The sequence below is a fragment of the Tachyglossus aculeatus genome, chromosome 11, assembly GCF_015852505.1.
Source record: "Tachyglossus aculeatus isolate mTacAcu1 chromosome 11, mTacAcu1.pri, whole genome shotgun sequence".
Taxonomy (NCBI): domain Eukaryota; kingdom Metazoa; phylum Chordata; class Mammalia; order Monotremata; family Tachyglossidae; genus Tachyglossus; species Tachyglossus aculeatus.
In genome coordinates, this window is record NC_052076.1 from 18,944,272 (window position 1) to 19,065,574 (window position 121,303).

Here is a 121,303-nt window from a genome sequence, read left to right on the forward strand (position 1 = left end):
GCTCTTGAACGCGCATGAGCCGTTCCCCCGCCCTCCGCGCTCTTGGACGCGCATGCGCCGCCCCCCCAGTCCTCCGCGCTCTTGGACGCGCATGCGCCGTCCTCCCCCCGCCCTCCGCGCTTTTGGACGCGCATGCGCCATCCCCCCTCCCCGTCCTCCGCGCTCTTGGACGCGCATGAGCCGTCCCCCCGCCCTCCGCGCTCTTGATCGCGCATGCGCCGTCCCCCCTCCCCGTCCTCCGCGCTCTTGGACGCGCATGAGCCGCCCCCCCGCCCTCCGCGCTCTTGATCGCTCAAGCGCCGTCCCCCCCCCGCCCTCCGCGCTCTTGGACGCGCATGCGCCGTCCCCCACCCCGCCTTCGCGCTCTTGGACGCGCATGCGCCGTGCCCCCCCCGCCCTCCGCGCTCTTGGACGCGCATCATCATCATCAGTCGTATTTACTGAGCGCTTACTATGTGCAGAGCACTGTAGTAAGCGCTTGGGAAGTACGAATTGGCAACATAGAGAGACGGTCCCTACCCAACAGTGGGCTCACAGTCTAAAAGGGGGAGACAGAGAACAAAGCCAAACATACTAACAAAATAAAATAAATAGAACAGATACGCGCCGTCCCCCCGCCCTCTTGGACGCGCATGAGCCGTCCCCCCGGCCTCCGCGCTCTTGGACGCGCATGCGCCGCCCCCCCCCGCCTCCGCGCTCTTGATCGCGCATGCGCCGCCCGCCCCCCAGTCCTCCGCGCTCTTGGACGCGCAGGCGCCCCCCCACTCCCAGGCTCCGCGCCCCGTGCGCGCCGTGGCGGAGCTGTGCATGGCGGAGGTGGTGCGGTTCGTGGTGCCCGCAGGGCGCGGCAAGACGCTGCTCGTGTGGGGGCTGAGCCCGGGCCCCACGGCCGAGGCTCTGCAGGTGGTCGCCCCTCCCCGCGGGGGCCCCGGGGGGCGGGGGGGGGAGGCGGCGCGGTCCGTCCCGCGGGGGGGGGCGGGGGCGGGTTTGGGGGGTGTGCCCTCCGGGGTGACGCCCCCCCCCGCCCCCGTCCGCGCCCAGCACGCGCTGTTCGCCGCCTTCTCCCGGTTCGGCCTCCTGTACTCGGTGCGGGTGGCCCCCAACGCGGCGGGCGCCGCCCCGGGCTTCCACGCCGTCGTCAAGTTCTACTCGGCCCGGGACGCCCGCAGGGCCCGGGAGGCCTGTCACCGTCAGCCCCTGGGACAGAAAGCTCCGGTGAAGGTGAACAACCCGCCCCCCCCCAAGAAGCAGGGCCGGCCTGGGGGTTGGGGCATCATCATCATCATCAATCGCATTTATTGAGCTCTTACTGTGCGCACTATGTGTGCACTATCATCATCATCAATCGTATTTATTGAGCGCTTACGTAGTAAGCGCTCAATAAATACGATTGATGATGATGATGCAGAGCACTGTACTAAGCGCTTGGGAAGCCCAAGTTGGCAACATAGACAGTCCCTACCCAACAGCGGGCCCACAGTCTCAAAGGGGGAGACGGAGAACAAAACCAAACATACTCACAAAATAGAACAGATATGTACAAGTAGAATAAATAAGTAGAGTCATAAATATGTACGAACATATATCATCGTCATCATCAATCGTATTTACTGAGCGCTTACTATGTGCAGAGCACTGGACTAAGCGCTTGGGAAGTCCAAGTTGGCAACATAGAGAGACAGTCCCTACCCAACAGCGGGCTCACAGTTTCAAAGGGGAAGACGGAGAACAAAACCAAACATACTCACAAAATAAAATAAATAGAATAGGTATGTACAAGTAGAATAAATAAATAGAGTCAAATATGTACAAACATATATCATCATCAATTGTATTGAGCGCTTACTATGTGCAGAGCACTGGACTAAGCGCTTGGGAAGTCCAAGTTGGCAACATAGAGAGACAGTCCCTACCCAACAGCGGGCCCACGGTCTCAAAGGGGGAGACGGAGAACAAAACCAAACATGCTCACAAAATAAATAGAATAGATATGTACAAGTAGAATAAATAATCATAAATATGTACAAACATATATCATCATCAATTGTATTTATTGAGCACTTACTATGTGCAGAGCACTGGACTAAGCGCTTGGGAAGTCCAAGTTGGCAACATAGAGAGACAGTCCCTACCCAGCAGTGGGCTCACAGTCTCAAAGGGGGAGACGGAAAACAAAACCAAACATACTCACAAAATAAAATAAATAGAATAGGTATGTACAAGTAGAATAAATAGTCATAAATATGTACAAACATATATACGTATATATGATGATGATGATAGCATTTATTAAGCACTTGCTATGTGCAAAGCCCTGTTCTAAGAACTGGGAAGGTTACAAGGTGATCACGTTGTCCCACAGGGGGCTCACAGTTTGAATCCCCATTTTACAGATGAGGTTAACCGAGGCCCAGTGAAGTGACTTGCCCAAAGTCACCCAGCTGACAGTTGGCGGAGCCGGGGTTTGAACCCATGACCTCTGACTCCAAAGTCCGGGCTCTTTCCGCCGAGCCGCGGTGCTTGGAGAGGTGTGGGGGCCGGGCACGTTCAAGCCAGCGGCGCCCTCTCGGACCCAGGACTTAGACCTGGTTCAGAGAGGCCAAAAGGAGAGTTTGAGGATGTTGGTGCAGTGACCTGTCCAAGCTGGTAATCTGGTTGTAGTATTAGGTACCTGACTCTCCCCTCTCCATAGAGAAGCAGCGTGGTTCAGTGGACAGAGGCCGGGCTTTGGAGTCGGAGGTCATGGGTTCGAATTCCGGCTCCGCCACATGTCTGCTGTGTGACTTTGGGCAAGTCACTTAACTTCTCTGAGCCGCAGTTACCTCATCTGTAAAGGGGGATTGACTGTGAGCCCCACGTGGGACAACCTGATCATGTTATATCCCCCCAGCGCTTAGAACAGTGCTTTGCACATAGTAAGCGCTTAACAAATGCCATCATTATTATTATCCTCCATCTCCCCCCCCCCCCCCCTTTAGACTGTGAACTCACTGTTGGGTAGGGACCGTCTCTATATGTTGCCCACTTGTACTTCCCAAGTGCTTAGTACAGTGCTCTGCACACAGTAAGCACTCAATAAATACGATTGATGATTGATCCCCAGCCCTCCCCAAGTGGTCCAACGAGAATCATCTGACACCTTTAATTCTCCAGCCCTCACTCTTCCCCAGTGACCCTGTATGGCCTGTCCCTGAGAAGCAGCGTGACTTAGCGAAAAGAGCACGGGCTGGGGAGCCAGAGGTCGTGGGTCTAATCCCGGCCCCGCCGCTTGTCAGCTGTGTGACTTTAGGAAAGTCACTTAACTTCTCTGTGCCTTGGTTACTTCACCTGTAAAATGGGGATTAAGACTGAGCCTCACCTAGGATAACCTCATTACCTTGTATCTCCTCCAGTGCTTAGAACAGTGCTTGGCACATAGTAACTGCTTAACAAATACCACCATTATTATTATCCTTGACTCTCCCCAGGGACCCAGCATGGACCACCCAACACCCCTAACTCTCCATCTGTTACTTTCTCCAGTGACCCAGCATGAACCATCCTACACCCCTAATTCTCCCCTCTGCATCCCTGACACTTCCCCAGTAACCCAACATGGACCATCCCACACCTCTAACTCTCCCCAGTTGTCCAGCACAGACCATCCACACCTGTAATTTTCCCCTCTTCATCACTGACTCTCCCCCAGTGTCCCAGGACAGATCATCCAACGTCCATCCTCCATCCCTGACTCTTCTCCCGGTGACTCCCCATCTCCAACTCATTTGCCAATTGCAGCTTTAGTTTCTGAAATAAACTGTATTGGCATGCTGGGATTTGGGGGGGGGGGGTTTTTGGTACTTGTTAAGCACTTACTGTGTCAAGCACGGTCCTAAGCACTGGGTTAGGTACAAGTTAATCAGGATAGACAATCTGTGTACCACATGGGGCTCACAGTCCGAGGGAGGGAGAACATCATTTTACAGATGAGGTAACTGAGGAACAGGGAGTTAAACAACTTGCCCGGGGTCACAGCAAGAAGGGGCAAAGCGGGGTTAGAACCCAGGTCTTCTGATCCCCAGGCCCATGCTCAATCTACCAGGCCACAACTGTTTCATCATCATCATCATCAATCGTATTTATTGAGCGCTTACTGTGTGCAGAGCACTGTACTAAGCGCTTGGGAAGTACAAGTTGGCAACATATACAGTCCCTACCCAACAGTGGGCTCGCAGGCTCCCTGCCCTGTGTGCGTGGGGCCATAAGGATGGCCCAGTTTTCACTTCTGTGGGTGGGGTTCTGGAAGGGCTGTGGGAAACAAATGTTCTGTGTGTGTTTGACACTGCTCCAGTGCCACCTGGTAGAGATGACGAACTGGGAGAGTTGCTGTTTGGGCTAGTGAGCGGCTCATTCCGCCTTTGAGAAGCACAGTGTCAGCGGTAGTTGGCTCCGAGGAAGAGGTCACGCCAGGTGTAGTCACAGAAAGTGACTCGTTGGCTGGCAGGGGCCTCAGAGGGGGCTGCAGAGGTCCTGAAGGATTGCTGGCTTGTTTTCAGTTTTGAGTGGGTTCCCAAATCACCAGTAAAAACACCAGTATACAAACTGCCCCTCTCCCACCTCAGTCATTGAATGGTGTTTATTGCATGCATACTGTGTACAGCACTGTAGTAAGCGCTTGGCAAAATACAATACAAAAGAGTTGGTAGATGTGTTCCCTGTCCTTCCATTCTACCTGAGAAGACAGACATTGAAATGAATTACAGGGCTCCCTGGGCCACAGACTCACCCCTGTTGCAGTCTGTGAACAAGACTGTAAATCTTGTAGACTGTAAGCTTGTTGTGGGCAGGGAATTTGTCTTCTCGTGTTACATTGTACTCTCTCAAGTGCTTAATACAGTGCTCTGCACACAACGCTCAATAAATACAGTTGACTGACTGCTTATGAGTGGGTTGGGGAGTTTGTGCTGTGGACCACACCATTTGGAAACAGCCACTCTGCCTAAAGGAGCAGGTTCCTGGATGGGTGTGCCCGCTTATCGCACACTGGGCTTTATAATCTGTCGATCTGTTTTGTCCGTGAGCAGGTTCTCACGGGCACCAGGCACTGGGGCTTTCAGCAGCGAGACCTCGTCTTGAGTAGCTCCAAGTGCCGGGACTTGGCCAACTACTACCTGGGCTTCAATGGATGGTCACAGCGTGTCCTCTTGGTGAGCGGAGCACACACACATGCACACACATACATGTGTATGTGTGGACGGTCTGGAGGACGGTCTGGCATGGTGAACGGTCTGGCTGGGAGGGGGTTGCATGGACGGAGACACCCCCAGACACACACAGGAGGCAGGTTGGCTAGGAGGCCAGGCCCAAGCACCCACAGACAGCCCCCCATCCCAGGGGCTGAACGCTGAGCTCTTTGTGGGAGGTGCTGGTTTTCAGAGTTGCTCCAGGTATGCAGAGAGCATTCCATGGCTTCTCCAAGATCCTGCTCATAACCCCAAACTCTGCTTCCGACAGTTGCAGAACCTTTCCGGCTTTGATGAGCAAGAAAACTCAGCCGCCGAGCTGCCGTGTTCCGGACGGAGGCTGCAGTATCTCTGTGTGGTGGAGGTGGCCCTCTCCGGCTACGCGTGTCAGAGCCGTGGGGTGGGCATGGCCGAAGAGCATGTCTCACACAGGGCTGGTGCGTTTAGAGCCACGGAACCGAGGATTCCCCTTCCCTCCGGAAACCCAGGCTGGGGCGTGAGCAGACACTTGTGGGGCCAGGCCTCCCGGGCCACCCCTGAGATCCCTGCTCATCCCTCCAGCTGCCTCTGGCAGAGCAGAGACTCCTCTACTGCTGGGATCTCAGGGGAGGAAGGGCACAGGGCAGCAAAATTAGGGCCTGGTCTTTTTCTTGGCATAGCTGGGTTGGTAGTCTCCCTAGGGTAGGGATAGGGGTAGGCATGGGAGGCAGACTTAGAGCTGGGTTAGTATTGTCCCTGGGGCTGGAGGAGGGAAGTTGCAGAGTGAAGTGGGGTCAGGACAGTTAGAATGGATGACCTCAACCTCAGGGAATTGTGTGAGGGTGTGGAGGGGAGGGGATAGGCCAGTTACTCCCTAGCCCTTGGTGGGTTGCTGGTGGGTAGTGGGTGATGCCCCCTCCTCCCCCAGTGGGCAGCTTCAGAGTCTTGTGTCCCAGCCTGTCGAGCAGGGAGCAGGAGAGACAGCAGTGGAAGAGTGGCCTAGGGGAGGCAGCCGGGAGGGCAGGCCCTCTGTCCTTTGCCCATAGAGGCAGGTAAATGCAGACTCGTGGCTGTTCTGTGGACACTGCCTTCCTGCTGTCCTTGGGAATGGAGTCCGACTGTGGGGCCTCCTGCCTGAGCCTCGGGGCTTGGCGCTCTGGGGAACCGGGCACGGAGCACGTGGCCGGCAGCCCCATCCTCGGCTCTTTCTCTGGAGTGATGGCAGTTCTCGTCTGGATTTCCGTCCTTTAGAGCTTCTCGGAAAAGTGAAGGAAACTCAGAAGCTGGCTGTTCAGAAAGCCTTGTCAAATGCATTTCAAAAGCTGCAGTTTGTGGTTTTAGGTAAGACCAGCTCTAGCCCTTTCTTGCCAGGGGATGTCGTCCAGTGGCCAGCAATCTTCCGGCTGGTCAGATGCCTGGTGTTATGCCCTAGTCAGTCAATCAAGTCCTAGAATTTATGGAGGGCCGCCTGCCTGCGTCTTTGAGACTGGCTCAGCCAAAGTAAGAGCCAGGGTTCCTGCCCTCTGGGGGTGTACCATCTGACTCCACCAGTCCTTATGCCACCTCTTGCCGGCCTGCCCTTGCTCGGGGGTGCCAGGACTGGAGAACGAGTCGTGGTTATCTTGGGGCACTGGGTTCTTTCCCAGGCCCAGCTGCCAATGAGGCCTCAGTTTTCCTTCATACTGTCACTGCAGCTTGATGCCCTGACAGGTGGCTCAGTCCTGGGCCTTCAGCTCTGCCCGGGGTTCAGGGGGCCGGGGCTGTAGCACAATGGCACCTGAGCGATCTACACAAATGGGCAATCTGGTTCCCCCCTGGGCCCCACTGACCCTGACAGAAAGCCAGGGATGTCCTGGGCAGGCCAGCCAACTGGGCCTCTTCCTCCACACCTCCATCAGCCCCGCTAAGGGCCCGAGGGAGCAAACACAAAGCAGAGCAGGACTCACTAGATGAGTTCCTGACCCCACCAGCTGCCCCAGCATCCTTGTGTTCATCAGTTTGTGGGTTTCCCTGTCCACTGGGCCCTTTGTAAATGTAAATCCCCTCTCCCCCTTCTAGTCAAGGGCTAGTTTTGGGTCAACCTATTTTCTTCCTCCCATCATTAACTCATAAGCCGCCTAAGCAGGAATTGGGCCTCGGGCAGAGCTGGGCCAGCCAGAAGGTGGGTGGCGGCAGCCCGGTGACTCGAGAGCTCCAGGCTAGAGGACAGTGCCATTCAGGCCTGTGATTGAAGGAAGACTACCAGCTGGGAAAATGCGTGTGGAGGAAATCCAGCAGTTTTGTGCCAAAGGGATGGAGGGAGCGAAAGTAGCCCAGGTTCAGGCGCTGAAGCCCGACTGCTTGGCTTCCTGAGCTAAGGGGTCTCTGGTCCTGAGCTTCAAGTCCCTTTCCCCTTCCCTCATCCCCAATGTGTTTCAGAGAGTGGCAAAGTAGTTGTGGAGTGCAGATCTTCTGGGGACTCAGAGTTGGAGGAAGGGGTGGAGGGCTTGCTCCAGGTAAGCAGAGTTGGAAATGTATGTGTGTGGTGGGGGTGATGTGTCAGCAGCAGCACCCTCATCCCAGTGGGGCCAGCCTGTGAGAGGATGAACCCACTGGAGCCCAAGTCCAGGTTTGACCAGCAACTCACCCCCCAGCCAAGCCTAGATCTCAGGTCTCCGACCGAAGCACCAGAACTATCAGAAGAACCGTATGCTGATTATCCCTCTGGGCATTCGTCCTTGTGGTTAGGGATGGTCCACCCTCCTAAACTCTCCCCTCACCATACTCCCCCACGGTGACCCAGCATGTATCTGGCCCAAGTTCTCTGGGCCCCGTTGGTGGGAACAGCCCCACAGCTCCCTGTGGCCATGGAGTGCCTGAACTTGTGTGAAGCCACGGGAAAGGAGTGCCTGGCACTCTTTGTTCTGAACCTGTGACACTCGGTCTCCAACGGGTGCTTCTCACCTAGGTGGGGTGGGGGCAGAGAAATGGCATGGCTGTGCCCTCCCTGCCCACACCCCTTGTGGTTTCTGAACAGGCTGCGCGGGGCAGGGTGTAGAGGTGGGATGGGCTCAGGGGTGCTCCCCATGGGTCAGGCGGCATCTCCGTACTGGAAGTCCCTGCAGGTGAGACTTGCAAACAGGGCCCTTAACCGAAGCCTACGTCCCACTCAGGACACCCAAGCCAGGTGGCTGAGCAGTCGGTGTGGAACAGCTGTGGCTCTACAGCCTCGTCTGCCCTGTGCCCACTCTGGCAGAGATCTTGTCTTGCCCAGCCTTGGGAGATGGGAGAGCAAAGGGCTTATCCTTTTGTAGATGTGGAGGCAGAGATCCCAAGAGGCTCAGTGCCTCGACTTTAGCTGAGCTGGGCCTAGAGCCAAGGGCTCAAGCTTCTCAGCCCCCTGCTCTTCCAGGTGGTCTTGAGAGGGAGACTGCTTTTGTTGCTACAGGGCCTCTGTGGCCGTGAACAAGGCCACCATGGGGGTCTGGGGGACCTAGGGCTGCCTGATGCCAGTGCAGCTGGGCTGCTGCTCAGCTGCGTGTTGTGCTGGGATGTTTTCAGGGGTCCCAGCTCTGCCAGGGCTAGGACTTGAGGCCCTCCCCATGGCTTTGGTTCCGATTGGACTCGACCTGAGGCGGGCAGATGCGGTACGGCAACGACTGCCAATCTGCTCTCCCAACCCCCCTGCCCCGGCTCAGGAGGACGTCGCACTGTTTTTCTCGCCTGTTCGGTGGGCGTGTGAAGTGTGCCAACTGCAAGCCTGAACGAGGGCAGCGTTGGCTTCCTGCCCGAAGGCAGTGCCGACCGGCGAGTGCTGCCGGCTTGGACGGGCCCCAGGGGGGTGGGCAGGGGAGGAGTGAGGACGGTGTCACTAACCGGGGGATGGGGGGAGGGGGGCGTGAGGGGGGTGTAGCCGCCCGGTCCTTTGTTTGGACGGGAAGGGGGAGCCCCAGAAGCGTGCCGTGCGTTGTTTCAGGTCCGGGACGTGCCTGAGGAGCAGGCGAGGCCGGGGCAGGAGGAAGACTGCCCGTCCGACTGCAGCCTGGGGGCCGAGTGACGGCGGGGGCGGGGCCGCAGGGTCACGTGGGGCGGGCCGGTTCGCTCGCCAACGGCTCTCTCGCGCCGCCTGTTGGGCTGGATGGGGCGCGGCCCCGGCGGCTCCGCATGTCCCTGCCCCGGTCCCCCCCCACGGTGCCGGTGCTGGCGCTGGTCCTGGCCCTGGCGGGCTGGGCCCCGGCCCCGGCCCCGGCGGCCGTGGGCTCCCGGTGCCCCGGGCCCTGCCTCTGCCTGGCCTCCACCCTGTCCTGCACCGGGCTCAGCCCCGCACAGCGCCTGCGCCGGCTCCCGCACCCCAAGGCCCGCAACCTCTCCGTCACCATCCTGTGAGCGCCCCCTGCCGTCCGCCTGCCCGCCTTCCTCTTGGGATCCCCGCCTCCTAGCCGGGAGCGCCCCCTATCCCCCACCGGGCCACCTCCACCCTCTGAGCGCCCCCTACTGGCCATCTGGCCCGCGGCCCCCGTTTTCTCCAACTCGAAAACCGCCCCCCCCCCCCGCCCCAGTTCGGCCCTTGATTCTGGGCCTGGCCGCCGTTCAGCTATGAACCGGACAGTAACTAATAAATCATAATAAAATAAATAATGGCCTTTATTAAGCGCTTACTATGTGCAAAGCACTGTTCTAAGCACTGAGGAGGTTACAAGGTGATCAGGTTGTCCCAAGGGGCTCACGGGCTTAATCCCCATTTTACAGGTGAGGCCCAGAGAAGTTAAGTGACTTGCCCAAAGTCACTTTGTACATATTTGTTACTCTATTTATTTATTTTACTTGTACATATCTATTCTATTTATTTTATTTTGTTAGTATGTTTGGTTTTGTTCTCTGTCTCCCCCTTTTAGACTGTGAGCCCACTGTTGGGTAGGGACTGTCTCTATCATCATCATCAATCGTATTTATTGAGCGCTTACTGTGTGCAGAGCACTGTACTAAGCGCTTGGGAAGTCCAAGTTGGCAACATATAGAGACAGTCCCTACCCAACAGTGGGCTACCTATATGTTGCCAACTTGGACTTCCCAAGCGCTTAGTACAGTGCTCTGCACACAGTAAGCGCTCAATAAATACGATTGATGATGATGATGACACAGCTGACAAGTGGCGGAGCCGGGATTTGAACCCCTGACCTCTGACTCCAAAGCCCGGGCTCTTTCCATTGAGCCACACTGCCGGCCCGGGCCCTCTCCCTGATCACGTCCTGCTCGGTAAAGCCAGGAGGGGTCCATCCCAGCCTTCTGAGCGTGGCCCGTGTCGGTCCAGCCAGTGTAGGAAGAGGGGGCGGTGCGAGGAGGTGCCCCAAATCAATAAACGGTGTTTCCCGAGCACCTTCTGTGGGTGGAGTGCTGTTCTAAGGTTGGAGAGAGTGCAGCAGTACCTGGATTTCCCGTCCGTCCTGCCCTCAAGGGATTTATAATCCGGGGGGCGAAGGAGGGAATGGACAGCACCCGATTATAGAGGGGAGGGTAAGGAGGATGATTCATCTCTCAGGGGAGGAATCAACAGGTGTGAAAGTGCCCGAGGTATCTGCGAGGGCATAGGTGCCTGGGGGTGAGTCAGGAGGGGGTTGTTAGAAGGGCCTTCTTGCTGAGCAGATTGGAGAGTTGTGGCCTAAGGGTCGGAGGGCGCAGGGGCTTGAGAGATGTGTGAGGTACGTGAAGTTAGGATCAGTGAGAGAAGAGAGCTGGGTGGTTTTTCCCCTCCGTCCGCATCAAGCAGACACTCCTGCCATTGACTTCCAGGCTCTTCAGCAGAGTGCTTTCCCTTTCTCCCTTCACATCTCTTCTCGTCCATTTCTCTCCACCTTTCACTCTTCGCCCCTTCAAGCCTATCTACTAACAGCCACATTCCCATCCCAGTCGCCTCTGACTCTGCTCCTGGTGTCCTATGAGTTTAAAACTCCCTAAAACCTTGGAATCTACTCTCATCATTTTCAAAATCCAACCCAAATCCCACCTTCTTCAGCATGCTTTTCCTAATTATCCACACCCTAAGTCTACCAACAGCAACTCTGACCCACACTTATGTATCAAAGGATTTGTCTTTTGTTGTAATAACGGTATTTATTGGACAGCCACTGGGTGCAAGAGGCATGTTCCTGGCCCACAATGGAGCTTAAAAGAGTTGTGGTATTTGTTAAATAATAATGATAGTATTTAAGTGCTTACTATAAAGTGCTGGGGTAGATAAAGGGTAATCAGGTTGTCCCACATGGGGCTCATAGTCTTAATCCCCATTTTACAGATGAGGTCACTGAGGCACAGAGAAGTGAAGTGACTTGCCCAAAGTCACAAAGCTGACAAGTGGCAGAGCCAGGATTAGAACCCATGACCTCTGACTCCCAAGCCTGTGCTCTTTCCACTACGCCACGCTGCCTCCCTTACACTTACAGTGAGCCAAGCCCCGAGGTAGATAAAAGACAAGCAGAATGGGAGCAGCCCCCATCCCGCATGGGACTCACAAGCTAAGGGGGAAGGAGAATGGCTATTTTATCTCCATTTTGATAGATAAAGGAACTCGGGCTTAGAAAAGTGAAGTGACTTGCCTGAGAACTCGGAAGAGGGAAATAGCAGAACCAAGATTAGAACAAAGCTCCCCTAACTCTGAGATTTGTGCTCCAGACACTAGTCTGTGCCGCTCTTTTAGAGTTTCTTCTGATGGGAGGAGAGAATGTAAAATGTTTACAAATATAGTAATCAATAATAATAATTGTATTTTTTAAAAAGCTTACTATGTGCCAAGCACTGTATTAAAATGATCATAGTCCACGTGGGGCTTATAGTCTAAGTAGGAGGCAGAACAGATACTGAATCTCTGTTTAACAGTTAAAGAAACAAAGGCAAAGAGGTTTTTTTTTTAATGGTATTTAAGCACTTACTATGTGCCAGGCACTGTTTTAAGTGCTGAGGTGGTTACAAGGTAATTAACTTGGACACAGCCCCTGTCTCACACAAGACTGACTCAGCATTAATCCCCATTTTCCATTTTAACTGAGGCACAGAGAAGTTAAATAACTTGCCCAAGGTAACGCATCAGACAAGTGGCACAGCTGGGATTAGAACCCAGTTCCTTCTGATTCCCAGGCCTGTATTCTATCCAATAGGCCATGTAAAGTGATTTAGCCACAGCAGGCTTGAGGTGGAGCCAGGATTAGGACCTAGGTCCTAAGGCTGTGCATTTTCCACCAAGCCATGCTGCTAATAATAATAATAGCATTTATTAAGCTCTAACTATGTGCAAAGCACTGTTCTAAGCGCTGGGGAGGCTACAAGGTGATGAAGTTGTCCCATGAGGAGCTCACAATCTTCATCCCCATTTTACAGATGAGGGAACTGAGGCTCAGAGAAGTTAAGTGAGTTGCCCAAAGTCATACAGCTGATAAGTGGCGGAGCTGGGATTTGAACCCATGAACTCTGACTCCAAAGCCCGGGCTCTTTCCACTGAGCCACACTGTTTCTCTTAAATCAGGGCATGTTTTGACTGTCCAGTTGATTTTATATATATACACAAATGCTCGAGGTGGCTAGCTAATTGAGGAAAATGTGTTAGAATGGAGTGGGAATGGGGTGGGGGCGGAGATTTGGAACATGGGAAGAGCTGTCGTTGTTGAATGTGAGTGGCGGAGGCATCCTAGTCCAGGAGAACAGTGTGAAAGAGAGAGGATGGAGAGCTGGGAGTGATGTACAGTTAGGAGATGAGCTTGGAAGTGATGAGGAGAGCGAGTTGGGGCAAGCTGAAGCTTTAAACTGATCATGAGGAGCTTTGCTTGATGCGAAGGAAAGCGGGAAGCCATTGGAAGGTTCCAAGTAGTGGGGAGTGATGTATCAAGGAAGATGATCTGTTCAGCAGTGCGAAATACAAATTGGAGCCAGGAGAGGTTGGAGGCTGGGAGACCAGAGAGGAGGCCAGTGCAATAACATAGCCCCCTTCTGACATGAGCATGGAGCAGAGTGGTCACAGTTTTGGTGGAGAAGAGTGGATGGATCCGGGAAGAGAAGCCGCATGGCCTAGTGGATAGAGCAAGGGTCTGAGAGTCAGAAGGACCTGAGTTCTGATTCTGGCTCTGCCAGTTGTCTGCTGTGTGACCATGGGCAAGTCACTTCACTTCTCTGGGCCTCAGTTACCTTATCTGTAAAATGAGCATTAAGACCATGAGCCTCGTGTGGGACATGGACTGTTTCCAACCCGATTACATCTACCCCAGTGCTTAGAACAGTGCCTAGCACATAGTAAGCACTTAACAAATGCCATTTATTTCAAGTGTTGGGTAGGAAGAATCTGCTAAATTTAGCAGTAGAGTGAACACAATTTATTCGTTCCGATTTCACTTTTTTGTAGATATTTTTGGATCTCCCTGTTAGAGCTTTGCGTGTCTCCTCCTTCTGTTGTATCTTCCCACACCCCAGGTTCATTGCATTGAAATCAGAAGGCACTTCATAAATGCCATTACTACTCCTGCTGTGACCTAGAGCCTTAAAGCCACAGCTTAGATGCGAAGAATTGTAGGTGAAACCTCTGGAGGCTTTCGAGGAGTGGAGGGAAATGTCCTGAGTGATGTTTGGAAAGATGGTCTGGGCAGGAGTCAGTCAATAGCATTGATTGCATAGCATTGACATTGACGTTGCAGTATGCAGGGCACTATACAAGACTCCTGGAAGAGACCAATGAAAGTAGAAGATGCGATCCCTGCCCTCAAGGAGTTTACCCTCCAGCAGGGGAGACAGATACAACATAATTTACAGAGAGGAAGAAGATGTGTTTAAGGAGTAGAGTAACGTGTCCGCTAATTCTGTTGTATTGCACTCTCCCAAGCGCTTAGTACAGTGTTCTGCACATAGTAAGCCCCCTGAATTGTACTTTCCAAGCGCTTAGTACAGTGCTCTGCACACAGTAAGTGCTCAAATATGATTGAATGAATGAATAAATACAGTTAAGTAAATACCACTGAATGAGGGGTAAATCACTGTGTCTAAAAGACCCACTAGAGATTGTGAGTGCAGAAGTGCTGAGATGAGAGCTGAGATATTGGGACCTGGGGCGAAGAGAAATTAATCCAGGAAAGACTCCTGGCAAAAGTGAGATTTCAGAAAGGTTTAGAATCAATCAACAACATTTATTCAGTGCTTACGGTATGCAGAGCTCTGTACTAATCGTTTGGAAGAGGAGCTTACCTCTTACATTGAAAAATTATAGATAGGGGAAGCGGAAGAGTTTAAGGAAATGGACATATGTGCTCTAGGGGTAGGGGCGGTGATAAGCTTAAAGAGGTTCTGCATAGGTGATCAGCAGGAAGGGAGAATAGGTTGGGGAGATGAGAAGTTAGTCAGAGAAGGCTTCCTGAGGGAGACATGATGTTAGCAGGGCTTTGAAGATGGGGAGAGCAGTGGTCTGCTGGATATGAAAGGGGAGGGAGTTCCAGGATGGAGGGAGGACGTGGGCTAGGGATCACTGGCAAGACAATATTGAGATAAAGTTAGTAAGCTGGTGTTAGAAAAGTGAGAAGAGCGAGCTAGATTGTAATGGGGGAAGATTAGGAGGAGAGATCTGCTATCTGGTGGATTTGAGGGGGTAGGGATTTCTAGACAGGGGAAACTGTATAAGCTAGGGAGGAGGTGTCAAGAACGAGGCCCAGTGAGATGGTAAACTGTAGTGTAGTGGATAGATGTAAGTGGATAGGTAAGCGGAAGTTTTCCTTAAAGCTAATAGACAAGAATCTCTGTGTTTGTGTAACGAGGACTAGAGGTTTTTGAAGACTGGAGAGGTCTGTGCAGAATGAAGTTTAAGAAGGATGATCTGAGCTCAGAAGGAAGTATGGATTGGAGAGGGGAGAAGCTGGAGGCAGAGAGACCAAGGATGATGCTGAGGTACTAGTCAAGTCAGGATATGACTAGCAGCTGGGGATGGGGAGGGAAAGGAGGGACTGTTTGGATGGAGAGGAAGGGGTGGATCTGGGAAATATTGTGAGTAGTAGATTGGATGGAAGAGTTGAAGGAGTGTGAAGGTACAGTGCCAGGAGGCGGACTTAAGGGATAGGGAGGACGGTGGGGTTGTCAGTTGGGATGGGGGAGGATTCAGGAGGAAAGATGAGGAGTTTAGTTTTTTTTACATATGGGGCTTAAGGTGCAGGTAGGATATCTGTGCGAAGGCAAGAGAGGTAGGGGCTAGCAAGATAGCTTTTGGAGTCATCTGCATGCAAACAATCAATCAGTGGTATTTATTGTGTGCAGAGCACTGTACTAAGCACTTGGGAGAGCACAAAAAATAGAGTTAGACACCATTCCTGCCCTCAAGGAGCTTACGGTCTAGTAGGTGGAAGCTGAGGCTGAGGAAGTAGATGAGGTGTTGAAGGGAGTAAGTGTAAAGTGAGAAGAATAGGGGACCCTGGGCAGAGCCTCAAGGGGCACCCACAGTTATGGGGGGAAGGAGCCAGCAAAAGTGACTGAGAAGAAATGGGTCAAGGAAAGGACTGTGGCAGTAGAACCAAGGTGGCGTAGGAGGAGGAGGAATGAACGGGACAGTAAAAGGTCAAGGAGGAGAGATGAGCAGGAATTCCACTTGCTGCATCCAGGCGCAGTTGAGAGGTGGAGCTAGGGGTGGAGAAAGGTTGAATAGCCCACCTGCCCCACAAAGCTTTCCTGAATTGACTTTCCTCCCTCTGTCACCTCCTCCCAACCATCACTTCAGCTCGAATGCACCCTAAAGCCACCTGAACGTGTCAGCGCATGTTGACTTAATGTGCTTCATCATTTAAACCTTTTTCCATTCTCTTCTTCCTACTGTTTTTAAATTATTTTGGTCCTTAGGGGTTTTTTGGTTTGTTTTTTTAAATGGTATTTCTTAAGCGCTTAATATGAGCCAGGTACTCTACTAAGCACTGGAGTAGATACAAGCTAGTCAGGTTGGACATGGTCTATGTCCCACATGGGGCTCAAAGTTCTTAATTCCATTTTACAGATGAGGAAACTGAGGCACAGAGAAGTTAAGTGACTTGCCCAAGGTCATACCTGTGCTCTATCCATTAGGCCACACTGCTTTAGGTTGTAATTTTTTTGAGGTTAGTGGCTTCTACCTCTAATGTACTCTCCCAAGCACTTAATACAGTGCAGTGCCCTCAGTGGGTGCTCAGTAAATTCCTGGGGCATGTTGCTCTGGGGGTGGGACATTTGAGGCTGAAGAGAGAGAGAAAGCAGGGTAGGAATCTGGGGAGCATGTGGGTTGTCCCAGTCGGGGCCGCAAGAATTGCAACTTCCAACTGATCCATCAGTCCATTTGATGGAATTTATGGAGTGCATAGTGTACCATCATGAGCACTGTACTGAGCATTTGGAAGAGTGCAATACAAGACAGTTGGTAGACATGCTGTCTGCCCTCAAGGAACCTATCATGTAGAGCACATCAGTGATCTCCTATCTGCACAGTATTTATGATAGTGATGTTATCCTGATAGCTCATTGTGGGCAGAGATCGTGCCCTCCAACTCTAACTGTAGTATGTTCTCCCAACCACTTAGTACAGTGCTCTGCACACAATAAGCATTCAGTGGATATTGAGTAATTGATTGATTATTTCCTGCTGTAATGGTTTCCTCTTGCTCCCCCTCTTTGTATTTTTTATTCATTCTGCCCATCCCATTGGATTGGAAGCTCCTTGCAGGCGGGGCCCATGTGTCTTGCTTCTGCTGTAGTCTTGCAAGGGCTTAGTAGTGCTGCACACTCAGGAGGTGCTCAGTAAAGATGGTTGATCAATTATTCTCCCCATTTTGCAGATGAAAGAACGGAGGCCCAGAGGGGTTAAGCAGCTTGCCCAGATCACGCAGCAGGCAAGGGGCAGAGTGGGGATTAGAGCCCGGTTCTCCTGCCTCCCAGTAGGTCACACTGCTTTTCCAAGTTGGCTGTCCCGCTGCCGCTTGTATTTATACTGCAGCAGCTCTCCCAGACAGTCTGCCCCAAACCTGGTTCATTGTGAGGAAACCGCGAGCTGGGCTCGTGGTTCGGGTGTTGACCCATTTGCCCAGAAGTGCTTAACCGTTCTTCCTGTGCACTCTGCAAGTTGAAGAGCAGTGATGGGAAACACGTTTCTTCACAGAGATTTCCGGGGAAATTCTATTTCTACCATTGAAGACAAAATTTGGAAGGCCTATCCGTGGGCTGAGAGTCTGTGAGTAAAACCCTGAACTTTCTCATTTCCAACCCTGAAAACCCTTCCATTAGAAGAGGGAGTTCTCACTCCTAGGGACTGCCTTGTTTGTCCTTAAAGCTGTGGTGAATGAAAACCTGCCCCTGTTTCCCCAGTTTCTAGATGAATCCTCAGCCAGCTGACCCAAGGGACTTGGAGCTGGAGAAGGGTAGGCAGCAGCAGGAAGGGCTCGGTCGGAAGCCAAGCTGTAAACTTGAGTAGGGGATGGGAGACAACTGGTATTTCTCTGAAGGTCGCTGACTCGCAGGGCTCCTGAGCCCGGCTGCCTAGGCTTTTCCTGGCTTCCTCTTCCCCAGGAGTAAGAGGGAAATGGGGAGGGACATTGCCATCAGGGAGGGGAGAGTTCCCACCTGCTTCCCGGCAGGCGGTATATGGCTGGTCGGAAGGAAGACACTAGGGTTGTTGCCGTGGGGTTTGGCAGGGACGCTGCTGGGCTACACCTGCCTGGAAATGTATGCGAGGAAAAACAAGGAGAGAGGGTGTTGGACATTTCCCCCGGAGTTCAGGTATCCGCCTTGGCACGGAAGAAGGATTGGATGCGGCCCTGTTGTTACCGGGGCCAGGCTTAGCCTTAGCCCTCGCAGAGGGAAGTGGTTCACAAGAGGGGAGACCCTGAACCCCCCAGGGAGGAGAGGAGGTGAAGCTTCCTGGGATTAAAGCAGGTAGAGGAAGGAGCGTGCCCTGCCCTGATCCCTCTTTTCTCAGGAGCATGTGCAGCTCTAGTCCCTCTTCTCCTGGGAACATGTATGGCTCCAATCCCTTTTTTCCCAGAAGCATGCATGGCTCCAGTCCCTCCTATCCCAGGAGCCTGTGTGGCTCCAATCCCTCTTTCTCCAGGAGCATGTGCGGCTCTTGTCCCTCTTTTCCCAGGGAGATGCGAGGCTTCAGTCCCTCTTTTCCCAGATGCCTATGCGGATCCAGTTCCTCTTTTCCTGGGACCATGTGTGGCTCCAATCTCTCTCTTCCCAGCCTACCTCACAGACCAGTGTCCTAAGTGCTTTACATCAATCCCCTTTTTTCCCCTCAGAACTCTCAGGGATAATGATTTGAGTGAGCTGCACAAGAATTCATTTAATGGCCTGCTGACGCTGAAATATTTGTAAGTTACTTAATTTTTATGGCTTTTGTAATTTTTTTATGGTATTTGTTAAGCACTTATGTATCAAGCTCTGTTCTATGCACTGGGTTGATTGAAGATAATCAGGTTGGACACAATCCCTTTGCCATGTAAGGCTCCCAGTCTGTCGGAGGAAAGCGAGTTTAATTTTACAGATGAGGTAACTGTGGCACACAAAACTGAAATGACTATCACAAGGTCCCCTCTATCAATCAATCAATTGTATTTATTGAGCACTTACTATGTGCAGAGCACTGTACTAAGCTCTTGGGAAGTACAAGTCGGCAACACATAGAGACAGTCCCTACCCAACAGCGGGCTCACAGTCTAGAAGGGGGAGACAGACAACAAAACCAAACATACTAACAAAATGAAGCCGGGGAGAGTCGTGGTCCGGGGGCTCTGAGGAGGAAGGGCGGCCGAACCCCCCCCCACGAGCCCGTCGGAGGCCGGCCCAAAGTGGGAAGTGGAGCGGGGGGCACTCACTCTAGACGTAATCTTGTTGCAGGCAGAGAATGTGTCTGTCTGTTGTTATATTTTACTCTCCCAAGTGCTTAGTACAGTGCTTTGCACACAGTAAGTGCTCAGTAAATGCAATTGAATGAATGAATGAATGAATCTTTATCTTCCCTCCCAAACCTATCCTTTCCTTGACTTTCCCATCACTGTGGACCGCACTACCATCCTTCCCATCTTAGAAGCCCGCAACCTTGGTTGCAACCTTGACTCCGCTCTTCGTTCACCCCACACATCCAATCCATCACCAAAACCTGCTGGTCTCACCTTCATAACATTGCCAAGATCCGCCCTTTCCTCTCCATCCAAACTGCTACCTTGCTGGTACAATCTCTCATCATATCCCAACTAGATTATTGCACCAGCCTCCTTTCTGATTTCCCATCCTCCTGTCTCTCCCCGCTTCAGTCTATACTTCACTCTGCTGCCCAGATGATATTTCTAAAGAAATGCTCTGGGCATGTCACTCCCCTCAAAAATCTCCAGTGGTTGCCTATCAACCTTCGCATGAAGCAAAAACTCCTCACTGTTGGCTTCAAAGCTCTCCATCACCTCACCCCCTCCTACCTCACCTCCCTTCTCTCTTTCTACAGCCCAGCCCACACATTCCGCTCCTCTGCTGCTAACATCCTCACTGTGCCTCATTCTCGCCTGTCCCACCGTCGACCGCTGGCCCACGTCCTGTCTCTGGCCTGGAATATCCTCCCTCTTCATATCTGCCAAACTAGCTCTCTTCCCCTCTTCAAAGCCCTACTGAGAGCTCACCTCCTCCAGGAGGCCTTCCCAGACTGAGCCCCCCTTTTCCTCTGCTCCTCCTCCCTCTGGTCTACCCCCTTCCCCTCCCTACAGCACTTATGTATATTTGTACATATTTATTACTCTATTTTATTAATGATGTGTATAGATCTATAATTCTATTTTGATACTATTGATGCCTTTCTGTTTTGTTTCGCTGTCTGTCTCCCCCTTCTAGACTGTGAGTCCATTGTTGGGGAGGGATTGTCTCTATCTGTTGCCGAATTGTACGTTCCAAGTGCTTAGTACAGTGCCCTGCACACAGTAAGCACTCAATAAATATGATTGAATGAATGAACTCAGGAGGCAGATGGCTGAGTCAGAATTAGAATGCATGTCCCTTGGCTCCCGGGCCCGCGCTGTATCCACTTCTTCCCAAGAAGCAGCATGGCTTAGTGGATAGAGAGCAAGCCTGGGAGTCAGACAGACCTGGATTCAAATTCCGGCTCCGCCACATGTCTGCTGTATGACCTTGGACTAGTCACTTAACTTCTCTGGACCTCAGTTACCTCATCTGTAAAATGGGGATTAAGAGTGTGAGCCCCATGTGGGACAGGAACTGTGTCCAACCTGATCAACTTGTACCTACTCCAGCACTTAGAACAGTGCTATATGTTCCCAATTTGTACTTCCCAAGTGCTTAGTACAGTGCTCTGCACACAGTAAGCTCTCAATAAATATGATTTATTATAGTAGTGCATGATGAGTACCATAATCATCATTATTATTAATTATTATTCCCATTGAGTACTGGCAGTGCTTCAGGCATTGAACTCCTGCTTGAGGACTTTCCACCTGGAGAGTCTCCTGACTCCAGATCAGCCCCTAAACTGGAAGGCCAAGGTTGGGCCACAAACTTCCCCTGTACCTGGACTTTGGACTGCCCCAAAGCCACCCGGCCTGGCTCCTCCAGGAACTGGTTGTGTCCTGTTGGTAGATGAATCTGTAGAATGTGAGAAGCAGCATGGCGTAGTAGATGGAGCACAGGCCTGGGAGCCAGAAGGTTCTAATCCCGGCACTGCCACTTGTCTGCTGTGTGGCCTTGGGCAAGTCACTTTACTTCTCTGGGCCTCAGTTACCTAATCTGTAAAACTGGGATTGAGACTGTGAGCCCCACGTGTGACAGGGACTGTGTCCAACTCAATTTGCTTGTATCCACCCCAGCACTTAGTACGGTGCCTGGCACATCATAAGTGCTGAACAAATACCATAGTTATTATAATTATTATTATTAGACATAAAATCGGGAAACCCTGGTTGTTGTATGTGCGAAGGGGCACCGAGGCAGGGAAAAATGTAAGGTTGGGTGGGGGCTGTTGGCAGGAAATGGCATTGAGCATCCTGGCAGTGGGCAAAGAACAAGAGGGGGCTGAGGCTTGCTCCCTGGGAAGACCCTCTTCAACACACAGAGTGGGAAAACCTGGACTCCCAGAACTTGCACAGGGCCAGGCTGGCTTGCTTCTCACAGGGTCCTGGGCAGGGAGTTGACTGGATGATGATGATAATGATTGACTTATTTTAATGTCGGTCTCCCCCCTAGACTCTAAGCTTGGTGTGAGCAGGGAATGTGGCTACCAACTCTGTTGCATTGTCCTCTACCAAGCACTGAGTACTGTGCTCTCCACACAGTAAGCCCTCAATAAATACCACTGATGGATTGATTGATTGAAGATGGCAAGGGCGTGTCCCGTCAGGAATCGTGGATGGGCCTCAGGATCAAGGACCCGTGTGCAGGAGTTGATTCTAGTGCTAGTGGCTTAAGGGACAGTTATATTTCCCTGGAGCCTCAGGTGCATTAAAAGAGCAGGCTGGCAGTGTGTGTGTGACAGCTGGGACTTATCACCTTTTGGCTATTTAACATCAACTTGGGTCTGTGCTTGGCACACAGGGACAGCCAGTGGGGACCAGATCACTTGGGTTTACCTTACCTCCTCCCCTTCCCCACAGCACCTGTATATATGTATATATGTTTGTACAAATTTATTACTCTATTTATTTATTTATTTTACTTGTACATATCTATTCTATTTATTTTATTTTGTTAGTATGTTTGGTTTTGTTCTCTCTCCCCCTTTTAGACCGTGAGCCCACTGTTGGGTAGGGACTGTCTCTATATGTTGCCAACTTGTACTTCCCAAGTGCTTAGTACAGTGCTCTGCACACAGTAAGCGCTCAATAAATATGATTGATTGATTGGGGGTGGGGTGGGGGGTGTATAGTGCTTTGTGTACCGCATGTACAGGTTTTTCTAACTGTAGGATCGATCTGTGGCCGGTGCGCCCCAGGGCCCCGTGACCCAGCAGGCAGTGGCCTAAGTAGCCGCCGGGGTCCTCACCACCCTCACTTGAGCGGCTGTTTTCTAGGATTCTTGCTGAGCGTATCCGCCTTGCTATGGAATGGCCTAGGTGGTTCGTCGTCAGAAATCTCCACTGCCGACAATATAGCCCAGCTGGCTGAACCAGAACCAGGACCCAGGTCATCCGGTTTCCAGAGCAGAGCACTCTCCACTGGACCAGCAGCAGGGATGTTTAGTTTAGGGGGCCCAAAGTGATTTCTTTCAAGTTTTGAGATTAATACGTGAAAAATACTTTCTAAGGATAAAAGCCCATTTTAAATTATATGGAGCATTCTTACAGATGGGAATTTCAACAGAAATATCTAGCCAGTGGAAGCAAGATATAATCACTGCCCATGAAATAGTGGATCATTCGAAGTTCAAAACTGTCTTTCAATTTCTTTTAAACAGGGATGCTTCCTGCAATAAAATCCAGGTCATTGAGAAGTATACCTTTGAACCACTCCCCTTTCTGCAGTTTCTGTAAGTTTGCAGTCGCGCTTTAATAGATGAGAGACTAACAGATTCAGAACCTCATGGCTGATTTAGAAAACTGTTGAGGATTCTCAGAGATAATCATTCAATCGGTCGATTTATTGAGCTCTTTGTGCAGAGCACCGTACTAAGCTCTTGAAAATTCCAACACAACGGAGTCTGTAGACAAATTCCCCGTCTATAACGAGGGAACACCAAAGGCCTGCCACCTTGGGGCCACCCTCTCAGAGGGTGATCAGAGAAGCAGTGTGGCCTAGTGGATAGAGCATGGGCCTGGAAGCCAGAAGGACCTGGGTTCTAATCCCGGCTCTGCCACTTATCTGCTGGATGACCTTGCGCAAGTCACTTAACTTCTCTGGGTCTCAGTTACCTTATCTGTAAAATGAGAATTAAGCCTGTGAGCCCCACGTGTGACATGGACTGTGTCTAACCTGATTAGCTTGTATCTACCGTAGTGTTTAGTATACTTCCTGGCACATAGTAAGTGCTTAATAATTACCATTTAAAAAAAAATTCCTCTCCACCCATCATTGTCTTTCAGTTCTCACCTTCACTGCATTCTCCTTCACTGCACAGCTAAATCTTGTCAGTTCTTACCCAGCATCTCAACCATCAGTTAATAAATCAGCGGTATTTATCAAGTGTCTACCAAGGGCAAAGTACTGAACTGAGTGCTTGGGGGGGGTCCAGTAGAAGAAGCCATAATTCCTGCCCTCAAGAAGCTTCCAGTCTAGCTCTGGGGTTAGACTTAAAATAATTTACAAACTGGAGGAAGAAGTGCTCAAATCATCTAACAATTTATGCAAAAGTTCTAGATTCTAAGCTGCTCATGGACAGGGATCATTTCTACCAACTCTGTTGTGTCATACTCTCCCAAGGGCTTGGTACTGGGCTCCTTGCACAATAGGTGTTCAGTAAGTACCATTGATTGGGAAGAGAAGAAATGGGCACAGAGTGGTCAGAGTGGTAGCGCTTACTGAGCCCCAGTTGGTGCCATGCTCCAGGTCCTTGGGAGGAACAAAATAGTAAAGTGACACAACTCTGCCCACAAGGAGCTTGCACCCTAATGGGAGAGGCAAATGTAAAAATACTTACAACCAGAAATGTCAGAATCAATACATGAGTGGTATGGAGGGTGTAAATCAGTTCATAAGGGTTTTGGTTGCCAGGAGGGATGATGTGTCTCAGAATGCAGGGAAATTGATCAGAGGAGGGATTTTGGAGAAGAGGGGATTTTAGGAGGGATTTGAAGGTGAGGAGATTTGGGGTCTGTTTGCTGCAGTGGGTGAGGGTGTTGGAAGTGGAAATGGTACCTGGGAGCATATAACTGGGGAGAACAAAACTAATGCTTTGTACACAGTAAGCGCTCAATAAATGCCATTGGTTAATCGGGAAAAGCCTTCTAGAGGAGGTGGGATTTTGATTTCAGTAAAGATGGGAATTGCAGAGCCTTGGCAGATTGGAAGGGGGAGGGAGTCAATTTATTGAGCGCTTACTGTGTGCAGAGCACTATACTAAGCCCTTGGGAGAGTGCAATATAACAGAGTTGGTTGACACGTTCCTTACCTGCAACGAGCTTACAGTCTAGAGGGGGGAAACAGGCATTAATATAAATGAATTACAGATATGTACATGAGTGCTGTGGGGCTGAGGGAGGTGTGAATAAAGGGTACAAATCCAAGTGCAAAGGTGACACAGAAGGGAGTAGGAGAAGAGGAAATGAGGGCCTAGTTAGGGAAGGCCTCTTGGACGAAATGTGCCTTCATTAAAGCTTTGAAGGTGAGGAAACTGATGGTCGGATAGAAAAGGTGAGGGAATACAAGGACAGAGGTGAGATGTGGAAAGATAGATGAGATGGAGGTTCATTCATTCATTAATTCATTTGATTGTATTTATTGAGTGCCTACTGTGTGCAGGGCACTGTACTAAACACTTGGGAAAGTACAATACAGCAATAAACAATGACAACCCTGCCCACAAAGAGTTCACAGTCTAGAGGGACAGTGAGTAGCTTGGTATTAGATGAGTAAAGAGTGCAGACTAGGTTGTAATAGGAAATCAGGGAGATAGGCTAGGTAGGACCAAGGTGATTGAGTGCTTTAAAGTCTATGGTAAGGAATTTCTGTTTGAGGTAGAGGTGGATTGGCAACCACTGGAAGTTTTGAGAGGTGGGTAAACATGGAGTGAACATTTTTGTAGAAACATGATCGAGGCAGTAGAGTGAAGTATGGACTGGAGTCGGGAGAGACAGGAGTCAGAGAGGTCAGTAAGATGGCTGATTCAGTAGTCAAGGCAGGATAGGATATGTGCTTGGATGACTTTGGTAGTAGTTTGGATGGAGAGGAAAGGGCAGATTTTAGCAATGTTATGAAGGTTGAACTGATAAGATTTGGTGGCAGATTGAGTATCTGGGTTGAATGAGAGCAATGAGTCGAGGATAACGCTTGTGCTTGTTAGCCAGGAAGCATAGTGGTACATGGAGCATGGAGTGACAGGAAAGTCAGGGGGAGGGTCAGAGGGAAAGTCAGTGTGGGAAGATAAGAAGCTCTGTTTTGGACATGTTAAATTAGAACTGTCAGTGGGACATCCAAGTGGAGATGTCCTGAAGGCAGAAAGAAATGTGAGACTGCAGAGAAGAGAGATCGGGTCCGGAGATATAGATTTGGCAATCATCTGCGTAGAGATGGGAGCTGATTCCATGAGAGTGAATGAGTTCTCCAAGGGAGTGGATGTAGATGGAGAAGAGAAGGGGACCCAGAACTGAGCCTTGAGGGACTCAAACAGGCCGTGGGAGGCAGAGGAGGAGCCGCGGAAGAGACTGAGAATGAACAGCCAGAGAGATACGGGGAGAACCAGGTGAGGACGGTGTCAGTGAAGCCAAAGTTGGATAATGTTTCTAAGAGAAGAGGGTGGTTGACAGCACTGAAGGCAGCTGAGAGGTTAAGGAGGATTAGGATGGAGTAGAGGCTATTGGATTTAGCAAGAAGGAGATCATTGGTGACATTTGAGAGGGCAGTTTCTATGGCGTAGAGGAGGCAGAAGCCAGATTGGAGGAGAGTCAGGGAGGTAATTGGAGGAGAGGAACTGAAGACAGCGGGTTTAGAAAACTCACTCAAGGAGTTTGGAAGATAGGGCAATAACTGGAGGGAGCTGTGGGATCAAGGTACTCCCCTCCAACCCCCTGCCCCCAATCCTTCTCCACACTCTTTGACTGTATATTCCTTGCAGTAACGCAAGTTGAGTTCTCTCACCTCCTCTCCAAAGCTACCCACTCTCTAAATCCACCCCTCTACCTTTGCTTCAGACCCCATCTCTTCATACCTTTTTAAAACACTCGCCCCCTCCCTTCTTTCCTCTATGACTGCCATCTTCAACCGTTCACTTGCCAATGGCTCTTTCCCCACTGCTTTCAAACAAGTTTGTGTTCCCTACCCTAAGAAACCCTTCCTTGACTTTCATTCATTCAATCAACTGTATTTATTGAGCACTTACTGTGTGCAGAACACTGTACTAAGTGTTTGGAAAGTACAGTACAGCAATAAAGAGAGACAATCCCTGTCTACAATGGGCTTACAGTCTAAAGGTGGGGAACAGACATCAAAACAAGTAAACAGGCATCAATATAAATAAACAGAATTATAGATTTATACATATATACATAAGTGCTGTGGGGCAAGGAGAGGAAGACCTCATGACTCCCTCCAGTTATCGCCCCATCTCCCTCTTACCATTTCTCTTCAAACTTCTTGAGAACGTTGTTTACACCCCACTATCTCTACTTCCTCTCTTCCAATTCTTTCATAGATCCCCTCCAATTTGGCTTCCACCCACTTCACTCCACCAAAACAGCCCTCTTTAAAGTAAGCGCAGACCTTCTTCTCGCCAAATCTGATGGCCTCTACTGTATTCATTTATTCATTCAATCATATTTATTGAGCACTTACTGTGTGCAGATCACTGTACTAAGCGCTTGGGAAGTACAGGTCGGCAACATATAGAGATGGTCCCTACCCAACAACGGTCTCACAGTCTAGAAGGGGGAGATAGACAACAAAACAAAACATGCAGACAGGTGTCAAAATCATCAGAACAAATAGAATTAAAGCTATATGCACATCATTAACAAAATAAATAGAATAGTAAATATGTACAAGTAAAATAAATAGAGTAATAAATCTGTACAAATATATATACAAGTGCTGTGGGGAGGGGAAGGAGGGAGGGCACGGGGGATGGGGAGGAGGAGAGGAAAAGGGGGCTCAGTCAGGGAAGGCCTTCTGCATGAGGTGAGCTCTCAGTAGGGCTTTGAAGGGAGGAAGAGGGCTAGCTTGGCGGATGTGTGGAGGGAGGGCATTACATGCCAGGGGAAGGACGTGGGCCGGGGGTCGACGGTGGGACAGGCGAGAACGAGGCACAGTGAGGAGGTTAGTGGCAGAGGAGCGGAGGGTGCGGGCTGGGCTGTAGAAGGAGAGAAGGGAGGTGAGGTAGGAGGGTGCGAGGTGATAGAGAGCCTTGAAGTCGAGAGTGTCCTAATCCTCTTAGACCTCTCAGATGTCTTTAACACTGTAGACCTCCCCCTACTCCTTGAAACTTTATCCAACCATGGCTTCACTGACATTGTCCTCTCTTGTTTCTCCTTCTGTTTCTCTGACTGCTCCTTCTCAGTTTCTTTTGCTCTAGGTCCCCTTCTCTTCTCCATCTACACCCAGTCCCTTTGAGAACTTATTGGCTCCCATGGCTTCAACTACAACCTGTGTGCAGATGACTCCCAAATCTACATCTCTAGCTGCGACTGCTCTCCTTCCCTGAAATCTCGCATTTCCTTCTACCTTCAAAACATCTCTACCTGCATGTCCTGCCAACACCTCAAACTAAACATGTCCAAAACTGAATCCCTTTTCTTCCTACCCAAACCCTATCTTCCCACTGTCTTTCTCATCACTGTAGACAATATCACTATCCTGTCTCAAAAGCCTGTTCTTTGGTGTTGTCCTCAACTAATCTCTATCATTCCACGCTCATATTCAATCTTTCACCAAATCCTGTTGGTTCTACCTTCACAGCATGGCTAAAATTTGCCCTTTCCTCTCCATCCAAACTGCTACCACTCTGATCCAAGCATTTATCCTATCCTGCCTTGAATACTGCATCTGCCTCTTTGCTGACCTCCCAGCCTTCAGTCTCTCCCCACTCCAGTCCATACTTCATTCTGCTGCAAAGATCATTTTTCAACAAAAACATAGTCCATGCCTTCCCCTCGTCAGGAGCCTCCAGTGGCTGCCCATCCACCTCTGCATCGAACAGAAACTCCTTACCATCATCTTTGAAGCAGTCAATCTGCTCACCCCATCCTACCTCACCTCACTGATCTGCTACTACAGCCTAGCCTGTAAACTCTGTTCCTGTAGCACCAGATTACTCATTGTGCCCCAGTCTCATCTATCTCTCCACTGGCTCCTTTCCCATAATAATAATAATAATAATAATAATGGTATTTGTTAAGCGCTTACTATGTGCAAAGCACTGTTCTAAGTGCTGGGGAGGATACAATGTGATCAGGTTGTCTCACGGGGGGCTCACAGTTTTAATCCCCATGTTATAGATGAGATAACAGGCACAGAGAAGTTGTGACTTGCCTAAAGTCACACAGCTGACAGTTGGCGGAGCTGGGATTTGAACCCATGGCCTCTGACTCCTAAGCCTGGGCTCTTTCCACTGAGCCACGCTGCTTCTCATGTCCTCCCGTGTCCTCCCTCTAGCCTGGAATGCCCTCCCTCTCCATATATGCCAACCCACCACTCTCTCCAACTTCAAAGCATTACTGAGGTCACATCTCCCTGAAGGGGTCTTCCCCGATTAAGTCCTCCTTTCCTTGGCTCACTCTCCCCTCTGCATCATCTGTGCACTTGGATCTGTCAACTTTGGACATTTGATATTTGCCCTACCCCCAACCTCATAGCACATATGTACATATCTTTGTTATGTATTACACATTATTCATATTAATGTCTGTCTCCCCCTCTAGGCTGTAAGCTCATTATGGGCAGGGAATGGGCCTGCTAATTCTGTTGTATTATACTGTCCCAAGGGCTTAGTACAGTGCTCTGCCCCGATAAATGCTCAATAAGTACCATTGATTGATTGATTGGTACAAGGTCAATGGAGGGATAGGGGAGTGAATGAGTTGAGTTCAGTAGAGAGAGTGGTGTTGATTTCTAGGCAGGAATAAGGGTGAGAGACAGGGGCCCCAGTCAGAGGCATTGAGGACAATGCATGGTGAATAAGGGAGCTTGGGAGAAATGGAGAAGAGAGTGGAGAGGTAAGAGGGAAAAGACCTGGAGTTTCTTTTGGAAACAAAGGTGACTGGATGTTTGGGAGGAGAGGAGAGTGCAGAATGACATTTTAGAATGGTGACCCAAACAGCAGAGGCAAACTATAGACTGGAGAGGGGAGAGACTGGAGACAGGGAGACCCGTGAGGAGGTTGATATAGCAATCAACCTGGAATATAACAATTTCCTGACCCAGGGTGGTGGTGGTGGTTGGGCTGGAGAAAAATGGTGGATTCTGGAAGTGCTGTGGAGGAAAAACCACCAGACTGGAGGTGAGTGAAAGAGGGGGAGGAATCCAGGATAATGTCCAGGTTGCAATCTTCAGGAGCAGAGAAGATGATCGTGGTGGTGTGGGAAAGTTAGTGGGAGGAGAGGATTTAGGAGTAGAGATGGAAAATTCAATTTTCTACATGTTGAGCTTGAGATCCTGGCAAGACAGTATTATGGAGATGTCTTGTAGGCAAGAGAAAATACCAGAGTACAGATAAAAGGGAGGCAAGGTCAGGGTTAGCAAGATAAATCTGGAAGTCATTTGCATAGAGGTGGTAGCTGAAACTGTGGGAGCAGATGAGCTCCCCAAGGGAAGGAGTATATATGGAGAAGGGTAGGGGACCTCAGAGCTTTGAGGGGTACCCACAGTTTGGGGCTGAGAGGTGGAAGAGAAGCCTACATAAGAGACTGAGAAGAAGCTGCCAGAGAGATAGGAGGAGAGCCAGGAGAGGACTGTGTAGGTGAAGCCAGGCTTGTTGCTGGCAGGGAATGTTTGTTTATTATTAGATTGCACTCTCCTAAGCAGTTAGTACAGTACTCTGCATACAGTAAGCACTCAATAAATATGATTGAAGAGTGAATAATGTTTCCAGGAGGGGAAGTAGTCCATGGTGTCAAAGGCACCTGAGAGGTTGAGGAGAATAAGGATGGAGTAGACACCTTTAGGCAAGGGGATGTCATTGATGACCGTGGAGAGAATGCAGTGTCAGTGGAGTGAAGGAGGTGGAAACCAGATAATAGTTCACTTTCTGACAGATGTGCATTCCGCCCTCAACTCTGCTGCCTCCATCCTCTCACTCGCATCACCTGAACCTCCCTCCCCACCAAATCTGGCAGACAACAGCTCTTCCCATTTAAAGCTTCCTAAAACCTCACTTCCCCCAAGAAGCCTTCCCTGATTAATTCAGCCACCTCTAGCAACTACGTTTTGGTTTGTACCCGTCTTCATCACCCCTTGCTTATGTGAAGTCGTAATTGCCTTCTATGTCTGTCTCCCCCATCATAGTGTAAGCTCCCTCTAGACTGTATGCTCATGTGGGCAGGCAACGTATCTACCATCTCTGTCATGTTGTACTCTCCCAAGTGCTTAGTATGGTGCTCTGCACACAGTCAGTTCTCAATAAATAAGATTAATTGGAACGTGTCTTGGGCTTCTGTTGGGCTTTCACAAGTGCTTAGCAACTCTTCTGTACATCTCCCTGCTAGACTGTAAGCTCCTTGTGGGCAGGGGTTTCAGCTAGCAACTCCCAAGCACTTAGTACAGTGCTCTGCAAAGAGTAAGCACTCAATAAATACCATTGATTGATCTCAACTTACAAACTTAAAGCCCTACTTTCTCTGTCCGTCAACCCAGCCTCCTCCTCCTCTTTCTCCTCATGTCCTGAAACATTATTGTTATTATTATTATTATCATATTTGTTAAGCACTTACTGTATTTCAAGCACTGTCCTAAGCTCTGGGTTGGATACAAGATAATCAGGTTGTACAAAGTTCTTGACCCACATGGGGCTCATAGTTTAAGCAGGAGGGAGCACAGACATCTTCTTTTGTGACTATTTCCCTTACTAGAATTGTCAGCTCCACAAAGGCAGGGATTGTGTCTTCTAATTCTACTGGATCCTCCCAAGTGCTCAATAAATACACTGCAAGGAGCCACACCATCCCATTAGCCCCCCTTTTTACTTATGTGACTGTCTGTCTAATTGGCTACTTTTAATTGAGTGGATTTTCCCTCTGCTTGTCTCCCCCATTAAACTGTAAGCTTCTCGAGGGCAAGGGGCCTTGTCTTTCACTTTTATTGGGTGCTTGCAAATGCCTGGCAGTGGTTCCACTTACAGTAGGTGCTCAGTAAATATTGTGGGTTATAATTTGACATCTTGCTGACACTGAAATATTTGTAAGTTACTTAACATTTGTTAAGTGCTGTCCGTGTTTCGGGCACTGAACTGCCACCGCCCGAGAGTTTTCAACCCAAAGAGGAAGCATCGTTTAACTCCCATCTTCTGAAGTCTAGGAGATCATTGGGAAGGGGACAAAGAGGGATAGATGATGAATAGACAAAGCCCACTTTAAGCCTTTTGTGGAATGTCATCATCACCTTGTCCTCAGCAGGGCCAGAAGGGAGAGGAGAGGGAAGGTGAGAGTGCTGATTGGGAGAGTTTACTACAGGGCTGATTGCACTGAAACCCACTGAGCACACACTGGCTAAGCATGCTGCATCCCTGTCGTAGTAGAAGCAGTAGTAGTAAGGAATTAGTATCGGCATCTATTGAGGACTCACTGAATGCTATACACTGTACTAAGCACTTGGGAAAGTACTGCAGAAACCAGGCACATGAGGAGCATAGAGAAGCAGCATGGCTAGTGGAAAGAGCATGGCCCTGGGAGTCAGAGGACTTGGGTTCTAATTCTGGCTCTGCCTCTTTCCTGCTGTGTGACTTTGGGCAAGCCACTTCTCTCTGCATCAGTTCCCTCACCTGCAAAACATTATATTTTATCATAATAATGTTCCTTTCTGTGGCATACATTCTCTAACTCTGTCATCGCATCCGGTCCCAAACACCCAGTGAAAACATGTTTCATTCTGGCTTAATGGCCTGAGCAGGAAGCCAAACCCCCCCCAGGGGGAGAGAAAGTTGTGCAGATTCAGGGAAATGTGTTTTCAAAAATGAGGTCTCATGAGAATTCGGTGTTGGGGCATAAAGGGAAGTTTAATGGGGCTTAAAAATTGCGATGAGATGTACATTCCAACAACAGGGAAAGATTATCATTTGGAAAATAATTGAAAGTGACTGAGCTATGATTTCAAAAGCATAATAAAAGAACACCCGATATAGCCACCCCACTTGCTGTTCAGTGCATGTTATTTCTAAAGAAGGTTCTTAAGTTGGGAGGGCAAAATTCCATTAGATTTCCTTGAATGCAGGGATCATTATTCTACCCTGTAAGCTCTGTGTGGGTAGGAACTGTGTCTTCTGCTTCTCTTGTACTTTCCCAAGTGCTTACTACAGTGCTCTGCACAGTAGGCGTTCAACAAATGCCATACCATTCTTTGACTAGTTGGTGGACAGATCACTAAAAGAGTAGAGAATCAGTCCTGAGTACATCTCTGTAGGATCAGCGTTGAGTGGTAACTGCCAATGAGCCTGATTCTGCTTGCGTGTGTTTCCCCAGGAACCTGAGCTGCAACCTGCTCACAGAACTCAGTTATGGCACATTCCAGGCATGGCATGGGATGCAGTTTCTCCAGAAGTTGTAAGTGGGAATGGAGGGAGCAAGTGCAGCTGGCCCCCTGAGCCCGGGTACCTATGGGAGAGGGGACCCTTTCCTGCCCGACCCCCACACTCCAAAACAGATAAGCTTATGCCTAGCTGTCCTGAGCAAAGTTCTTGACATCAGTGAAGCCTGGCACCCAGAGAGCAACCCTTTCTCAGAGTTGACTTTCCAGACCTGGAATATGTGGTCTGGGGAGCATTGGAAGCCCTGGTGGGTTTCGGGAGTGGGTCCCCCCGTACCCTCTGACTCCACCCACTGTCCCTGCTGGCCTGTTTCTCGGCCCAGCCAACCCCCTGAGTGGTTCAGGCTTGCTAATACTTGCGCATTCAGACAGGCCAGCTGACAGGCCCATCAGATGGTTGAGGCCTTGAGGGGGGCTGCAGTGGGTTGTAGGGGTCGGGAGGTGGATCTGAGGGCACCCCCTCCATCCCCGCCGAGGTTTTTACTTCCCAGAACCAGAGGGATACTCTAGGGCTCTTTGGAAAGCCACTGCCATTCTCAGGGCATGGCTTTTCATGAGAGCTGCTGGATTTGGACCCCGGGGCCCTCAGGCATCAGGGCAGCTGATGGCGACAGCGGGTCCAATGGGTTCTGGCCGCAGCTGGGCCAGTGGGGCCAGCCCAGGTCTCAGCTTGGCAACATTTTGCCCAGGGATCCCTTAAGGGGACACTTCCAAGTCCCAGAGAGGCCCCCCTGACTTGCCAGTCAAAGAGGCGTGAGGGGCTGAGACACAGAAAGAGCCACTGAGCTGAGTGGAGCCTGGCCTAAGTCATGGGGTGTGAAGGGACCCAGGGCTCCTGGGAATGCATCCTGGCTGGCCACAAGCCAAAGGCTGCAAAGCAACCCTGGTACCTGTCTGTCTGTCTATCCCTTAGCCCAGGGAGGCGAGGGTGGAGAATCTTCCTCCATCCTCTACACACATCTAGACCGATGGTTCATCTTTCCATTTCTCTGAGAAACAGCAGGGGTTCTGATGGGGGCAGATGGCAGCTTGGAACCTTAGGAGGCCCCCAACCCTCCAAACCTTATTTTCATGTCCATCTCCCCCATTAGACCATAAGGTCCTTGAGGGCAGGGATCATTAATTCCAACTCTATGGTGTTGTACTTTCCCAAGTGCTTAGAACAGGGCTCTGCATACAGTCATTGAGTGATTGATCAATCATTTAAGCAATCCATCACCTGATCCCCAAGTTCTGGGAACGGGGGCAAATCCCATTCCTGTAGCTCTCCGGCCCGTCTCTTCCCATAAATTCTCACTGCCTGGAGCCTGACAAGCAGCGGCAATCCACCAATCCACCCTTCAGTCAGCTGTTTCTTCTGGCCTCTTGGGACACAGCCTGGGTTTGCCCAGTGGCTGGGCCCCTGATCGAGCCACGCGAGTGGTCCCACCCCGTCTCGGTCACCTGCAGCTCGGAGCCGAGAACCCTGGGTTGGTGTCACCGCCTTGGAAGCTTCACACCATAGGTTCTGAGAGCAAGCCCTGCCGGTGGCCTCCCGCTTGTGGCTCAGGGGAGGTTGTTCCCATGGCTAGTTCCTGTGCCCTTGATGGGGGAATTGGAGGCTCTGCCATTTCCTTTGGTGATAGGTCGAGCCAGGAACCAAGCCCGTGCTCATCCCTGCTACTTCCTAAGGCCCTTGGGCCAAAGGGCTCTTTTGGTCTGTCATTCAGTGCTCCTTTCTCAGCTCACCAAAGGCTTCACTTGGGGCCTGCCCTCACCCACCTTGCCGAGGCTTCTGAGCCTGAAGCTGGCTCTAAGGAAGCCAGAGACGTGAAGGGAGACTTCCCCCAGGGTTGCCATAACACTACATTCATCCAGGAACCTAGGATTCCCATGCCAACTACCAGATCACCTGGCGCTTCTGAGTGGTGGGACTTCCAGGGCTACTAGTCAGCTCGGCTGGGCAGGGCTCGGCAGTCAGGCCGAGGCAGAATTCAGGGCCGGCTTGAACTCATCTGAGAATTCCCTGGGGCGAAAGCTAGACACATGGACTTGGTGAGTTCCTGGTCCCCAGTGGTCAGTGGTGTGACTGGCTTCTACTGGCCACCCTGCTTCCTCCTGCCAGCCTGGGCAACTCTGGGAGCTCACATCAGCTCTGGCATGTTCTGTGGCAGAGAGTTGTCCAAGGCAAGTGAGAATGGGGCAGATGTGATGAAACAGAGGAAGCTTGAGAGTTCCAGGTGGATTTAATAATAATAATAATGGCATTTGTTAAGTGCGTATCATGTGCTAAGCACTGTTCTAAGCGCTGGGGGGATGTGAGGTAGTCAGGTTGTCCTGCGTGGGGCTCACAGTCTTAATGACAGTCATCAATCAATCAATCAATCGTATTGAGCGCTTACTGTGTGCAGAGCACTGTACTAAGCACTTGGGAAGTACAAGTTGGCAACATATAGAGACAATCCCTACCCAACAGTGGGCTCACAGTCTAGAAGGGGGAGACAGAGAACAGAACCAAACAGATTAACAAAATAAAATAAATAGAATAGATATGTACAAGTAAAATAAATAAATAGAGTAATAGTCTTAGTCATAATCTCCATAGTCATAGTCATAGTCATAGTCTTAATCCCCATTTTACAGATGAGATAACTGAGGCGCAGAGAATGAAGTGACTTGCCCAAAGTCACACAGCTGACAAGTGGTGGAGCCGGGATTAGAACCCATGACCTCTGAGTCCCAAGCCCGGGCTCTTTCCACTGGGCCACACTGCTTCTCTGATTTCATTCAGCAGGGCTAGGGACTGGGCATCCTTGGAACCTTCCTGAAGGAGGGGTGTCACCATAGAGCCATCATCAGTGCAGACCCCTCCTCCAGGATTGAAAAGAGCAAAGGCCGTGCCCACCTTTCCGTGAGGGCCAAGAGTGTGGGCTGGCCAGCTGAGCACTGATCCTTGGGAAGGCACAGAGCAAACATACTATGTATAACATACTAAGCCCTGGGGTGAGTACAAGCAAATCAGGCTGGACGCAGTCTCTGTCCCAAAGGCAAAAAATTGGTCAACACCTGGACGAGCCCAGGGCACTAAACCAAAAGCCTCTGAGCAGGTGATGTTGGGTAAAGACCATACTGCTAGAGTGAAAGGGTGGGCATTAGACCCGGAGGCACAGGGGAAGCAATAATTGGACCTTACATAGGTGTCAGAGAAGCGTTGGTTTCCATCCCAATAACATGAACCAAACCATCAGTCAGTTGGAGAAGCAGCGGCACTTGTCTGTTGTGTGACCTTGGGCAAGACACTTCACTTCTCTGTGCCTCAGTTACCTCATCTGGAAAATGGGGATTGAGACCGTGAGCACCACATAGGACAGGAACTGCATCCAGCCCAATTTGCTTGTATTCACCCCAGGGCTTAGTACAGTGTCTGGCACATAGTAAGTGCATAACAAATACCACAATTCTTAGTATTTATTGACCAGCGTACTGTGTGCAGAGCACTGTACTGAGTGCTTGGGAGAATACAGTAGAGTTGGTAGACACGATCCCTGTCCAAAAGAAGCTTACAGTCTAGTGGAGGAGACAGATATTAACATACATTACAGGCAGGGGAAAGCAGCAGAGTTTAAGGATGTGTACATAAGGTCTGTGCGGTGGGATAAGCATCAAAGTGCTTAAAGGATACAAATGCTAGTACATAGGCTTCTCAGAAGGGAGAGTGAATAGGGTTGCAAGGGGAGCCCTCTTGGAGGAAGTATGATAGGGGTGACTCAGCATGAACGGCCTCTCCCCACTCCCCCTGGGTGGACAGGATGGTCGCGGATCACACAAACCCAGACCCTCGACCCTACCATCTCCCCTGAACACCTCTCTATTTTTTTTTAATGGTATTTGTCAAGCACTATTCTAAGCGCTGGGGTAGATAGAGGTTATCAAAGTTGGACCCAGTCCCTGTCCCATGTGGGGCTCACAGTCTAAGTTGGAGGGAAAAGGATTCATCCCTCTTTCACAGATGAGGAAACTGAGGCGCAGAGAAGCTAAGTGACTTGCCTAAGGTCACCCAACATGCAAGCAGCAGAGCTGGGATTAGAACCCAGGTCCTCGGACTCCTAGGCCCGGGCTTATTCCACTAGGTCATGCTGCTTCTTTTCCTCTGTTGATCTCGTGAGCTGGGCTGACATCCACAGTCCACCTCCTGCTCTCTCCTATGCCCATTCTGTGGCACACCCTTGGCAGCTAATCCAAGGCACCAGGCCAACTTCGGCCACTTGAGATTCATCCTCCTGTGCTATGCCTCTGCCCACCCTTCTACTCAGCAACATTGCTTCTGCCTCATTGACACCCCCACCCCTACTTTCCACAGTCCTGATGCCTCTGACAAAATTGAAACCATAATAATAATACTAAGAATTATGGTATTTGTTAAGCACTTACTATGTGACAAGCACTGTTCTAAGTGCTGGGATAGATACAGGATAATCAGGTTGTCCCATGTGGGGCTCACAGTTTTAATTTCCATTTTACAGACGAGGTACCTAAGGCACAGAGAAGTGAAGTAGCTTGCCCAAGGTCACACAGCAGACAAGTGGCAGAGCCAGTATTAGAACGCACGTCCTCTGACTCCCAAGCCCGTGCTCTTTCCACTAAGCCATGCTGCTTCTTACCATCAAGGATGAGCTCCCCTATGTCTCCCCTCATCTCAACCAACCCCCTGCTACCCTCCCATTTGTGGTCTCATTCTTCCTAGGCATCTCTCAAGAGGAGATTCATTCATTCATTCATTCAATCGTATTTATTGAGCACTTACTGTGTGCAGAGCACTGTACTAAGTGCTTGGGAAGTACAAGTTGGCAACATATAGAGACAGTCCCTACCCAATAACGGGCTCACGGTCTAGAAGGGGGAGACAGACAACAAAACAAAATATATTAAAATAAAATAAGTACAATAGTAAATATGTACAAGTAAAATAAATAGAGTAATAAATCTGTACAAATATATATACAAGTGCTGTGGGGAGGGGAAGGAGGGAGGGCAGGGGGGATGGGGAGGAGGAGAGGAAAAAGGGGGCTCAGTCAGGAAAGGCCTCCTGGAGGAGGTGAGCTCTCCGGGCTTTGAAGGGAGGAAGAGAGCTAGTTTGGCGGATGTGCGGAGGGAGGGCATTCCAGGCCAGGGGGAGGACATGGGCCGGGGATCTCCCACCTGCTTTCAAAATCTACCACCTCTACCTATTCTTCCAGCCCTATCCCTTATCACCTAAAAATGTTTGCGTATTCATTCATTCAATCGTATTTATTGAGTGCTTGCTGTGTGCAGAGCACTGTACTAAGCGCTTGGGAAGTACAAGTCGGCAACATATAGAGACGGTTCCTACCCAACAAAGGGCTCACAGTCTAGAACGGGGAGACAGACAACAAAACAAAACACGTAGATAGGTGTGAGAATCATCAGAACAAATAGAATTAACTTTATGCACATCATTAACAAAATAAATAGAATAGTAAATATGTGCAAGTAAAATAGAGTAATAAATCTGTACAAATATATATATATATATATATATATATATATATATATATACAAGTGCTGTGGGGAGGGGAAGGAGGTAGGGCGGGGGGATGGGGAGGAGGAGAGGAGAAAGAGGGCTCAGTATGGGAAGGCCTCCTGGAGGAGGTGAGCTCTCAGTAGGGCTTTGAAGGGAAGGAGAGAGTTAGCTTGGCGGATGTTTGGAGGGAGGGCATTCCAGGCCGTGGGGGGGGGCGGGGGAACGTTGGCCGGGGGTCGACGGCGGGACAGGTGAGAACGAGGTACAGTGAGGAGGTTAGCGGCAGAGAAGCAGAGGGTGGGGGCTGTGCTGGAGAAGGAGAGAAGGGAGGTGAGGTAGGAGGGGGCGAGGTGATGGAGAGCCTTGAAGCTGAGAGTGAGGAGTTTCTGTTTGATTCATAGGTTGACAGGCAGCCACTGAAGAATTTTGAGTAGGGAAGTGACATGCCCAGAGCGTTTCTGTACAGAGATAATCCGGGCAGCAGAGTGACGTATAGACTGAAGTGGGGAGAGACAGGAGGATAGGAGATCAGAGAGAGGAGGCTGATGCAGTAATCCAGTTGGGATAGGATGAGAGATTGAACCAGCTAGGTAGCGGTTTGGATGGAGAGGAAAGGTTGGATCTTGGCGATGTTGAGGTGAGACCAGCTGGTTTTGGTGACGGATTGGATGTGAGGGGTGAATGAGAGAGCGGAGTCGAGGATGACAGCAAGGTTGCAGGCTTGTGAGACTCGAAGGATGGTAGTGCCATCTACAGTGATGGGAAAGTCAGAGGGAGAGGGCAGGATTTGGGAGGGAAGTTAAGGAGTTCAGTCTTGTACATACTGAGTTTTAGATGGCGGGCAGACATCCAAATGGAGATGTCCTGAAGGCAGGAGGAGATACAAGCCTGGAGGGAGGGAGAGAGAACAGGGGCAGAGATGTAGATTTAGGTGTCATCAGTGTAGAAATGATAGTTGAAGCCGTGGGAGCGAATGAGTTCACCAAGGGAGTAAGTGTAGATAGAGAACAGAAGGGGACCAAGACCTGACCTTTGAGGAACCCCTTCATATCCCCTTCTTCCTTCCCTGTCGACCATCTTCAAGTGCTCACTACCTGATGGGTCCTTCCCCTCTGCCTTCAAACATACCTACTTCAGTCAGTTGATCAGTTGATCAACAGAGAAGTGAAGTAACTTGCCCGAGGTCACACAGCAGACAAGTGGCAGAGCCAGGGCATTAAAACCTATGACTTCCTAACTCCCAGGCCCGTTCTCTATCCACTATGCCATGCTATGTCTCTGAATATCAAATGCTTAAAGATTTCAGACCTAGGTGATGCAGATGGGAAATTGAGTAGAGGAGATGAGGACTTAGGGAAGGCCTCTTGGAGGATAAGTGATTTTAATATGGCTATGCAGGTGGGGAGAGTGGTGGCCTGTTTTATATCATCATCAGTCATATTTATTGAGCTCTTATTGGGTGCAGAGCACTGTACTAGTCGCTTGGGAGAGTACAGGACAACAAAGTGGGTAGACACATTGGCTGCCTGCAACGAGCTTACAATCTAGAAGGGGAGGAGTATATGAAGGGAAAGGAATTCCAGGTCAGAGGGAGGGACATGGGCAATAATAATGTTGGTATTTGTTAAGCGCTTACTATGTGCCAAGCACTGTTCTAAGCACTGGTGGGGGGATACAGGGTAATCAAGGTTGTCCCACGTGGGGCTCACAGTCTTAATCCCCATTTTACAGATGAGGGAACTGTGACACGAGAAGTTAAGTTACTTGCCCAAAGTCACTCAGCTGACAAGTGGCAGAGCCGGGATTAGAACCCATGACCTCTAATTCCCAAGCCCGGGCTCTTTCCACTGCTGCTTGGGTCAGCGGTGAGATAGACCAGGTTCAGGTACAGAGAGTAGGTTGGCGTTAGGAGAGTGAAGTGTGTGGGTTGTGTTGTAGAAGGAAAACAGTGAGCTAAGGTAAGGGGGAAAGCTGAATGATGACTTTAAAGCTGATGGTAAGAAATTTCTGTTTGATGTGTCTAACAGAGTTGGTAGACACATTCCCTGCCCACAGTGAGCTTACAGTCTAGAAGGGTAGACAGACATTAAAATAAATAAATGAATTATGGATATGTTGTAAGTGCTATAGGGTTGGGCAGGGGATGGTGGTGAATGAAGAGTCTAAATTCAAGTGCAAGGGTGATGCAGAAAGGAGTAGGAAATTGGGGTCTAGTTGGGGAAAGCCTCTTGGAAGATATGTGCCTTCAGTAAGACTTTGAAGGTGGAGAGAGTGATCTCTGCCAACCCCGGCCTATGACCTACCTCTGGCCTGGGACACCCTTGCCCCTCATATCCGCCAAACAGTCACTCTTCCCCACTTCAGAGCCCTGCTTAAGGCACACCTCCTCCAAGAGGCCTTCCCAGACTAAGTCCCCTTTTCCGCACCTCCCCCTCCCTTTCATGTCACCTTTGCTCTTCCACCACCCCATCTCCCCGCTATACTTGTATACTTGTATCCTCCTCTTGCATCCTCCCCAGTGCTTAGAACAGTACTTTGCACATAGTAAGTGCTTAACAAAGGCCATTATTATTATTATTATTATTATTATTATTATTATCCTCTGCTCCTCCTCCCCTCCCCATCACCCCCACTCCTTCCCTATGCCCTACCCCCTTGCCCTCCCCACAGCACTTGTGTATTTTTGTATTTTTATTACTTTATTCTATTAATGATGCGTATATATCTATAATTCTATTTATCTATTTTGATGGCATTAACACCTGTCTACTTGTTTTGTTTTATTGTCCATCTCCCTCTTCTAGACTGTGAGCCCGTTGTTGGGTAGGGACTGTCTCTATCTGTTGCCGAATTGTACTTTCCAAGTGCTTAGTAAAGTGCTCTGCACACAGTAAGCGCTCAAGAAATACATTTGATTGAATGAATGAATATATATCTATAATTCTATTTATTTATATTGATGCCTGTTCACTTATATTGATGCCTGTCTCCCCGCATCTAGACTGTGAGCCCGTTGTGGGCAAGGATTGTCTCTCTTTATTGCTGTATTGTACTTTCCAAGCACTTAGTACAGTGCTTTGCACATAGTAAGTGCTCAATAAATACGATTGAATGAATGAATGAATCTGTTAGCTATAAAATAGCATGGTGTAGTAGATAGAGCATGGCTGGGAGTCAGAAGGTCATGGGTTCTAATCCCGGCTCTGCTACTTGTCTGCTGTGTGACCTTGGGTAAGTCACTTCACTTCTCTGTACTCCAGTTACCTCATCTGTAAAATGGGGATTGAGACTGTAAGCCCCACATGGGACAGGGACTGTGTCCAAACTGGTTTGCTTGTAGTCACACCAGCACTTAGAACAGTGCCTGGCTTTAAGTAATGCAAACATTGTAAGTACTCAATAAAAGTGATGATGATTATTATTATATAACGAGTGAGGGAGTTCCAAGCCAGAGGCAGGATGTGGGCGATGGGTTGGTGGCGAGATAGATGAGATCGAGGTGCAAATACTATGATGATTATTCACCTTGTAACCTCCCCAGCACTTACAGTGCTTTGCACATAGTAAGTACTTAATAAATGCCACCCATCATCATCATATAATGAGGGAGGGCATTCCAAGCCAGAGGCAGGATGTGGGCAAGGTGTTGGTGGTGACATAGATGAGATCAAGGTGCAGGTTGGTGGGCATTAGAGGAGAGAAATGTGTGGACTGGGTTGTAGTAAGAAAGCAGCAACTTAAGGTAGGTTGGGTGCTTTAAAACTGTTGATAAGGAGTTTCTGTTTGATGTGGAGGTTGAAGGGCAACCACTGGAGCGGGGAATCATGGATTGAACGTTTTTGTAGAAAAAGATCTGAGCATCAGAGAAAGTATGGACTGAAGTAGGGAGACTCAGGAGACAGGGTGGTCAACGAGGAGGCTGATCAATCAATCAGTTGTATTTATTGAGGACTTACTATGTGCAGAACACTGCACTAAGTGCTTGGGAGAGCATAACACAAAATTTGCAGAAACATTCCTCGCCAATAATGATCTTACAGTCTAGAGGGGGAGACAGACATGAACAAAATAAATAAGTAATTTATAATATATAATTTAAAGACACATACATAAGTGTGGTGGGGTTGGGGGTGAATATCAACTGTTTAAAGGTCACAGACTGTAGTGCAGAGATGACACAGAAGGGAGAGCGAGCTGGGGAAAAGAGGGCTTAATCAGGGAAGGCCTCTTGGAGGAGATGTGACATGCTTTGACTGTGAAGAGAGTGGTGACCCAGCGTAGTTGGAGGGGGAGGGAGTTCCAGGCTAAGGGGATGATGTAGAAAAGGGGTCAACAGCGAGACAGACAAGATCGGAGTGTACAGTGAATAAGCTGGCGCTAGAGGAGCAGAGTGTGCTGGCTGGGCTATAGTGGGAGATTAGTAGGATGAAGCGAACTGATTGAATGCTTTAAAGCCAATGGTAAGGGGTTTCTGTTTGATGCAGGAGGTGGATGGATAGCCATTGGAGGTTCTTTAGGAGGGGGAGATGTGAAGTGAACATTTTTGTTGATAAATGATTTGTGCAGTAGAGTGAAGTATGGATTGAAGTGGGGAGAGACAGGAGGTCAGCGAGGAGACAGATGCAGTTGTCAAGGTGGAGGCTGAGGTGGTAATCAAGGCAGGGTAGGAAAAGTGCTTGGATTAACATGGTAGCAGTTTGGATGGAGAGGAAAAGGCAGATTTTAGCAATGTTGTGAACATTGAGCCAAAAGGATTTAGTGACAGATTGAATATGTGGATTGAATGAAGAATAACGCTAAGGGTACAGACTTGTGAGCCAGGAAAGATGATGGTGTTGTCTACAGTGACAGAAAAATCATGGGAGGACAGGGTTTGGATGTGAAGATATGTTACGTTTGAGTAGATATGTCCAAGAGGCAGGAGGAAATATGAGACTGCAGAGAAGGAGAGAGATAAGGGCTGGAGATATCGTTTTGGGAATCATCTGCATAGGGATGGTAGTTGAAGCCATGGGAGTGACAGAGTCTTGCAAGGTAATGGGTGTAGATGAAGAATAGAAGGGGACCCAGAACTGAGCCCTGAGGTACTCTTACAGTGGGAGGCAGAGGAGGAGCCCGCAAAAGAGATTGAGAAGGAGTGTCCAAAGAGGAGGAGAATCAGAAGAGGACAATATCAGTGAAGCCAAAGTTGGATAATTTTTCCAGTAGAAGGAGAAGGAGATGGACGACAGTGTCAAGGAGGATTAGGATGGATTAGAGGCCATTTGGATTTGGCAAGAAGGAGATCATTGGTGACTTTTGAGAAGGCAGGTTATTGAAGGCAATAACTGCTTAATCCAGTGGATCCATGATTAAACTGCTGAATTGAATGTGGGTTCTTGGGTCCTTGAGAGTGAAGAGGTAAATGTTTAGGAGTAAACAGAAGGCTGTACTCCCTAGTGCTTAGTACACTGTTCTGTGCGTAGTAGGTGCTCAATAAATTCTGTCGATCAATTGACTGATTAGGAAAAACCAGCAGGATTTAGTGAAAGGCAATGTGAGGGTTGAAAGAACGTGAAGTGTCAAGGAAATACAAGGGGGGTTGTGGGCCTCGGAGTTAGGGGGGATGGTGGTGTTGTCCACTGGGGTGGGAAAGTTAGGTGGAGAAAAGGATATGGGAGGGAAGATGGTAAATACTGAGCTTCATTTAGGTGCCAGTGGGAGGGGCAGGTGGAGATGTCCAGGAATCAAGAAGAAATGCAGGAGTTCAAAGAAAGTAAGAGAGGTCAGGGCCAGCAAAGTAGATTTGGGCATCATCCTCGTAGAGGTAGAAGCTGAAGCCATAGGAGAGGATGAACTCCCCATAGGAATTAATACAAAGTGAGAGGATATAGCATGAAAGTAATGAAAAGGGCACATTCCTGGGAGTCATAGAATCTGGGTTCTAGTCCTGGCTCTGCCATGTGTCCTCTGTGTGACCTTGGGCAAGTCACTAAACTTCTCTGTGCCCAGTTACTCCATTTGTAAAATAGGGATTAAATCCTACTCCCTCCTACTTAGGAACTGTTTTGTATGTAACCTCAGTGCTTAGATGTAAGCACTCAACAAATACCATTTAAAAACATAATTGTGGGGCTTAGAACCAAGCCCTTAGGAACGCCTGCAGTTAGGGGTTGAGAGGCAGTAAAAGAGGCTAGGAAGGAGCAGCCAGGGAGAGGGAAGGAAAACCAGGAGAGCTGGTGAAACCAAAGTTAGATAGCGTTTCCAGAAGGAGGAGGCAGTGTCAAAGGCAGCTGACAGCTCTGTAGTTGTCCTTTGTATTTTCGGAAGACTCAACTGATGGTGAAATTCAGCTCAAGGGCTTGTATGGCTGAAAAGGCCAATGAGGGACCTGCAGTCCCAGCCACATTGAGTGCACAAAAAGCCCGCCCCTTGTTGTGTTGTTATGCTTAATGTTTGCTGCACCTGGCACTGTTTTCTCATTTGCCTTTCTAACTCTTGTTCTTTATGAAGACTTGCTCGTAGAGAGCCACAACTTTCTTGATGTTAGTGAGCCATGTTGGTCTGCCCTCAGCATTTGTCTCCCGGTTTTCAGCTGGGATGCAGCATTCTCTGAGGTTTTGTTTTACCATGTTTATAAAACATATCCTCTACCCTCTGGTTTTTGGCTTCTCATTTTTAGCTCTCCATACTGCAGCCATTTGGGTATGTAGCTGTCGCTTATTCTCCTCGCATATCCCACCTGGGCAGCCTAGCTGTGTGAAGGCGAGCAGAGCTTCAATGCTAGACCTTGTCCCAGAACTTCATTGTTCATGATCTTGTCTTGCCATTGAATAATGACTGACCCTATAAACTGACCCTGTGAGCCCAGGTCTCCCAGCCACAGAGAAGGTAGGACTACCCTACCGTTCTGTAGACCTTCAGTTTGGCCAGGAGCCGGATACACAACATCGCCGCCACACTCTACTTGAAAGCAAGGAGGTTCTGGCTAGGATTGAGTCCGTTAGATTTGGCAGGGAGGATGAAGTCACCTTGACAGCATGTTTAGAGTCCCATGATGAGGCCATGAGCATGGCCCTGTAGATCCAGCAGACCCTGAAGGCAGTCCCCAGTGGCTTCCAGGACCTTCAGGACTGAATAATTCTGAGTCGATATTAAAGAACTGAGAACACATTTGTCACAGGGCAGAGGGTGCTAGATTGGGCTGGGTTGCCAACACTCTCAATCTAATGGTATTTACCGAGTGCTTACTGTATGCAGAACTCTACTCCTGTCTACATGTTTTGTTTTGTTGTCTGTCTTCCCCTCCTAGACTGTAAGCCCGTTGTTGGGTAGGGACCATCTCTATATGTTGCCGACTTGTACTTCCCAGGTGCTTAGTACAGTGCTCTGCACACAGTAAGCACTCAATTAATACAATTGAATGAATGAATGAATGAATGAATGAACTCTGTAGTAAGGACGTGGGAAAATTCAACAGAGACCAAAGGCAGAAATGAGCAGTGACCTTGACAGGAAAACTAATTCCACAAGAACTGAAGAGAATCCAATATGGACTCAGTCCTAAAAATAAAACACCTCAAATCCAAGATAAAGGAAAAGGGCCTGAGGGCCTAGTAGTCCCCAAGGGGAATGTGACCCGCCAATGGAGCATCTTGAATCAAAACACACAACCAAATTTCTAGCAGGCATCTTCAGGGGCCCGCCACTCAACCTAACCATCCACTCAACCTAGTGAAGGTCTGGCCAGGCCAGAATTAAGTGTCCAGTTCTGACAGTGGAGAGCAGCCACAGAGAAGTGAGAAGGATGACTGAAGGAACTGAAAGTCGGTTTGGGGAGGAAAGGAAGAGAGGAGATGCAACTGGAATCCAGCTAAGCCACAGTCTGAGAGTCTGCAGTGGTTTTCACAGGTCAGAAGCTGACTGCTCATCATCTCTATTCACCAGGAACTGAGTTTAGAACTAAAGCAGGAGAGGTGGGGCCCAAAAGAACTTGACTCTGGGCAAGCTAGAATACCACTGCCGGCCACCTGCATGGGAAGTGTTGAAAAACAGTAGAGACCCCACTGACTGGCTCTGGGTAACTGCCTGGAGGCAGGGGACTGGACCAAGTGACCTCCCCAGTTCCCTGACAGATGCCTGGGCCAAGGTTGTCACCAGCCATTCAGCTGGCTGGGCGGTGCTCACAGACACCTCAACATAGGTCCTGGCAGGGACCTGATGGGTGGCAGAGCCCACCATCATCATGCTGGCTGTTGGGGTTCTTGGGAGCTGAATTTGAAAGCCTTGGGGCCTCCATGCAAGAGCTCAGTGGCTTCTGGCTGCCCTGCTAATGGGCTAGCGAGGATGCCCACCACTCTGTATGGACCCACAATCCATTTACACACCAGCTCTTCTCTCCAAAGTCATGTTCTCCCAGACTTGGGAGGTGAATCAAGGGAGACATGTTGTCTCACCTGCTGTTTCACCTGTCTGGGGCTGAGGACCCTGCTCTTCCCCCACCTTCATAGAACTGGTGGCCCTTTTCTGCTGATGGTTCTGCCCTGTTCTTCTTCACTACCCATCAGGATTTTAGTTGATGCAGGACTGTGATGTCCTGCTAAAGTTCTTGATTCTTCTGTCTCCTCTGCTAATAGAGAAGAGACAGAGCTAATCAGTCTGGACCCAGATAGAGGATTTGGAGAAAAAAAGGATCAGTAAGACCCATTCCCTTATTTGGCAAGCTTGGTTAGCTGGCCTCTTGCAGCATCCAAGACTGGACTCTCCCATAGCTGCCAGCTGCACTCGAAGTCATGAAGGCACCTGTAGGCCCCAGGCTGGAGAGCCGGCCCATGGGCTAGAGTTAGCCAGTTTCCAAGTCATCAGCCAAGCCAGAGGAGATGACCACTTTGTCAGTTCCAGTGAGAAAAAGCCCAAGTAGCCTAAACTCTGACTGGCTACACCTGCCTGTGCTGACTGTGATCCAAGTCTTGACTGGACTTGCCTCCAAACTGGAGAGGATCTGGCATTGGTGCTGCTGGGCGCTGACCCTGCATTCTGATGCTGCTTGCTACTGCTGGATGCTGGCAGTGGGCACTAGTGCTGCGGGCAATGTTGGGTGTTGGTGCTGGCGCTGCTACAGGGTGCTGGCACTGTTGGATGCTGACCCTGGCAATGGGTTCTGTAGACTGTAAGCTTATGGTCCTTTTGGGCAGAGATTGCATGTACAAACTCTATTGGATTGTATTTTCCCAAGTACTTAGTACAGTTCTCTGCACACAGTAAGTGATTGATTGATAGATTGATTGTGTACTGGTGCTGTTAGTGCTGAGTGATGGCACTCAGCTTTAAAGCTATATGAGGTTGCATGTTTGCTTTCTGCACTGATATGGCTGCCAGCTGCACTTGGAGTCATGAAGGCACCTGTAGGCCCCAGGCTGGGAGAGCTGGCCCGTGGCCCACGGGCTAGAGTTAGCCAGTTTCCAAGTCATCAGCCAAGCCAGAGGAGGTGACCGCTTTGTTAGTTCCAGTGAGAAAAAGCCCAAGTGGCCTAAACTCTGACTGGCCACACCTGTCTGTGCTGAATGTGATCCAAGTCTTGACTGGACATGCCTCCAAACGGGAGAGCTTTACTGTGCATATTGTGCATATAGCTTTAATTCTATTTGTTCTGACGATTTTGACACCTGTCTACATGTTTTGTTTTGTTGTCCGTATCCCCCTTCTAGACTGTGAGCCCGTTGTTGGGTAGGGACCATCTCTATATGTTGCTGACTTGTACTTCCCAAGCACTTAGTAAAGTGCTCTGCACACAGTAAGCGCTCAATAAATACGAATGAATGAATGGCACTGGCACTGCTGCAGGGTGCTGGCCCTGCTGGGAGAGGTGCCGAGCAGGGACATGAGCCAAGACCTGGGCAAGCCTGACCATGGGGGCCACCCACTTACACCCCACGGAGTCTACAATCTCCCTGGTATATGGGTGGGGCCTGCTTGGCCTAGTTTTGACCTGTGCTAGTGCAGGAGGAGGAAGGGCGGCAGCAGGATACCCAAGGTGCTGCCGTTTGGAGAACTGAAGTCGGGAGGTCGAGAGCAGGGAGGCAAGAAAGCCTCAGGTGATGCTGCCTCCCAGTTGAAAACTGGCAGCCAATGCCACAGATAGACCAGCCTGACCCAAAGTCAGCCGGAAAGAAGCAGTTCTCTGGGAGTAGAAACTTAGTAAGGATGGAGAGGCAGGAAACAAAAGCAAAAACAGCACCAATTGTACCAAACTTCATATGTGATGGCACAAAAGGGACAGTTGGGACTGTGGGTATGCTCCCTTGGCCTTTTTAGTCCCACATGCATCCAGGGGTGAATTTCATCGTCAGTGGTGCCTTCATTGAGATCAAAGAGCAACTCTCTATGATGTCCGGAACTCCATTCACAGCTGTCGGCTTGGGACCCAATGTGAAGAGCTGGGGTTGCTGCCGGTGGTCCCAGGGGGCTGGTGATGGGGGAAGACTCGACTGCGAGGCCGTCCTTGGGCCCAGCCTCGTGCTTGGGCTTGGAACTCCTGGGCTCTGGACCCTTGGGCCACCTTGATCCTGGGCAGACTGTCAACGCACACCCAGACAGGGCATCAACAGGGCTGCTCATCTAGGCAAGCCTCTTCTGCTTTCATGTGGGAGAGGACCCAGTTTGAAGACCTTGCAGCTCCACTGGGAGGGAAGGGTGGGTTGGGCAGGAAATGCTGAACTGCCAGTCCTAGAGTGGAGGCCTAGTCAGCCTTTTCAGGGTGTGGAGTACTGCAGCAGGGACCCGGGAACAACCCCACTCCAAAACACCTGAGTGAGTGCCAAGAATCCCCTCCTCCTAGGAATCAGAGGGCTTGGGTTCTAATCCAAGCTCCACCCTCGTCTGCCTCCCCCTAAGACTGTGAGCCTCATGTGAGTCAGAAACTTTGCCCAACCTAATAATCTTGTATCTACTCCAGGGCTTAATACAGTGCTTTGGCAAGTAAGTGCTTAACAAAGCATGCAGTTGTTATGATCATGGTTATTATCTTTCCTCTCCATTCCCTCCAGTGCTAAAAGTAAAGATCACTAGGATCGATGCGGTAACAGTGTTGAGCGGGAGAGGTGGGGAGCAATAGCGAGACGGAGTTGTGCAGGGTCAGGGGAGGAGAAGGGGTGTGCCCAGTCAGGGCCTGCCACCTGAGGATAGCCTGTCCCTCCACCTGAGGATAGCCTGTCCCTGGAGTTTGAAGTGGCCAGGAGAAATTTAGCGCAGCAGGTATATGGCTCTTGAGGTGCCAGCCCCTCCATTCAGTTTAGGCAAGTTATGGGCGCTATTTTGGGTTGTCAACCCTGCTCAATTGGAAGCCCTCTGAGACCAGGGATTGTGTCTTCCAACTCTTTTGATGTCACCCAAGGGCTTAGTTCACTGTCCACCACATAATAGGTGCCCAGTCAGTTCTGATTGCTTGTTTACTTTAGGGAGACGGGGGAAGGATCTGTGAGGTCAAACCCATCATTTCTCGGCCTCCTCTCAAGGGTTAATGCCCACTTCCTGACCGCCTGGCCCTGCTGAAACACATGCCCTGTTGCCAAGAGTGGTGTTTCTCCACGGCAAAGATCAACCAGGGAGATTTCCCTGGGCAGGGCCACCTCTGATGTGGCCATGAGGGCCAACGCAGGGTGGGACAAGTTCAGCTGTCTTGGCAATGAAACCACTTGTGATCAAATTCCACTGTGTTTGTCCCTCAGAATCCTCAGCCGTAACCCTCTGGTAACCATCGAAGATCCATCTTTTTTTGACCTGCCATCATTGAAATATTTGTAAGTAAGGGAAGTCACTTTATGTGATACTGTTAGGCCAAATTCTAGTGTTCTTTCTTTTCTAGCAAAAATAACTTATTCTGAAATATCCTAAAAGGTCAGACCAGTTGGAGTTCAGCCTGTGTACAGCACGGGGTCCCTTCCTCAGAAGCCGGTGGGTAGAAGAGCAGGAATCTTGGGGAATGGCAGGATCTCAAGGCACAAGTAGCCTTGAGATGGGAAGAGGAACAAAGGGCCAGGTGGGTCAAGCAGTTAGGAAACGGTGAGAGGAGAGTGATGCGGGCAGCGGGAAGACAGAGTGGAAGTCAGCAACCAGTGACAAGTGTGGAGGAAGTTTCCTCTTGCTGTCTGAGCACCCAGGAATACAACCAATTTTTAAAGGGAGATCTAGAAATGGACATTTCTTGTGGGTGCATGTGTGAGAGAGAGAGAGAAAGTGAGTGTGTGTGTGTGTGTGTGTGTGTGTGTGTGTGTGTGTGTGTGTGTGTCTAAGCCAAGTCAGGTATTTCAGGGAAGCAAACTTTTGGAAGGGTTCAAATGGATAGAATCTGCTGAGCCTTGCTAAAATGAGGCCTGATCGTACCCCTGTGAGGGGACAGATGTCTCAGGCTACCTTCCCTTCTTCAGCCCAGGCCAGGAATGGGTCAGGTTCTCTGGCACTGGTTCCCACTCTGTGGCAGGCTCCTAAATGGGATAGAAGGAACAGAGTGTGAAGTATGGACAGAAGGGGGAAGAGACAGGAAGAGACTGAACCAGTAGTCCAGCAGGGACTGGACCTGGGGGGTGGCTGTTTGGATGGAGAAGGGGAGGCCCACTCTCTTCATTTTGTAGTGTGGGAAGTAGATTGGCCTAGTGGAAAGAGGAAGTCAGAGGACCTGTGTTCTAGTCCTGGCTCCACCACTTGTCTGCTGTGTGACCTTGGGCAAGTCACTTAACTCCTCTGTACCTCAGTTACCTCATCTGATAAATGGGGATTAAGACCGTGAGCTCCATGTGGGAAATGCAGCATGGCTCAGTGGAAAGAGCCCGGGCTTTGGAGTCAGAGGTCATGGGTTCGAATCCCAGCTCTGCCAATTGTCAGCTGTGTGACTTTGGGCAAGTCACTTAACTTCTCTGTGCCTCAGTTACCTCATCTGTAAAATGGGGATGAAGACTGTGAGCACCATGTGGGACAACCTGATCACCCTGTAACCTCCCCAGCGCTTAGAACAGTGCTTTGCACATAGTAAGTGCTTAATAAATGCCATTATCATTATATTATTATAAATAGATTGTGACTAATCTCATCAGGGTGTATCTAAGTGCCTAACAAATGCCTTTTAAAAAAAAGGCGAAACTAACCAGGGGGACCAAGGGGGGGGGGGGAGGCAGGGGGTGAACAGCCCCTCTGAAGGCAGAGGGAAGGGAAGAGTCTCCCCCCAGCCCCCCTGCTCTCAGCCTTGCTCTGTTCCAGATTGCCAGGCTCAGCTGTGCGGCGGGCTCTGTTTCTCCCCAGAGATATGGATGCCACACAAGTGACCCTGAAGGTGATTCAGTCCGTTCTCATGATGTCCCTCAAACTGGAAACCATGTGAGTGCCTATGGGCTTTCTTTCTCCTCCACTAATGTTGGAAACTATGATACTGGGGCGGGGGCGGTCGGGGGGCTTGTGTGTGTGTATTGTGTGGGTGGGGGTGTTTCATGGTCACTGCCTGATAGGATTCAACTTCAGGACAAGAGAATGAAAAGGAAATATGGATGATTTTCTGGGGTATTTTGGACTCTCTCAGTTCTCCCAGAGATCAGAGCTAAAGTTAGGCCATGCCGCTTGGAAACTGGCAGCCTTCCGATTGGTCCCTGGGACCCACGTGACCAATGTCAGGAGGCGGGGCGAGGCTTCCCCACCCCCTTCCCGCCGGGGCCTAGTCACGTGGGGCAGCAGTTTCCGCGTGCGGGCTGCTAGCGACCCCTGTCGGGGAGCAAGGAGAAAGACTCTCCAGGCGGTTGGCGATTCGTGGGCCTTTGGAGGACGTCATCAATCATCATCAATCGTATTTATTGAGCGCTTACTGTGTGCAGAGCACTGGACTAGGCGCTTGGGAAGTACAAGTTGGCAACACACAGAGACAGTCCCTACCCAACAGTGGGCCCACAGTCTTGGGCCCACAGTCTAAAAGGGGGAGACAGAGAACAAAGCCAAACATACCAACAAAATAAAATAAACAGAATAGATATGTACATCGTCCTCTGCAGCTGCCGGAGGTTGCAGGAGCAGCACTGAGAGTCCAGAGGAAGACCCTCGGCTAGCCGAGGCCCTGGTTATTTGGGAGAGGATGCTTCCAGGTTGGAGGAACCCACTTTATTTATTTCCCAGCTGGGGCAAGGGCAGGCGGCTGGGAGTGAGAAGACCTGGGTTCTAGGTGCCCGCGTGGCCACGTGCCGGCTGTGTGACCTTGGACAAATTTCTCTGTGCCCCAGTTTGCCCATCTGTAAAATGGGGATAAAATTCTTGTCCTCTTTCCCCCTTAGACTGTGTCCAGGCTGATTATCTTATGTCTAAACCAGGGCTAAGCACAGCACTTGGGTTCAAATCCCGGTTCCACTAATTGTCAGCTGTGTGACTTTGGCCAAGTCGCTTAACTTCTCTGGGCCTCAGTTACCTCATCTATAAAGTGGGGATTAAGACTGTGAGCCCTCCCGTGGGACAACCTGATCACCTTGTAACCTCCCCAGCGCTTAGAACAGTGCTTTGCACATAGTAAGCACTTAATAAATGTCATCGTCATCATCACTTGGCACAATACCAAGTATTTAATTAATACCATCACTATTTGAAAGAGGTGGCCATCTCAGACACCTTCCCTAGGTCGATTGTGCTGCAGTTAAACCAGGCCTAGCTCAAAGGGTAACACATTTGGTTTTAACTCAGGACTCTCTGACCGTACAAAGGCCGAGCCTGAGATGCTCAATTTCCCTCTCCCCAGCCAAGCCGAGGGTAGCTTTCCCAGGCCTCCCCAGGCTTCAGGCAGTTTGGAACATTAGTGTAGGGCCCCAAGTCTCAGGATTTACACCCTGGCCAGAACCTCACCCAGGCCAGGGGACCAGAGGTGTAGGAAGATTTCTCCACATCCAAAGACAGAGTCCCTGAAGAAATTATGTCTGCCCAGTGAGCAGTGGTGTGGGCGAGTCAGGAAGCAAGCAAGAAGTTGCAGTCTCAGGTGAATTCTGGCCTGAACCAGCTCCACCTGGTGCTCCAGAACTCTGCTTAGCCAGTGGGTGTTTGCCACCAGAACCCTCCCATCATAGTTGGCTGGCAGGCCTGATGGAGATGTCATTAAGGGAGCCTTTGGATTCCTTGAAATTGGGGTGGCTTTCAGGGTGGGTGTGATTGGGAGCTGGTAGAAGGGTTGCCTGAGAGGTTAGGCATGGGCAGCTGCCACTTCAGCAGATGGTATCCCCCATCCTCCATTCCCTGTTGGAGCCTGGATCAACTTGGAAATGTGGCAAGGCATAGTGGGATAATAATGATGGTATTTGTTAAGCACTCACTGTGCCACGCACTGTTCTAAGTGCTGAAGTGGATAGAAGGTAATCGGTTGTCCCACATGGGGCTCACAGTCTTTAATCCCCATTTCACAGATGAGATAACTGAGGCCCAGAGAAGTTAAGTGACTTGCCCAAAGTCACACAGCTGACAAGTGGCGGAGCCAGGATTAGAACTCATGACCTCTGGCTCCCGAGCCCATGCTCTTTCCACTAAGCCACGCTGCTTCCCTTATGGGATGTGCATGGCTCAATCCTGTTGGTACTCTGGTCGCTCCAGCTCCTTGGCGGGGTGGGTGGGTGTGTGGGTGTGTGTGTGGGGGTGTGTGTGGGTGTGTGTGTGGGTGTGTGTGTGTGTGTGTACAAATGTGTACTTGTGTGTATGTTTGCACGAATGTGTGCATGAATGTTTATGTGTATGCATATGTGTTTGCATGAGTGTGTGCATGTGTGTGTGTATGTGTGTGTGTTTTGGGGGGATTTACAAGGTTGAATTTCTAGGAAATTCTTAGAACCAGAAGCCACTCTAGCCACATATTAATTGCTTCTGCCTCTTGTCAGTCACAAACTTCCTGGTTCACTGGCTTCTCTGTGAGCAAGATAGGGTGGGCATTACTCCCTACCTCTCACCGCAGAGCCATCCATCCCCTCTTTTTTTCCTCTCCCATAGTCTCATCATCATCCCCACCCTCCCAACAATCTCAGCTTTTAACTCCTGTGTTTTCCTGTTTGCAGGATCCTGCCTGAGAATGTTGCCTGTTGCCTCTGCCAGTTTAAAAGGAGCATTGAAATTGTCTGCAAGATAATTAAGCTGCAGTGTGACCATCTCTGTGTCACCAATGTCACTCTTTGTGGTGGGTTTGAAATGCTCAGTTACAACATTTGAAACGTAGTAAGCTATGCAGCAGCTTTTTAAGTTGGGCATCCTCTGTGGGCAGAGCTACTGGGTGACCAGATACATTCTGCCCAGTGTACTCTCTGGAAATTGGGTGGGGTTTTTTTAATGGTATTTTGTTAAGCGCTTACTATGTGCCAGGTATTGTACTGAGCTTTGGGGTAGATCCAAGCTAATCAAGTTGGGTGCAGTCCCTGTCCCACATGGGGCTCACAGTCTTAATTCCTATTTTATAGATGAGGTACCTGCGGGCCAGAGAAGTGAAGTGACTTGCCCAAGGTCACACAGCAGACAGGTGGCAGAGGTTGAATGAGAACGAAGGTCCTTCTGCCACCCAAGTCCATGCTCTATCCACTAGGTTACATATTTTGGAAACCTAGAATCGCCATTTTCCAGAGACCACTGCTTATAACATACTTGCTTCCCCTTCTCAGGGTGCTGAATACATATTTCCCACAGAGATGGCCCTCTGAGAGAAGGCAGATACACCTCAAAGCCTGGGATTCATGGACCCGGGCCCTGGATTCCCAATCCATAGCTTCCTGGATATGCCAGCAAGAAGCCTGAGGCCAGCAGCACCCTCAGCTCTGTAGCTCCAAACTGGGCTAGATTTTGGGGGACCCATCTTCACCAGGTAGCGGCTCCCAACCCCTACCGGGGCCATGCTCGAGCCTGGTCTGCTTCCTGAGGGGTCATTGTTCCAGGTCAGGCTGCCTCCGGGCCCTCCTGGCTTTGTTTTGTGCCCAGTGTCATTATGTGCCCAATGGATGCCCTGTTTTGAGGGCCTGGTGGATGAAGGACACTGTGCTAAGCCCTGGCAAAAGGCCCCAGGTTATCATTCATTCATTCACTCGAATGAATTCATTCATTCAGTCGTATTTACTGAGCACTTCATGTGTGCAGAGCACTGTACTAAGTACTTGAGAAGTACAAGTTGGCAACACATAGAGATGGTCCCTACCCAACAATGGGCTCACAGTGTAGAAGGGGGAAACAGACAACAAAACAAAACATGTAGACAGGTGTCAAAATCGTCAGAACAAATAGAATTAAAGCTTTATGCTCATCATTAACAAAATAAATAGAATCGTAAATATGTACAAGTAAAATAAGTAGAGTAATAAGTCTGTACAAATATATCCAAGTGCTGTGGGGAGGGGAAGGAGGTAGGGCGGTGGGGGATGGGGAGGAGGAGAGGAAAAGGGGGGCTCAGTCTGGGAAGGCCTCCTGGAGGAGGTGAGCTCTCAGTAGGGCTCTGAAGGGAGGAAGAGAGCTAGCTTGGCAGTTGTGTGGAGAGAGGGCATTCCAGGCCAGGGGAAGGACGTGGGCTGGGGGTCGACGGCGGGACAGATGAGAATGAGGAACAGTGAGGAGTTTAGTGACAGAGGAGTGGAGGGTGTGGGCTGGGCTGTAGAAGGAGAGAAGGGAGGTGAGGTAGGAGGATGCGAGGTGATGGACAGCCTTGAAGCCGAGAGTGAGGAGTTTTTGCTTGATTCGTAGGTTGACAGGCAGCCACTGGAGATTTTTGAGGCAGGGAGTAACATGCCTAGAGTGTTTCTGTTCAAAGATAATCTGGGCAGCAGAGTGAAGTATAGACTGAAGTGGGGAGAGACAGGAGGATGGGAGATCAGAGAGGAGGCTGATACAGTAATCCAGTCAGGATAGGATGAGAGATTGAACCAGCAAGGCAGTGGTTTGGATGGAGAGGAAAGGGTGGATCTTGGCGATGTTTTGGAGGTGAGACCAGCAGGTTTTGGTGACGGATTGGATGTGTGGAGTGAACGAGACAGCGGAATCGAGGACGCCACCAAAGTTGCAGGCTTGTGAGATGGGAAGGATGGTAGTGCCTTCTACAGTGACGGGAAAGTCAGGGAGAGGACAGGGTTTGGGAGGGAAGATATGAAGTTCAGTCTTGGACATATTGAGTATTAGATGGCAGGCAGACATCCAGATGGAGATGTCCTGAAGGCAGGAGGAGATATGAGCCTGGAGGGAGGGAGAGAGAAGAACAGGGGCAGAGTGGTAGATTTGGGTGTCATCAGCGTAGAGATGATAGTTGAAGCTATGGGAGCGAATGAGTTCATCAAGGGAGTGAGTGTAGATAGAGAACGAAGGGGACCAAGAACTGACCCTTGAGGAACCCCTACAGTAAGGGGATGGGACATGGAGGAGGAGCCCACAAAGGAGACTTAGAATGAACGGCCGGAGAGATAAGAGGAGAACCAGGAGAGGAAGGAGTCTGTGAAGCCAAGGTTGGCATCAGCCGGCCCATGGAAGGCAGAGGAGAGGTTGAAGGGGCTGGCCAGTGGCGCTGCTCTGAGTTTCCAGGGATGGTAGGTTGAACTAAGATTGCCCTGTCTCCAAACTCACCCCCTCCCACACCACTTTGCCTGCATCCCTTTCCTGTGGCTGGCCCACCTGGTCACCCTCGGGAACCAGGGGTCCCGACTGGGGAATGAACAGCTTACAAATGGGCTGCCCCAGGGGCATAGGTGGGTGGTCCCCTCTGCGTGGGCAGGATGGCCAGAGGAGGGGTTGAACTTGGTTTAGGACACTCTGTTAGAATTGGATGAAAGTTGTAATACTCTAAGGATGCCAGTGTTTCAATTGCAAGTAGTCAAGTAATCGACCATGTTTTTTGAGCGCTTACTGAGTGTTGAGCACAGTACTAAACACTTGGGAGAGTACAGTAAAACAGAGTTCGTTGATACATTCCCTACCCTCAAGGGGTTTACACTCTTGAAGGGAGACAGATATTAAAATTATGGATGCGTACATAAGTGCTAGGGGGCTAAGGGTGGGCTGAATAAAGGGATCAAATTCAAGTGCTAGGGTGACACAGAAGGGAGTGGGAGTAGGGATAATATGGGCTTAGTCAGGGAAGGCCTCTTGGAGGAGAAGTGATTTTAATAAGCAGCGTGGCTCAGTGGAAAGAGCACGGGCTTTGGAGTCGGAGGTCATGGGTTCAAATTCCGTCCGCCAATTGTCAGCTGTGTGATTTACAGTGCTTAGAACAGTGCTTTGCACATAGCAAGCACTTAATAAATGCTATTTAAAAAAATAATACTTTGAAGGTGGGGAGAGTGATCGACAGTCAGATATGAAGTGGGAGAGTGTTTCAGGCCAGAAGCAGGATGTAAGCAGGGGTTGGGTAGCGAGATAGACAAGGTCAGTGTACAGTGAACATCTGTAAAACTGTAAAACTTCAAACTGAACTTCTTATCTTCCCATCCAAACCCTGTCCTCCCTCTCACTTTCCCATCACTGTTGATGGCACCACCATCCTTCCTGTCTCTCAAGCCCATAACCTTGGCGTTATCCTTGACTTCTCTCTGTCATTCAACTCACATATTCAAGCCATCACTAAATCCTGTCAATTCCACCTTCACAACATCGCTAAAATCCGCCCCTTCCTTGCCATCCAAACTACTACCACATTAATGCAAGCACTTATCCTCTCCCACTTTAATTATTTAATCAGCCTCCTTGCTGATCTCCCTGCCTACTGTCTCTCCCCACTCCAGTTCATACTCCATTCTGCTGCCTGGATCATTTTCCTTCAAAATCATTCAGACCATGTTTCCTCATGCCTCAAGAAACTCCAGTGGTTGCCCTTCCACCCCTGAATCAAACAAAATCTCCTCACCATTGACTTAAAGCACTTAATCGCCTTGCCCCCTCCTATCTCACCTTGCTACTCTCCTACTACATCCCTGTCCGCACACTTCATTCCTCTAATGCTAACCTCTCTGTATCTCGACCTCGTCTATCTCGCCGTCGACCTCTCAGACCCCTCATCCACATCCTGCCTCTGGCCTGGAACGCCCTCCCTCCTCACATCAGACAGATAATTTCTCTCCACCACTTCAAAGCCTTACTGCAGGCACAGCTCCTCCAAGAAGCCTTCCCTCTTCTCACACTCCCTTGGGCATCTCCCCGACTTGCTTCCTTCATTCATCCTCCCTCCCAACCCCACAGCATATATATGTATATATCTGTAATTTATTTATTTATGTATATTAATATCTGTCTCCCCCTCTAGACTGTAAGCTCATTGTGGGCAGGGAATGTGTCTGTTGTTGTTGTATTGTACTCTCCCAAGCACTTAGTATGGTGCTTTGCACACAGTAAACACTCAATAAATACAATTGAATGAATGATTATAGTGAGTGGGTTGGTGTTAGAGGAATGAAATCAACATGCTGGATTGTTGTAAAAATTGGCAAGGTAAAATAGGAGGGGGCATGGTTTTTAAGTGCTTTAAAGCCAATGGTAAAGAGTTTCTATTTGATGTAGAGGTGAATGGTCAACCACAAGAGGTCCTTGAGGAGTGGGGAAACATGGACTCCATGTTTTTGTAGAAAAATGTTCCGGGAAGCAGAATGAAGTACGGACTGGAGTGGGGAGAGGCAGGAGGCAGGGAGGTAAGCAAAGAGACCGATGACTGCATCATCAGTAGTCAAGGTAGGATAGGATAAGTGTTTGGATGAATGTGGTAGCAGTTGGGATGGAGGGAAAATTTTGGCAATGTTGTGAAGATAGAACTGGCAGGACTTGTCAGATTGAAAATGGGGGTTGAATGAGAGAAAAGAGTCGAGGCTAATGCCAAGGTTAAGGGTTCTGAGACATGGAGGGTGGTGGTGCTGTCTACAGTGATGGAGAAGTCAAAGGGAGGACAGAGTTTGGGTGGGAAGATGAGTTCTGTTTTGGATATATTAAGTTTGAGGTGTGAGGGACATCCAAGTAGAGAGGTCCTAAGGCAGGAGGAAATGCGAGACTGCAGAGTGGGACAGAGATCAGGGCTGGAGATAGAGATTTGGGAATCATCAGTATAGAGATGGTAGTTGAAGCCATGGGAGCATTTGAGAATAGGTGTAAATGGGAGTAGGTGTAAGTGGACACCGGATGGGGGCCCAAAACTAATCCCTGAGGGACTCCCAGAGTTAGAGGGTAGGAAGCAGATGAGGAGCCCCTTAAAGAGACTGAGTGGCCAGAGAGGTAGGCAGAGAATAAGGAGAAGATTGTGTCAAATGAAACCAAGGTTAGATCACATTTCCAGGAGAAGGGGGTAGTCCACAATGTCGAGGACATCTGAGAGTTAGAGGAGATTTAGGATGGAGTAGAGGCCATCAGATTTGGCAAGAAGGAGATCACTGGTGACCTTTGAAAGGGAAGTTCCTGTGGCATGAAGGGGGAGGAAGCCAGATTGGAGGGGATCAAGAAGACAATTGGAGGAGAGGTGTAAACAACTCACTCAAAGAGTTTGGAGAGGAGTGGTAGGAGGGAGCTGTGAGGTCAAAGGAGGGTTTGTTTGGGTTTTTTTTAGAACAGGGGAGGCATTGAGAAGCAGCGTGGCTTAGTGGAAAGAGCACAGGCTTGGGAGTCAGAGGTCGTGGATTCTAATCCTGGCTCCGCCACTGGTCAGCTGTGTGACTTTGGGCAAATCACTGAACTTCTCTGTGCCTCAGTTACCTCATCTGTAAGATGGGGATTAAGACTGTGAGCCCCACGTGGGACAACCTGATTACCTTGTGTCTCCCCCAGCGTTTAGCACAGTGCTTGGCAGATAGTAAGCACTCAACAAATACCATCGTTATTGTTATTATTATATTAGCATGTTGAAAGCAGTCTGGAAGAAGTCATTGGAGAATGAACAGTTGAAGATGGTGGTCAGGGAGGTAAGAAGGGAGGGGTAAGTGTTTTGATAAGGTGAGAAGGGATGGGATCAGAAGTGCAGGTGGAGGGGGTAGATTTTGAGAGGAGGTTCATTCATTCAATCATTTATTGAGTGCTTAGTATGTGCAGAGCACTGTAATAAGTGCTTGGGAGAGTACATTATAACAATAAACAGATATATCCCCTCTAGACTGTAAGCTCACTGTGGTTAGGGAGAGACAGACAATTAATATAAATAAATTACAGATATGTACATAAGTGCTGTGGAGCTGGGAGCAGGGATGAATAAAGGGAGCAAGTCAGGCGACACAGAAGGGAGTGGGAGAAGAGGAAAAGGCAGCTAAGTTAGGGAAGGCCTCTCGGAGGAGATGTGCCTTCAATAAGGCTTTGAAAGGGGTGCAGAGTAATTGTCAGATTTGAGGAGGAAAAGGCAGGTTGTGGGCAATGGGAAGGCAGCGATATAGATGAGATAAAGATACAGCAAGGATGTGAGCATTAGAGGAGTGAAGTGTGTGGGCTGGGTTGTAGTAGGAGAATAGTGAGGTGAGGTAAAAGGGGGCATGGTGATTGAGTGCTTTAAAGCTAATTGTGAGGAGTTTTTGTTTGATGAGGAGGTAGATGGGTAACCACTGCAGTTTCTTGAAAAGTGAGGAAACATGTCCTGAGCATTTCTGTAGAAAAATGAGTGAAACAGAAGAGTGAAGTATGGATTGGAGTGGGGAGAACAGGAGGCAGGGAGGTCAGGAAGGAGGCTGATAGAGTAATCAAGGTGGGAGAGGATAAGTGATCGTATCGACGTGGCTGCAATTTGGATGGAGAGGAAACGGCAGATTTTAGCGATGTCGTGAAGGTGGAATCGACAGGACTTAAGTGATGGATTGACTATGTGGGTTGAATGAGAGAGAGGAGTCCAGGATAACAGCACGGTTACAGGCTTGTGAGCCAAGAAGGATGGTGGTGCCGTTACAGTGATGGGAAAGTCAGGGGGAGGACAGGGTTTGGTAGGAGATAGTGCTGGGAAAGATGGGAGAGTTGAAGAAGGGGCAGGAGGAGGGAGGGACCGGAGAGGAGCAGGGGAGATTTTAGGGAGATCACACTTGATGGTTTCAATTTTATCAAGAAAGTGCAAGGCCAGGTCACTAGGGGCAAGAAATGGGGGAGGTAGCAGGGCATGGGGTTTGAGAAGGGAAAGTTTAAATGAAACAACTGGCAAGGGCAGTGGGTGTGGGAGTCAGTAAGGATGGAGAAATAATTTTGCCAGGCAGAGTTAAAGCAGGCAAGGATTAACTTGAGTTTGGACAAGGTCGAGCCTGATATTTGGATTTCTGCCTGCAGTGCTCTGCAGGTAGTGCACAGAAGCAAAGGAAGCAGATTGTGAGGGTGAGACAAGGGCTGTGGGTTAGTGGTGTGAGATCGGCAAAAGAATGGGGGAGCAAGTGAGACAGGTTCAGTAGAGGATGATGTTGAGGGTGTCAGTTTGTGCATCAAGGGAAGGTCATTTGGATATGGAGACTAAATGGGCATGATTGGTGTAGGCCAAAAAAATTGGAGGACTTTGTGAGGGAACAGGACAGATTTGCAGAGATGGGGTTTATGGGAGAGAATGCAGGTGAGAAGAGATTTCAGAGTTGGTGAGGTTAGAGATTAGAGATGATGAAATCGAACGTGTGTCCAGCTCAAGTTCAGCAGGTGCAAACAAAAATTAAACTTTCAGGGCAATGCAGTGATTTCTGCAAAAATTTCTGTTCAGATTAAAATGTGTTGAATTTTGTACTTGGAGCACATGGAATATTCTACTGCCCAGGAAGGCAGCACCCATGCAGCCCTCGAGCTTCCGGGTTCAGCATCAGCGCTGGCTGCCCCGACTGACTGTGCTGGACAGAGCGGGTACCAGACCCCGACTGGACAACTGGGTGCTGGTGACACGGATCCCCGCAGACACTGGTCAGACACCCGGGCTGTGGTGCTAGGGCTACCCGTGATCTGATTTCTTCATTTTTCCACTCTGATGTTTGAGCACAGATGTCAAAGAACCTCTGGACGAGGTGAAAAAGGAGTTCGTCCAAGTGCTGGAATCCCGAAAGAAAAACACTAGCTCCCTGCTGACCCTCCGGCCCCAGGGACTGGTCACTTCCAGCGGCAAGACCCAGGTCCCCTGGCTGCAGACCCCGAACAAGAACACCCATCCCCTCAAAGATCTGCACCTCCTCGATGAAGTCCATTTCCTTATACCCAAACTCCTCTCCAAAGATGGGGCCATCAGAGAGGTGGAATTGAAACTGTTGCCATTCATAAGGCTGTTGAATTTGAACTTGCAAAGCCAGAGGGTGACTCCATCACCCCCATCGCCAACTGGCCCAACCATGGCTTCCTTCGGGCCCATGCACCTGGATCTGACCGACAAGGGGGAACTGCGGAAACTCTACCTCCTGACCAACCTTCTGGCGGCAGACCTGCGAGAGAAGATTTACAATGCTGAACACGCGGAGCGGGAAACTCTTCCCGGTCTTTTCTTCCCAGAAAACGCCCGCCCCAAGCTGCAAGGGCTGGGGAAAGACCGGAAAAGGTCCCTGCCACTGGCGGGCAGCCGGCCATGGGATCTGGCCACAAGGAACCATGGGAACAGGGAGGGCTGGCACCCCGGCTTGGGGCAGGGAGTGGGCCAGAGAACAGGTGGCAGGGAGGGAAAGGGGTTGGGAGAGACAGCCCGAGGTTGGGGAGGGGTCCACCCAGAGATCGGCAGGCCCCTGAGGCCCCGGCCCCCCAAGAGAAGGAGGGTTTCAGGAAGCCCCAGGGGGCCGAGGGTAAGACCCCCTCTCAGGGCACCAGAGAGAAAGAAACTGCCTGGACCTGCCCTCAGCCTCCCCCTCCAGAAGCAGCCAATTCCCATCAGCCCTCTGACCTCCCTGCCCCAACCCACCTCACTGGTGGATGTCAAGAACCAGTCCAATGACTTGATAGGGAAAATCTTGATTGTTCTGAAAAATACGAACAAGACGGACACGGTGAAAGCCATGAGGCTGGAGAAGGTTCCTGAGATGGACATTGTGCTGGGGGAAGAGGGTGGCCCTCCTGCAGCCACACCTTCCAGCAAGGAACCTCCCCTTCTCCAGATGGCCAAGCCAACATCCGGCAACATGCCAGCAGATCTCCGGATGAGCCAGGCGGTGGTGAACAGAAGTTGGGCCGGTGAGCGGACGAGGGGTAAAGGGAGTGTTTCTAAAGGGGCCTTGAATCTCGGGGGCCTCTTCTGGGAGCAGGGCCAGGGGGCGGTTTCTGACAATGCCTCAAATCTTGGGGACCCTACCTTGGAGCAGGGACTGGAGGAGGCCCTTGACAGTTCTCTGCCGAACATCCAGAAGATGAATGAGACCCACTGGGTGTTCCACGAGGAGAAGTCGGATCACCCCACCTTGCAGACAGAGGCCCCGCCACCAGACAACTCCTCGAATCTAGGCGACCAGTTCGAAAAGGAGCTGGACTGGCGGCTGCAGGCGCTCATCCCAAACAAGGCTGTGAGGAAGCTGATCGCCCACGTGATCCGAACCCTGAAAGTGGACTGCACGGAGCCAGAGGTCCAGCTGGCCTGCGCCAAACTCCTTTCCAAAACTGGGCTTCTGATGAAGCTCCTGAGCGAGCGGGAAGAGGCTGACGGGTCCCAGTTGATATGGAACTCCGGCCGCTGGAGAAGCGGGGATTACTTCAATGACAGTGCGGATGGGAACCTAACGGCAGATGAAGATGCCAGAGAGGTATGGACGGCCCAGCCTGGCCCATCCAGTTCCCCTGGGGAGCGGAGGGAGGGGCAGGGGTTCTGAGACTTCAGGCAGCTACGTGGACGGGGGCCCTGCCCCTGCGGACAGCCAGTATCGGTGCCGGCCCTGGGGTGGGCTGCCGCAGGAGAGGGAGGGTTGGGGTTAAGGTTGAAGGTTTGGGGTGGGGGATTGGCCACACTGGCCTCTTGACATTGGTGCCGGACTACCCCAGGGGAGAGAGGGTGGAGCTGGCGGGGGTAGTCGGTCGAGGCAGGGAGGCTGTGGGATGAGCGAGGGAGTCCCCAGCATGTGCCCTTGGCCGGGAGCAGGCCTCTTGCTAGAGAGGCTGGTTGGGGCCACTGCTGCTTCCCCGGGGTGTGAGGGCCTTGGAGGGTCTAATGTGGGTGCAGGGGCAGGGGCGGACTGAGGGCTCTGAGCTCAAATACCCATGGGCCCCGCACCTGAGAAGTCTGGCGGGGCAGGAGCTAGAGCTGCTCCTCCTTGCAGACCAAGGATCTCTCTCCCTAACAGCATTCCTTCTCTTTCCCAGCTAAGCCAAGACATTCCAAGTTACGGTTACGGCAACAAGCTTCTGCTGGCCATATCAGTGACTGTGGTGATCATGACCATCATTGCGGCCATCTGCCTGATAGAGGTAAGCTGGGCAGCCTCCTGCTGAATTGACCCTGCCCCAGGTAAAGGCTTGAACCAGCATACTGCACACGGCAGGCACTCACTCAGTAAGTACCACCTGACTGGCGGGTTAGTGACACTAATCCCAGGAGCGGCTCTGCAGGCCCGATTGGGACAGGGTGGGTTGGGTGGCAGGGCATGGGGACCAGGAGTTGGGTGGGGATGGGAATAGATAGGGAAAGGCCACCCCTGCAGTGCAGGGCAGTGCTCACTGGAGTGGGTTGGTCCAGTCACTGGCTAGTTCACAGGAACTGGCTGTAGCTTTCCATTTGTCGGTCTGGGGCCTGGAGCATCCTCCCCAAAAAGAGGTTTCTCTGCTCCCCAATGCATCCACCCAGCCGTCTGTCTGTCTGTCTGTGGAGCCAGGCAGTGGATCTTTGTTTCTGGCTGTTTGTCCTGTCAGACTCTGGAAGCAGTCTCTAGCCGCTGTGCCGGCACCCACGGCCCAAACCCCCTGGCTACCAGCCCCACCCAGGACAAGAGTTTCAAGGAACTCTTGACCAGACTCCGGAAACCTTCATTGGTGCAGACAGGGTCATCCTGCCTGCCCAACATCCTGCCCCTAGTTTGTGCCAAGGACTGCGCTCTGCCCCCAGAGATGCCCTAGAATAAATGGGGCCTTACGCAGTGTGGGAGGGTTGGGGATCTGCTTCACCACCAGTGACAGCCTCTTCAGGTGATGGCTGCACAAGGATGGCTCCTGCCCTGGCACTGGCATGCAAAGTAGGAGGCATTTCTGGGGAACATTTATACCTACTTTGTTGTATTGTCCTTTCCCAAGCATTCGGTCCAGTGCTCTGCATACCGTAAGTGCTCAGTAAATACCTTTGATGAATTGATTGCCTTGAGCCCACACTACTAAGCACAGGCATTTGGACTGGAAGCACAGTTCCAAAGTTTGTTCCACAAGCCCTAGCCTGCAGGGCCGGTTGCTGGGTGGATCCCCGAGCCCGGTGGGCGGCTCCCAGGCTGGTGTTCCTCTGAACCGGCTGTTTGGGTTGGGCCAGGGCTTGGGTTTCTGATGTACTTCCTGGGCCCCTAATCCAGTGCACTGCCGTCAGCAGGTGCTCAATAAATACCATTGATGCTATTGCCAAATCCACACCTACTATCGATGGATTAACTGACTGGTTGATTGATTGGTCATCTTAGTGAAAGGTGAGCCAGAAAACAAGACTGTGCTGGCAGGAAGGGGAGAGCCGGATCCTGAGTCCACTGTGAGCTGGCCTCGAGGGGTCAGGCCCAGGGGGCCGGACAGGGCTTCCAGCAGTAGCACTTTGGGCCGTGGTAATAGGAATAGTGTTGACTGGGTGCGCACTGGGTGGCATGCATTGTACTAAGCAATAAGAAGTAGACTGATGATTGCATTTTCTCCTGAACAGATCTGTTCTCAAAGATCTAGCTCTGCTGAAGGTGCCAAGCGGACAGCATCTTTATGGTAACTATGGGCCCAGGCCCCGGGCCAGTCCCTCACCCTCGCTCTGGTCACACTGGACCCCCATTGTCCTCCCTTGGCTCGGGTGGAATCGGTTTCGGGGAGCGTTTCCCTGGCTCTGTACGTGTCTGGCTGCCTTCCCCTTGTGGTAGCATGTAGGGGCCTGCTGAGGGTATGTTGGGGGCTGCTGCCTGGGAGAGAGGGGTGGGGAGGAGAGCAAAGGAGGTGGGGCTCCAGCCTCCTTGGGCCCGACTTAATGATTGGGATCCAATCTCCATTACAGAAAAAGGAACCAAATCACGCCTCACCCCCAGCCCCCCAACCTCCACAAACACACCTCCTTTGCCCTGGGCAACTCCACAGCAGGGTCCAGATGAGCACGGGCTGAGGCGGAAAGATGAAGATATTGGCAGGCTGGAGGGTAGGGGTCCAGATGTGGATGGACTGAAGCGGGAGACCAGATGTGAATGGGTTTTGGGGTGGGCAGTACAGCAGTACATTCTAGAAGCTTCTGAGGCTCCAGTCCCTTGGGCCCTATCCACCCTGCACCTCCCCATCCTGTCTCCCTGAAATGGGTTCCCAAGGAAGGCACCTGTGATAGAGAGGGCCAGGAGGGAAGACTGACCTTCTGGAAGGGCCCAAGGAGCCTGCTTGGCATTGGCTTGGGCAGGCCCAGCTGAGGCCTTGGCCTTTGACCTTAGGCAGGGCCAGGATGGACCAATAGGGCAGGGCTGGTAGAGGAACTAGGGCAGCTGCCATAGGAGCTGGCACTGCCACCTCCACAGGGAAAAATAGCAGTCCTACTTAGAGAACAATTTGTGCGGCCTCTTCAGAGTCTGCAACCACAAGGGTGAACAGTAGAATCTTCTGAAGGGACTTGGGACTCACCTCTCCCTGCTCTGCCCCTGTCCAGTCCCGGCCTGCCCCATCTTCCCCTTCCCAACTCCAGCCTGCCCTTACCCAGGCTTGCCCCTGCCCTAGCCCCATCCAGCTTTTGAGATCTGTAGCATGCCATCAGGAGGACATCCTGGGGGCAGTTTAGGAGTGTAGCTGAGCGAGGGAGTTATGAGAGGCCCCAGGGTCTCAGCGTGGGAGCTGGAGAACCAATGGCGCTTATAGCTTGGGAGACAGTTAAGCCACTGGGTCCCTCCGGGATGATGCTGACTGTGTTGTATCTCCCAAGGTCCTTTAAGCGAAGCTCGCAAGCGCTACCCCGGCAGACTTCAGAAAAGGACAACCAAGCTGCAAAGGTAAATCTGAAGCTCACCCGTGTCCCCCTCCAGCTTAGCCAAGTCCTGGCCCCTGGGCTGGGCAGCTCAAGGGACAGGACAGGACCATCGTAAGCTCTGGACGAGTCCACAGCCTCTCATTCTCAGTCTCTTTTGTGGGTTCCTCCGCTGCCTCCCACCCCATAAATGTGGGAGTATCTCAAGGCTCGGTTCTGAGTCCCCGCCAGTTTTCCATCTATACCCATTCCGTTGGAGCAGATGATTCCCAAATTTACCTCTCTGGCCCTGACCTCTTTCCTCCACAGTCTCGCATTCGTTCCTGTCTTCAGGACATCTCTACCTGGATGTCCCACTGACACCTCAACCTAAACATGTCCAAAACAAAACTCCTTATCTTCCTACCCAAACCTTATCCTCCCCCGTCTTTGATATCACTGTAGACAATACCACTATCCTCCGTATCTCACAAGCCCACACACAGTAAGTGCTCAATAAATACGATTGAATTAACTTGGTATTCAGCCTCCCCTCAGCCCCACAACACTTATGTTCACAGCCATAAATATTTTTGTGTATGTTCACATCTTTCTTCCCCTCTAGACTGTTCTGTAAGCTCATTGTGGGCAGGGAAAGCATCTACCAACTCTGTTGTACTCTCTCAAATGCTTAGTATAGTGCTCTGCACACAGCAAGGGCTCAGTAAATACCACTGATTGATTGATCCCAACCCCTGGCCCCCACTAAGACCTGACCCTGAGCTGCAGCCCCTCTCCCAGCCCCCGGCCCTCCAGATGCTAGTATGGGAACCCCGGGAGTCAGGTGGGTGTGGGGAAGGAACTGGGCACAGGCCAGCATTTCAGCAGTGAGTTATGAGGGAGTCTGCAGGAGGAAGCATGTGTGAGTGAGTCAGCGTGGCTTGGGCACGCACAGAGACAGCGGGCGAGGGGGCTGGTGGGACTGGGGGCAACAGCAGGGAGGGAATGTGGAGGAAAAGGACAGGGCGGGGGCTTGTAGATCGGGCAGCCCCATGGCCTCTGCCAACATGAGCTAGCTTGCCCACCCACTGTATTTCCAGGCAGGGAAGCCGCTCTGGCTCAGGGATATGTACCGACCTCTGGATTCCACCCGGAAGAAAAACATGGCTCAGAAGCTGCATGACAGAGATTCCTCCGACGAAGAGGAGATTTACAGCAAGGAGTCACTCAGGTAGAGTAAAAGCTTCAGGCTGGATGGAGGTTGGAGCTCATGAGGACCCGTTCTCCTTTCTCCATTGACTGTGAGTGGGTCTGGACCCCATCTCCCCACCAACCCATCAGTTCCGGGACCCTTAGAGGCACTGTGGGCCTCTGGCCATCCTCCTGGACCCCCAGCCTCCTGGCTAGGGGTGAACCATCCCAACACCCCAAAGTCTCAGAATAATAGTAACAAACATAATTATTTTCATTATCATGTGGGATTTATTAAGTACTGACTAGGTATCAAACACTGTGTGCTAAACACTAGGATTAGATTCAAGATTATCAGATCAGACACAATCCCTACCTCTCACAGTCTAAGAGGTAGAGAAAACAGGTGCCATCCCCATTGTACAGCTGAAGAAATTGAGGCCCAGAAGGATAAAGTGATTTGTCCAAGGTCACACAGCAAGCCAGGGGCTGAACTGGGATTAGAACTCAGGTCATCCTATTCTGAGTTCTGAGCTCTATCCACTAGACTCTGCTACCTCCCCTCTCCATCACTGGCTCTCCCTCCAGCAACCAAACACAGACCATCCAACACCCCTAACTCTCCCCTCTCCATCCCTGACACTCCTTCCAGTGACCCAGCACAGACTGTCCAATACCCCCAACTCTCCCCTCTCCATCCCTGACTCCCTCCAGTGACCCAGCATGGACTGTCCAAAACCCCACACTCTCCCCTTTCCTTCCCTCACTCTCCCTTCAGTAACATACCACAGAATGTCCAATACTCCTATAATAATGATGGCATTTGTTAAGCGCTTACTATGTGTGAAGCACTAAGTGCTGGGGAGGATACAAAATGATCACGTTGTCGCACGTGGGGCTCACAGTCTTAATCCCCATTTTGCAGATGAGGGAACTGAGGCTCAGAGAAGTTAAGTGAGTTGCCCAAGGTTTCACAGCAGACATGTGGTGGAGCCGGAATTTGAACTCACGACCTCTGACTCCCAAGCCCGGGCGCTTTCCACTGAGCCATGCTGCTTCTCTAATCTCTCCCCTCTCCATCCCTGATTCTCCCTCCAGTGACCCAACATGAGCCATTCCACACCCCTAATCTTAACCATTCAACAATCCTGATTATCTTCCAGAATTCTCAACTGTACAATATCCTGTAGGAACTAATTTCATCTCATTACCCCGCAACTGCATGAAGTGTTTCCTTTCATTTGTTTTGAACAGATCCCTGCTCGCCTTACCACTCAGGCTGTGAGCCCCTGGTGGGACAACCACTATTTCCTATCTGATTCTATCCTATCTATCTATCCCCACCCTTGGCAAAGAACTTGGCAATTAAGAAGCTCTTAATAAATACCATTTTTATAATAATAACAATAATTATCCTCCTGGTGCTGTGGATCTTGGATGATGATGATAATAATAAAAATCGTATTTGTTAAGTGCTTACTATGTGCCAAGTACTGCACTAAACTCTGGGGTTGATACAAGATTATTAGGTCTCACATGGGGTTCACAGTCTAAGTGGGAAAGAGAACAGGTATTGAATCCCAATTTTACAGATGAGGAAACTGAGGCACAGAGAAGTGAAGTGGCTTGCCCAAGGTCACACATGAGGTAAGTGGTGGCACCAGTATTAGAACCCAGGTCCCCCGATGCCCAGGCTCTGTCCACTAGGTCACACTGCCTGTCCGCCCTCTTCACGATTTTGTAAACTTAACTCATGGTCTCACCTAGCCTGGGTCTCTCCAGGAGGAGAGTTCACATTGTGTCAGTCTGTCTTCATTTGGGAGCTTCCCCTTCCCACAGGTTGTAAGCCCGTTGTGGGCATGGATTGTCTGTCTTTATTGCTGAATTGTACTTTCCAAGTGCTTAGTACAGTGCTCTGCACACAGTAAGCGCTCAATAAATACAATCGAATGAATGAATGAATGAATGAATGAATGATGACCTTCATCCAGCCTTCCTCTGGCCCTCTTCCGGCCTCCCTCTGGCCTTCCTCTGGCCCTCCACCAGTTTTCCAACAGCCATCCTCTGGCCCTCCTTTGGCCCTTGTCCTCCTCCAGCTCTTAGTGGGATTGTGATTCATTCTGTTATTTTGTTCTACTCCTTACCCAGCCCTTGGTCTTCCTCCTGGCCCACCTAGTTGTGAATGTTTTTATTTCTATCTCCCCCATTCCACTATTCATTCATTCAATCGTATTTATTGAGCGCTTACTGTGTGCAGAGCACTGTACTAAGCGCTTGGGAAGTACAAGTCGTCAACATATAGAGACGGTCCCTACCCAATAACGGGCTCACAAGCTCCTAGTGAGCAGAGAATCCATCTACACCCACTCCCTTGGAAAACTCCATGTCCAAAACTTATCTTTCCACCCCACCTCGCCGCCCTCTCCTCTCTACCCAGTCTTGATGATCAGATTACTGCCCTCAACTCTACCCTTTCTACTCAGCTAGACTCACTCGCTCCCCTTTCCCTTCGCCGCTCTCGCACCACTAACCCACAGCCCTGGATCACTGCCACTGTCCGCCTCCTTCGCTCTTATGCTCGAGCTGCCGAACGCTGCTGGCGAAAGTCTAAACACCATGCCAACCTTGTTCACTTCAAGTTTATCCTTTCCTGCCTTAACTCAGCCCTCTCTTCTGCCAGACAAAACTATTTCTCCTCCCTTATTGACACCCATGCCCATCGCCCCCGTCAGCTCTTCCGTATATTCAACTCCCTTCTCAGGCCCCCGGTTCCTCCCCCTCCTCCTTCCCTCACCCCCAACGATCTGGCCTCCTACTTCATTAACAAAATTCAATCCATCAGGTCCGACCTCCCCAAAGTCTCTTCCCCCCTTTCTCCATCTCCCCGGCTCTCAACACTCTCTGCTACTCTCCCATCTTTCCCAGCAGTGTCCTCAGAGGAGCTCTCCTCCCTCCTCTCAAGTGCTACTCCGGCCACCTGTGCTTCTGACCCCATTCCCCCTCATCTCATGAAATCTCTCGCTCCATCCCTTCTCCCCTCCTTAACTTCCATCTTCAACCGCTCACTCTCCACTGGTTCCTTCCCCTCTGCCTTCAAACATGCCCATGTCTCTCCCATCCTAAAAAAACCCTCTCTTGACCCCACCTCACCTTCTAGTTATCGTCCCATATCCCTCCTACCATTCCTTTCCAAACTCCTTGAACGAGTTGTCTACACTCGCTGCCTAGAATTCCTCAACAACAACTCTCTCCTCGACCCCCTCCAGTCTGGCTTCCATCCCCTACATTCGCGGAAACTGCCCTCTCAAAGGTCACCAATGACCTCCTGCTTGCCAAATCCAACGGCTCCTACTCTGTCCTAATCCTCCTCGACCTCTCAGCAGCCTTGGACACTGTGGACCACCCCCTTCTTCTCAACACGCTATCTGACCTTGGCTTCACAGACTCCGTCCTCTCCCGGTTCTCCTCTTACCTCTCCGGTCGTTCTTTCTCAGTCTCTTTTGCAGGCTCCTCCTCCCCCTCCCATTCTCTCACTGTGGGGGTTCCCCAAGGTTCAGTGCTTGGTCCCCTTCTGTTCTCGATCTACACGCACTCCCTTGGTGACCTCATTCGCTCCCACGGCTTCAACTATCATCTCTACGCTGATGACACCCAGATCTCCATCTCTGCCCCTGCTCTCTCCCCCTCTCTCCGGGCTCGCGTCTCCTCCTGCCTTCAGGACATCTCCATTTAGATGTCTGCCCACCACCTAAAGCTCAACATGTCGAAGACTGAACTCCTTTTCTTCCCTCCCAAACCTTGCCCTCTCCCTGACTTTTCCATCTCTGTTGACGGCACTACTATCCTTCCCGTCTCACAAGCCTGCAACCTTGGTGTCATCCTCGACTCCGCTCTCTCATTCACCCCTCACATCCAAGCTGTGACCAAAACCTGCCGGTCTCAGCTCCACAACATTGCCAAGATCCGCCCTTTCCTCTCCATCCCAACCGCTACCCTGCTCATTCAAGCTCTCATCCTATCCCGTCTGGACTACTGCATCAGCCTTCTCTCTGATCTCCCATTCTCGTGTCTCTCTCCACTTCAATCCATACTTCATGCTGCTGCCCGGATTATCTTTGCCCAGAAATGCTCTGGGCATATCACTCCCATCCTCATAAATCTCCAGTGGCTACCAATCAATCTGCGCATCAGGCAGAAACTCCTCACCCTGGGCTTCAAGGCTCTCCATCACCTCACCCCCTCCTACCTCACCTCCCTTCTCTCCTTCTACAGCCCAGTCTGCACCCTCCGCTCCTCCACCGCTGATCTCCTCACCGTACCTCGCTCTCGCCTGTCCCGCCATCGACCCCCGGCCCACGTCATCCCCCGGGCCTGGAATGCCCTCCCTCTGCCCATCCGCCAAGCTAGCTCTCTTCCTCCCTTCAAGGCCCTGCTGAGAGCTCACCTCCTCCAGGAGGCCTTCCCAGACTGAGCCCCTTCCTTCCTCTCCCCCTCGTCCCCCTCTCCATCCCCCCCATCTTACCTCCTTCCCTTCCCCACAGCACCTGTATATATGTATATATGTTTGTACATATTTATTACTCTATTTATTTATTTTATTTGTACATATCTATTCTATTTATTTTATTTTGTTAGTATGTTTGGTTTTGTTCTCTGTCTCCCCCTTTTAGACTGTGAGCCCACTGTTGGGTAGGGACTGTCTCTATATGTTGCCAATTTGTACTTCCCAAGCGCTTAGTACAGTGCTCTGCACATAGTAAGCGCTCAGTAAGTACGATTGATGATGATGACGTATCCTCCAAGAGGCCTTCCCTGACTAAGCCCTACTTTCTTCTTCTCTGACTCCCTTCCGCTTGGCCGTTACCTTTGTTCTTCCCCCATCCCAGCCCCACACCACTTATGACATATCTATAATTTATTTATTTATGTTAATGTCTTTCCCCTGCCTCTAGACTGTAAGCTCGTTGTGGGCAGGGGATGTGTCTATTGTATCATACTCTCCCAAGCATTTAGTACAGTGCTCTATACAGAGTAAGTGCAGAATAAATCTAATTGGTTGATTGAATTGATTGATTGAAGCACAGGTCATTGTGCTTGGAATGGTGGGTGGCACTAAGTAGGGGCTCAATGCTACCTTTCCCTTCTCAAAAAGCCCCATTGGCTCTCAAGTCCCATTGGCTGTCAGGTTCTCCACAGTTGTCTTCCTCTGACATAGCAACTCAACTGTTCACCTGTCCCTCCCCAGTTCACCCTTCTTCTCAGCTGGCTGCCTAATGGGCCCCACCCTCACTTCCCCTACATTTGGATCCTTTTTCATATCCTCTCCCATGCCTGTAATCAATCAATCAATCAATCAACTAACCAGTGGTATATTTTTGATGCTTACTGTGTGCAGAGCACTACACTAAGCACCTGGGAAAGTACCATACAAAAGAGTTGGAAGATATGATCCCTGCCCACAAGGAGGTTACAAGCTAACGGGAGGAAACAGAAGTTAAATTACCAATAGGGGAGGTGTCAGAGTATAAGGAGTTGTACGTAAATTCTGGTGGGCTGTGTGAGTATCAAAGTGCTTAGAGGGAACTGACCCAAGGGCTTATGTGGCTGACGTGGGAAGGAGATCAAATAGGGTGGGAAGATGAGAGGTTAGTCAGGCAAGGCTTTTTAGAAGAGATAATAATAATGACAATAATAATGAGGAAGAATTACGGTATTTGTTAAGCGCTTGCTATGTGCCAAGCACTGTTGTAAGCGCTGGGGTAGATACAGGGTAATCAGGTTGTCCTACGTGGGGCTCACAGTCTTAATCCCCATTTTACAGATGAGGTAACTAGGCATAGAGAAGTTAAGTGGCTTGCCCAAGGTCACACAACAGACAAGCGGCAGAGCTGGGATTAGAACTCACGTCCTCTGACTCCCAAGCCCATGCTCTTTCCACAAAGCCACACTGCTGTGATTTTAGCAGGGCTTTGGAGGTGGAGAGAATGGTGTCCTGTCAGATATCAAGGGGGAGGAAGTTCCAGGAAGGAAGAAAAATGTGGGCAAGGGGTTAGCAGCAAGAGAGACAAGACTGAAGCACAGTGAATACAGTGGTCTTAAAGGAGCAAAGTATGGGGGCTGGATGGTAGTGGGAGGTTAGGAAGGTTAGGAGGAGGGGGAAAGTTGATTGAGTTCTTGAAAGCCAATGGTGAAGAGTTTCTGTTGGCTGCGGTTGTTGGAGGATTCAGAAGAGTTAGGGAGATGTGCATAGAGTGATTTTTTTAGAAAAGTGATCTGGGCAGCAGAGGGAAGTATGGACTGGAGGCAGAGATTAAGGAGGGATAAAACAGGGTAACAGTTTGGATAGAGAGGAAGTGGAAGATTCTGGAGATGTTGTGAAGGTAGAACAGATGGGATTTGGTGACAGACTGAGTAGGAGGGTTGAATGAGACATCGGGATTAATGCCAAGATTACAGAATTGCCCCCACTTCAAATCCGCCAGACCACAGGTCTGTCCTCCTTCAAAGCCTCCAGATAGCCCACCTCCTCCAGCAGGCTTTCCCAGATTCATTCTCCAGATTCACTTGCCCAATTTCCCAGCTCCTCTCCTCCAGCCACCCTCTCAGCACTTAGGCACAGACGCTATGTAGACGCTATACCCCTCACTTAGTCCCAGGTGGGGTTCAGTAAGGCTTCTTTGCTAGTGAGTGGGCCTCAGGGTTAAATGAAAGAAACAGGCTAGCCCCGTGGACAATCACCCTTCGAGTGGACTACCGACAGCAGGTGGGAGGCCAGAGGCAGCCAGATACCCCAGTGAGCCCCTCCACCCGCACGCCAAAATCAACACTTAGAACAGTGCTTTGCACATAGTAAGCGCTTTATAAATGCCATCATCATCATCATCCCCAGGAGCAGACAAGGACCCAGAGAGCAAGCCTGGCTCAGTCTCCCACCTTAATCAAGCCCCTGCCTTGCCTTTGATCACATCTTTACACTCTGCCCATCATCTTGTCACTTGGCCCATCTGGGTCTCCTGCAAGAGAGGCCTCAATGGCAGGTATTAGCACCTCGTTTGTGCCTCTTGACTTCTCAGGGTTTTCTACCCAAGTCTTTCACACCCTGGAGAAGAGCAGTCCTGGTCCTTCACTCTACCCAAGTTCAGAGTTCAATCAATCATTAATTCATTCATTCACTCGTATTTATTGAGTGCTTACAGTGTGTAGAGCATTGTACTACGCACTTGGAAAGTACAAGTCAGCAATAAAGAGGGACAGTCCCTGACCACACTGGGTTTATAGCCTAGAAGGGGGAAGACAGACATCAAAACAAGTAAACAGGCATCAATATAAGTAAATAGAACTATAGATATACACATAAATACATAAGTGCTGTGGAGCGGGAACAGGAGAGAACAAAAGGAGCGAGTTGAGGTGATGTGGAAGGGAGGGGGAGGTGAGGAAAAGGGGGTAGCCTGGGAAGACCTCTTGGAGAAGGTGAGCCTTCAGTAGGGCTTTGAAGGGGAGAAGAATGATTGGCGGATTTGAGGAGGGAGGGCGTTTCAGGACAAACAAAGGACGGGAGCCAGAGGTCGACGGCGGGACAGGTGAGGTCGAGGCACAATGAGCAGATTAGAACCAGAGGAACGGAGTATGTGGGCTGGGATGTAGAAGCAGAGAAGGGATGTGAGGTAAGAAGGGGCAAGGTGATGGAGAGCTTTGAAGACAACGGAGACTTTTGAGGAGGGGGGTGACATGCCCTGAATGTTTCTGTAGAAAGATAATCCGGCCAACAGAGTTAGGTATGAACTGAAGTGGAGAGAGGCAGTAGGTTGGGAGGACAGAAAGGAGGCTGACCACTCTACTAAGCACTTGTGAGAGTACAGTACAGTAGAATTAGTAAATAGGTTCCCTGTCCACAACGACTTTACAGTCTAGAAGGGGAGGAAGGCATTAATATGAATAAACAATTCATAGATAATAATAATAATAATAATAATTATGGCATTTGTTAAGTGCTTACTATGTGCAAAGCACTGCTCTAAGCACTGGGGGGATACAAGGTGATCAGGTTGTCCCACGTGGGGTTTACAGTCTTAATCCCCGTTTTACAGATGAGAGAACTGAGGCTCAGAGAAGTTAAGTGATTTGCCCAAGGTCACACAGCTGACAAGTGGTGGAGCCAGGATTCAAACCCATGACCTCTGACTCCCAAGCCAGGGCTCTTTCCACTGAGCCATGCTGCTTCTCTTTTAGATCAATCAATCAATCGTATTTATTGAGCGCTTACTGTGTGCAGAGCACTGTACTAAGCGCTTGGGAAGTACAAGTTAGCAACATATAGAGACGGTCCCTACCCAACAGTGGGCTCACAGTCTAGAAGGGGAAGACAGAGAACAAAACCAAACATATTAACAAAATAAAATAAATAGAATAGATATGTACAAGTAAAATAGAGTAATAAATATGTACAAACATATATACATATATACAGGTGCTGTGGGGGAAGGGAAGGCATTAAGGCGGGGGGAGAGGAAGGAGGGGGCTCAGTCTGGGAAGGCCTCTTGGAGGAGGTGAGCTCTCAGTAGGGCCTTGAAGGGAGGAAGAGAGCTAGCTTGGCGGATGTTGGGAGGGAGGGCATTCCAGGCCAGGGGGATGATGTGGGCCGGGGGTCAAAGGCGGGACAGGCAAGAACGAGGCATGGTGAGATTAGCAGCAAAGGAGCGGAGGGTGCGGGCTGGGCTGTAGAAGGAGAGAAGGGAGGTGAGGTAGGAGGGAGCAAGGTGAGGGTGCTCTCTGGGTGGGGCAAATGTGAAATGCCCAAAGGGCACCGATCCAAGTGAGTTCCTAGGTGCCCCCAGAAGAGATGATTGAGTCACCAGCTTCCTGCTGAGTCGGCTCTTGGGTGGATGGAGGTCATCCCAGTCCTCAGGACTGATTCCTGAGAGCTTCCCCAGGTGTTAGCAGGCACTTTTCTGGGGATTTCTGTCCAGTCTGGGGGTCTTTGTGGGGTCTGTCTTCAGTCTGTCTTCCCTTTTCCTGGTGATGCGGTCAAGGGCAGTGCACACAGACGCATACACACACAAACACCCCTCCCCTGGCCCCCAATCCCCCATCCCTCCATGGGTACTGTAGTACCTCCCGTAGTACTTTTCTTGCTTATCGATTTAAATACTCCACTGTTCAAGCACCCATTTAACCACCCCTCAGTATTTCCGGCATGGCTTAATGGATAGAGCATGGGCATGGAAGTCATAAGGTCATGGGTTCTAATTCCGGCTCCGCCACGTGTCTGCTGTGTGACCATGGGCAAGTCACTTCGCTTCTCTGGGCCTCAGTTACCTCAACTGTAAAATAGGGATTAAGAGTGTAAGCCATATGTGGGACAGGGACTGTGTCTAACCTGATTACCTTGTATCTACCCCAGCGCTTAGAACAGTACTTGGCACACAGTAAGCACTTAAAAAGTACCATAATCATCATTTCCATTATCTGTTTCCCATCCAGATGCTATTTTGTACCGTATCAGATGTTAGATTGTAAGCTCCTTGAGGACAGGGACTGTGAATTCTGTTGAATTTTCCCCAGTGCCCAGTAAATACAGTTTGATAACAAGAAGTGGGAGAGGGTGTGAATATGGAGAATCAGCTATTCCAGAGATCAGAAGAATCATATTTCCTGATTTTTTTTTCTCTTGTCCCAGGAGTAATAGAGAAAAATAAGGAATTGGCTAAATGAAAACCTCTCCAGAGACCTGCTGCCTTCTGATTGAGAATCCTTGATCTTGAACAGTGTTTGGAATTGCCTTTCCTCATTAAATGCCGGGCCTCACCTCCCTTGGCTCCCCCTGAAAAGGTGTCTTCTCTACCTGGTCATCATGAAGTGGAGTGGAGTGCTTCTCCCAGGGCAGTTTAGGAGATGGGAAGACCCTACAGGGCAAGGATCCTGAGGGTAAGGGTGGAACTGGGCCTCCTCCAAGGGAGCCACAGAATGGGCAACAGGAGGACCTGTCTTGTTAAGGCAGGGCTGGTGTCAAAAGGCATCTGATCCTGTCCTGCTGGAGAGTGGACAAGCAGCATGGCCTAGTGAAGACATCACAGTCCTGGGAGTCAGAAAGACCTGGGTTCTAATTCCAGTTCCGCCAACTGGTTACTCTGTGATCGTTGGCAAATTACTTCACTTCTCTCAAGTGCGTCTGTTTCTTCAACTGTAAAATGGGGATACCTGACCTCCCTCCTACTTACACTGTGAGCCCCATGCGGGACAGAGACTGTGTCTGACCTAATTAACTTGTACCTACCCCAGTGCTTGGAGCAGTGTTTAACAAATACCATAAAAGAAAATCACAAAACCACGCAGTCCTCTCTATATGGCCCAAGATCTGGAAATGAACTGAGAGCCTGCCACATGCTCATCCCCAAGCCGACTAGGAGAAGAAGCATTTTCCTCTGGTGATTTCGAAGTCTGCCAGCTCCAACGGTGCCCCTTGCCCTGCTCTGGTGGGGCTCGGGAAGCAGCCCTCCCCCATTCACTCTATCCATGTGCCCCTTCGATCCTGAAAGTGGCTCTTGCTCATCCTGACTGACTGATGTAGGGGGAGACACATGGGGAGGAAGAGAAGTAATAGCTCAGCCCCCTCCCCAGCTGATGCTGTCAAAGTATTCAGTCTTGCAGCAGTCTGGGGGTCTGAAGGGGAAGGAAACTAGGAGGGGAGGAAATGGGGAGGGAAAAGGAGAGGGCACAAAGTGGGGAAGGAAGCAGGTGGCAAATGGGTAGAGGGTGCCGTTAGAGCTGGAGAGAGTGTTGGGGGGGGTTCCAGCTCAAATTGTCACAGTAAGTCATCTGTGCAACCAAAAATATTGACAGGTCCTAGAGGGTTTTGAAAAAGTCATGGTCTAGACAGCCTTTGGAAGAAGTGGGACTGTTGGATAGACCGGGCTTGGGTCACTTGGGGAAGAGTCAGGGATAGAGAGGGAAGAGTTAGGGGTTTTGGATGGTCTGTGCTGGGTCACCAGGAAGAGTCAGAAATGTTGGATGGTTCAGGAAAGTGACTTTGCACCTGGTTCCACCAAGCATCCTGGTGCCTCTGTCAGACACATTTCTGGGCTCAAAGAGCTGGGAAACTGAGCCAGGGCATCATGTGGTTAAACTGATGATTGGCAAACGCTCTAATGCCTTGCCATGGCAAGCTGGGAGTTTAGGTGGCCCGGGGGAATGTGGGCACGCCCTCCCTTGGGGCCGGTCCAGGTGATGTTATTCAAGGTCTGCTAAAGTGATTAGGGCGCATTGATCTCAGGAGGTGGTTGGAGGCTGCTAGTGGGAGCAGTTGAGTGGATCTAGAGAAAAATAAAAGAACTGAGAATGGGTTGTTCAGCTGTGAGTGGGTAAGGCCCAGAAGTGGAACTGGGATTAGAGTCTGGGCCTTCATCCGCTGCTCTTTCCAGCAGGCCATACTGCCTCTCAATTATCTGTTAATCCTCGCTAACGTCTGCCCTGAAATACCTGCATTCCTGGGTCAGGGGAATCTGTGCACCCTGGGCTGGAATAGTAGTATTTATTAAGCAGTTAATGTGTGCAGATGTCCCAGGGTGACCCCGGGGTACCCACCATCTAAAGGTCAAATACTATCTCATGTACCCCGAGCCAGCAGATGGAACTTGGAAGTGAGAAGCAGCATGGCTTAATGAAAAGATCGAGGGCTTGGGAGTCAGAGGTCGTGGGTTCTAATCCCCACTCTACCACTTGTCAGCTGTGTGACTTTGGACAAGTCACTTAACTTCTCTGTGCCTCAGTTACCTCATCTGTAAAATGGGGTTAAGACTGTGAGCCCCACGTGGGACAACCTGATTACCTGCTGTCTAGCCCAGCACTTAGAACAGTGCTTGTCACATAGTAAGTGCTTAACAAATACCATCATCATTATCATCATCATATCCCCACAACCAAAACTGCTAGATTGACAGCCCAAGACAGGAATACAGAAGGTGTCCCTCGCCCCCTTACCGATCAAATTAGGTATGGAGGAGTTGGGGGGGGGGGGGCGCAGAGATTGGATAAACTGAGGCTGAAAGCTGGAATGGCCTAGGAGCACTTGTGATAAATACCTGCAGCCTCTGACCTGTTCAGTGAATCAAGACTTGTAGCAGCCGGCTGCAGGTCACCTCTGCCCAGAGCCTGAGAAGTCCACTCTGTGCAGCTGCACCTAGTGAGGAATCGTGGGATGGGTGGGTGTCCCGTCCTGCTGAATGCTCTTGGGGCTGGAAGCCAGGCGCTTCGCCATGGATGTGTAATGCATAAGCGGGTTCCTCCCGAGTGGGAAGTGCTCCTAGGTGAGAACTAGCCGCCTCACCACATGTGAACAAACCATAATTGAATTCCTCCTGGGTGGGACCTGGGTGTTTTGCCAAACACGAGTTACACATAAGTGTATTCCTCCGGATAGGGAAGCGTTAATCGGATCATTAAATAATCGTATTTCTCGCAAAAGGGAGGTTCAATGCTCTGCGTCTAAAGTAATCAAATAATTAAATTATCTGTGGCCAAAATAATCAATAAATTAAATTTGCCTCGGAGAATAAATTTTGTATAAAACTCAGGCTTACCGTTCGTTCTCTCTCTTTCTCTCTCTCTCTCTCTCTCTCTCTCTCTCTCTCTCTCTCTCTCTCTTTCTTCCCCCCCCCCCCCCCAAACAAACTTGTCCTCGGGCAACGAATGACAGCAGTGTTAAGTGTTTGGAAAGACTGCACACGAGGGAGTTGGACAACAGTTCCTGTCCTTCGGGGAAGGGGGCGGGGAGGCTAGCTATAATTCTGTTTATTCTGATGGTATTGACACCTGTCTACTTGTTTTGTTGTCTCTCTTCCCCTTCTAGACTGTGAGCCCGTTGTTGGGTAGGGATCGTCTCTGTACGTTGCCGATTTGTACTTCCCAAGCGCTTAGTCCAGTGCTCTGCACACAGTAAGTGCTCAATAAATACGATTGAATGAATGAACCTAGAGCTAGATGGAGTTCTGGCTATGAGTTTAATGAGTTGATGGTTTTAGCAGTTGATTAGGTGCTCCCCCGCGGTGGACCCTGCAGGGCTGGGCCGGGCCCCATCCAGTCCGATTTGATCGAATCCCACCCAGGCCGCTTCCTGCGGCTTCATAAAGGGCCGCCTCCAGCCCTGCCAGCCTGTGACTCGACTTACTGGACTCCTAAACCGTCACAGCCGGGGTCCGCGGAATCTCCTTCCACTTCTTCCCCTCGGGGCCGGGGCTCCAGTGGGGAGGGACAGAGGGTCTCTAAGCTTCCACTCGGTAAGTGTGGCCGCTCCCCGGGGGCCGCCAGCCCAGGCTGGGCCCTTGAATCTCGACGCCTTTGCTTTCGAAAATTCATACTGTGACTGATTCAGAGGGAGATTGACTAGACGCAGACCGGCGGGAACGCGGGGATGGGAGAGGGCACCAAGAAATGGTTAGTTTAGTGGATAGAGCATGGGCGTGGGAATCAGGACCTGAGTTCTAATTCTGGCTCTGCAACATGTCTGCTGTGTGACCTTGGGGAAGTCACTTCCTGTCTCTGGGCTTCAGTTACCTCATCTGTAAAATGGGGATTAAGGCTGTGAGCCCCATGTGGGACGGAGACTGTTTCCAACCTGCCTAACTTCTATCTATCTCCCCCAGCACTTAGAACAGTTCTTAGCACATAGTAAGCTCTTAACGAGCACTTTTATTAAGTGCCGTCGAGTCGTTTCCGATTCATAGCGACTCCGTGGGTATACTGTCTCCAGAACGTCCAGTCCTCTGCCATAATCGGCAACCTTTCTAAAATAATAATAATAATGGCATTTGTTGAGCGCTTACTATGTGCCAAGCACTGTTCTAAGCTCTGAGGGGTGGGGGTACGGGGTAATCAGATGGTCCCACGTGGGGCTCACAGTCTTAATCCCCATTTTACAGATGAGGGAACTGAGGCGCAGAGAATAATAATAATAATGATGATGGCATTTATTAAACACTTACTATGGGCAAAGTACTGCTCTAAGCGCTGGAGAGATTACAAGGTGATCAGGTTGTCCCACGGGGGTTTACAGTCTTAATCCCCATTTTACAAATGAGGTAACTGAGGCCCAGAGAAGTGAAGTGACTTGCCCAAAGTCACACACAGCTGACAAGTGGCGGAGTCGGGATTAGAACCCATGACCTCTGACTCCCAAGCCCTGTGCTCTTTCCACAGAGCCACACTGCTTCTCCAACGGTTCTTCCATGATCGTTGTTATAGTCTCTGTCCATTTAGCTGCCGGTCTGCCTCTTCCATGTTTTCTCTGGACTTTTCCTAGTATTAGTGTCTTCCCCAGGGAATTAGTCCTCCTGATTATGCATCTAAACTATGCTGATCTAAGTTGAGTTGTGTGGCCTTCCGAAAACCGCTTTGTCTTAAGAACTAGTAATAATAATAATGATGGCATTTATTAAGTGCTTACTATGTGCAAAGCAATCAATCAATCAATCAATCAATTGTATGTATTGAGCGCCTACTGTGTGCAGAGCACTGTACTAACACTTGGGAAGTACAAGTCGGCAACATATAGAGACAGTCCCTACCCAACAGTGGGCTCACAGTCTATAAGGGGGAGACAGAGAACAAAACCAAACATACTAACAAAATAAAATAAATAGAATAGATATGTACAAGTAAAATGAATAAATAGAGTAATAAATATGTACAAGCATATATACATATATACAGGTGCTGTGGGGAAGAGAAGCAGGTAAGATGGGGGATGGAGGGGGGACGAGGGGGAGAGGAAGGAAGGGGCTCAGTCTGGGAAGACCTCCTGGAGGAGGTGAGCTCTCAGTAGGGCCTTGAAGGGAGGAAGAGACCTAGCTTGGCGGATTAGCAGAGGGAGGGCATTCCAGGCCAGGGGGATGACGTGGGCTGGGGGTCAATCAATCAATTGTATTTATTGAGCGCTTCCTGTGTGCAGAGCACTGTACTAAGCGCTTGGGAAGTACTGGCAACATATAGAGACAGTCCTACCCAACAGTGGGCTCACAGTCTAGAAGGGGGAGACAGAGAACAAAACCAAACATACTAACAAAATAAAATAGAATAGATAGGTACAAGTAAAATAAATAGAGTACTAAATATGTACAAACATAAATACATATATAGAGGTGCTGTGGGGAAGGGAAGGAGGTAAGACGCGGGGGATGGAGAGGGGGACGAGGGGGAGAGGAAGGAAGGGGCTCAGTCTGGGAAGGCCTCCTGGAGGAGATGAGCTCTCAGTAGGGCCTTGAAGGGAGGAAGAGAGCTAGCTTGGCGGATGGGCAGAGGGAGGGCATTCCAGGCCCGAGGGAGGACGTGGGCCGGGGGTCGATGGCGGGACAGGAGGGCTGAGTAGGTGCGAATGAGGTTGTGGTTAATGTAATTTGGTGATAACAAGGGCCTTTTTCCCGGGATGGTGGGGGGGGGGGGGGGAGTCAGTCAGGACCGGACCGGGAAGGGGGGTTGGGGGGCACTAGAAGGAAGGTCGCTTAAGGGGGGGGCGGGGGGCGGCGGTGGAAGCAGGGGGCGTCTATGGCGGCGCTCTGAGGAGAGGAGCCTTCCGGGAGCAGCGAGGGCCACGCGGTGTGATGGCGGGCGGGAGGGCCTCTCGGGAACGGAGTCCAGGGCGTCTATGGCGGGCCTCTCTGGCGCTCTGAGGAGAGGAGCCTTCCGGGAGCAGCGGGGTCCATTAGGTGTGATGGAGGGCGGGACTCTCGGGAACGGAGTCCCGGGCGTCTATGGCGGCGCGCTCTGGCGGGACAGGCAAGAACGAGGTACGGTGAGGAGATTAGCGGCAGAGGAGCGGAGGGTGCGGGCTGGGCTGGAGAAGGAGAGAAGGGAGGTGAGGTAGGAGGGGGCGAGGGGATGGACAGCCTTGAAGACCATGGTGAGGCGTTTCTGCCTGATGCGCAGATTGATTAGTAGCCACTGGAGATTTTTGAGGAGGGGAGTAACATGCCCAGAGCGTTTCTGGACAAAGACAATCCGGGCAGCAGCATGAAGTATGGATTGAAGTGGGGAGAGACAAGAGGATGGGAGATCAGAGAGAAGGCTGACGCAGTAGTCCAGACGGGATAGGATGAGAGCTTGAATGAGCAGGGGTATGGATGGAGAGGAAAGGGCGGATCTTGGCAATGTTGCGGAGCTGAGACCAGCAGGTTTTGGTGATGGCTTGGATTTGAGGGGTGAATGAGAGAGCGGAGTCGAGGATGACACCAAGGTTGCAGGCTTGTGATGGTAGTGCTGTCAACAGAGATGGGAAAGTCAGGGAGAGGGCAGGGTTTGGGAGGGAAGACAAGGAGTTCAATCTTGGACATGTTGAGTTTGAGGTGGCGGGCAGACATCCAGATGGAGATGTCCCGAAGGCAGGAGGAGATGCGAGCCTGGAGAGAGGGGGAGAGAGCAGGGGCAGAGATGTAGATCTGGGTGTCATCAGCGTAGAGATGATAGTTGAAGCCGTGGGAGCGAATGAGGTCACCAAGGGAGTGCGTGTAGATCGAGAACAGAAGGGGACCAAGCACTGAACCTTGGGGAACCCCCACAGTAAGGGGATGGGAGGGGGAGGAGGAGCCTGCAAAAGAGACTGAGAATCAACGACTGGAGAGATAAGAGGAGAACCAGGAGAGGACGGAGTCTGTGAAGCCAAGGTCAGATAGCGTGTTGAGGAGAAGGGGGTGGCCCACAGTGTCGAAGGCAGCTGAGAGGTCGAGGAGGATTAGGACAGAGTAATCCTGAGTAGGACAGAGTAGACCGGGCAAGAGAAGAGGTGCTTTTTGAGAACGAACCCATCAACTGAGCGATCGATTGAGTGAAGAGGGGACGTGTCCTTTACCCTGGACTCCACGGAGCCCCCAAGCTCGACGGGTGACGATATCTGACCTGCCCTCTAATTCCTCTTGTAAGCACTGTTCTAAGGGATGATATAATAATAATAATGACACTTATTAAGCGCTTACTATGTGCAAAGCACTATTCTAAGCACTGTGGAGGTTACAAGGAGATCAGGTTGTCCCACGGTCTTAATCCCCATTTTACAGATGAGGGAACTGAGGCCCAGAGAAGTGAAGTGCCTTGCCCAAAGTCACACAGCTGACAATTAGCAGAGCAGCGATTAGAACCCACGACCCCTGACTCCAAAGCCCGTGCTCTTTCCACTGAGCCACACTGCTTCTGCTCAGTGGAAAGAGCCCGGGCTTTGGAGTCAGAGGTCGTGGGTTCAAATCCCGGCTCCGCCGATTGTCAGCTGTGTGACTTTGGGCAAGTCACTTCACTTCTCTGTGCCTCAGGTACCTCATCTGTAAAATGGGGATTAAGACTGTGAGCCCCCCCCGGGACAACCTGATCACCTTGTAACTTCCCCAGCGCTTAGAACAGTGCTTTGCACATAGTAAGCGCTTAATAAATGCCATTATTATTATTATTATTATTATTATTATTATTATCATTCTATAATTAGCGAGGGGACCTGAGTCCGTTCCTTCTCTGGCCCGCATCGCCCTCGCTGTGGCTGCCCTCGACCGCGAGGAGGCGCCGTCGCCCCCGGCCGGGCCGAGCCAGGCCCCGCCCCCCGCGCCTCCAGGGATTGGTTTAGCAGGGAGGGGGCGTGGCCCCGCCCGCCGTGGTGACGTCAGACGCCCCTGTTGCTTCCTGATTTCAGTGGCCGGCGGCTGGCGCGTTCGGCCGGAGGCTCAGGGGTGGTCGCCGGCCTTCGGTGAGTGGCGACCCCCGCCACCGCGCTGGGAGGGGTCAATCCATCAATCAGTCGTATTTATTGAACGTTTACTTTGTGCAGAGCACTGGACTAAGCGCTTAGGAGCCCAACCCCGGTCGGTGCCGGGCAGAAGGGCTCCGGGAGGGGTCACCTTTTCAGCCGCCTCCCCCAGGCGTTGGGGGGGGGGGGGGAGGTATAATGATGGTATTTAAGGGCTTACTAGGTGCCAGGCCTTGTACTAATCAATCAATCAATCGTATTTATTGAGCGCTTACTGTGTGCAGAGCACTGTACTAAGCGCTTGGGAAGTACAAGTCGGCAAAACTTAGAGACAGTCATCATCATCATCAATCGTATTTATTGAGCGCTTACTGTGTGCGGAGCACTGTACTAAGCGCTTGGGAAGTACAAATTGGCAACATATAGAGACAGTCCCTACCCAACAGCGGGCTCACAGTCTAGAAGGGGGAGACAGAGAACAAAACCAAACATACTAACAAAATAAATAGAATAGACATGTACAAGTAAGATAAATAGAGTAATAAATATGTACAAACATATGTACAGGTGCCGTAGGGAAGGAGGTAAGATGGGGGGGATGGAGAGGGGGACGAGGGGGAGAGGAAGGAAGGGGCTCAGTCTGGAAAGGCCTCCTGGAAGAGGTGAGCTCTCAGTAGGGCCTTGAAGGGAGGAAGAGAGCTAGCTTGGCGGATGGGCAGAGGGAGGGCATTCCAGGCCCGGGGGATGACGTGGGCCGGGGGTACTAAGCGCTGGGCACTGTATTAAGAGGTGGTCAGTACCCTTTGCGGGAATCCCCGGGAAGCTGCCCCTTTCCAGCCCAGCTCCGGCTCCGCATCCCGACCCCAGCTGTTGGGCACAGAGGGAGGGGCAGCCCAGGCAGGGAGTCGGAAGGGGCCTCCCCGCTGGCTGCTGTTGGGCAGCCTCTCGGAGCCCCTCTGCTGCCCACCTTTCACCTCAACAGTACGTGGCACGAAGTAAGCGCTTAACAAACGCCATCATCATTATTATTGTTACCTCGATCAGGCTGCCCCAAAGGACGGGTCAGGGAAGCAGAGCGGGGGCCAGGTTCGGGCCGTGCCATGCCCCCAACTCACTGCCCTTCCCGGGCTCCTGGCGCCCTGAGAGAGGCAGGGAGGCCCACGTGCCTGCCGTTCCCGCCAGCCCTGCCAGTGGGTCATCTGCCTGGCACCTTTGACTCATCGTGTAATCTCATCCCCTCGCCCCGATCCTGCAGCTGGACACCATGACTCACCTGGAGGAGCCGGCTGGTGGGTTCCGGCGGCGAGACCTCCCGGGACACGGCCGCGGGCGGTGAGACCGGGTGAGAGAAGAGGTGCTTTCTGAAGAACGAACCCATCAACTGAGCGAGCGATTGAGTGAAGATTGGACGTGTCCTTTACCCTGGACTCCACGGAGCCCCCAAGCTCGACGGGTGACAATATCGGACCTGCTCTCTAAATCCTCTTGTAAGTTTTCTCCGATTGAATGTCTAATAATAATAATTGTGGTATTTGTTAAGTGCTTACTAGGTGCCAGGTACTGTATTAAGCACTGTGACAGAGAAGCAGCGTGGCTCAGTGGAAAGAGCACGGGCTTGGGAGTCAGCGATCATGGGTTCTAATCCCAGCTCCGCCACTTGTCAGCTGTGTGACTTTGGGCAAGTCACTTAACTTCTTTGTACCTCAGTTATCTCATCTGTAAAATGGGGACTAAGACTGTGAGCCCCCATGGGACAACCTGATCACCGTGTACCCCCCCATCGCTTAGAACAGTGCTTGGCACATAGTAAGAGCTTAACAAATGCCATTACTATTACAAACAAATCGAGTTGGACTCAGTCCCTGTCCTATGTGGGGCTCACAGTCTCAATCCCCATTTTCCAGATGAGGTAACTGAGGCCCAGAGAAGTAAAATGACTTGCCCAAGATCACACAGCAGACAAGTGGTGGAGCTGGGATTAGAACCCGTGAACTTGTGATTGTGAAAAAGGCCCTTGTTATCACCAAGTTACATTAATGACAACCTCATTCGCACCTACTCAGCTTTCCTGTACTGCCATAGACCCCCGGCCCACGTCCTCCCCCTGGCCTGGAATGCCCTCCCTTCCCACATCTGCCAAGGTAGCTCTCTTCCTCCCTTCAAGGCCCTACTGAGAGCTCATCTCCTCCAGGAGGCCTTCCCAGACTGAGCCCCTTCCTTCCTCTCCCCCTCGTCCCCCTCTCCATCCCCCGCATTTTACCTCCTTCCCTTCCCCACAGCACCTGTATATATGTTTGTACATATTTATTGCTCTATTTATTTTACTTGTACCTATCTATTCTATTTATTTTATTTTGTTAGTATGTTTGGTTTTGTTCTCTATCTCCCCCTTCTAGACTGTGAGCCCACTGTTGGGTAGGGACTGTCTCTATATGTTGCCAGCTTGTACTTCCCAAGCACTTAGTACAGTGCTCTGCACACAGTAAGCGCTCAATAAATACGATTGATTGATTGATTGTGACTCCCAGGCCGGAGCTCTATCCACTAAGCCATGCTGCTTCTCCTCCATGCTGATTGTGTTGGGATGGGGACGGGGTGGGAGGGGAACGGCATGGTTAGTGGGCAGAATGTGGGGCAAGAACCCACCCTTCTGGCTCTGTCCTGTCTCCGCCATTGATGTACAGGATGTCCCAGTTTGAGTGTCTCAACTTCTGTGCCTCAGTTTCCCATCGAAGCAGGTGAACAGGATCTTGCCCCCGTGCTCACAGGAGAACCACCCAAATTGGGATCTGCCTGGGGTTCTCTGGTCGAACCTGATTTGTCCACGACCCGCTGTGCTCCAACACTGTCCGAAGGGGATGAATGTTGGCCTTGCCCTCTGTTCCACAGTTTGGGCCCTGCTCAAACTCCTACAGCCAAGAGTGGGCCAGGCTGATCCCTTGGTGCTGCTCTTGGTGCCCCTCCCCTGAATAGCTGGCAGAGCCAGTGTTGCCCTGAAAGCGGGCTCTATCGCTTCTTGACTGGCAGGGCCCCAGGAAGCCTCCAACGCTTCAGGAGCCGTGGAGGGTAGAGGACGGGGGCTGCTGCTCTCCTATCCCCAGCACTCAGTACAGACCTCTGCCCTCAGTAGGCACTCAGTACATACTGTTGGTTGGCTGATGGGAGCCTCGTCTTCTCTTCACTCTTCATTCTCTACTGCTGGTTCATGCAGGAGAGGTCAGATGTTCCACTGTCACTTTTGCCTCATCCCCCCCCCACTTTGCTTTCTTTCCCTTCTGTCGAATCCCACCCCTGTCCATCTGTGCCACCCTCTGCAGCTCCTGATCTCCCAGTCTCACCCCTCAACTCCTTGCAGAGTCTGATACTTTTCTCACCTTCTGTGCTCACTCCCTTCTCCTACTCGAATCCTTGGGGAAATCATCTTCTGCAATTGATGACCCCTCTGACCATCCAGCCCACCCACTCCTCTCACTGGTCAGCTCTGCTGACCCGGCTCCCCGTACCTTGGCCATGCATCTGTCTGAACACCCACCAGCCCGAATCATCCCGTGGCCCTGTATCATCTCCCATCTTTCCAACTCCGGCCTCCCGCTCTCTGATCACGACCTTTTAACCTGTCTCGTCACCCACACCCCTTCTCCCATCATCCCCTGCTGTGACGTCTGTATTTTGGTTCCTCCTCACCTTTTCCAGGTTCCCACACCCCTACTGGACTTCCTCCCAACCCTCCCTTTCCTTGATGATGATAATAATTGTGGTATTTAAGTGCTTATGTACCAAGCACTAGCTTAGCTATGACAAGCAGTTCAGACACAGTTCCTGTTGTTGGTTCAACCGTCACAACATCACTAAAATCCGCCCTTTCCTCTCCATCCACACAGCTACCATGTTAATCCAAGCATTTATCCTGTCCCGTCTTGATTATTGCATCAGTTTCCTTGCTTACTTCCCCCCCTCTTGTCTCTCCCCACTCCAGGCCATACTTTGCTCTGCTGCCCGGATCATTTTTCTACAAAACCACTGACTCTGTTTCCCCACTGCTCAAGAACCTCCACGGGCAGCCCATCCACCTCCATATCAAGCATAAACTCCTTACCGTCAGCTTTAAAGCATTCAGTCACCTTTCCCACTCCCATCTTACCTCGCTGACTTCCTACTACAACCCAGCTCGTACACTTTGCTCCTCTGACGCCGATCTATTCATTCAGCCTCGATCTCACCTCTCTCGCTGCCGAACTCTCACCCACATCCTGTCTCTGGCCTGGAACTCCCTTCCCCTTCGTATGCAACAGATGATCACCCTCACCACCATTTTTTTTAAATGGTATTTAAGTGCTTACTTTGTGCCAGGTACTGTATTAAGTGCTGGGGTAGAAACAAGATAATCAGGTTGGACACAGTCCAAGTCCCAACTGGGCCTCACAGTTACCCCATCTGTAAAATGGGGATCAAAACTGAGGCACAGTGAAGTTATGTGACTTGCCCAAGGTCACATGGCAGACAAGTGGCAGAGTCAGAATTAGAACCTAGGTCCTCTGACGCCCAGGCTTGCTCTCTCCACTAGGCCTTGCCGCTTTACTTTCAAAAGCCTTATTAAAATTGCATTTCCTCCAAGCGGCCTTCCCTGACTAAACTCTTGTTTCCGGTACTCCCTCTCACTCTGCATTGCCTTGTGCTTGGATTTACACCCTTTATTCAACCCACCCTCAGCTCTGCAGCGTTTATGTACATACCCATAATTTATATTAATGTTTGTCTCCCCCTCTAGACTGTAAGGGAATGTGTCTACCAACTCTGCTGTATTATGCTCTCCCAGATGCTTAGTTCAGTGATCTGCACACAATAAGTGCTCAGTAAATATGATCTATTGATGGAGCGCACAGCCTCTAGGAGAGGGAGAACGGGGCCTTTACACCCATTTTGCAGAATGAGGAAGCAGTCACCGAGAAATTAAGTGACTTGCCCACAGTCACCCGGCAAGCAAGGTGCAAAGCCAGGATTAGAACCCAGGTTACCCGACTCCCAGGGCAGTGGTCTTCCCACTAAGCCATCCTGCTTCTCTTGATAGGAAAGTAGATTCCCACAACTCTACCCTCTCCATCAGTCTCAACTGCCCTACCCGCTTCTTCCTTTGTCACTCTCATACTTCCAACCCCCATCGGGCTTCCTCAGCTCTTGCACCCTGGCAGCTGGCAGAAATCCTGGCAGCTGGAAAGAGCACAGGCTTTGGAGTCAGAGGTCATGGGTTCAAATCCTGGCTCCACCAATTGTCAGCTGTGTGACTTTGGGCAAGTCACTTAACTTCTCTGAGCCTCAGTTACCTCATCTGTAAAATGGGGAGTAAGACTGTGAGCCCCCCATGGGACAACCTGATCACCTTGTATCCTCCCCAGTGCTTAGAACAGTACTTTGCACATAGTAAGCACTTAATAAATGCCATCATTAAATCCAGGCACCAGTCCAGCTTTTGCTACTACAGATTGAGTATGTCCTGCTCTCTTCTACTAGACAAGCATTTTTTTCCTCCCCCGGTGACTCGGTCAGTTAATTGTATTTATTGAGTGCTTACTGATTGCAGAGCACTCTACTAAATACTTGGGAGAGTACAATGTAACAGTATAATAGACCTATTCCCAGCCCACAATGAGACGCAGAAGGTGGTTGAAGAAAAGGAAAAGAGGGCTTAGGGAAGGCCTCTTGGAGATGTGTACCGTTCAGTCATTCATTCAATCATATTTATTGAGCGCTTACTGTGTAAAAGGACTGTACTGAGCACTTGGGAGAGTACAATATAACAACAAACAGGCATATTCCTGCCCACATCGAGCTCACAGTCTAGAGGGGAAGACAGACATTAATATAAATAAATTACGGATGTACACACATGTCCTGTGGGGACGGGAAAGAGGATGAATGAAGGAGCAAGTGTGAGCGGCGCGGAAGGGAGTGAGAGGAGAGGAGGGCTCAGTAAGGGAAGGCTTCATCATCATCATCATCAATCGTATTTATTGAGCACTTACTGTGTGCAGAGCACTGTACTAAGCGCTTGGAAAGTACAAGTTGGCAACATATAGAGACAGTCCCTACCCAACAGTGGGCTCACATTCTAAAAGGGGGAGATAGAGAACAAAACCAAACATACTAACAAAATAAAATAAATAGAATAGATGTGTACAAGTAAAATAAATAAATAAATAGAGTAACAAATATGTACAAACATATATACATATATACAGGTGCTGTGGGGAAGGGAAGGAGGTAAGATGGGGGGGATGGAGAGGGGGATGATGGGGAGAGGAAGGAAGGGGCTCAGTCTGGGAAGGCCTCCTGGAGTAGGTGAGCTCTCAGCAGGGTCTTGAAGGGAGGAAGAGAGCTAGCTTGGCGGATGGGCAGAGGGAGGGCATTCCAGGCCCGGGGGATGACGTGGGCCGGGGGTCGTTGGCGGGACAGGCGAGAACGAGGTACGGTGAGGAGATTAGCGGCAGAGGAGCGAAGGGTGCGGGGTGGACTGGAGAAGGAGAGAAGGGAGGTGAGGTAGGAGGGGGCGAGGTGATGGACAGCCTTGAAGCCTGGGGTGAGGAGTTTCTGCCTGATGCGCAGATTGATTGGTAGCCACTGGAGATTTTTGAGGAGGGGAGTAACATGCCCAGAGCGTTTCTGGTCAAAGACAATCCGGGCAGCAGCATGAAGTATGGATTGAAGTGGGGAGAGACACGAGGATGGGAGATCAGAGAGAAGGCTGATGCAGTAGTCCAGACCGGATAGGATGAGAGCTTGAATGAGAAGAGTAGCGGTGTGGATGGAGAAGGCTTTCTCAAGGTGGTGTGCCTTCAATAAGGCTTTGAAGTGAGGGAGAGCAATAATCTGACTGACATGAGGAGGGAGGGCATTCTAGGCCAGAAGTAGGATGTGGGCAAGAGGTCGGCAGCAAGATAGGTTAGCATTGACCTATCTTTTAGACTGTGAGCCCACTGTTGGGTAGGGACTGTCTCTATATGTTGCCAATTTGTACTTCCAAAGCGCTTAGTACAGTGCTCTGCACACAGCAAGCGCTCAATAAATACGATTGATGATTAGAGAAATGAAGTGTTTGAGCTGGGTTATAGTAGGAGAGTTGCGAGGTGAGGTAGAAGGGGACAAGGTGATTGAATGCTTCAAAGCCAATAGTGGGGAATTTGATGTGGAGGTGGATGAGCAAGCACCGGAGGTTCTTGAGGGGTAGGGAAACATAGACAGAATGATTTTGTAGAAAAATGATCTGGGCAGCAGACAGAGGGAAGTAAGGACTGAAGTGGGGAGAGACAGGGAGGTCAGCGAGGAGGCTGATGCAGTAGTCAAAGTGGGATAAGATATGGAGTTCCAGGCCAGGGGGAGAATGTGGGAAAGGGGTCGTTGGCTAGTTAGATGAGATGGGGGCAGAATGAGTAAGCTGGCGCTAGAGGAGCAGAGTGTGTGCACTGGGCTGGAGTAGGGGAGCAGCAAGGTGAGGTAGGAGAAGGCCAGCAGATTGAGTGTCTTAAAGCTGATGGTAAGGAGTTTCTGTTTGAGGCAGAAGTGGGTGGGCAACCACTGGAGGTTCTTGAGGAGTGGGGAGACTTGGACTCAACGGTTTTGTTAATAAATGATGAGAGGCATATTTGTGTCGGTGTGTATGTAGGCATAATTGATTTTACAGTCAATTATTTATTTGGATTTCCTTACTTGTCAATATTTTGTCAGACTCCAGTGCTAGAGAAAAAGCTCCCTGTGGGCAGAGGATACGCTTAGTACAGCACATTTTACCCAGTGGGCGGACAATAAATAGCAGTATCACTCCTGGAAGTGCCAGGGTCATTTCAGGGTTCATTTTCAGTTGGGATGAGGCCCTCGAAGAGCAGACTGGGGGTCCCGGCCATCAGCTGTAGGCTGTGATTGGCTGTCCGTCCAGAACCCAGCCCTGAACGTGTGGCCACCCTCAGAAAGGGAAGTCGGGGAGGGGGAAGGGAACGAACAATGTGCTCGTGCTTTCAGGAGCACCTGATGCCAGGGAAGGGCAGGGGCCAGCCCCAGGAGGGCCGGAAGGGCAGCAGGAGTCGCCCCTGCCCAGGAGGCCTGATTTCCCTCTGACGGGAGCTCACAAACTGAGGGAGGGAGAATGGGCACCTTCTCTCACTTTCAGATGAGGAAATTGAGGTCCAGAGAATTGAAGTGACTAGCCTAAGGGCAGCCAGCAGGCCAGTGGCCGAGGCGGGACAAGAACCCGTGTCTCTTCAATTCCAGTCTTGTGATCTTCCCCCTTGGCTCTGCTGCCTCAGGTTCCTCTTGGTGGCCGGGAAGGCGGTTCTGTGCTCATCAGTGCCTACCCAGACTGAGGCTGCCTAGCGGGGCTGGCACCCGAGCACGCAGGGCTCGCCAACCCCGACCCGTTTCCAGTAGCAGAGGGCTGTCGGTGGGATCCCTGCCTGCTGGGCCTGGTGCGGGCTCTTCCCTCGGGGAAAAAAGCTGGATTTCACTTCCTGTTTTAGAATGGGCTTTTGGGTGCAGCAGGAACAGCTCCTGGGGAAAGGGAGAGCGTGGGAAGGAGGGAGGGTGCCAGGGAAGTAGGGCCCCAGTCACATGCTGCCTGTCTCCCCAGGGGCTGCGGTTGCTGTGTGGGGAGCTTCGTGGGCCTCTGGAGATGCTCTCGGCACTAGACAACGGGCAGGACCCCCTGGCAGCCATCACGGTAAGCTGTGTGGGGACTGGGAGTGGAGAAGAGACGCCTTTGCTTTCTGTCCTCCCACGCCCTCTGATAGAGAAGCAGCGTGGCTCAGTGGAAAGAGCACGGGCTTTGGAGTCAGAGGTCAGGGGTTCGAATCCCGGCTCCGCCAAATGTCTGCTGTGTGACCTTGGGCAAGTCACTTAACTTCTCTGAGCCTCAGTTACCTCATCTGTAAAATGGGGATTGACTGTGAGCCCCACGTGGGACAACTTAATCACCTTGTATCCTCCCTAGCGCTTAGAACAGTGCTTTGCACATAGTAAGCGCTTAACAAATGCCATCATTATTATTATTATTATTGAGGAGACCAATTGTCAGCCTGTAGAGTCTATCTCATGGGGCTCTGTTTAGAGGGAGGTCCAGGGCTGGGTGTTGGGCAAACTCTGAATCCAGCACCGGTTTCTAAAGTTGGCATCTTTCCAGCCATTGCTTCCTGTGTGATTCTGGCCCTTTTCCCGATCTCCCCCTCTCCCCAGCTGTGGCAAAGGCCATCTACCTGCTTCTCAGCCCATCCATCCTCTCCTCCTGCCCACTGGTGCTCAGGCTCAAGCCTGCAGGGGCTGGGGGAATTGGCTCAGAGGGACGGCAGGAGAACGGGCAGCTCCCCTCTCCTCCCCTCCCTTCCTCTTCTCCCAGAGCCTATGGTTGAGGGCTCCTGAGGACCATGGCTTCCAGCCAGGCTGACCATTTCTGAGGTGGGTCTGGGAGACGGCGGCCCAGGTGGCCCAAATTAGTAATGCCGTACCAGCTGGGAGCCAGCCTGTTGCTGGACGGGGCTGGCTTTAAACCTCCACATGCTCAGCTCGGGCCCAGATCGGCCCCAACCTCCTCCCCGGGCTCCAGGTCGGGGGTGGCCGGCAGGGTCCAGGAGTGGCAGTGGCTTGAGGTGGGTGGGGGGTGGGGGAAGGGGATCTTGAGCGGTCAGTGGGACTGAGCCAGGTTCCCGGGGGGGGGTGCTGGCCAGACTCTGACCCACGGGAAGCCAGCAGCGTTGCTGGGAGAGGGTGGCCCTGAGGCACTGAGCTGGGCAGCGGGAGACTGGGGTCTCACTGAGAGTACCAGGGCATTCGTTCATTGGATGGGGGGCCGGACTGCGGGCTCTGTGCCCCCTCCACCCTGTGTCGCTCAGTTCCGTCCCCATTGCCAACATCTGCCATGCCTCGTGGGCCCTGGATCAGGGGGCAGAAAGGTTCTGATGGCCAGCAGTTTGTATGTCCCCGTCAGGTAATCAAACGAACTCTGGTCAACTCGGTGAAAGCGCTGCAGAGGCATTTTGTGGCCTCGGACACGGTGGTGACCAGTGAAGATGGTGATGCCAACACCCTGTGCTCGGCCCTGGAAGCCGTGTTTATTCACGGGCTGAAAGCCAAGCACATCAAGGCCGAGACTGGCGGGAAGAAGGCCGGCGGCCGGGGCCCCCTGCCATGCCCGGTGTTCTGGCCGCTGCTGAAAGCCGTCACCCACAGGTAAGGCCCTGTCTGAGGGGGGTGGGTGGGCGGGCAGGCAGAGTGCCCCCACCCTCAGACATGAACAGGGCCCGGACCTAATCGGTGGGAAGACTCTGAGGCAGCATGGTCCTCCTCCTCCTGCCATGGTCACTCCCTCTGTCCTCCCACAGGAACACGGTGGCGGACGTGGAGGGCCTGCCGTTCATCACCAGTGATGTGGGACGCTGTCGGGCCTGGGTGCGCCTGGCCCTGAACGATGGGCTGGTGGGCTGCCACCTGCAGCTGCTGCTGCGCGAGCGGGCCTTGCTGGCCGAGCACTACCTGCGGACCGCCCTGCTGCTCGACCCCGAGGAGGCGGAATTCCTCCTCAGTTTCCTGCAGGGGCTCACTTCCCTGACGTTTGACCTGTCCTACAAGTCTGCTGTCCTGAACGAGTGGACGCTGACGCCCCTGGCCCTGTCGGGACTCTGCCAATTCTCGGAGCCTGATCCGGGGAGCGGGGCCGGGCACGGGCCGGAGTCCTCTGACTCGGGCTCAGTGTCCTCGGGCTCGGACGATGTCGAAGTGCAGCGCTGCGGGCTGCCCGGCGGCAGAGCCCGGTCCAAGCAGAAGCTCACGGCGTCCTCGCTCAGCCTGGACACCACCGGCTCCTCCCAGCTGTCCTGCAGCCCCAACTTGGCCAGCGGCCTCTCCCAGGACCGGACCACCAGATCCACAGACCGTTCTGACGAAGCCATGGCCTGCGACTGGGACACCGGCCCCGTGCCTGACCACGATTCGGACCGCTCCCTGCAGGAGTGAGTGTGTGCGCCAGGGGTGTGGGAGTGGAATGAGAGTGGGTGGGTGGGCATCTGTGGGGGCTGGGCTGAAGAGCTGGGATCTGGACGGCGGGCATAGATGCATAGGATTCTTAGGGGCCGATTTGGGGTCGGGGGTGGTTTCAGCCTCCTCAGGAGCATTGGGCTGGTTGCAGAGGAACAGGGGCCTGGCAATCAACCAAAGCAGAAGTCTGGTGTGTCCCTGGGGCTGCAGTCAGCGGAGTTGCCTTCGCAGGCTTGCGCCGCCCCTCCGCCCCGTCGTTCGCCTTCAGTTCCTCCCCAGTGGGGCTAGTGATGTGCTGTCTCGGGATGTTGTCCACCACCCCAGTGACAGGAATTTTCCAGCTGCAGCTGAGCAGCAGATGCCAGAGCCAAGAGAGTGCTCCCCCAGGGTCGGGGTGACCAAGAGCGAGGGACCATGGAGTGGTTGGCCAGTCGTTGCACTGAACTGGCTGGGTCGCTGGGCTGGGGCTCCCCTTCTCCAAGGCCCCCCACTGGGAGTCAGTAGGCAGTGTGGGGAGTGGATTGAGGGCCAGACCCTGGAGGAGACTCACTCATGTTCCCAAGTGGGTTTGCATTGGCCTCCCCGCTGCAGTTGGGGAGGCCTCTGCGCTGAATCCACCCAGTGAGGAATGGGCCCAGCCAGAGCTGGAGGTCACCGAGGACTTTGACAGCAAGGGAGGTCGGAATGGGAATAGAACCCGGCTTCCCTCATAAGCAGGAGGGTGGGAGTCTTCACCGGGCCTCTCTGCCCCCAGCCAGCTACCAACCGGCCACCTGCCTCACAGACTTTGTCTTGCTTGGATTTGAAGGGTCCTGACAGAATTCAGCAAAGCCCAGGTGAATGGCACGTCGGCCCATGGGCCCAGCCCCCTGGTAGGGACTCCGCCGTTGCCCCAGGAGCCCCTGTTTCCCTGCACCCCTGGCACTACCGCACACCTACGCTTCGATGGCCCCGCGGACCACACTGCTGACGCCACGGAAGGGAACCGGACTCCACCCCTCGTGGTCCCTGTGGAAGAGGAAGGAGTGGCCAGCCAGGAAGAGGACGAGGACAGCCGAGGAGCTGAGAGCACCCCACCCCCAGCGGCTTGTCCGGTAGGTGTTCCCAGTGTCAGTGCCGTGTCCGGCAGTACTGACCAGGCTTTTAGGACTGCAGAGGCACAGAACCGGAATGGCTGCCGCCCATGCCGTCTCCTTCTCCTTCCCCTCCGCCCCCGCACCTCCTTCCTTTTCCCTCTCCTCCTTCAGCGTGGCTCAGTGGAGAGAGCCCGGGCTTTGGAGTCAGAGGTCATGGGTTCAAATTCCGGCTCCACCAATTGTCAGCTGGGTGACTTCACTTCTCTGGGCCTCAGTTCCCTCACCTGTAAAATGGAGATGAAGACTGTGAGCCCCCGGTGGGACAACCTGGTCACCTTGTAACCTCCCCAGCGCTTAGAACAGTGCTTTGCACGTAGTAAGTGCCTAATAAATACCATCATTATTATTATTATTACTACTGCAGAGGCAGGGGTAGGGGCCTGGGTAGAGTCTCTGCTGTGGGTTTCAGAGTTTGCCGCTCCCAGAAGGCAGTGCTGTACACAGGGCTGTCGCTCGGCTCCCCACCCCCCCACTTCTATCCCATCGAGCCCTGGGGCCATGGGGAGCTCAGCGGGGCAGGTCTGCAGGGCTGAGCTTCAGGCCTTCTCACTCCGCAATCCCCCTGTCCCCAGTGGTATTTTCTCAATGCTCAGCACTGTTCTGAGTGCTGGACGTAGACTGGGTTCCCTGCTCTCTAGTAGCTCCTGCTCTAGTGAGGTGGCAGTCACAAACCGAATTTCCAAGTCACAGGAATTTCCAAGCCGTTGTGATGGGATGAAGGGGTGCAGGGAGCACACATTCCTGCTGGCTCTCCGTGGCTCAGGGAGAGTCAGGCTGCTGGGTGTGCCCAGTCCAAACGAGGCTGCAGGATGCAGGCAGGTGAGTTGAGGAAGGCAGGGCAGTGTGGCTAAGGTCTGAGAGAGAGATGCAGGTCCAGCCTCCCAGCCCTGTACAGGCCACAGACCTGGCTTGTGCCCCCAGGCTCCTCCCCCTGCCTCTGCCAACTCCTCGGGCAGCTTCTCTCTGCAAACTGACTCCATTACCCTTTTCACCTCTCTGCCCCTTCCTGAAGGGGGCTAGACTATGAATGGGGATTTTAGGGGGATAGAATGGGGCAGGCTTTGCAGGGCTCACAGGCCAGAAGGCCTTTGCTCTGGGGCTTTTCGGCCCTGATTATCAGAAACCTGGGGTGAACAAGGCCAGAGTCGGGCCCAAAAAGGCGTGGGTCATCACCCCCCCAGTGCCATGTCCAGTTGGATCAATTCTGGTCTTTTGATCCAGGCCACAGTTGTAACCTTCTTTGCAGGAAGGAGAATCCAAACTGAGTCCCTTCCCTGGGAACCCCGGGTCAGGACTGGAGCAGAGCAAGGGGCTGGGATTGTTAAGGCCAAGTGAGAGTGTTGGTTTTGGATGAAGGTTCTTAAGTGCTTAGTACAGTGCTCTGCACACAGTAAGTGCTCAATAAATACAATTAAATATGACTGAATGAATGAAAGTGAAGAGGCCCAGGAGAGGGGTTCTAGGCTCCCTGTATGGCCTTGAGAGTCCTAGGGGCTAGGAACAGGTTGTCCAGCTCAGGATTCCCTTGCTCTTGGCCACAGTAGCCAGCATTAGCCGGAACTCTGGGCGTCTGCAAATGGAAAGACCTGCCCTGCTGTATCAGGATTTCCCCCTTTGGAAATGATTAGCTCAAATTTCCCATTTCTTGCATATCTCCAGGATGTAGACCCAGGTTTCTGTCTCATCCACCTCCTCTGGCCTCCCGGTGGCCACTGTGGGCCCCACTGGACCAGAGGGAACGGTCTTTGTGGCCTCTGCCTTGAGCCCAATGGGGGCTCTTTGCGCTGTCACAGGGAGGGGTGGGATGGAGGGGTGGCCGCTGCCTGGCCGTGCCGTGGCTCCGGGCAGTGCCTGGTCCGACCTACCTGGCTGGCTCCCCGTGTCGGTAGGATGGCTGGGGTGGGGCCCTGTCCACTTGCCCACCTGCCTTCTATCAGTCTATCTGTACACGCCACAGAGTGGAACGGTGGTTCCCTGGGGTCACTGCCACCCTGGAGCTCAGAGCCGTGGGCCGTCTGCACGGTGAACTCGGGCGGCCAGTCTGCCAGCCTCCCCCGCCCCCACACGCTCATGCTGACGCACACCCGGTCAGCCCAGTCAGGTGACTGTCACAGACCGTTGAGCCTCAAGGCCTGGAAGACTACATTCTCATCCAGCACCCCCACTCACCCAGCCAGGCCTCCGTCTCACATGGGGGCACCAGGATGCCCAGAGATAATCCGGTGCCAGTCATCCTCTTTGAATAATAATGATGGCATTTATTAAGCGCTTACTATGTGCAAAGCACTGTTCTAAGCACTGGGGAGGTTACAAGGTGATCAGGTTGTCCCACGGGGGGCTCACAGTCTTCATCCCCATCTTACAGATGAGAGAACTGAGGCACAGAGAAGTGAAGTGACTTGCCCAAAGTCACACAGCTGACAACTGGTGGAGCCGGGATTCGAACCCATGATGCCTGACTCCAAAGCCCGTGCTCTTTCCACTGAGCCATGCTTTCCCCAACCCCCATCCTCATGGCTAAGGACAGACCTACTAGCTTGTGACTCTCCTCTCTCCATCTCTGACCCTCCAGTGATACAGCTTTGACTGTCCAAAACCCTTGACTGCCCCATCACCATGCTGGTTCAGGCCCTTGTCATTTTCCCCTCTTGACTACTGCATCAGCCTCTTTGATAATATCCCTGTCTCACATCTCCAGCCCATACTTCACTAGCCTGTCCAAATCATTTTCCTAAAACTGCCCCACACATCTCCCTACTCTTCAAAACCCTCCTGTGGTTGTACATTCTCCTAATGCAACAGAAACTCCTGGCCATCAGCTCTCCCTCCTAGGTATCCACTGTCTTCGCTTACTATATCCCACCCCTCTTCTCCCCTCTCAAGCTAGCCTACTCATTGTATCTTGTGCTGTAGTCTCTCCCACTGTTGACTGCTTGCTCACGCCCTCCTCCCTGCCTGGCCCCTCCCTCTCCCTTCATATCTGACACACCCACTCCTCTCCCTATTTTCAAGGTCCTTTTGGAATCACATCCCTTCCAGGAGGCCTTTTCTGATTTATTTCTAATCTCCCCAATTTATGTCCCTTACAACAGCCACTGTAGGACAGGGATCATGTCTACTAATTCTGTTGTCCTCTCCCATGCTCTCAGTTCTGTGCTCTGCACACAGTAGCTGCTCAGTAAATACTATTGATTAATCAATCCCTGACTCTCCTTCTAGTGATGACCCAGCAAGGACCATCCTACCCCCCTGACTTTCCCCTCTCTATCACAGACTCTCTCCAGTGACCAGCAAAGACCATCTAACTCCTCTGACTCTGTATCCCTGACTCTCCCCTAGTGACCCAGGATTGTCCATCCAGCTCCCCTTAACTCTCCCCACGCCCTCCCTGACTCTCCTTCCTCTGACCCAGCCTGGAAGCTCATCCATGGATTTATCTTCAGACCCTTCTGAGTCCTGCTGATGTTTCCAGCTTTTCAGCTTCCTGTGGAAACAGAATCCCTGGGCTCATCCCCACCCCTCCCTGCCCAGGTGAAAAAGGGTGTACTGCTGTTTCTTCCCAGCCTGACAAACTCCAAGACCCAAGAGTGCCCGTCGGAGTTGGTGCTGTGGGGGACAGTCAGGGCTGGTCCTCACAGTCTGTGGGGTGCTGTGTTGTGCACCTGTTCTGGTCACAGCCTTTCTGGTCAGCCTTTCTCCGGAGGCTGCCAACACCAGCATTTTCAGAGCCTACGGGCCCTCCTGTCCAGGCCTCCATCCTCCCAAACCTGGCTCTGGCCGTGGGGGGCTGTGGGATTTGATTGTCCTCAGAGTCGGGTGGTGGACTGGCCTCTCCTCCACTGCCTCAGCTTCTTCCCCAGTTTTCCTCTCTGCCGTTTCCATGCTGGGCTGCTGTGAGTCACGATGTCTGCCCTTGTTCCAACAGAAGAGCAGGAGCTGGATCTCAGAGGAGGACTTCTACCGTCCAACCCCAGCGCGTGGCCCAGACCCCGGCTCGGACTTCCACACGCTCTTCCCAGCGGCAGCGGCAAAGGTGGTTGAGTCAGCCCCGGTCCAACCTGCCCCCGGGAACCTCTCAAAGAGCAGCCACCCAGGAGCCGGCAAGCGAGCTGACCCGTCACCCCTCGATGTGAGAGCCCTGCGGGAGAGGGGGAATTTCCGTGTGATTCACCGAAGGCAAATAGGTACGTCTGGGTGGTCTGGGGCCACCTCAGTGGGAGGGCTGGGGCCGTCGGACAGGTCTTCCGGTTCCCCAGCAGCTTTCGGGGCAGTCTGCTGAGGGTCGGCGGGGGGGACCCAACCTAGCGGGGGTAGGCAGCTGCCCGGCTGAGCGTGAGTCTTAGGGGAGTAAGAGACCTCAAGCTGGCAGGCCCCAAGTTGCATCCGGAAGTCTGGCATCTTGTTGCCTCATGGTTCTCCTGGGGTTGAGCTCGGCCAAGCAGCCCCAGACCATGGAGGTCAGGGGATTTGGTAGGGGTGCCTCGGCAAATGGGATCCAGCCCCCTCCCCTTGTCCACGTTTTCGTGCGTGTTCTGTCTCTCTCTGTCTCTCTCACTCCCTCTCCTCCCCCCCCCCCATCAGAGTGGTCTCCTTGGTTCGCGGACTTTCCCTTCTAGATCCTCAATCTGGCTGGCCTCTGCCTTCCTGCTTCCTGGTCTGGCCCCAGGCTTGCCAACAGCAGTGGCTGCTGTGTTGACGGGGTGGGACCCAGGTAGGGAGATGCCCACTGGACAGCCGGCCTCCCAGTCAGTGCTCCCCAAGCAATCAATCGTATTTATTGAGTCCTTGCTGTAAGCAAAGCACTGCTTGGGAGAGTGCAATATCTCAGAGTTGGTAGATAGGGTCTCTGCCCGCAACGAGCTAACAGTCTGGATGGGGAGAGAGACATTAATATAAGTAAATCAAATTATGGATACGAACATAAGTGCTGTGGGGCTTGGGGAAGTGTGTGAATAAAGGGTGCAATTCCAAGTGCAGGGGTGACGCAGAAGGAACTGGAAATAGAGGAAATGAGGGCTTAGTCTGGGAAGGCCTCTGGGAAGAGATGTGTTTTTAATGTGGCTTTGAAGGAGGAGAATCTGTCGCTATCCGGCAGATTAGGGTTGGAGTTCCAAGCCGGAGGCAGGATGTGGCTGAGAGGTCAGCAGTGAAATAGGTGAGATTGAGGTTTATGGTGAGTAGGTTGGCGGTAGAGGAAAGAAGTGTGCTGGCTGGGTTGTAGTAGATAATTGGGGAGGTAAGGTAAGAGGGGGCAAGGTGATTTGGTGCTTTGAAGCTAAAGGGTAAAGAGTTTGATGCAGAGGTGGATGGGCAACTATTGGAGGTTTTTGAGAAGTGGGGAAGCATTTCTGAATGTTTTCGTAGAAATAACGACCCGGGCAGCAGACTGAAGTATGCATTGGAGTGGGGAGAGATAGGAGGCAGGGAGGTCAGCGAGGAGGCAGATGCAGTACTCAAGGCCTGGATTAATGTGGTAGCATTTTGGAGAAGAATGGGCGGATTTTAACAATGTTGTGAAGGCTGAACCAACAGGATGTGGTGACACAGCTCCCCCGCCGTGTCAAGTGCCTCGTGGTTCCCCCGCAGGCTCCTTGAGGGGCAGGCAGCCAGGAGTAGGATGTCTCCTCACCTATTCTGCCCCCATTTCCCAAATGGAGAAAAATGAAGTTTAGGGGAGCAGGAGGAAAGGGTGTCAGGTTGGTGGGAGAGGATGGGGCAGAGTGTGTCAGCTGTGGGATTGAGGGACGGAGGAAGCCGGGGCACCGGTCCCAGTGGGACAGGACAGGTCACTAGGGGCTGAGCCACCGAGCCAAGGGCTGGAGGTGGGAAGCCGGGGTTCAGGGCTTGGGACAAGATTGGAGAAGCAGCGTGGCTCAGTGGAAAGAACCCGGGCTTTGGAGTCAGAGGTCATGAGTTCAAATCCTGGCTCCGCCAATTGTCAGCCATGTGACTTTGGGCAAGTCACTTAACTTCTCTGGGCCTCAGTTCCCTCATCTGTAAAATGGGGATTAAGACTGTGAGCCCCCTGTGGGACAACCTGATCACCTTGTAACCTCCCCAGCGCTTAGAAAAGTGCTTTGCACATAGTAAGCACTTAATAAATGCCATTAAAAAAAAAAAAAGATTGCCAACTAGGACTAGATCAGTTCTCTTGGGTCCACATTTGGGGTTCAATCACCCTCCTCTGCCCCGGGCCCTTGTCTGGGGGACATTCACTTCTCCCCTCCTTGCCCAAGCTGAGGCTTGTGTTCCCACAGCAGTGAATTCCCAAAAGCTGGTTCCCCAGTATCGGTTCCCTCCCATCTCTCCCCGGCCCCACTGCCCTCACCGGGCCTGAGGTGAGCTGGCTCTCTGTCTGTGTCTGCAGGCCTCTCAAACCCATTCCGTGGGCTCCTGAAACTGGGAACGCTGGAGCGCAGGGGCCCCATGGGGCTGTGGAAGGAGCTGCACTGCGAGCTGTCTCCCACCGAGCTGCGCTTCTTCGCCAGCCACGAGGACCGAACCTGCGTGGACAGCTGCTCCCTCCTGCGCTGCGAGTCCCTGGGGCGCGTGCACCGCGACGGCCGCTTTGAGCTGGTCTTCGCTGGGAAGAAGCTGGCCCTGCGTGCTCCGTCCCGCGGGGAGGCCGAGGACTGGCTGGACCGGCTGCGGGAGGTCCTGCCCCAGAGCCGGACGCCGTCCGAGGACGAGTGGGAGACCCTGGAGGACCCGGACCCGCGGGTCTCCCCGCGTGCGGACTCGGCATCGGACTGGACGTCCCCACTGGCCCCGGAGCCGGACGCCCTCAAGGAAGCGATCGTGCGTGTGGCCGAGGGGGAGGCGTGGACCCCGCAGCTCCTGTCCCTGTCACCCGAGATGCTGCGGTGCTTCCGGCTGTGCGGGGGCGGCCCCGGCAGCGGCCCCGCCGTCAAGGAGCTGAGCTGCAGCCACAGTGTGGGTGCGCTGCGGGACGTGCTGCCCGACCCCGGCCTCGGAGGCCCTGCCTGCTTCAGGATCGTCACGCCCACGGCCACGCTCAAGGTGCGGGCCCAGAGCGCGCGCGAGGCCGCCCATTGGAGGCAGCTGCTGCGCCACGCCCTGGCCTGCGCCCTGGATGCCGCGGGGGCCGCAGAGGCGGCGGAGGGGCTCGGGCCGGACGGGCCGGAGACGGGGCAGTGGGCGGCCCGCAAGGGCGGCTTCCTGCCACAGGACCTGCTGGTCCTGCCCGTGGAGAAGGGCCTGGATGCCCAAAACTTCATCTGTGCAGGCAAGAGTGGTGGGGGGGCCCTGTCGTCTCCTACCCTCCCCCACCCCCACTCCTCCATCCTTTCCTGCCTTCATCATCATCATCGGCAGTCGTATTTATGGAGCATTGACTGTGTGCAGAGCAGTGTACTGAGATATCTTGGGACAGTACAACACAACATAGTCGGTAGACACGTTCCTTGTCCATAATAAGCTTACAGTTTAGACACCTTCCCCATCCTCTGTCTTCCCCTTTCTCAGCGTGGGACTTTGCCCCAAATCTGTGCAGCCAAAGGCTCAGTCAGTCGTATTTATTGAGTGCTGACTGTGTGCAGAGCACTGTACTAAGCACTCAGGAGAGTACAGCGTAACAGTAAATACACATTCAATGCCCACAACGAGCTTACAGTCTAGAGGCGAAGACAGATATTAATATAATGTAATAAGGTACAGATATGTACATAAGTGCTGTGGGGCTGGGACTGGGGATGAATAAAGGAAGCATGACAGGACGACACGGAAGGGAGTGGGAGAGGTGAGATTGGCAGCTGATGCTTAGTACCTGCCCTCTCCTCTTCCTCTTCTGCCTCCACTTCCTCCTCCCTGTCCTCTCACAGGCTGTGCCCAGCCCATCGGCTTCTCGTTTGTGAGACCCAAGCTCTGCGCCTTCTCCGGCCTCTATTACTGTGACGCATGCCACCGGGATGATGACTCCGTGATCCCCGCCCGCGTCATCCACAACTGGGATCTCAGCCGGCGTGCCGTGAGTCCCGCACCCTGCCTCGGGGGAGCCCAGGGGATGCCCTGCCCCCATCCTGTGGTAGGGGCTGGGGGAGGGCCCCGGGGATGAAGCCTCCATCAATGATTTGGACAGTGGGGGTGACAGACAACTCCAGGGGGATGGGACCACACCCCAGACTGGAACAGTGGCAGGGACAGGGAGGTTGGTGGGGGTGGTCAGGTCTCCACGGCTTCTGAGGTCCGTGCCCCAGGGTCCTGACCCATGCCCTTTCCGTGCCTCCCCGGGTTTGCAGGTGTGTCGCCAGGCTCTGAGATTCCTGGAACAGGTCCGCGACCAGCCACTCATCAACCTGCAGCAGGTGAACGCCAGCCTGTACGAGCACGTGGAGCGCATGGGTGGCATCTGGAGGAGCCGAGAGCAACTGAAACTCCTCGGGGAATACCTGACCCTCTGCCGCAGCGGGGCCGGCAAAGAACTCAGCCAGCGGTCAGTGCTGGCCAGAGCCGGGGGGGTGTGGTCAGCCCTGGGGGAAGGTGGAGAGGGAACGGTCAGGTCTGGCCAGAGTCGGAGGTGGATGGAGTGGTCAGTTCTGGGCAGGGCTGAATGGAGAGAGGGAGTGGTCAGGGCTGGCCAGAGTTTGGAAGGGGACAGAGTAGGTAGCCCTGGGGCCAAGGAGGGAGCAGCTAGTCCTTGCCAGAGTACTGGTGGGAAAGGGGAGGAGGAGGAGGCAGAGCCGCTGTGCAGGAGGAGAGAGGAGGGACAAGCAAGAAGCCAGGCTGTACATGGAGGATGGAACAGTTCCTCTGTGCCAGGTTGGCCAGGGTGGGAGGCTAGGAGCCTAGGGTTTCACCACCCAGGAGGGGCATCCCAGCTGTAGGGCTGGCTCCTTGCCCAGTGTGGGGGAAGGGTCTGGGCCCGCAACTGCCTCTCCTACCCCCCTCCACCATCCGCCGCTCTTGTGTCATTGGCAGGGTCGGACACAGACAGTACCTGCTGGAGTCTCCCCACAGGTACAGCGTCGCTGACCTGCGCCAGGTGAGCAGACACCCCACCCTGGGGAGTGATGGCTGGAAAATTGCAGCTGTGAGGGCCGGGAGGAGGGAGGTGCCCCAGAGATGAAGCTGGGTCAGGGACACAGGGACAGGCCCGGTGGGCCTAGGGGCCCTGGATCGGGGGTGGGATGTTCAGGTGAGCTGCCCCCCGGGAGCTCCAGCCATTGACGGAGCAGCTCCTGGCTTAGTCCTGGGAAGACAGCGCGTTGCAGCGGAGACAGTGTAATGTCATGTACCCTGCCCACCCCGGGGCTTGTGCCTGCAGATCGCAGATGGGGTGTTCGAAGGCTTCCTCCAGGCCGGGATCCAGTTCGCCTCCCATCACGTGTACCACTGCGACCTCTGCACCCAGCGGGGCTTCATCTGCCAGATCTGCAACCGCGATGACATCATCTTCCCCTTTGAGCTGGACACCACCACCAGGTGGGCTGGCAGGGCTGGACTGGCAATGGTGAACAAGGCTTGAGGGCGGATTGGTTGAGGCAGCTTTCCTCAGACGGTTGGGTTCCAGAGCCCAGAGGATCCGGGTCTGGAACAGCTCCCCGCCAGGGGACCTGCTGGCCAGGGCCTGGGTCTCAGAGTGTTTTCTGGCTTCCCTCAGGTGCCAGGAATGCCGAACTGTGTTTCATCGCAGCTGCCAGGCTGGGGCACCGGACTGTCCCCGCTGTGCCCGCAGGAGGAAGTACCAGGAGCAGAGTCTCCATGCCTAGCTCTGCTCCTGACTGGTCCCTGGCCAACTGGCCTGAGGCCCAGAGTCCAACCCATCCCTGCCATGTTCCTAGTGGGCAGGCTGGGGTCCTGAGCAGACAGGCTGGGGACCCGAGGACTCCCTGTCCTGCGGACTAGCAACCGGGCAAACATGATGCTGTCCCAGCTGGATCCCTCTCCGCCTCCATCAATTCTCTCACCTGGAGCAGAGGGCACCGAGGGTGGCTGACTTGACATGGGCCCCGTGGTGGCCCTGGGTTAGAGCTGATTAAAGTTTTTTAGGATTTTCCATTGTGGAATGAGTATTTGTATCCTTTGGTCTGGCCCAGGGCTGGAGGCTGGCTCTCAGGCCCCGGACGCCCGGAGCTTATTCTGTGCCCTCGGCCCCTGGAAATGCTGCCCGGCCCCTTCCTTTCTAACCCCTGCTCTCAGCCCCCATGGTGGGTGCCTTTCCTGCCTCCTGTGAACCACAGCCCCGATCTCCCAGGTTCGGAAGGCGAGAGCTCCCTGGCCACCGGCTCCAGACCCTGCCAGCCCACAAGTAGGGAGCTGGGGAGAAAGAGGGTGAGGGCCCGCTGGTTCCTCCTGCTGTGGACGCTGCTTTCCCTGACTGCCCCAGCCAGCTCTGGAGCAGAGGGCCGGCAAGCCCCAGCGGCACGGGCCTGAGCTGATGAGTGCCAGATTCTGCTGGCCAGCTCAGCCTTAACAAGGCCCTAGAAGACCGGGCATCTTGTTCAATCCAATCTGTTCCTACCAGGCTCCCAGCCTGCAAGCTGTCAATCAGTGCTACTTACCAAGCACCTCCCGAGCTGAGCGCCAACCTAGGCTCTTAGGAAAGTACAATCAAAGCTCAGCGTGCTTTCCCTCCCCACAAGGAGCTTACAATCTAATGGGAGAGATGGACAGAAGTGATTTATAAGTAGTGGGAGCAGGAGGAAGGACCTAAGGATGGATCAGGATGAGAAAGTTGAATAAATGAGCATACAAATAAAAAATGCGCTGAAGTGGGAAGGGTGAGGATTGGCTTGACAAGACTGGGTTATTGTGAGTTGATTGGGACAGGTTTCCTGGGATCTTAGGAAGGTATTGAAGAGGGTGAAGGGTCTCTGGGGAATGTGGTCGGGAAGGGAGTTCCAGGCCAGAGAAGGGTGAGCTACACAGGAGAGCTTGAGAGGTGCAGGTGAAGAGTCAATGACTTTAAAAAGAGTGGAGGAGAGCTAAAGGCAATGGTCTTGTGTGGGAAGAAAAAGGTGAAACCAATGGAGGAGTGAAGAGATGCAGGCTGAGCGGTGGCATTTCCAGAAGATGGTGAGTGCAGCAGCCTATTGGAGAGTAGCTGAGGTCGGGAAAGCCAGCGAGGCCCCTGGATCAACAGCCTAGGTGGAATGTGACAGGAGCTTGGAGTCTGGGCCAGAGGGAACTGGTGGGAAATAGGGCAGAAGGAAGCATTAGTGACATTTGGTGGTGGGTTGGAGGTTGAAATCTGGAAGGCAATGAGGAGTCAAGGATGGCATCAAAGTTGAAGGCTGCTGAGATGGGGAAGGTTAGCAATATTTTTTGAGAGCTTACTGGGTGCAGAGCAGTGTACTAAGCCCTGGAGAAAGTACAATACAACACTCGGTAGACATGATCCCTGTGCACAGCGAGCTTACAGTCTATGGGAGAGACATCAAAACAGGGTTAGGAGAAAGAGTAAAATAATATTTACATAAGTACCGAGGGGCTGGGGTTATTGAGGGAGATAGGAAAGTTGGGAGGAAGAGAGAAAAGGAGAAGGTTAGTTTTAAACATGTCAAGTTTGAGGTCGGCCTGTAAATAAGTCTGAGCTGTGCGAGAGGTAAGCCGGAGCCGTGATGGTCAAAAATGTTTTAGAGAGGAGGGTGTGATCCAGTGTCCAAGAAGTCAAGGAAGGTTAGGACAGACTGGGACCCTTTAGACTTGGCTGTGAAGGGGTCATTGGTGACTGGGGAGCCTGGCCTTGTGGAGTGAGGTTGAGGGGGAAAGCCTGACTGTAGAGGTCAAGAAGGAATTTCAAGGAGGGGACAGGAAGGCTGCAAGGTGTTTGATGCAGCCTGTTTGATTAATTCAGACAGGAGGAGGAGGGAGGGAGGAGGAGGAGGGCAATCAGTAGTTGGGAACATGGGGTCCAGAGAAGGTGATTTTATTCACTCATCATCATCATCAATCGTATTTATTGAGCGCTTACTACGTGCAGAGCACTGTACTAAGCGCTTGGGAAGTACAAATTGGCAACATATACAGTCCCTACCCAACAGTGGGCTCACAGTCTAAAAGGGGGAGACAGAGAACAAAACCAAACATACTAACAAAATAAAACAGAATAGATATGCACAAGTAAAATAGAGTAATAAATATGTACATATATACATATATACAGGTGCTGTGGGGAAGGGAAGGAGGTAAGATGGGGGGATGGAGAGGGGGAGAGGAAGGAAGGGGCTCAGTCTGGGAAGGCCTCCTGGAGGATCTGAGCTCTCAGTAGGGCCTTGAAGGGAGAAAGAGAGCTAGCTTGGCGGATGGGCAGAGGGAGGGCATTCCAGGCCTGGGGGATGACGTGGGCCGGGGGTCGATGGCGGGACAGGTGAGAACGAGGTACGGTGAGGAGATTAGCAGCGGAGGAGCGGAGGGTACGGGCTGGGCTGGAGAAGGAGAGAAGGGAGGGGAAGTAGGAGGGGGCGAGGGGATGGACAGCCTTGAAGCCCAGGGTGAGGAGTTTCTGCCTGATGCGCAGATTGATTGGTAGCCACTGGAGATTTTTGAGGAGGGGAGTAACATGCCCAGAGCGTTTCTGGACAAAGATAATCCGGGCAGCAGCATGAAGTATGGATTGAAGTGGAGAGAGACACGAGGATGGGAGATCAGAGAGAAGGCTGATGCAGTAGTCCAGATGGGATTCACTCATTCATTCAATCATATTTATTGAGCATTTACTGTGTGCAGAGCACTGTACTAAGGGCTTGGGAGGGTACAATATGGCAATAAACAAACACATTCCCTGCCCACAACGAGTTTATAGTCTAGAGGCAGGGGAGACAGATGCTTCTACACTGTGAGTCCACTGTTGGGTAGGGACCGTCTCTATATGTTGCCAACTTGTACTTCCCAAGCGCTCAGTATAGTGCTCTGCACACAGTAAGTGCAAAATAAATACGATTGATTGAACACAAATTAATAAAATTAAAGATTTGTGCATAAGTGCTGTGGGGCTGGGACGGGGGAAGAGCAAAGAGAGCAAGTCAGCGTGACAAGGGAGTGGGAGATGAGGAGAGGTGGGGCTTAGTCTGGGAAGGCCTCTTGGAGGAGATGTGCCTTCAATAAGCCTCTGAAGTGGGGAGAGTAATTGTCGGATTTGAGGAGGGAGGGGGTTCCAGGCCAGAGGCAGGACGTGGGCTAAGGGTCGGCGGTGAGATAGGTGAGATTGTGGCACAGTGAGAAGGTTAGCACTAGAGGAGTGAAGCATGCGGGCTGGGTTGTAAGAGAAGCCGGGTGAGGTTAGAAGGGGCAAGGTGGTGGAGTGCTTTAAAGCCAGTGGCGAGGAGTTTCTGTTTGATGTGGAGGTGGATGGGCAACCACTGGAGTGTCTTGAGCAGGGTGACATATCCAGAACGTTTTTGTAGAAAAACGACCTGGGAAGCAGAAGGCAGTCTGCAGACCCGAGTGGGGAGAGACAGGAGGCTGGGAGGTTAGCAAGGAGGCTGATGCAGTAATCCAAGTGGGATAGGATGAGTGATTGTATTAATATGATAGCAGTTTGGATGGGGAGGAAAGGACATTTTAGCTATTTTGTGAGGGTGGGACCAAAAGGATTTAGTGATGGACTGAATATATGAGTTGAATGAGAGAAAGGAGTCAAGGATAATGCCAAGATTATGGGCTTGTGAGACAGGAAGGATGGTGATGCTGTCTACAGTAATGGGTGGACGGCGTTTGGGTGGAAAGATAAGGAGTTCTGTTTTGGACATGTTAAATTTGTGGTGATGGGACATCCAAGTAGAGATGTCTTGAAGGCAGGAGGGGATGCGAAACTGGAGGGAGGGAGAGCGATCAGGGCTGGAGATGTAGATTTGGGTAACATCTGCATAGAGGTGGTAGTTGAAGCCATGGGAGTGAATGAGTTCTCCAAAGAGGAGTGGGTGTAGATGGAGTATAGAAGGGGATCCAAAACTGAACCTTAAGGGACCCCTTTAGCACAGGGAGGCAAAAGCGAGTTTGAAGGGAGAGGGGAAAGCATCAACAGAATGTGAGATGTTGGAGATTAATATTTATTCAATTCAATCATTTATTGAGCACTTTCTGAGTGCAAAGCACTGACCAAGCATTTGGGAGAGTACAATATAACATCAGACACATTCCCTGCCCACAGCAACCTCACAGTCTAGAGGGGGAGACAGGCATTAATATAAATAAATAAATTACAGATGTATACAGATATAAACATATTTATTGAGCACTTACTGTATGCAGAGCATTGTACTAAGCACTTGGGAACATGCAATACAACAGAATTGGTAGATACAATCCCTTCCCACAAGGAGCTCACAGTCTACAGAGATGGTGATCAAGGAGGGTTCTTAGGTAGGTAGAGAAAGCATAGATAGAGCAGGCCAAAGATCTCTTGAGAAGACTAGGAGGGACTTTGGTAAACTTCCCATTTGCTGGTTTCTCTTATAATAATAACAATAGTAATAATGGTATTTGTTAAGCGCTTACTATGTGCCAAGCACTGTTCTAAGCACTGGGGTAGATGAAAGGTGGATGTTTGTCCCATGTGGGGCTCCCAGTCTTAATCCCCATTTTCCAGATGTGGTACCTGTGGCCCAGAGAAGTGAAGTGGCTTGCTCAAGCAGACAAGTGGCGGAGCCGGAATTAGAACCCACGTCCTCTGACTCCCAAGGCCGTGCTCTTTCCACTAAGCCCGGCTGCTTCTCTATCAGAGCAGTTGGTGTGGTCATCGGGCGGGGGAGGCGACAGAGGAAGGCGATGGAGGCTCTCGGGCCTTCAGGAGGGAGCTTTAGGCTTGGAAGAGTTGATGTGGGTTGTGGGCATGGGGTTTGAAGAGGGAGGGTTAGGAGAGGTGGCACAAGAATCTATTTGAATGCTTACTGTTTGAAGAACCCGGTACTAAGCGTTTGGGAGAGTACAATATAACTCTGTTATATTGTTGTTATAACAATATAACAGTCAGTAGGCAAGTTTTCTGCCCACAGTGAGTTTACAATCTAGAACGGGAGAGAAGAGAGCTGCTCTCCCACCTGGGAGAATGAAGTAGAAGAGAGGGCAAGTACAGCCAGAGAGAATGAAGCAGATGAGAGAGCTCAAATCTAATCCCAGGAATGATGAAGCGGAAGAATGTTGATCTACGGGTGGAGAGCATGAAAACCGAGGTGGAGGAAGTCGTCTGGGTTTGGATTTCCTCCATATGAGTCCCTCGGCCGCCTGAGCACAGATGCGGAGGAAGGCGACAGGCGGGGGGGCGGTGGTCGGGGCTGGGGGCTGCCGACGGGCCGGGGGCCCGGGGGGAGGGGGCGGGGGCAGGGCCCAGCAGACAAGGCAGTTGGGGGGTAAGAGCAGAGTTGGGCAACTCAGTTAACTTCTCTGTGCCTCAGTCACCTCATCTGTAAAATGGGGATTGAGACTATGAGCCCCTAGCGGGACAACCTGATTACCCTGTATCTCCCCCAGCGCTCAGAAAAGTGCTTGGCACATAGTAAGTGCTTAACAAATACCGCAATTATTATTATCATTATTATTATTTAGCATCAAGGGAGGGAGCAGCGGAGCTGCTTAGCCAGCTGGGACAGTGGCGAGGGCCCGGTGAGGAGAGAGGCGGGCCGGACCCTGGTCTGAGCCAGAGGACAGAGGTGGGGTTGGTGGGTCCGGGCGGCCAGCAAGAGGTCAGCAGAGTGGGAAGCGGAGAGGCCCACGACCCTCCCCCCGCCCCACCCCAACCCCCACCCCAGCCAGGGGGCAGGAGGGCAGATTTTCTGATTGTCTTTGCCCAGAAACGCTCTGGGCATGTTACTCCCCTCCTCAAAAATCTCCAGTGGCTACCAATCAATCTGCGCATCAGGCAGAAACTCCTCACCCTGGGCTTCAAGGCTGTCCATCACCTCACCCCCTCCTACCTCACCTTCCTTCTCTCCTTCTCCAGCCCAGCCCGCACCCTCCGCTCCTCTGCCGCTAATCTCCTCATCGCGCCTCGTTCTCGCCTGTCCCGCCATCGACCCCCGGCCCACGTCATCCCCTGGGCCTGGAATGCCCTCCCTCTGCCCATCCGCCAAGCTAGCTCTCTCCCTCCCTTCCAGGCCCTACCGAGAGCTCACCTCCTCCAAGAGGCCTTCCCAGACTGAGCCCCTTCCTTCTTCTCCCCCTCGTCCCCCTCTCCATCCCCACCATTTTACCTCCTTCCCTTCCCCACAACACCTGTATATATGTATATATGTTTGTACATATTTATTATTCTATTTATTTATTTATTTTACTTGTACATATCTATTTTATTTTGTTAGTATGTTTGGTTTTGTTCTCTGTCTCCCCCTTCTAGACTGTGAGCCCACTGTTGGGTAGGGACTGTCTCTATATGTTGCCGACTTGTACTTCCCAAGCGCTTAGTACAGTGCTCTGCACATAGTAAGCGCTCAATAAATACGATTGATTGATTTGGTGAAAGCCGTTATTTTGTGAAAGGCGTCCAGCTGGCGGGACAGGGGACAGGGTGGGGGGGCCGCCGTTTGGGACAAAAGGTCCCCGCGTCCGGGCGGGGGCGCGGCCGGTGACTCAGCCCCGGCCGTCCGGTTGTTGTCCCGGGGAAAGAAAGGGGCGCGGTCACCTCCCGCAATCATCCTCCCTGCCCGGCGCGGGGCCGCGGGGCTGCGGGCAGGCAGCGCAGCCCCCGGGGCAGGGATTGCTCATCTGAATCCCTTGCCAGGCTCCTCCAGGAAGCGGGGGCTGCGGGGGCTGCGGGGGCTGCGGCTGGGGCAGGGCCTTGGGGTCAGGAGTCGGGCTTAGGCCAGGACTGGCGGGAGGGTTGGAGTGGGGCAGCGGTTAGGGGCTGGTTTGGGGCTGCCAGCCACCTTGCCAACCGGGAAGGGGTGGAGAGCGATGGAGCTCCTGGGCTGAGCCTTGGAAACGTCTCCTTCAGGGACGGGAGCCTGGGAGGCCCGTAGGGTCCGCACGCGGGAGGCAGGGATGGGGCGGATTTACTACTCCCTGCGCCCGGCATCGCCCCTCTAACACCAACCTCCCCCTGGGCCTCGCTCTCTTCTCTCTCCGTCTGCCCTCCCTCCTGTCTGGAATAGACCAATCAATCGATCGATCAGTCGTGTGCAGTGCACTGTACTTAGCATACTTAGTCTGGAACTCTGGAACCCCCTCCCCCTTCATATCTGGATGACTACAGCTCCCTCCTTCTTCGAAGCCCTACTAAAATCACAACTCCTCCTGGAAGCCTTCCCTTACTAATCTCTCATCTCCCCAACACATTAACTCACTCTGCTGCCACTTCAGCACTTCCATGTTACCCAAGTACTTGGACACTCTCCCCTCTCCTGCGCCCCTCGCACTGCGTTTACATACCTTCAAAGCTCTACCTTCACCTCCTCCAGGAGGCCTTCCCAGGTTGAGCCACCTTTTTCCTCTGCTACTCCTCCCCTCCCCATTGCCCGACTCCCTCCCTCTGCTCTACCCCCTCCCCGCCCCACAGCACTTGTGTATATATGTACGTATTTATTATTCTATTTATTTAATTAATGATGTGTACATATATATATAATTATATTTATTTATTTTGATGCTATTGAGGCCTGTCTACTTGTTTTGTTTTGTTGTCTGCCTACCCACTTCTAGAAGGTGAACCCGTTGTTGGGCTCAGATTGTCTCTATCTGTTGCCAAATTGTGCTTTCCAAGCACTTCGTACAGTGCTCTGCACACAGTAAGCGCTCAATAAATACAATTTAATGAATGAATGAATACTTATCCTTACCCTCTTTTGCTTCCTTTACCTATAATTTTTTTTAGTGCCATTCTCCCCAAACACTTCCAGGACTCAGCCATAGATGGGCTGGGTTGACACTAGTCCCTACCCTCAAGAGGGTGTCACTATGATGGGAGAGACAGGGGACACTCACCCCTTGTTGGGCCCTACAGGAAGGACAAAGGGAGGAGGACCCATGGCCCTTGCCCTCAACGGGCTGTCAGTCTGTTGGGGCAAAAAGAACACACACCCCCACCCCCACCCCACACACAAATCCTTCAGTTTGAAGGTGAAAGTGCTGAGCAGTGAGATTGTGTCCCTGGCTATGCAACCCTTGCACACTGTACCCATGAAAGTGCACCTTTTCTGGTCCTTTGGCATTCAGGTGAACTCAGGCAGCTGTGATTCGGAGGTGAAAGTTCTGTTCTACATCCAAGCAAGACCTGCCTTGGAGCTGTTGCAGAAGTGGTGAGGGATTGCCAAGAGCCATCTGCATTCTCTTTCCCTCTGCTCCAATGCCCAGGGGCAGGCATTATGAGGTGGCTGGTCAGGGGAAGGGGGGCGGGAGGGGAAATCTGGGGTCTCCACTTTTATAATAATAAAAATAATGATGATGATGGCACTTGTTAAGTGCTTACTATGTGCAAAGCGCTGGGGAGGAAACAAGGTGATCAGGTTGTCCCATGTGGGGCTCACAGTCTTAATCCCCATTTTACAGATGAGGTAACTGAGGCACAGGGAAGTTAAGTGACTTGCCCAAAGTCACACAGCTGACAAGTGGTGGAGCCGGGATTTGAACCGATGACCTCTGACTCCTTTTCGATGGTCAATAACCTCGAAACAAGCAATACAAGATACCACAGAGGAGCAGCGTGGCTTAGTGGAAAGAGCACAAGCTTGGGAGTCAGAGGTCATGGGTTCTAATCCCTGTTCCACCACTTACCAGCTGTGTGACTTTGGGCAAGTCACTTTACTTCTCTGTGCCTCACTGTAAAATGGGGATTAAGACCGAGCCCCACTTGGGACAACTTGATTACCTTGTATCTACCTCAGTGGTTAGAACAGTGCTTGGCACATAACAAGCGCTTAACAAATATCATCGTCCATCAATCAGTCAATCACTCCAAGAGGTACATTTTAAAGTGCTTCTGGATCTAAAATACAATTTAAGTAGGAACTGCCTCAAACCCCCGAGGTTACCTTGTGGGTTTCCATGGCTTCTTAAGACAAATGCTATTAATTCAGAGCATCTGAAAACCTTTTGTCCCCCGCCCCCCCCCCACCCCCACGCAAGACGCTTCGCCACACTTGAGATTCTGGCATTCTCACACGATATTCCGACAGGTCCTATGAAGCAAGTGCAGTGTTGTATTGAACGTGGGAGAAGGCAGGGAGGACACTAGGTCCAGCCTGTAGTCTGGCTAGGCGACCCTCAGTCTGACGAAGGGCGGCCGGGGCCGGAGTCGGAGCCGGAGCCAGGGCCGGGGCCCAGGAGAAACCCTGAGGTCCGGCCCAGTGGGGCCGCAGCAGGAGAGCCCACCCGGCCCAGTGGGGCCACAGCAGGAGAGGCCACCCGGCCCAGCAGGGTGGAGGGACAGTGTTCCGGCTCAGCGCCACTCGGACCTTCCCAAGTGCCCTCCACGACATCCCTCTCCTCCACCCTGGACCCCAGCAGGCAGAGGGGGTGAGACTTCCTGCGGCTGCCTGGAGGCGGCGGCCCCAGCCCTGGTTGGCACCAGGAGGAAAGGGGCCAAACGGGGGGAACCAATGGATTGACAGCGTGGCTCAGTGGAAACAGTACGGGCTTTGGAGTCGGAGGTCATCGGTTCAAATCCCGGCTCCACCACTTGTCAGCTGTGTGACTTTGGGCAAGTCACTTCACTTCTCTGTGCCTCAGTTACCTCATCTGTAAAATGGGGATGAAGACTGTGAGCTCCACGTGGGACAACCTGATCACTTTGTAAACTCCCCAGCGCTTAGAACAGTGCTTTGCACATAGTAAGTGCTTAATAAATGCCATTATTATTATTATTATTACTGACCCCTCCACTCAGCTGATGGGTCAAGAGTCTCAGGGTCAAGACTTCTCTGAGGGCCACTAGAATTTGGAACCCTCCAGGGCCAAGGGGAAGATCAAAGCAGCCAGCCCCCTGCCTGCGAGGGGCCCAAGACAGGGCACAGGGTTCCTCCGGGGCAGCAGCGATGATCTCGCGGGCCTGACTGTGGAGAGCGGTAAGCTCCTCCTCTAGACTGTAAGCTCGTTGTGGGCAGGGAATGTGTCTGTTTATTGTATTGTACCCTCCCAAGGGCTTAGCACTGCACACGGTAAGCGCTGAACAGGACCGACTGATCGACAAGCCCCCCGCCCCCGCCGTGAAGGGAGGGTGAAGGGAGCTTGAGGGCCGGGAACGTGTCTACGAACTCTATCGGACCGTCCTCTGTGGAGCGTTTAGTTCAGCGTTCTGCACACAGTAAGAGCTCAGTAACTACGATTGATTGTCCGGGGTCTCTAGGGGGGTGGGGATTGTGGCCGGCCGGGTACTGGGCCGCGGGGCAGGAAGCCCGGTGGGCAGCGGCGGGGGAGGAAGTGTCCGTCAAACTTTCCCGGGCCGCCACCGCCGCCGCCACCGCCACCGCCACCGTCAGCCTTGCTTTTGTTCAACAGGAAACCGCGGGCGGCGGCGGGGCGGGCTGGGGGCGGGCTGGGGGACGGGCGGGCGGGCCGCGAGGCAGGTCCAGACGAGCCCGGGACTGCGACTGCGGTCCCACGGGTCTCTCCGAGCGAGGCGGCGGGTCCGGGGCCCCCGCTCGGTCCGCGCTCGGGAGCCGCAGGTAACCGGCCCCGCCCGGGCTGGGGCTGGGGGCGCGGGGGCTGGCGCCGGGGCGCCGCCGAAAGGGCGTCCGGCGGCACCGGGGGCGGGACGGGGCTCAGAAGGGTTTGGAGAGGCCCGGGGGACGGGGCAGGGGGCGGTGGGAAGGGGCGCTGGAGGAGCCCGAGGGAGCGCGGGTGGGAGGACAGGGGGGCACTGGAGAGGGGCTTTAGGAGGGTATGGGGGCGACGGGGGCGTTGGGAGGACGCTGAAGGCGAGGAGCTCGGGGGGCCGCGGGGAGGCAGGAGGGGGGCCTGGAGGTCCTGGGGGCAGAGGGGGTCGGTGGTCCTGGGGGGATTTCAGCCGGACACGAGGGATGGGGACTGGCCCTGGGGGGTCAGGGGGAAGCGAGGAGGAGATGAGAGAGCGCGATGAGCTCCAGGCTGGTTTCGGGGGGCAGCGTGGGAGGCGGGATGTCATTCCTGTTGGCTGCGTTTACCAAGGTGTTTCTGCGTGCGAAGCGCGGGCCAGAGCGCGGCCCTGAGCGCGGCCGAGGCGAGGTGAACGATTCAGCCCCGACGCGGCCCTGACCCGCCAAGGGGACGCTTCCCGGCCTGGGCAGCTCCCGCCCGCCCCTCGGCCCCTCGGCCCAGACCGTTCTCCTGCCTCCCGCCCCCCCACCCCCGGGGTGAATCCGTGCCCTCGCCCCCACCCCCAACCTCCTTCCGCTCAGCTCGGAGACCCTCCCCCCGCCCCCCGGCCTGGGGGTGGGAGGGCTCTGTCTCTGCGCGGTCTCTGCGTTATCTCGCTATAGTGTCTGCTGTCGGCTGGGCTCTCGGAAGCCCAAACAGGAGCGCTTCCAGGCAGGAGGTGGGAGCGCCATCCTGGACCCCGAGGGTGGCAGCTCTCCCACCTCAGACCCAACTCCAACCCCAACCAGTGTCTGCTGGACTCTTCCCGGCATCCACAGAAGCCAGCGTGGCTCAGTGGAAAGAGCACGGGCTTGGGAGTCAGAGGTCATGGGTTCCAATCCCTCCTCTGCCACTTGTCAGCTGTGTGACTTTGGGCAAGTCACTTCAAGCACTTAGAACAGTGCTGGACACATAGTAAGCGCTTAACAATAAAAAAAGGTATTTGTTAAGCGCTTAACATGTGCCAAGTACTGTTCTAAGCGCTGGGTAGATACCGTCATCATTACTATTATTATTATCTCTGCCCGGTGTCTCGGCTCCCGTCCAGGCCAGGGGTTCTCCCCATCCCCCCACCCCGCCTAGCATCGGGAGCAGGGTCTGCGGCCTTCCCGCTCAACTAGCCTGCGACCCCGCTCCCGGAATGCGCGGAATATCCGCCTGGCTCCTTTTGAACTTGCCCCGGTGCTTAGGCCAGAGCGAGGCTCTTGGTCTCGGGGGCTCTAGGGGCTCCAGGGTCGAGTAGAGCTACGTCCCGTGGACCCTCCCCCGCGCCACACTCACAATGTGCCTCTATGGCAATACACATTCATTCATTCGTATTTATTGGGCGCCTACTGTGTGCAGAGCACACAGTAAACTACGTAAACTAAGCGCTTGGAAAGTACAATACAGCAATAGAGAGAGACAATTCCTGCCCACAACGGGCTCACAGTCTGGGGCGGGGGAAGATAGACATCAATACAAGTAAACAGGCATCGATATAAATACACAGAATTATGAAACATACATAAGTGCTTTGGGGCAGGGAGAGGGGGAAGAGCAAAGGGAGCGAGTCGTGGTGACGCGGAAGGGAGGGGGAGCTGAGGACAAGCGGGGTTTAGTGTGGGAAGGCCTCTTGGAGGAGGTGCGCCTTCACTAGGATTTTGAAGGGGAGGAAGAGTGATTGTTTGAGAAGGGAGGGCGTTCCAGGTCAGAGGTAGGACGCGGGCCAGGGGTCGGCGGCGAGACCGGCGAGATGGAGAAGAGGTTAGCGGCACCAGAGGAGCCGAGTGTGCGGGCTGGGATGGAGAAGGAGAGATGGGAGGTGAGGTAGGCGGGGGCAAGGTGATGGAGAGCTTTAAAGCCAACAGCTCTTAGGAAGGTTCAACAGAATAAAACCAGCCACTATAACCTCTTCATCTCCTCAACATAATAATAATTATGATACTTGTTAAGCCCTCCAGTTCCGTGCCCCGGGAGCTCTCTGGGTTCGCGTGGGCGCGGGGAGCTCAGCGCGGGGAAGGGGCTTCGGTGGGGCCCGTGCGCCTTCTCCATCGCCCCGGGGCGGGCGGTGGGGGCTTGGGCCTCGGGCAAGTTCGCGGCTCAGTTTGGGTGACGCGGAGGGCCAGCCCGGAAAACCCAGCGAACCGGTTCTGCTGCCTCGCCCGCCCCACCTGGCCCTTAGCTTGGCCCTTGGCCTGGGCAGGGAGCCCGCACAGACCCCCGGTGAGAGCGGGGCGGCTGGCTGGGGAGGGAGGCGTAGGTGGAAGGGGAGGGAGATATTTCTACTCAGCCTGGCGAGGTTGTCGGGAGGCAGCCGGTTCCCTCTGGGAGGGGTCGGGCCGGGGTCCCTGGCTCTTTGTTCCTTCCTCGGGGGCCCGTCCCCAACCTCCCACCCCGTCCCCGGCTCCCCAAGACCCAGCTTCGGCCAGCGACTCGTCCTGCGGGGTTCCTCGGGCCGGGCCGGCTGCGGGGGGCTCGGAGCTGCCGGGGAGGGGGGACGGAGGAGGATGGACAGTGGGGATCTGCTCAGTTTGGGCTGTCGTCCGGC

General features: G+C 52.1%; 2 protein-coding genes across 6 annotated transcripts; both read left to right on the forward strand.

The window, feature by feature from the left end:
- Positions 1-761: 761 nt before the first annotated feature.
- Positions 762-68,234, forward strand: LOC119934531 (RAD52 motif-containing protein 1-like). 5 transcript variants are annotated; one of them, XM_038754052.1, is made up of 13 exons: positions 9,243-9,562; positions 17,314-17,385; positions 18,452-18,523; positions 22,599-22,670; positions 32,458-32,538; positions 49,748-49,819; positions 51,273-51,389; positions 54,077-54,195; positions 61,935-63,664; positions 64,218-64,322; positions 65,743-65,798; positions 66,979-67,045; positions 68,100-68,234. In XM_038754052.1, the coding sequence occupies exons 1-13, from the start codon at positions 9,345-9,347 to the stop codon at positions 68,232-68,234; spliced, it is 2,916 nt and encodes a 971-aa protein (XP_038609980.1). In that variant the 5' UTR covers positions 9,243-9,344. The 5 variants fall into 5 exon arrangements, 4 of the variants coding, with proteins under 4 accessions (XP_038609982.1, XP_038609981.1, XP_038609983.1 ...); XR_005452955.1 differs by lacking the exons at positions 9,243-9,562; positions 17,314-17,385; positions 18,452-18,523; ... (8 more) ...; positions 66,979-67,045; positions 68,100-68,234 and adding exons at positions 762-903; positions 1,042-1,221; positions 5,064-5,186; ... (3 more) ...; positions 8,742-8,827; positions 9,157-9,213; XM_038754054.1 differs by lacking the exons at positions 9,243-9,562; positions 22,599-22,670; positions 32,458-32,538; ... (6 more) ...; positions 66,979-67,045; positions 68,100-68,234 and adding exons at positions 762-903; positions 1,042-1,221; positions 5,064-5,186; ... (1 more) ...; positions 6,453-6,542; positions 7,620-7,696 and having other exon boundaries at positions 18,452-18,522.
- Positions 68,235-85,867: 17,633 nt separating this feature from the next.
- Positions 85,868-108,067, forward strand: PLEKHM1 (pleckstrin homology and RUN domain containing M1). The gene is made up of 14 exons (XM_038754266.1): positions 85,868-85,906; positions 87,162-87,393; positions 94,521-94,610; positions 95,871-96,112; positions 96,265-96,891; positions 97,039-97,194; positions 97,725-98,010; positions 101,978-102,236; positions 104,420-105,298; positions 105,894-106,039; positions 106,311-106,504; positions 106,990-107,053; positions 107,336-107,493; positions 107,672-108,067. Exons 3-14 carry the CDS (start codon positions 94,563-94,565, stop codon positions 107,778-107,780), a joined length of 3,168 nt encoding a protein of 1,055 aa, XP_038610194.1. The 5' UTR covers positions 85,868-85,906; positions 87,162-87,393; positions 94,521-94,562; the 3' UTR covers positions 107,781-108,067.
- Positions 108,068-121,303: the final 13,236 nt, after the last annotated feature.

Coding starts and splice junctions, on each gene's coding strand:
- LOC119934531 (XM_038754052.1), top strand. CDS start 9,345: ATGTCCCTGCCCCGGTCCCCCCCCACGGTGCCGGTGCTGGCGCTGGTC. Junction 17,386..18,451: donor TATCCGTGGGCTGAGAGTCT/GTGAGTAAAACC, acceptor TTTTCCCCTCAG/AACTCTCAGGGATAATGATT. Junction 49,820..51,272: donor CTGCCATCATTGAAATATTT/GTAAGTAAGGGA, acceptor GCTCTGTTCCAG/ATTGCCAGGCTCAGCTGTGC.
- PLEKHM1 (XM_038754266.1), top strand. CDS start 94,563: ATGCTCTCGGCACTAGACAACGGGCAGGACCCCCTGGCAGCCATCACG. Junction 96,892..97,038: donor TCGGACCGCTCCCTGCAGGA/GTGAGTGTGTGC, acceptor GGGTGGTTTCAG/CCTCCTCAGGAGCATTGGGC. Junction 102,237..104,419: donor GATTCACCGAAGGCAAATAG/GTACGTCTGGGT, acceptor CTGTGTCTGCAG/GCCTCTCAAACCCATTCCGT.